This window comes from Lotus japonicus, chromosome 1, assembly GCF_012489685.1.
Source record: "Lotus japonicus ecotype B-129 chromosome 1, LjGifu_v1.2".
NCBI lineage: Eukaryota > Viridiplantae > Streptophyta > Magnoliopsida > Fabales > Fabaceae > Lotus > Lotus japonicus.
The window spans coordinates 83,076,028-83,220,206 of NC_080041.1; the positions used below are offsets into that span (position 1 = coordinate 83,076,028).

The 144,179-nt window shown below is 37.9% G+C and overlaps 6 protein-coding genes and 4 pseudogenes across 12 annotated transcripts; 8 read left to right on the forward strand and 2 right to left on the reverse strand.

Annotated features, from left to right (window-relative positions):
• Positions 1 to 26,305: 26,305 nt before the first annotated feature.
• On the forward strand, positions 26,306 to 36,261 carry LOC130722499 (kinesin-like protein KIN-4A). 5 transcript variants are annotated; one of them, XM_057573255.1, is made up of 27 exons: positions 26,306 to 26,661; positions 27,052 to 27,198; positions 27,286 to 27,435; positions 27,533 to 27,786; positions 28,369 to 28,550; positions 28,635 to 28,759; positions 28,942 to 28,978; positions 29,324 to 29,415; positions 29,521 to 29,628; positions 29,915 to 30,028; positions 30,185 to 30,272; positions 30,419 to 30,531; positions 30,944 to 31,042; positions 31,124 to 31,237; positions 31,342 to 31,458; positions 31,549 to 31,629; positions 31,937 to 32,008; positions 32,424 to 32,517; positions 32,794 to 32,825; positions 32,905 to 33,002; positions 33,084 to 33,182; positions 33,315 to 33,536; positions 33,734 to 33,896; positions 34,549 to 34,695; positions 34,773 to 35,077; positions 35,311 to 35,440; positions 35,806 to 36,261. In XM_057573255.1, exons 1-25 carry the CDS (start codon positions 26,545 to 26,547, stop codon positions 34,986 to 34,988), a joined length of 3,081 nt encoding a protein of 1,026 aa, XP_057429238.1. In that variant the 5' UTR covers positions 26,306 to 26,544; the 3' UTR covers positions 34,989 to 35,077; positions 35,311 to 35,440; positions 35,806 to 36,261. The 5 variants fall into 5 exon arrangements, with proteins under 5 accessions (XP_057429238.1, XP_057429233.1, XP_057429229.1 ...); XM_057573250.1 differs by having other exon boundaries at positions 35,895 to 36,261; XM_057573246.1 differs by lacking the exon at positions 35,806 to 36,261 and having other exon boundaries at positions 35,311 to 35,769.
• Positions 36,262 to 37,682: 1,421 nt separating this feature from the next.
• LOC130722534 (probable inactive receptor kinase At5g67200) lies at positions 37,683 to 41,724 on the reverse strand (annotated as a pseudogene).
• Positions 41,725 to 44,376: 2,652 nt separating this feature from the next.
• Positions 44,377 to 46,136, forward strand: LOC130748774 (glutathione S-transferase T3-like). The gene has a single exon (XM_057602022.1). It carries the CDS (start codon positions 44,412 to 44,414, stop codon positions 45,684 to 45,686), a length of 1,275 nt encoding a protein of 424 aa, XP_057458005.1. The 5' UTR covers positions 44,377 to 44,411; the 3' UTR covers positions 45,687 to 46,136.
• A 2,671-nt stretch (positions 46,137 to 48,807) lies between these two features.
• LOC130748784 (cysteine proteinase mucunain-like) lies at positions 48,808 to 50,410 on the forward strand (annotated as a pseudogene).
• An 18,026-nt stretch (positions 50,411 to 68,436) lies between these two features.
• Positions 68,437 to 70,817, forward strand: LOC130722588 (cysteine proteinase mucunain-like; annotated as a pseudogene).
• A 2,048-nt stretch (positions 70,818 to 72,865) lies between these two features.
• Positions 72,866 to 75,466, reverse strand: LOC130722600 (protein RICE SALT SENSITIVE 3-like). Of its 2 annotated transcripts, none has more exons than XM_057573382.1 (7): positions 74,964 to 75,466; positions 74,673 to 74,747; positions 74,451 to 74,582; positions 74,215 to 74,323; positions 74,068 to 74,109; positions 73,901 to 73,957; positions 72,866 to 73,611 (listed from the first exon to the last, which is right to left on the reverse strand). In XM_057573382.1, the coding sequence occupies exons 1-7, from the start codon at positions 75,104 to 75,106 to the stop codon at positions 73,120 to 73,122; spliced, it is 1,050 nt and encodes a 349-aa protein (XP_057429365.1). In that variant the 5' UTR covers positions 75,107 to 75,466; the 3' UTR covers positions 72,866 to 73,119. The 2 variants fall into 2 exon arrangements, with proteins under 2 accessions (XP_057429365.1, XP_057429372.1); XM_057573389.1 differs by having other exon boundaries at positions 74,673 to 74,726; positions 74,964 to 75,463.
• Positions 75,467 to 77,509: 2,043 nt separating this feature from the next.
• LOC130722611 (protein DCL homolog, chloroplastic-like) lies at positions 77,510 to 80,526 on the forward strand. Its single transcript, XM_057573404.1, has 3 exons — positions 77,510 to 77,844; positions 77,917 to 78,031; positions 80,102 to 80,526. The coding sequence occupies exons 1-3, from the start codon at positions 77,564 to 77,566 to the stop codon at positions 80,279 to 80,281; spliced, it is 576 nt and encodes a 191-aa protein (XP_057429387.1). The 5' UTR covers positions 77,510 to 77,563; the 3' UTR covers positions 80,282 to 80,526.
• A 1,868-nt stretch (positions 80,527 to 82,394) lies between these two features.
• LOC130722624 (protein DCL homolog, chloroplastic-like) lies at positions 82,395 to 84,913 on the forward strand. 2 transcript variants are annotated; one of them, XM_057573436.1, is made up of 4 exons: positions 82,395 to 82,661; positions 82,734 to 82,848; positions 84,280 to 84,522; positions 84,613 to 84,913. In XM_057573436.1, exons 1-3 carry the CDS (start codon positions 82,432 to 82,434, stop codon positions 84,502 to 84,504), a joined length of 570 nt encoding a protein of 189 aa, XP_057429419.1. In that variant the 5' UTR covers positions 82,395 to 82,431; the 3' UTR covers positions 84,505 to 84,522; positions 84,613 to 84,913. The 2 variants fall into 2 exon arrangements, with proteins under 2 accessions (XP_057429419.1, XP_057429412.1); XM_057573429.1 differs by having other exon boundaries at positions 82,396 to 82,661; positions 84,280 to 84,913.
• A 1,404-nt stretch (positions 84,914 to 86,317) lies between these two features.
• On the forward strand, positions 86,318 to 90,491 carry LOC130722618 (protein DCL homolog, chloroplastic-like). The gene is made up of 3 exons (XM_057573416.1): positions 86,318 to 86,870; positions 86,954 to 87,068; positions 90,001 to 90,491. The coding sequence occupies exons 1-3, from the start codon at positions 86,563 to 86,565 to the stop codon at positions 90,169 to 90,171; spliced, it is 594 nt and encodes a 197-aa protein (XP_057429399.1). The 5' UTR covers positions 86,318 to 86,562; the 3' UTR covers positions 90,172 to 90,491.
• An 11,905-nt stretch (positions 90,492 to 102,396) lies between these two features.
• On the forward strand, positions 102,397 to 104,249 carry LOC130722672 (cyclin-D3-1-like; annotated as a pseudogene).
• The last annotated feature ends 39,930 nt before the right edge of the window (positions 104,250 to 144,179 follow it).

Here is a 144,179-nt window from a genome sequence, read left to right on the forward strand (position 1 = left end):
GTATCTACATCTTTTTTTTGTTTGAAAGTGAATATCTACATCCTTATTATGATTGTTCTTTTATAATCAAAGTATTTATGATGAATTAAATGCAGTAGTAAACTTCTATATGGAAGATCAAGATTCTGATATAGATGTAGAATGGTTCACTTCTGAATTCATAAATGATGTTAAATGCTCTAGTATTCCAAATACCGAATTGTATTGAAAGTTGGGGTTCCTATCATGCTGATTCAGAATTTAGATCAGTCTGCTGGATTGTGTAATAAAACTAGATTGATCGTGACTGCTTTGACACCGTATATTATTGTTGCAACAGCTCTTTCAGGTACAAAATCAGATAAACCAGTCCTTAGATTAAGCTTAACTCCTCCTGACACTGGCCTTCCATTCAAATTCTCAAGAAGGCAGTTCCCTATAACTGTCTGTTTTGCTATGACTATAAATAAGAGCCAAAGCCAATCTTTATCCCATGTTGGATTATATCTTTCTAGGCATGTATTCACACACGGTCAGCTATATGTAGCCTTATCGAGAGTTAAATATAAAAAAGGGTTGTAGATACTTATTGTGGATGACAAAGGGGTAGTATATAATTGCCTTCGGAATGTCGTGTACGAAGAAGTATTCCAGAACATATGAATGATTATAATTTTTATGTTATATTTTATAATTCTTTGTATCATGCGCATTGTAATAAACATGCTGTATTTTTTTTTTGTCTTATTTTAATCATTTTCCAAATTATTGCAGATACAATAGATTTGAACTCAACGTGGGAGAACAAATAACAACTCTAATGCATAAGGAAGCTCTAATTGTTGCTTAATTGTATTGTTGTAATATTGAGCTTTTGTTTGATTCAATTGAGATTTTATTGTTGTGGATATTTTTTCAATTTTGGTTCAATTGTATTTTATGTTCATCACAACAAATCTATTCAATTTCAAGTCTTAAGATTTCATTTTCATTCTCAAAACGATGATGTTATCAATGTAAGAAATTCATAGTCGTTTTTCGCCGTGCAGCGCACGGGTAAAAACACTAGTATTGTAGAAACTAAATACATTATCATGAATGGTTATTGTAGAGACTGTATTGGAAATCCCTCACTTCTTGGTCTCCCCCTCATACTCAAATTGTTTGCAAGTAATTTGAAATACATAATAAGAGTTGATCTGAGTTGTTCGAGTGATAGCACTTTAGGGGTAAAAAATGAAAATTTCAAACTTCACTTTGGGGTAGGAAATATGCCCATAAACTAAAGGGCCATATATCAACCATTTTCTGTCGAAAGGCCCACATATCAACTAAGCCTTTGGGTTGGTCTCGTCAAATTGGCCTTGGATACAATGGGGCCATTACTTCTTACACACCTATCAAATATCATTTGTACACCCTAAACGAATTTTTGCTTAGAATACCCTTCAAATATTTCAGAAGTCTTGTGTTTCTCTTACAATTCTAGAACCTTGAACTTCTGAAAGTGATTTTTTGATTTTGCTTTTGTAAGTTGGAATTCCGAAAGTTTAAAACATATATACTCAAAAAATGTAAAACAAATATAATTTTTTGTAGTCGAACTTTCAGAAACTATTATTTTGTGTTCCAAAAGTTAAATTTCCTGAAGTATATCTTCTAGAATGTTGAGAAGTCTCACATTAATTAGAGATATGACCAAGATAAATTTTAAATATTAAGACAACTTTTGTTGAAATAGAGTTAGGCCTAACCCAAATTCTAATATGGTATCAGAGAGCCAAAAATGTCTAACGAGTCATGATTTAAAAAAAAAGTGGGCTTACAATTAAAAAAACCAAGACATAAGACTCAGACGAATGAGTACAAGGTCAAACAAAAACAAATCATAAGACCTCTAAGACTCAAAGAAAAAGGAGTACAAGTCTAGGCAAAGCAATTTGCAAGACTTCTGAGACTCAGATGAAAGAGTACAAGGCTAGATAAAAAAAAAAACTAAACATCACATATAATCGTATAGTATATGGATGATGTCCAAATTACTAATTCAATCTATTGACCCAAAAAGTAACTTAAACTTTAATATGGAAGTCCTACATTGACTAGAGATATGTACAAAATAATCAATACAAAAGATAGAGAAACCATCACATATAATCATATAATCGTACGCCCACCTATTACGTAGTTACAACGACCCTGTATCAAGGAAGTGAGTTTTGATATCTTATACTATCAATTTTCTGCTGCAAGTCAAGATATTGATCTTTTGTGATCAAGTAGGTTGCCGCCCGCTTTAAAGAATATGCCGAATGACTTGTGGCTTACCCATATTTGTCGAATCCAAGTGTTGCGCTTTATACCTCAGTTTCCCAACTATTAGGGGGATGTTGAGTAGGGGCGACATGTAGGTTTCTTACAAATAAGGATTTGTTCCTAACCACATGATTTTCTACCCATATAGAAAATAGGAGCATAATCCTAAATCACACTTGATTAACCCATACCTGAAAAACATGATGAAGATCTAGAGCGGAAGCGTACCTGAATGAGCCATGAGAATCGCTGAAGGATCTGGGGTTGTGATCTTCCAATTGTAGATCACCCTTAGGGTTTCCTGATGTTCTCCTCTGATGGGGATGAGGAGAAACTTTTTACGTTGTTACGTTGTTGTGTCTACAATTGGGGACCATAACCCTATAAGTAACTGCATCAGTTACAATTATGTTTTCAATATTTCTAATTTGACCCCTCATCAAATTAGAATATTGCCTTATGGTATCTGCACAATACCTTTTAATAACACATATGCCCTTAGCCATAAGATCAATATTAAATAGACCACTTTAGTTTGGCTAATTAAATAATGGCCCTAACACAATTAAAAGTTATATTTGTGACCCAAAATTCTAACAATCTCCCACTGGTCACATATGTAACTTTACACACGTGTTAGACTTTATGAGCTCAAAAAATTTGCCATTATATACCTTAAGCATATCCAAATAATCTCGTCCATTAGTCATGCCAGTACATAGAACCAAAGCGATTTTCGTTATATCAATCATAACTAAACCCATCAATGATTACTAGTACTGACATAACTAAATGACATAGATTCATTATGAAATGTGCAGCATGAAAATCACAAGAAGGTGGCCTGTACTTGTCAATTTTCAACTGGTCCTACTTTACTTTAGTGAGATCATCCAATAACCTTATTGTACAAAGCATAAATGACAGAATACCAAACTTTATAATTAACCAAAAAAATCCAAATACTAGAGTATGCATGCATAATACCAAACATAAAACACAAAATTTATAAATGACTAACTCCAACTAAACTAAGCATTCCTCACACGGAAAAACACCCATGTGAGCAGTGTGCTCATGAAAGACCTTATGCGGTAGACCTTTTGTAAGAGGATCCGCTATCATGGAGTTTGTCCCTATCTGTTCTATAGAAAAATGTCAACTTTGTACCCTTTCCTTAACAACTAGGAACTTGATGTCAATATGTTTTGACTTGGTCGAGCTCCTATTATTGTTGAAAATAGGATGGTTGATTTATTGTCACAGTATAACTTAAGCGGTCTTTCAATTCCTTCCACAATTCGCAGCCCAGTGACAAAATTCATCAACCAAATCCCATGGTTAGATGCCCCAAAAATGCTACAAATTCAGCTGCCATGGTGGATGAAGCAATAAGAGTTTGCTTGGTACTACGCCAAGAAACTGCACCACCAGTCAACATGAAAATATAGCCCGAAGTGGATCTTTTACTATCATGGCATCCCATAAAATCAGTCAGAATATCCAATGATCTCTAATTGGTCTGACTTCCTATATGTGAGCATATAATCTTTTGTTCTCTGTAAATACCTCATAACTCTTTTGGCTGCTTTCCAATGATCCATTCCTGGATTGCTCAAATATCTGCCTAACATCCCAACATATCTGGACGCGTACAAACTTGGGCATACATAGGACTCTCTACAGTTGATGCATAAGGAATATTTTGCATTTCCTGAATTTATAAGTTTCCTTTTGGGCATTGACTGAGACTAAATTTGTCTCCCTTAGCAACTGGAGTATCCCCTGATGTACAATTCTGCATGCCAAACCTTTTAAGTACCTTTTCGATATAGTTCCTTTGTGACAATCCCAGAATACCCCGAGATCGGTCTCGGTGTATCTGAATTCCTAAAACAAAGGAAGCGTCACCAAGATCTTTCATTTCAAATTTTCTTGATAGAAATCTCTTGGTTTCGTGCAACATGCCTATATCATTAGTGGCAAGCAGTATGTCATCAACATACAGAACCGGGAAAATATACTTGCTCCCACTGAATTTGTGATACACACAATCCTCAACAACATTCACCTCAAAACCAAATGAGAGAATTACTTCATGAAATTTGTGGTACCACTGACGAGATGCCTGCTTTAGTCCATAAATGGATTTTGTCAATTTGCAAGCCATATTCTTTGGGTCTCCTGACACAAAGTTTTCTGGTTGCACCATATAGATTGTCTCATCAATGTTTCCATTGAGAAACGCTGTCTTGACATCCATTTGATGAAGTTTCAAATCATAATGTGCAACAAGAGCCATGATTGTCCTAAAAGAGTCTTTCGATGAAACCGGAGAGAAAGTCTCTTTAAAGTCAATCCCTTCCTTTTGAGTATAACCCTTAGCCACAAGACGAGCCTTATACCTCTCCACATTACCATTAGAATCCCGCTTGGTCTTAAATATCCATTTGCAACCAATGGGTTTCACACCTTCTGGTAATGGGACAAGTTCCCAAACCTTATTGTCTTGCATGGACTTATACTCTTCCTTCATTGCTTCAATCCACTTTTTAGAGTTGGAATCCTGCATGGCTTGCTGGAAGTTGATTGGATCAACTTCCATCATACCATTATTTTCCTCATGTTCTTGGAGAAAGACTATGTAATCATCTGGAATAGCATTTCTCCTTTCTCTAGTGGATCTCCGCAAAGGTATTGGTTCTTGTAACACTTGTTCTTGAGGATCTTGAGTTTGTTCTTCATGAACCACCATATCACCTTGAGTAGGAGGAGATTCAACAACAATGTCTTGTAGAGGTTCCGTACTTGCTTCATCAAAAGCAACTGTATGAATCGGTTTTGGAATTGTTACCGACTCTTCATCTAAAACAAAGTCTCTAATCTTATTCTCCCCTCCAAACTCTATATCCTCAAAGAACGTGGCTGTTCCCGTCTCAAAAATTGTCTTTAATTTGGGTTCATAAAATTTATAGCCCCTGGATCTTTCAGAATAACCAATAAAGTAGCTGCTCACTGTTCGGGAGTCCAATTTCTTTTCATTTGGCCTATAAGGCCTTGCCTCAGCTGGACATCCCCATACATGAAAATGTTTCAAACTAGGCTTTCGCCCAGTCCAAAGCTCATAAGGTGTTTTGGCAGCTACCTTGGTTGGCACTCTATTTAGAATGTAAGCTGCAGTCTTTAGTGCCTCTCCCCAAAGTGACTCTGGCAAGGTAGGATGACAAATCATACTCCTTACCATATCCTTAAGAGTCCGGTTTCGTCTTTTAGCCACACCATTCATGCTAGGTGACCCTGGCATGGTGTACTGTGGGACGATTCCACATTCAGAGATTCACTATAGTAGCTACAGTATCAACAAATATAGATTATCATATCCCATAAGTGGACCGGTTCCAACAACATTTGAGTTAAAAGACAACTTGAATTTATTGTTTCCAAATGAACATAAATAACCATATTTGTCCATATAAGAAACTGAAACCAAATTCCGTCTAAATGACGGAACCACAAAAGTATCTTTCAAATCCAAATAAAATCCAGTACACAATAATAATCTAAAATGCCTTGTAGCTGCCACATCCACCGACTTGCCATCTCCAACATAAATGTATCTTTCAACATCATTTGGCTTTCGGTAGTTCAGGCAGCCCAGCCTTGAAACACTGATGTTAGTAGTTGCACCGGAGTCTAACCACCAAGTGTTTCTAGGTACTGAAGCTAAATTGACCTCATAAATGTACCTTTCCTTGCACGTCAAGCGTGATATTTAGGACATTTCTTTTTCACATGCCCAGACACATTGCAAAAGAAACAGTTATCATCCTCATTCTGTTTCTTTTGTGCTGGAGCATTTGCAGCTTCATTCTTGGGCTCAACAGTTTTCTTTCTTTTGCCCTTGTCTTTAGAGGTGCTAACAAAATTAGCACTTTCTTTTCTTGCTTCAACCTTTCCTCTTCTTGCACACAAAATGAAATGAGCTCGTTAAGAGATCATTTCTCCTTTTGACAGTTATAAAATATCTTAAACTGACTGAATTGTGCAGGAAGAGAAAGCAAATACTAAATGAATGAGCAAGTCATCCGACAGCTCAAGTTTAGCGCCTTAAGTTTTGAAGCAATATTTGACATGCCCATAATGTATTCCTTATATTTCCTTTGCCCTGATATTTCATGGAAATCAAGTTCTGAAGAAGAGTACTTGTTTCCGCCTTATCGCTTTTTTGCGAAGCGCTTTTCAATTTCAGCAAGGAAATCTTTGGCACCTTTTATCTCTTGCAAGATAGTACCCCTAAAGACCTCAGGAATGATGCGCTTAATGATCATGAGACTCATGCGATTGGAGCGATCCCACTTCTCATAATCTTTCCTCTGTTCAGAGGTACTAGATTCCGTAAGAGAAGCGGGTTAGGCCCCCCTTAATGCAAGGTCAAGATCCATGCAGCCAAGAACAATTTCCATGTTCTCTTTCCAGTCCTTAAAATTTGTTCCATTAAGGACCAGAACCAAATTTAGATTAGCAGATATCGAACCAATAGTAGCTGAATGTAGAACAAAATAGATACTATAAATATACTCACATTATAAACTAGAAAAACCAAATCATTTGTATGTTCAAATAATGACATAACCCATCTCAAGATACCTAGTGCACCATCAATATCATGTCTTTTGACAGTAATACTAATTGCTAGTGGTACTCTTGTTGTAATGATCAAACATTGATAATAAATCATGTCAAATAACAAACCCTTCTTTGGATTGATTTATCATTCACATGTAAACCCTTAAAATTATCACATGTTTATGATCACAGGTGTGTATGAAATCCGGCCAAGCATTAACTTTTCCTTTGGGGTCCATTAATACTCGCATGGACAAACATACACACGCACAAACTTTTAATATTTCTTATGAGCAATCTCCATAAAAAGAGGTCACTTTTGTGACTTTCTTATTTTAATTGACTCATTTAAAATATTAAACAATTGTATAAAAAAATACAAACCATAGCCAAAATTTGAACGCACACTAATAATTTTCCATATACCCATAGCCGAATTATCAACGAATTGAAACAGAAGCATGGTTCACAATTATATAATCTCTTTTAACATGTCAAATTCAAAAACTTACATATATGAAAAAAAGAATTCATGATTCACGTGAACCCAGAAAACATAAATTGATTCACAATCAATATATCCATATTGCAAACAAAACTGAATGCAATTTTGATATTCACGTGCTTTGCAAATAAATCAATATCCATGCTGTTTTTGATATTCACGTTTCATATATATATAAAAGACGAAACTGTTGAATGAATGCAATTATAAAACTGAATCAAGTCTATATAGTTTCTTTGACTGAATTCACACATGGAGTGCAAGCGTGGCAGACATGTGAAATGAAAACAGTGCAGCAAATCCCCAATAAAAGCAACACCATCACAGCACCAAAAAAAATTAATCACCGCCACCGGTGTTAAAATAAAAAAAAAACCACACTATCACATAACACAATAAATAGCGGAAACATATTTTCTCATGAAACTGTTCGATGAACATAATTCCCAATATCACAAAATTGAAACCCTAATCTTAAAAAAATTACCAAAATCATACAAGAATCAGGCATGGGTGGCTCTGATACCACTTGTAGATTTCTTACAAATAAGGATTTGTTCCTAACCACATGTTTTTCTACCCATATAGAAAATAGGAGCATAATCCTAAATCACACTTGATTAACCCATACCCGAAAAACATGATGAAGATCTAGAGCGGAAGCGTACCTGAATGAGCCATGAGAATCGCTGAAGGATCTGGGGTTGTGATCTTCCAATTGTAGATCACCCTTAGGGTTTCCTGATGTTCTCCTCTGATGGGGATGAGGAGAAACTTTTTACGTTGTTACGTTGTTGTGTCTACAATTGGGGACCATAACCCTATAAGTAACTGCATCAGTTACAATTATGTTTTCAATATTTCTAATTTGACCCCTCATCAAATTAGAATATTGCCTTATGGTATCTGCACAATACCTTTTAATAACACATATGCCCTTAGCCATAAGATCAATATTAAATAGACCACTTTAGTTTGGCTAATTAAATAATGGCCCTAACACAATTAAAAGTTATATTTGTGACCCAAAATTCTAACACGACATTGATGGGTTGTAGGATTGAACAATGTCGAGTTTAGTTTCTCAATGTTCACTACATGAACATATGTATTAACTAGGTTGTGCATGGAAGTTCGAGCTATGGTAAAAAGATTATTAAAATTTGTTTGGAAGAATGAAAAGGCTGAGAGAAAATTAGAAAGTGAATCAAACACATGCGTGTAACTATTTTTATTTAGAGTGCCATGGTAAATGGTGAAGGGCGTGAGGTGGTAGTGATAATAGCGGTACAAATGTAAAGAAGCAATAACATAGTGGAGGAGATAAGATGAAACGAAAATGTTTGAACAAGCCTAAAGCTTGAATGAGACACCTGACATTTATCTTCTTTTCTTTCACATTTCCCAAAAATCATTCGATTGCTCGTGACGGGATGGAGCAAGATGTCTTCTCGTCCACTCGGGAATGAAGTCTTACCTTTCGCTTCTAACCTTTTAAATGGAGTTGAGCTGGCTACAAAATCAATTGCTTCAGCAATGGTTGCTTTATCAAATAAAATATAGGTGGCAGGATATAGACATTCACTTTTGTTAGATATTTAATGAACATATGATTTAGTGACTGTTTTCAATCACCGCCAAAATTAACAGCAGTTAAAGACTGCCAGTAATGCATACATCGATTGAATGTTTGTGAAAATTTGAATGTACACCTATCATTACCGGATATGAAAAGATATCATGCAAAAATTGTGGGATGGATTTTGAATTAGAGGTATGAGCTATGAATCATTTCTCCTCATTTTTTTTCTAAACACTTTTATTTAAAAGCCAAAAATAGAAAACTCTCGACTTCCCAAAACTAGCCAACATTTTACTATGTACGAGTGTGGAGCTAATGATCCCCAAATAGCCAATCATATGCCACTACTCATTGCCCAAAATTAAGAACTTCATCATCTATAGATACTTATCTAGCATGGCCTCCGACAGCGCATGCTAATAATGATATCGATGAAAGTTTGCAACATTGCACATGTTTTGTGTCTCCAACATCGATCATACTTCAACAAGAGGGAGAAAATGGTAGATTTAATTTTGAATTTTGAGTATATCCAAGACTGGATATCATCATATAACGAAGAACGATCTTTAAAAGTACATAATTAGATTGCGTATTCGCTTATGGACAAGGGGTTGGGCCACCTTAGATGATTAATAGGAATCATATCGATTTCTATGAAATCGTATAAATGTATGTATGTGTCTGTACGTTGTGTGATGTACCTCAAATGAAAGCATGGGAGTCCACAAAAATGCGCTATAAGATAACTGTTCTGGCCTTTTCTAATTATATTATTGTTAATTACTGATTCTGTTAGGCAGAAAGATCATGTGAGATTGTTCAGAAAAAGGAGGATTAAGAATGATGTTAGTGATGCAAAGATGGTGGGAGCATGTGATTCAAAGGTCATAAAACAGAGCGAAAAGAGTGGGGTAACGGATGGTGCTTAGTATCCATGAGAGTAGATCAGTTGGCAACACAAATTTAGTGTGCAGAAAGAGCTTTTATAAGGTTTGATCCCACATAATACTTTTTGGAAGAAGAGATCAAGAGCCTTATTATATTTCAATTCTGAAATAGTAGACATCCTAAATGATGATTGGATAGTGGGTGGTTTAAAAAAAAATTGATCGATGCTGAGTTGGGAATAAAGAAAGCAGTGAAAGCAGAGTAGCCAGAGAGTCACTAGAATCATAAAGGAAAAGTCAGTTCCTACTTCCTGCCAAAGAAATGAATCATATAAAGTTCCAATTCATTCCTCAACCATGTGATTGGGATCTTGCTCCCAGGAAAGTGTCTTATATTGGACTACGGTGATTTAATCAGGTCACTTAATTAGAACTAGCTTATCTAAAAAAAACTTAATTAGAACTAAAATCATCTGTTTATTTATTTGCTTCATCTATTAATCAAGACATAATGTAGCAAAAACTTCTCTTTTTATTTGAAATTAGCTAGTCTTTCTTTTAGTTGTTAAACTTTTGTGGCGACGATACCTAAATCGTGGTGCGTTTAGACATACTATGCCACAACTTTTGAAGTTATAAAAAAAAGATAGAAATGTATTTTATTTTTGACTTACTTATTGGCCGTTTCAAACCACTAGAAATGTGAATGTGCGAAATATATTCACTATGTGCTGGGGTGGGAAGATCATTTCGGATTTGACAGTGGTATTTGAAACTCCATGTTTGATGGATAGAACTATTGGTATTTGGCAATATACAAATTAAGTGAATGTTTGCATCATAAATCAAATCTGAAGCATGTTTTTATGATCGTTTTCGACACAACTTTCATTGTAGTTGAAGGCCACTTTCAACTAAATGCATACCTATAGAAGAAACAGTACTGTTACAAATTCTGCTTTATGTTGATTGCTGGCTAGTGTCAATTAAACTATGGGTGCTAAAAAATGACGTGTTGTCCCCTGAAACCGGAATAAACACAGTTTAATAGGGACCCTTTTATGGTTGCTTTGTTTGCTAAATTCTGAGGTAATGTTGCCATGACAAAATCCAATAAATGAATTGAATGAAGAGTTAGATGGAAAAAGAAGCTTGAGGTTGGGGTTTTATATATGCACCCACCCTAGCAAGCTCATTCACTTCTTGTAGATCTTTGTTAGTCTTCCTTCTAAATAAAGGAGTCAGATAAATATTGCTTGGAAAAAAAATTGATTGTTTTCAGTGCAAGTTTGCTTTCCTTGCAGTCCACCAAAAACATGGATAGAAAATATACAGACAGAGTGGTGACAACAGAGGAGAAGTCATTTTCTGTTTTGGATACAACCATAAAATAATTTAAAGGCTTAATCCAGTTTTTGGTCCCTATCCTTTGTCATAAATATGACTTTAGTCCCTCGCCGGAGTAAAGGTGGGGATTGGTCCCCAGTTTTTGGCAAAATAATTGGCTTTGGTCCTTCCGACCGGTTGGGTCAACGCCGGAGCTCCGCCAGCTGACGTGGCCCTTGCCACGTCAATTAATGAGCCACGCTGGATTTTTTTTTCTTTTTTCATTAAAATTCTAAAAATAAAAAACCATAATTAAAAGTTAAAACCCTTAAATCTCTTCTTCTTAATTAATCATTCACCTAATTAAATCATTCATTTATTTAAAATAAAATAAATCAAAGTAGTAATGAATTTTCAATTTTGCTGCATCGTTGTCCCCAATTCCCCCTTTTCCATTTCCTTCCCTTCATAGCAACGCCAACCACCGCCATTATTGGTGGTTTCACTCAACGAGCAACCCTTAATTCCTTCATTCATTGATTATCATTCCCTTTCTTCTTCGATCTGCTTCCATTCCCTTTCTTCTCCACCCACAAACCCATTTTCTCTTCAACACCCAGACCTCTTCTCTTCTCCACTCACAAAACCCATTTTCTCCAAACTCATCACCGTCATCCTCTTCTCTTCATCTATCAGGGTCTCTCCGAACCCAAAAAACCCCCCAAGTCTTCGATCAACTCTCTGCCACCACCACACCAAGATCTATGTCCAGAGTTTTGGGTTTGGTTTCTGAGTTTCCTAGCCCCATCATTCAATGGTTTTTGGGTTCAATTGCTTTTGATTGCTAGGGAGAGATGCTATGTGTTTAAGTCATGAGGATCTCTGTTTTTGGGTTCAATTGCTTTGATTTCTGGGTTGGATTGTTTCTGGGTTCTCATAGATGTTTCTGGGATCTCTGTTTTTGTGGGGGTGGTTTGACAGTGTCGTAACATGATGATGGGTTGAAGATGATGGGTTGTAGACCAGATCTGGGTTTTTCTTTGCAAGTATGAATTCGGTTTTTTTATAATGATGATGGATTGAAGATGATGTTGATAATGATGAAGAAAATGCAATGGATGAAGATGATGTTGTTAGCTAATTTAATTATTAATTAGTGTGTCTTAAATTTATTTTAATTTAATGAAAAAAGAAAAAAAAATCCAGCGAGGCTCATTAATTGACGTGGCAAGAGCCACATCAGCTGGCGGAGCTCCGGCGTTGACTCAACCGGTCGGAAGGACCAAAGCCAACTATTTTGCCAAAAACTGGGGACCAATCCCCACCTTTGCTCCGGCGAGGGACTAAAGCCATATTTATGACAAAGGATAGGGACCAAAAACTGGATTAAGCCTAATTTAAATTAATGTTCAGAATCATTACCTAGTTAGAGTGGTTTTTTCACACTACAGCAAGGGCAAACCTAGCATTTTCCTTTCCTAATCCGGGAAGCTCTGAATTAACTTCTTTGGATACATTAATTAAGATTAATACTTACTTCAACGGTTACTTGAGTTTCTGGACATAGCTACACAATGTACATGTAATTTAAGATATATAATTACTTGAGTCTTCTGAACATTGCTACACATGTACATGTAATTTAAGATATTTATAACGTGGAGCAAGTATTCTTTTTCTTTTTATTCTTTGATTCCCTAAACTTTACTTACATTGTAGTGGATTTCTTCTTCCCTTACCCAATAATCGTTTATATCAAATTATGAAAAAAAAGATTATTCCATTGAATAAATCCTCTTTGAGGCCTTAGTTCGGGTTCCTTGTCCGTTTTTTTCTTTTTCTTTATGAGTTGTACCAAAAAAAAAATAAACCTTAAGACTAGGTAGGCGGAGTGAAAGATGAAATCTTAGAGTTGTATTTAGTAAAGGGTTAAAAACTATAACCGTCCCTGAACTTTGAGCGAGTTTTGAAAACCGTCCCTCGCCAAAAAATTATCTGAAAACCATCCTCAGAGTATTGAAAATAATTTGGACCCGTCCCTCCGGCAGCCCCAGGTCCGGCCAGCGCTTACGTGGCTGTCTACGTCAATTAATGAGAGTCCGACGTGGATTTTTTTATAATTTAAAATTAAAAAAATTCCTAATTAGCAATTAATTCTTTTTTTATAATTTTTCAAAATATTCATTCATCACACCTCCTTCCCTTCCATAAAAAAAACCCTAAATCTCATTTCATCTCCCTGAATCAAAATATTCATTCATCTTCATTTTCAAAATATTCATTCATCTTCATCTTCTTCTTGCTTCTTGTTGCAGCCCCATGTTCTTGCTGCTCTGTTAGTTTCTTCTTCTTCTCTTTCTTTTTTTCTGGTTTTCTTGACAGATCTGTGGGGTTAGGTTTGGGTTTTTGGGTGGTGGGGGTTGTTCGATGGGGGTGAGGGTGGTGGGAGTAAGGGTGGTCGGTTTTTACTCTGGAGGTGGGTATGGGTTTCTGGGTTGGTGAGGTTGGGGGTGGTGGGTATGGGTTTCTGGGTTGGTGAGGTTGGGGGTGATGGGTTTGTGCTATGGTGGTGGGTGAGCGTGGTGGTGTGTGTGCGTGGTGGTGCGTGAGGTTGGGGGTGATGGGTTTGTGCCGTGGTGGTGGGTGGGCGTGGTGGTGTGTGGTGGTGCGTGAGATTGGGGGTGATGGGTTTGTGCCGTGGTGGTGGGTGGGCGTGGTGGTGTGTGGTGGTGCGTGAGGTTGGGGGCGGTGGCAGTTGTTTTTGGTTCTCTTCCCTCTCCAGCCCCCACCCAACAACCTGCATTGTACGTTCCACAATCTGCTTCTGATGCAGTGTTTTCCTTCTCTTCTTCAACATTGTTCTTGAACTGAACTGAGCTCTGTTTTTACTCTGTTTCTACAATACTAGTAGTGTTGTTCCCCAGTTGAAAGGAACCATTTTTCTGATTTTTTCCCTTGTTATGATCCACCCCTTTTTCTTTTCTTGCTGTGTTGGTGAGGCACGAACCCGTTGTTCTCCAGCTCTATTTTTACTCTGTTTCAAGAACGATGTTCAATGCAGAATGTACAAAGATGGAACCTTGCAAGATTTCTGGGTTCAAAGGGGGTTTAGGGTTAATTTGGGGATTTATGGTTAATTTAGGATAATTGGCTTAAATAAAATAATTAGGAATTTTTTTAATTTTAAATAATAATAAAAAATACACGTCATCTCATTAAATGACGTGGCGTGCCACATAAGGGCCTCGCCGGAGGGACGGGTCAATTTAGTTTTCAATAGTCTGAGAACGGTTTTCAGATAATTTTCCGGCGAGGGACGGTTTTCAAATCTCGCTCAAAGTTCAGGGACGATTATAGTTTTTAACCCTTTAGTAAAAGATGAACATATATACAATGAGTAAGAATGACCCCCTTTATATAGTAAGTAGGTCATCCACCATAATGTCTAGATATATACATTGAACTAGAGTGGTTAAATGAAACAACAACAGGAAATGAGGAGCTATCGGGATTCCCACGAGACTCGACCTTGATAGCACCTGAAGCTTTTTTCCTTGGTAGGCCTGGCGTATCATTTGGACGAACCTAAGCTGCATACCGGGTTCTCCGTGTTGGGCCATCCTTCCTTTATAAGACGAGCCCAATTTCTTATACCAATGTTGGTCAGTCAGAAAACTTCAACGATACACGGTTCATTTCTACAATTTTATCTTCATATCTATTTTTTTTCCAACCGTAACACTTATCATGTATTTTATTTTTCTTTTCTATTATTATCTCTATCTATTTAAGTGTGGGTGTATTTGAAGTGTCATACAAACTTTTTTCTTTTAGTTGTGGCCTAGTACTAATCGAGTTTTTGTGCCCTACTCTTTGGCACATTGTTCTGGACCTTTAGCTACGGACAACGGCATGTAATTGAGCTTGTGCAACATGACTCCGGACTCCCTACAAAATACGAGAAAAAGCCCAATCATATTTATCCGTATTAAATTGACTGATCACCGATCTTTTGTCCTTAAAGAAATCATAAATTATTTAAAAAAAATAGAAGTAAATTATTTTTGAAAATTAATTTCTGGAACTTATCTTATGATGTATTGATGTAGGTAGAGTTGTATGTGGTTTCAAAAGCAATGACCATGCATATTATTATACTTGCACCATCAAGCTACACGATCTCTATGTATTGCATGTGGACCAAAAACAAAAAATTCTGCACTAGATCTACTCTCAAGATATTAGCATCCTCTATGCGAGTGGTCCCTGCTGAACAACTTTGAACTGTTTTTCCAAACGCTCTTAATCTTCCACCAATTTCCTTCCATTTATTCCAATCACAAAGAAAAACTTTGTAACGTGGACTGTGGACAGTTGTTTATGTTTATTTTCGGATATAGAGCGATAGAGCTAGCTTCTGTTGCCTTCTAATTTGGAGTCCAAAAATTCAATAAGAAGATATGGAGCTTCTTCCCTAGTGTGTGTTCTGAAGTGTGTGTCGTTAGTGCTAATAGACATCAACACTCACTCCATTGTAAAAAGTGAATGAATATATTTTTATAGATTGAAATGAAAGTGTTTTTGTATTATGTATGCGTTAATTCGTGGGACATATATAACTAGGTCTATATATGTTGGTACATGACCGTTGAGATTTTTATGTTGTGGACTTATTGCTTATTCTTGAGAGCTACGTCTACAATAAAAGGGTAACAAAATGAGCTGGTTGTACGGTACAAACATACGTATACGATGGTTGGTTGAGAGTGATGGGTAAAGGGTGATAGTGATACCCTGCTTAAAGTAGCACACTACAAATATGAATTTATGACCTCCCTCCGCCACTCATTGTGGGGACCAACTTATATGACAAGTGACCCCATGGGCTCCACCTTAATCAGCCATGTGAGCAGTATTCCATCCCAGCTGGATGTTGTGGCCAACCTTTTTTTTTTCTCCTAATCACATTAAATTATTGGTAGGTTTGTGCGATTGAGCACATTCACACTACAATGAAATTAGGTCAAGGTGATTTTTTTTCACACACAAATTAAATTTAAATTTAGATTATACTTGGAGAAAATTGGACATATATCATTCAAATCAAGCAGTATAAAAGAAATAGTATATGATAGTTAGTGAAAATTTTAATGAATTTTATTTTAAATTATACAATGCAGTATAACACTAGGGAAAATAGTAAATATGACATATGTACCCGATTCCACCCCACACTAAAAAAAAAAAGTTAATTAGGAATAGAAGAGAAAAAAATGGAAGATATGATAGGTCTTGTAGTAGGATAATAATACTCCCTCCGTTCTTATTCATAAGAAGCAAATGAAGGGTGTAGCTTAGTCTTTTTTATAAGAACCAATTCAAATTTCAAGATGCATTAATTATTTTTTGGCAACAATACCCTCATTTAATAGAGGTTTCTCTTTCTTTCCACTATGCAACTCATTAATGATAAATAGAAATTATAAAAAATAAGTTTTTTTTTAGAACAAAAAGAATGCATTAATATGAAAGTAGCCATGAGAACAATCCTCTCATGTAGATCGTCTAAGGAACAAAAGAAAAAGGACCCAGAAATAATCAATATAGTTCAGAGTCCTTAAAAACCCATGTGCTAATTGGTGAAAAGAGAAGCTAGTGAAAGAGCCTCATTAAAACCTCCAAAGGGGAAAACCCAGTGGGAAAAAACCCAAAGGAGGAAAAAGAGTGCTCAAACAAAAGCCTTCACCAAAGCAATTACACAAGCTGGGCACTACAGAAAATACGGACTACCATTGTACATATAGCATTATGCAGCAAAAGAGAACCAGGATCCTAAGATATAGCAAAGACAATTCACCCAAGCGAATTTAAATTACATGCTTATGACAAAAGAGCTTCTCACTGGAATAACAATTGAAACCTGCACTTGAAATTTGATAAGCTCACCACACTTGCCTTCCAAGCTAATCCAGCATTGTTTCATTATCTAGAGGATATTGGTCTTGCTTGACGTGAGAAAATAAGACCTGTAGACCTCCATGGATTTCTTAGGATACCAAATATGATTCATGTTTCACAGCAAGAGGATCCATGGTCAAATATCTACCACCACCAGAACTTCCATGAGAAACCAGAACATGCACCTCAGAACAATAGCCCATATATCCATGATCTTACAAGAGATCATCAAAATGCCACAGAATAGAATCACTCTCAACTCCTTTCTTTGCCAAGAAATCTGCCTTGTCATTTGCCTCTCTAAGAATGTGACGAACCTCAAAACAATTTACCTCAGCTAAAAGAACATCAATGTGGTTCAAAGTATTTAACAACTTCCAGGGACGATTACACATAGAATTCACCCAAGAAACAGCCACCATGGAATCGCTCTCAATAATCACATTTCTAATGAGAAATTGTTGACAAAAGAATAAGGCATGATGAATAGCATTTACCTCGGCTTCAAAGGCGTAACCAAGCCCCAACCGTTTCGAGAAATAGCCTATTATACCCCCAGAGGAACTTCTTAAAATTCCTCCAATACCGCAAATTCCGGGGGCACCAGAGCACGCACCATCCACATTAAACTTGAGCAGCCCCGAGCAAGAAGGGATCCACGATGAGATTTTTCTAGTAGAGACCTTGCGAATCACCTTAATTTGACAAAAATCACGATTAAATTGAGCTATCTCATATGGACAATCAATGTTTGACGATTTCAACCACCAAGCGATACAAAGAAGGTGAAGATCCCACAAGTCTTCGAAGCAGATATGTTTCTGACAGAAAATATAAGAATTTCTAGCACCCCACACAGACCAAATCACAGAATAAGGCACTAAGGACCACAAAAGTTGATCGGAAGAGCATGGAAGAAAATTCCATTCATCAATTAGTGATTCCATGGAGTGTGGAACAACCCAATGAAAGCCTTCCCTCTGCACAATGGTACACCACATACACCATATTTTGTGACAGTGCATAAATAAATGAGGTACCTTTTCCACACAGCAGTTGCACAACACACATTGCATTCCTTCAGGCGGAAGGATACTTCTTCTTCCCAAGTTATCTCTGGTGGCAATTTTATTTCCAATGGCCTGCCAAACAAATAGGCTCACTTTTGGAGGGACAATCTTGTTCACCTCTTTGGGGACTACCCGTCGTGAATACCCATAAGATTGTTTCTCAGCCCATCTACACGCTTCTCTTACAGAAAATACCCCATCAGATGCAATCATCCAAATTAAACAATCCTTTTTTCCTTGAGATGGAAATACAGAATTTATAAGATCACGAAATTCTTGGTAGACAGCTAGCTCCCAGTCAAAAAATCTTCTGCGAAAAGACAAATTCCAAGACCATCTCCCCCTTTGAAAAGTACCCACGTCACTAATCAAAGCCTCCTTATTATCACACAAGGCAAAGAGCCTTGGGAATTTATCTTTGAGAGATACGGCACATGTCCACGCATCATTCCAAAAAGAAATATTGCTCCCATCACCTACTGTACAAACCAGGCTCTCTCTGAATCCAATGGAAATAATGGACTCTTCATTTAGAATTTTTATTATATCTTTCATTGCAGGGGACCAATGAGATACATTAGATGAAACTTTGTGTAAGAATAGAGAACTGGGAAATAAATTATACTTTGAGCAGATGATTTGTCTCCATAAGCTATCTCTATCAAAACCAAATCTCCAAGCCCATTTAAGTAATAATGCTTTGTTTTTCGAATCAATGAACCCAGCTCCCAGGCCGCCACATTCTTTGCAAAGGCAAACCAGTTCCCATGGTATCCACGCCACTCTTCTGCACCTTGATTCTCGCTGCCACAAGAAAGATCTCAGAATTTTCTCAATCTCCGAAATGACACCCACAGAGGCCCTAAAAACCGCCATTACAAAAATTGGGATTGACATTAAGACCAACTTCAGCATAACAATTTTACCGCTCAAAGACATGTGTTTAGAATTCCATGACCTGCATTTTCGATGAAGCTTATCAATGGTAGGCTGCCAAAAGGATTTTCTACGCGGATTATCTCCAAGCGGCGCACCAAGGTATTGTAGAGGGAGGGAACCAACACTCCAACCGTATCTAGCGGCATTTTCCGCCACTTCTGCCTCTGGAACATTACAACCGATCAATAGGGATTTAGAATAGTTGACTTTCAACCCTGAAGCATAAAGAAAGGATAGCAGTGTTCCACATACGATGTCCAACTGGAGAGAGTCATTTTTACACACCAATAATGTGTCATCAGCGAATTGGAGATGATTTATTGCAAGAGAGTCTCCAATCCTAATACCACTGAATAACCGATCGCCAAGGAATTGGTTTAAGAGACATGAAAGACCATTGACGCATAAATTGAATAGTAAAGGGGAGAGAGGATCACCTTGCCGTAATCCTCTCTCAATCTCAAAGAATTCCGTTGGTGACCCGTTTACAAGAATGGATAGAGAAGCCGAAGAAATGCAATTCTTCATCCACATGATCCATTTCTCCCCGAAATTCATGTCCTGTAGAATTTCAGAAGATAATCCCACTCAACTGAATCGTAAGCTTTAGCGAAGTCTATTTTAAGCAACAGACCCCCCTCACTGCTTTTTACTAAGAAATCAACAATTTCATTTGCGATCAAGAGGCAATCCCCAATCTGCCTACCCTGCGTAAAAGCAAATTGATTTTTGGTTAAGAGAGATGGCATTACCTTCTGAAGTCGGGAAGATAAAACCTTTGCTATTAATTTATAAGCACTCCCAATGAGACTGATTGGACGATAATCCAGGATGCTTGCAGATTGAGATTGTTTGGGAATTAATGTGATAAAGGCTGCATTTAGGCCCCGAACCAGTTTTCCAGATGCATGGAATTCATCAAAGAATCTACAAACATCGCTTTTAACAATATCCCAGAACTGTTTGAAGAAATTCATGTTAAACCTGTCAGAGCGTGGAGCTCTATTACCATCCATATCTCTAAGTACCATCCAAATTTCCTCCTCAGAGAAAGGAAGTTCCAGATTTGATTTCTCCCTCTGACTCAATTTTGGCAACAAATCTGCTTTAATCGAAGGCCTAGAACCACCCTGACTTCTAAAGAAGGATTTGTAGTGATTAAAAATAGCAGATTTAATAGCTATAGGATCATCCAACACAGCACCATTCACATTCAGCCGAGAGATGTTTTTTCTACTTTCTCTGATTTTACATACTCTGTGGAAAAATGCAGAATTTTTGTCTCCTTCTCTGGCCCATTTTATTCTCGCTTTTTTCCGCCATCTCGCCTCTTCCATCCTATATGCCTGCCATATTGAGTTAATTGTATGAAATCTTTTTTCTTTCAACCTCGCAGAAGAGCTTGTTCTTTCCATTTCTTCCATAATCCCCTGGAGATCAGACTCAAGATTTCTAATCCTCTCCCCAGCGGCATGTGCTTTGGCCCCTTTCCATTCTTTGATCTTTTTCTTTAAACCCTTGAGCTTCTGTTGCAAATTGTGCCCAGCCCATCCAGCCACCATTTGAGAGTTCCACCAAGACTCAACAATACTTCTAAAATCCGCCTCAAACATCCAGTTGTTGTAGAATTTGAAAGGCTTGGGACCGAAGTCAATCGTTCCCAATTCCAGCACGATGGGTCTATGGTCTGAGAGTCCCCAGTCATCTGCTGACTGAATAATGCCATCCGCACCGGATATAATTTCCTCACTCAATAACCACCGATCAATTCTGCTCCACAGACCCCCGTACCTTGAACTAAACCATGAGAATTCAGAGTTGCTCAAGGGAAGATCAATTAGTTCCAATTCCTCAACAAAGTTGACAAGGTGTTCATCAGTCCCATCATTTCCTCCTCTCCTTTCCCCCAGGTTCAGAGTTCCATTGAAGTCACCACCGATACAAAAGATAGATCCCAAGCCACTCAGTTTTGCAGCCAAATCACGATAAAAAACTTGTCTGATTTCAGCAGAGTTTGGGCAGTAAATATTAACCAGTAGCACAGGATCACGTAGATACTCACAGTGAATATCAAGAATAATGGCTCGATCTTCACACCAATACCTATTCAGCTTAATCACCGAAGGGTTCCGCATTGATAAAAGGCCACCAGCTGAACCCGCAGCAGGAGATATGATACATTCCATGTTTAAAGCATGAGCCAAATTTTGACCCAGCTTGATTTTATCCCCACCCAACTTGGATTCTTGTAACAGTACCAGGTGCGACTTATTTCTCTTCAGTAGATCTTTAACTTCCCTTCTCTTTTCGGCACCTCCCAACCCCCTAACGTTCCATGTGACCCATCTCTTCCTCATCCTCACCCACCGGCCGAAACTAGGAATGATTTTCCTCCAAATGAGAAGCTAGCCCTTGGATTGCTTGAGCATCAGAACCTGGGAATTCCAAACCTGCAAACTTGCCAATGAAATATGCCTTTCTAGCTCTGGTAAAATAGCTTCCTATTTCAGTTTCATCCGTACACTCCTGAAGAGATGCGATTATGGGATCCTAGATAGTCTCTTCGTTAACGACCTCCCTGAGAATTGACGAACCAACGACCGATCTCGGCTTCCTTCCACGCTTCTTACCACCTCTGGAAATCCTTGCTTCCTCTAACCCCACCTTCTCGAATGCAATTAGCTTGGATTTTCTCCCCACCCCCTTTGAGCACACTGTAAGGAGATTATCTGGTGCGACCTCAGAGTCTTCAAGAGTCCCAAATTCCCCAACCTCTTCACTTGGCCCCACTGGTTCTGGATCCTTCTCATGAAAGTCCACCGGATTCTCTTCTGAAGCCACAACTGGTAGATTCTTTTGATGCAAAATAGGGAACGGTCCATCAGAAATCAGCTCATGGGACTTAACCAAAAAATGACTCGTCTCCCAATGGGCCATAAGCTCGTTCCATAAATGGTTCTTAGCCCAAATAGGAACTTCCGAATTGAAAAATGTTGATATTACGAGTCTTACCAGGTCGACAAAGGAATGGTTTAATATTAGAATTTTACTTTTTCCATCATTCCAAGAAATCTCCCAATTCTGAGAACACCGCAAGCAATCCTCTAGAAAGTTACCGTTGTTGGCCGACTCTTCCACTCCTATATGGCCTTGAGAACCAAAAAAGAACCCTTCATTAATGACTCTTGTGGGGCTCGAAGTGAAGCGGTCAATCCCGAAGTCCGCCGCGCCTTGCCGGAATTGGCACCCCTGGTTACCGGAGCCATAGATGTCCAACGTCTCTTCGACCATAGAGATATCAGCGTCCTCAAAATCTGCGGGGCAGGCAACATCATCAGTGCCAGAGATGTCATCGATTGAGCCTGCTCCATCGAATTCAATCCAAACGTCAACCGAAACATCTTCAAAGGTAACAGATATTCTGCTGCTTTGGATCGAAGGTTGTGAGGCAGTTATCAGGATCCTTGCCCCACAAGTTAGGGTAGTTTTGGTAAGTTGGGATAAATTTGAACAAATTTAATATTACCAACCACTTTCTTAAGGGGCGTGACATGTTTGTTTGGTTCTTATAAATAGGAACGAAGGGAGTATATATAGAAAATGAAGAAAAAGTATGTGGGAGTAGAATGGAAGAGAAAAATGATTATTTCTTAAAATAAAAACTCGAAAATGATTGTGAATGTATCATGCTACAATAATTATGTAATGATTGAGATTTTTTTACACTTGAAAAGGAGAAAAAGGCTAAACAATAAGTTATAATCACAAAAGCGAAATCAAAATGAAAGATGAAACTCTTATATTCGTTAAGAAGCTACATCTCTAAATGTATGACGAGGCAAAATATTTGCAACCAAATTGAACTCTCGTGAAAAATGAGAGAATGTGATTATTCAACATGACGTGAATGTTGATAATTTTCTCCCTACACCAGTATGAACTTATGTGTTGTCAGAAGAACATTGTTAACTTATAGACAATATAATTTAGAAAAAAAATTATATGTTATAGATACCTTAATTACTAGTTGAGGAGTATTTAATACATGCCTTTATGAATTTTTTTGAGAATAATAGAAGTGGGTTTCTCTTAAGCCAGCCACACATATCTTCCACAGGGATAATTATATTTGAGACAAGTAAGATTTTTATGGGCGTAAAGTTCTTCATACTAAGTATTTAACGTAATTGCATTTACATAAACTCAAAGACGAGACTTCTGCTAAAGTTAGAAGCATAGAACAATCTCGTGTCAAGTAATTAACGTGGTAGATTAATAGAAACAAAGTATACAACCATTGTTTTTTTTTTTAATGTGATAACTATTTTTTTTCGCTAAATACTTTGCACTTTCATTCACTTAAAGATACTCATTAATCTACTTAATCATAGCTATGGTCTTAAAGAAACTTATTAACCTAATTAATCATAGCCAGGTCTTAAAGATACTCATTAATCTACTTAATCTTCACCACCAGGGTCTTAAAATACTCATTAAAAATCTCAAGAAAAATGTGAAAATCACAATGAATCTCAAAAAACAATCGTGATTAAAGATTCTTATAAGTAAGGTTATTATGTAGCGACAAAACAAAACCATTGCAGTTGTTACGAGCAATCACTATAAGAAAGTGATATCCACTTAATTCTTTTTTTTAATCTCCACTTATATAAATTAACTTACCGGTATTTAAGAAACTCAATTTTTTTTATCACAAGGTTTCACACAATCGACAATCATAAAATTGATACTATCGATACTCAAATATTACATTAAGTAAGTAAGTATATTTCAACAAATCATTTCTACAATATTTTGAAATTGGACTGGACACTGAAGCGGTCGCTATACTGGTTAAAGTTTAAAGGTTTAACCATGACAGATTAAACCGCTAATAATTCAATAATTTTTTAATATTATTGATTAAAACTGTTAATATATTTATAAAAGATATTAAAAAGTTTAGACTAATTAAATTACAAGTTTTATATACTCCCTCTATTCCTATATAAGTTACAAATACATAATTCTCTTAGATTAAAAAAAGTTGTTAGTAGTAATAAATTTATAATGAAAATGATTAACTTTCATAGATTACCCTCGTTTACTTTCCTATAAATTTACCTCTTCGTGTTAATATTTTAAAATTTCATAATCTCTTTCATATTAAATATGAAAGTAACTTTGGAAAAAAATATTTAATATTTTCTAAATATTAGAAAATAGAGTTTAATGGATATGCACTGACAGTGTAAAATAGTTTTACACAGACATCCAATTGAATTTCGCCAAATCAGAAAATATCTTATTCTTTTAATTAAAATTAAAGTCAAATGTAATTATCTCTCCTATGTGGCATGCTTTGATTGGATGACTGTGTAAAACTATTTTACACTGTCAGTGCATATCCATTAAACTCTAGAAAATATTAGAAAGTAACTTATATTTATATTTAAGAATAATTTTTTTAAAAAAAAAGACTTATAATAAGAAACGAAGGAAAGGAGTATCATTATCCTTATCTACTTTATATGACAAGAATGCGTATACTCTTAGAAAGCCCTTGACTCAATTAATATCAATTTTGCAAGAAGTTGATTGAAACTCTTTGTATTTTAAGGGTTTAGAAAATCCTTGGAATCTATTAATATATGAATTTTGTTTTGTCAAATAAATAAACTATGGCACCTGTCTAATGTGCGCGTCAGTGATTGTGACTGGATACCATCAAAGGCACCACCACCCTTCCCCCACATAATGGATTGCATCTGGTTCCGCATCACGTGGCTTTGCTTTCTGCATTGTGTTGTGTTCTTTCTTTTCGTACTCCTTAGTTCACAAATCTACATCTCAATATCTCATCCAGATTATTACTAAGGTTTCTCTGGTTTGGTTTGTTCAATTTTCTGGAACCTGTTTTTTCCCCCCCCAAACCCTATGCACTTTCCACACTTATTTCTTTTTATTATTTAAATGTATTTTTATCACAAACTAGTTGAAATTATTGAGTAAAATATAAATGCTACTATACATGAAGGAATTCATTTATTTAAAGATAGTTTTTTACAAAATACCCCACAATCAGTGGCGGATCCACCACAGGCTTCGTGGGTCCATTGCCCTAACTCAAACAAAAAAAAGAAAATATTTCTTTGAACCAAGTAAGTTTTTGGGTAAAAAAAATGAAAAAAAAAGCCAAAATTTATAAGGTAAGACAAAATTTAGGGACTCAATAATAAATTTGCCCTAACTTCCCACATCTTCTAGTTCCGCCACTGCCCACAATCAACAATCATAAAATATCAGTCTAAAAAAAACAATCATAAAATATCTATTTGTTTTATGCCTCATCGGATATCTCTTAATGGGCTAAAAAGCTACCTTAATCATTTGTTGGTATTAATGAAATATATTAATTTCAGCATAAATGTGTTTATTTTTTCAATCCAATCTCATTTTATTCTTTGCATCTAAATATAGGAGATATATTTTATAAAATAATTATTTTATATGAGAACATATGAATAAATCATATCGTAAATGTAGCCATTAATGATTAAGATTAAAATATGTTAATAGTCATGTGATAGTGACGTGATTACTTAAAAATATTATATATTTTTTATAAAAAAAATCACTAACATTATATTTTAATCTTGATCATTCATAATTTAACTCATCAGTCATGATTTACTCTTATATTCTTCTTCTTATTATTATTAAAAAAATAGTAAAAGAAAGATAAAACAGCTCGGATAGAGCCTAGTGACATAACATAAATTCCACTAAAATAATTGTATATACTAAGGTAACATTCACCTTTGATTTAACATTTTTTTTTATGTAGAATCCTAAAAGAGAGATCTACGGCTAATATCAATATCAATTGACCGTCATTTTCTTTTTCAACTTTATTTGGGGAATAAAGAAATGAAAAAGAGGACAGGTTAGAGGGACAAAATAGTAAATGTATTGAAAATGGGAACAGAACTTTTTCATTGGGGAGTATCGGTGTCGAAGGCCGTTGAGGAGAGAGGGGTAAATTGGGAAATAAACTGAAAAAAAAAAAAACAGAAAAGGTTGAAAGCACGCGACCACGATGCAGAGAGTGAAGGTGAAGGGAAAATGATAGTGGTTGTTGTCCTTACAGTTAACTGTTGCTCCTGCTTCCTTATGAGTCCCCTTTTCTTTCCACAACTACCCTTTCTTTCCCACACACATTCTCTCCACCTTTAACTATCTCACCACTTTCTCTCTCTAACACTATCAGACTCTCTCTCTCTCTACTCATCTTCTTCTTCTTCTCTGTTGCTGCTGAATCTGCAAATTGATCCTTGTTAAGCTGCTTCCACCATGGAAGCAGGGGAAAATTGCTGCGTCAAGGTTGCGGTTCATGTGCGACCACTCATCGCCGACGAGAAGCTTCAAGGCTGCAAAGATTGCGTAACCGTCGTCGCCGGGAAGCCTCAGGTGCTGTAACTGTAACTGTTATGAACTCTCAACTTCAACAATGTCATTCACCAAATCGAATTGTGAAACTGAGAATTGAAAACGCTGCATTGTTGTATCGTATCTTGCATTTCTAACTGTTTCCTATTTTGGTGTGAGATCTAGATCCGTGAAGTGATTACGTAGCTGAAAACGCTTCTTCTAAAACTGGATTGTTTTCGAAGTTTGAACGCATTTATGATCTGATTGTTACCTAATTTGGAAATCTTTGACTTTGTTCTGTTCTATTTCTGGGTTGTTTTTGTCAGTGTAGGCTTGAGTATTAAGTTTCTTAAGCGTTATTTTGGGGAAATTGAGGTTTGGTGGTTTGGTGATTTCATATGCTAATTGTCATTGTTATTTGTAATATAGGTACAAATTGGCGCACACTCGTTTACATTTGATCATGTTTATGGAAGCACTGGTTCGCCGTCATGTTCCATGTTTGAAGAATGTGTTGCTCCTCTTGTTGATGGTTTGTTTCAAGGATATAATGCTACTGTTCTCGCATACGGTCAGGTATGGTTACTGCTAAAGGAAACAGAAGTTGCATGATGCTACTACACCTGTAATTGTTTTGAATTTGATGCCTTCACTCCATTGCAGACAGGTTCTGGGAAAACATACACTATGGGGACAGGCTTCAGAGAAGGTTTCCAAACAGGAATAATACCCCAAGTTATGAATGTTTTGTTTAACAAAATTGAGACCTTAAAGCACCAGACTGAATTTCAGTTGCATGTCTCCTTTATCGAGGTCGGTTGATCATGATTTTTTTAGAGTTGGTGTACTAACAGATTTCATATGTGCAAAGTTATTTAGATCATGGAGCTAACTGAGCTATTGTGAACAGATTCTTAAAGAAGAAGTAAGAGACTTGATGGATCTCTCCTCCATGAGCAAACCAGAAACTGCAAATGGACATGCAGGAAAAATTACCTCACACGGGAAGCCACCGATACAAATTCGTGAGACATCAAATGGTGTCATAACTCTTGCAGGATCAACTGAAGTCAGTGTAACAACATTGAAAGAAATGGCTGCTTGCCTGGAACAGGGATCCTTGAGCAGAGCAACTGGGAGCACAAATATGAACAACCAATCCAGGTTAATAATGCATTTTTCTTCTCTGAACTGCAAAAATTGGTCTTTATTCAGGAAATATTTTTTATTAGATTTGAGGTTCATAGACTACTTTTTGATAGCATGTTCTATGGTTGCAAGACACAATTAGAGGCGACAACCATCACATAAAATTCAGATAATAAATCAATGAACAACTTAATAATATATATATATATATTTCTACCTTTGCAACTCTTTGTTTTAAACTCCGCTGGCAGTTTAAGTGTCTAATGATGAGACCGAGCTTTGGTTTTTCAATTAAATTGAGTTAGTACGATATGTTTTGGATTTCTGATTATTATACTGAATAATTAATAGAAGGATCTTTTCTCACTGCAAGAATGCTTGCAATCATTGTTTTATCGTGATTCAAATGGTTTGGAATTTAACATAATTCATAATAGGACAGTATGACATCTTTTGATTCATGTAGCCAACCCTACTAGTGGGTACTTTGGTTGTTATTCCAATCCATGATTACAAATTTGTGCCTCAAACTGCTGCCACTGTTTATTCTGTTAGATTTCTCTTCTGTTGCTTATACTTCTACTGTTGTTCAACTAGTCGATCTCATGCCATCTTCACCATCACATTAGAGCAAATGAAGAAACTCAATGTTCCTAATGGCGGCTGTTTAAATGAAACCACGAATGAAGAGTATCTTTGTGCCAAGTTGCACTTAGTAGATCTTGCTGGATCAGAACGAGCTAAAAGAACAGGGTCTGATGGTCTGCGCTTTAAGGAAGGTTAGTTTGTGACGTTTTTCATTTTTATCTGTTAGGCATGCTTTTGACATTATGTATTAACTAGTCATTTTATCTTCCACACAGGAGTTCACATTAACAAAGGCCTTCTTGCACTTGGTAATGTTATAAGTGCACTTGGTGATGAAAAGAAGCGAAAGGAAGGAGTTCATGTTCCATATAGGGATAGTAAACTTACCAGGCTTTTGCAGGTTTGCCATCTTTATATTTAGCTTTTTTTGTCTAGAAGAAAAGAAATAATTATTACTAACGAGGACCAAAACAAAAAAGGAAACATGTATATGAAATATTTTTTATTCCATATTTCTTTCTTGGATCTTTTTATTTTAATTATTTCTATATTTTTCGATATTTATGATAAATGATTTTGCAGGATTCACTTGGAGGTAACAGCAGAACTGTCATGATAGGTCAGTTGTTTCTCTTACTTACTTGAACCCAATTAATTTTGTTTTTCGGGTCCCATAATTGTGCCTCAACTTCTCGTAAACATTTCTAATCTTCAGCTTGGAGTCCAAGTTACTATTACGATGTTTCTTGAATCCCTTTTGCTCTTTATCATTCACAATCATGAACACAACTGTGTCTTTCTAATGAACAAAAGTATCAGGGAGGCTTGAAATGTTAGAAATTAATTAAGACATGCCACAATAATGCTCTTTATTACTTCCTAGCCTTTCATGTTGCATGTTAAGACAATTTGTTATCGTATGTCTTTTTTTTTTGTCATAGAATAATCAAAATATCTATTTCAGCCTGCATAAGTCCTGCTGATATTAATGCTGAGGAAACCCTGAATACTTTGAAGTATGCAAATCGTGCACGCAATATCCAAAATAAGCCTGTAGTAAGTATCTGCACAAAAAATTTATTCCCTATCCTTCATATGGCGAAATCCAGATAGTGTTATTATGATTCCCATTGATGCTCACTTTTATTTATTCTTCTATAGATCAATAGAGACCCCATGTCCAGTGAGATGCTAAAAATGCGACATCAACTGGAGTGTTTGCAGGCAGAACTTTGTGCACGTGCTGGTGGCTCTACTGAGGAAGTTCAGGTAGTTGGCTTTTTTTGTTAACATTAATCTTCAGTGACATCTTGATTAGTTTAATATATTTCCTATAATATGCTAGTGGCGACATTAAATGGTTTAGATTTGTCGCCCATGGTTTGATCCCATCAATACTCAACATGGTGTTTATCATTTAAAATAAAAGTATCTGGCCTTAATTGGGCTTGTGCCTCTATTTTTATAGACTCTTCAACTTTAATTTTACGTTAACTACTTATAGTTAAATGGCTTATATTCATGTTATAAATGTATCTTATAAATGATTGTGTAGGTCCTTAAGGAAAGGATTGCTTGGCTTGAAGCTGCTAATGAAGATCTATGTCGTGAACTTCATGATCACCGGAGTAGATGCTCTGTTGTAGAACAAAGTGAAAAGGATGCTTATGTATGCCTCTCTTAATTTCTGTTAAAATTCTTCGACTTGTGAAAAATGTTCTCAGTTATTGTTTTCATCCCTATATTTGTCCTTTCATCTCATCTTGGTATTTGCATCCCACCTATTAAGCTAGCTGAGTATATTGGCTTTAAATTTTTTTTTCAGGGTGCCAGCCCATGCATTATGAAGGTAGATGGGCTGAAGAGGAGCTTACCTATGACAGCGGCTGATTATCCAATGAGTGAAACAGCAGGTAAGCCTTGTGTTTGGCCTGGGTCTAATGGCATTTCTTAATATGCACTTGCTTAACTCAGTCCTCTGTCTATCCTTTTTTCTGCTACCACTTGATCAAGTGTGATTAGAACTTCAATGACTCAGTGTTTCAATTGTTAATTTTAGCAGGTGATTCACGGGAAATTGAAGAAGTAGAAAAAGAGTGGGAGCACACACTTCTGCAAAATAGTATGGATAGGGAGTTAAATGAATTGAATAAACGCTTGGAGCAGAAAGAGGTTGTTGCATTGCATTGCATATGTATAATTCGACACAAATGCATGACATGTTACACATCAATCAATAATACATTTTATTTAACACAAGATACACGACACAACCATGGCAACTTTTGTTCTATGATTTCTTTAATCACACTGTAAGAAATTTATCTGTGACACTTGATATGGTGGTCACTTTGCCTTGATAAAATAAAAGCTGGCACGTAGCTTAGTAAGGATGTTATGGTACTGAAAATTATTTGATTATTCATCAAATCAGAAGTTAAAGAATATTATGGAAGCAGCAGAGTGGTTTTCTCCCAGCATTGTTGGAGAATCAGAAAATATTATAATTACTCTTTTAGAAGCGTCTTTCATATTATCTCCCGCCTCATATTTTATTATTTAATTGGGATTGATGTCTGTACAGTCTGAGATGAAGCTTTTTGGAGTATCTGATGCTGAAGTACTCAAGCATCACTTTGGAAGGAAGATAATGGAACTGGAGGATGAGAAGAAAACAGTGCAGGTTCAGTAGAAATTATGCAAATCTATTTTGATCGTAAAGAAAAATCAACATTCTTATTTTGCAACTGATTTATGAATGCAGCGAGAGAGAGATTGTCTATTGGCTGAAGTTGAAAATCTTGCTGCCAATTCTGATGGACAAACACAGAAATTAGAGGATATCCATGCCCAAAAACTGAAAGAACTTGAAGTACAGGTGAAGAGATATTTGAATTTTTGTGAAAATTTTATTTTAAATTTTTAAGGGTTAAATTGGAAGATATTCTAAATTGCACAAACCCTTTAAACTCTGCATCCTAGATTCTGGATCTAAAGAGGAAGCAAGAGAGCCAGGTTCAGCTTCTGAAGCAAAAGCAAAAAAGTGATGAAGCAGCAAAGAGACTGCAAGATGAAATACAGTCTATGAAGGCGCAAAAGGTTTACTTTTGTATTGCTTCAAATCCATGGTCAGCAAATTGTTGTCACTTAATATACTCACTCTCAGTTGTGACCTGAATACTGTTGCAGGTTCAATTGCAGCAAAGAATGAAACAAGAAGCAGAACAGTTTCGGCAATGGAAGGCTTCTAGAGAGAAAGAGCTGTTGCAAGTATGTTGAGCTTCCTCTTTTTTATTTTATTGAATTTGTTCATGCTACTTCTCAATAATATCTTAAGATTCTAAAAGGTTCAACAATTTGTGGTTTTCCTAAAATGAAATATTTTCTTTGTTGTTAATTGAATGTTTCTTTATAAAATAATTAAGCTTGAGTCCTGATTTCTCCTAAGCTTGCAAATAACTAATAAAAAATATGGAATTGATTCAACTGAAGGCTGTGTCATTTTTTACTTGCATTTAAATTAACTCTTAGTATGCTAATTGATCACCTTGCATTGATTATATGTTTGCAAAAATAGTTAAAGAAGGAGGGAAGAAGAAATGAGTATGAGAAGCACAAGCTTCAGGCTTTAAATCAGCGCCAGAAAATGGTAAGTATTTCCAAGTAGTTTGTTGGTTGCTTTGTTTTACTTATTAATCTTGCTTAAGATACTCAGTAAAATTAATCTCATAATTAAGCTTTTCTGCATGCGTTGATACTTAATTATAAGATATCTAGAAGATCAATATTCACTCGTACTAAAAAATAGCATTCATCTTTCTCAGGATGATGTTGCATATGCAGAAATTTACTATTTTTTGAAAGATAAATAATTTTTTATGATTTTACTAGCTAAACCAAGCAGGCATGGTTAATTATTTTGTATATTTTCCCCCGGTATAAATTTTAATATGAAAAGGAAAAGATTCAGAGATCATACACGTGGTATTATTGTGTCTTTTGTAGTTTTGTGTTTATCATGGCTCGTAAATAACTGCTTATGTTAAATAAATCTGATCATCCAGGTCCTTCAGAGAAAAACTGAAGAAGCTGCAATGGCAACCAAGAGGTTAAAAGAGTTGTTGGAAGCTCGTAAAAATTCCAGCCGAGACGCTTCAGGTATGGTTTATTTTATGTGGACACTAATCAATTTGAGTTTTGAAGTCTTTTGAGTTTTGAGAGTCTAAGATAGGAGATGCTCACTTTTGGCAAAGTTATATTTTCGCTTGTGTGAGCCATTGAGAAGTCATGTTTTAATTTATCAAAGAATTTTAAATCAATGTTGTTTTAAAATGTCTTAAATAGAGGAAACTGGCTTTCAGTGAATAGATGGTGGTATCAATTAAATGGACTCTGTTCTTTTGTTTACTTTTCTAATTCTGTTTCATCTTCCAGTTATAATTAATGGAAGTGGAACAAATGGGCAGGTAATAAACTTTCCTTCCTCTCCTGGATTTGCTTCACCTTCCTTGTGATCTTAAATAAGTTTTCGAGTTTTATTTTTAGGGCAACGAGAAATCCTTACAAAGGTGGCTAGATCATGAACTGGAAGTCATGGTAAAAGAGCATGAAGTTCGTTTTGAGTATGAGAAACAAAGCGAAGTGTATGTAATATTTATTCAGTAATTATTTTTGTTTCTGACTGATATGTAGTGTAGTTATTAATTTTACGATGCAATCTTCAGGCGAGCTGCCCTTGCAGAGGAATTGGCCCTGCTAAAGCAAGTAAATGAGTTTGCTGCTAAGGGTCTTAGTCCTCCAAAGGGAAAGAATGGTTTTGCCAGGTTTTTTCCCCATATCAATCTAATTTTATTTGCTAATGCCTACTTCACTTTTCAAAAATATTGGATCTTTAAAACAACAATGCTTGGAATATATCGGTCTTCCTGGTTTATTTTAAACCTTGTCTTTCTTAGGGCATCCTCCATGTCACTAAATGCAAGAATGGCCAGAATAGCTTCACTCGAGAACATGTTGAGCATATCATCTAATTCCCTTGTGGCAATGGCTTCTCAACTTTCCGAGGCAGAAGAACGAGAACGGGCATTCACTAATCGTGGACGCTGGAATCAGTTGCGCTCTATGGGAGAAGCCAAGAGTTTACTTCAGTATATGTTTAATTCTGTTGCAGACTCTAGGTTCTTTCTTTGACCCAAACTTTTTTCTCGTTTGTTGGTATTCTCTTTTATCAACACTCCAAAATTAATCTAACTGAACACAAAAAAAAATGTTACTTTACAACTCATGCATATTTTTATGGACTGGTTTATACTGGCACGGCACATGCTACTTATAGCATTGAAATTTGAACTATTAGTTATTTCATTAACAACAGGTGCCAACTCTGGGAGAAGGACATGGAGATCAGAGAAATGAAAGATCAAATCAAAGAACTTGTCGGACTATTAAGGCAGAGTGAGATGAAGAGAAAGGAAGCTGAGAAGGAGATGAAAGTGAGAGAGCAAGCAGTTACAACCACATTGTCTACACCAGCTTCTGTAAGATTATTGTTACTTGGTGAAGCATTCTATGCCAATAAGAATCCTGCCTTTGATCAGGGAGACATGCTGGAACTTTTTACTTAAGCACTTAATTATTGATTTGGAGTGTAGTTACAGGGCTTTGAACAGTGTGCAAATGTTGGATCTAGGATTTGATTAGCTCTATAGTAGATTCAAGCAAGAACCAAATGGGGTTTAAAATAAATAATAACTTTTTGTACTGCTTCCTGCAAACGAATCAAAATAATGAGATTCGTTGATCTATTGGCTTATGCTTTCTAGATTCCACTGTCATAGTGCCACTTGAATCAGAGGCCTTTTTTAGGTTGATTATAAATGAATTTGAAGTTGAAGGTTTGACCTCTATCTAAGTAGTTCATTGGTTTCAAGTAGTTGGTAGTTGGAAGTAGTAGCTAAGAACAATAAGGCTACATTACTTAAACTATAAAAGAAATTATAACTGAGGACTCTTAGTTTCTTATGAGTCATGGAAGTTCCCTTAATTAGTTTAGGATTCTGTCAATTTTTGTCAAAATATTCCTTTTGGTTGGCATTCTTTCCCTTTTATATATCGTAGTAAATTAGTACTTTTCACCTAGTTATTGCTTCCTTTATTAATGTTGACTTATCATCACTCTGACATCAACAGGTAAACACTCCAAATTCATTGAAAGAATATGCTGAAATGCCCTTATCTCCCGTGTCTCTACCTGTACCAAAACAGCTAAAATATACTCCAGGCGTTGCTAATGGCTTAACGAGGGAATCGGCAGCATTTGTAGATCAGGGTAGAAAGGTAAGTTAATCTTCATTATATGAAATTGATTTATGTCTTTTAGAGGATACAGATGTGAGAATTTGTTTTTAATGCAGATGATACCCATGGGGCAGCTGTCAATGAAAAAACTAGCAATGGTAGGACAAGCTTCTGGCAAGTTATGGAGATGGAAAAGAAGTCATCATCAGTGGCTACTACAATTCAAGTGGAAGTGGCAGAAACCATGGAAACTTTCAGAATTGATCCGACACAGTGATGAGACAATCATGAGAGCAAAGCCACGCTCACAGGCTTTGCGACACATCATGTGATCAACCCAGCTTCCATAGCTTTGTAATTTTTGACCCACAAGAATTATCCTGGAGTCCTAGACACATGGCATTGGAAATAAGAGGTGCAGGTAGTAACTCTTCACTAATTTTATTTGTTAACAATTTCATGCAAACCATTGTGCCACTGCCAATCTTCTTGCACTCTCTTGAAGGAAAATATATACATCCTTTATCCTTTTCATTTGTATATAATTCTATGCTGATTATCAATCATATTTGACTTGATCATAACTGGCCAAAACACTTCTGATGGCACATAAACATGCATTGATCTGAAATTCCTCCTTTTCTTTTGCAACAGTGTAATATAAGTGTTGCTAGAAAAGTAGATTCCTATCAGCCTTAAATAATGCTGCCCAGATGATGGAATTTTTGCCAAAATCACTGTATATGGAGCATCTTAGGTGTGTTGCCACGTAATGTTTGGACAGGTACCCAAATAATGACACAAAGATGGTATCACTTGCTTGAAGACATTCATAAATTCTGGCTTGACAAACTATCTTAGAAAATAGTATGTTCTCATACCAGCACTAGAAGAAACAAGGGAAATATTCTTTTGTCTAGTCTTGGAAATGTGTGTGTTGTGTTTAAGCCTATTTAATTTTGTTGATAGGTTTTGTGCATTTGTCTCATAAATGTCTTATGTAGTTTTTCTATCTAGGGATTCCTGTTTGTAAAGAATATTATTACATTGAAATTGATTCACCCGTACAGAATGTATAATTAGATAATGACAACGACTTCTTAGCTAATTTCACTTTTGTTAACTAGTTTTCCTAATTTTACAATATAGGGTTACTGGTCCCATAACCTCACGCAATGAAATTCCAGCCCAGAATTTAAAGCAATCAATGCTGAATTGTGAATTTATGTCTGTTTCAGAGATGTACATGTTTGTAAGTACTGATTTGTCACTCAGACCATGGGGGGAAAACATCATGAATCAAACACATGACTCAATAAATGATAATGTACTGTGCAAGATGATGAATGCCCGTGAAATTTCAAAGCTCTAGACGCTCTTCTGTGTAAAAGTTGCCAGGTTTTTTTGGACGATCTCTCATGTTTTTCTTTTTAGTTTTGGACAAAGTGTTTGTTGTTTTGGGGTCTAAACTGTATAGATTTGTAATAATCACATGACAGATCACTGTTAGTACTCGTGAGTGAGGAAATTTTAGGCTTATTTCTCCAGTTAATACCGTTGGTTTAAGACCCAAAAGTCTGCCCGCGATATATAGAAATGTTGACTGCAATGCGCATCCATATTCCAGTCTATTTTTCAATCATTTGGAGTCAATCCCATAATATTAATTAGGCTTAAATAAGTTTTTCGTCCCTAACCTTTCCATAATACCTGGTTTTCGTCCCTCGCCGGAGCAAAGGTGGGGTTTAGTCCCTCACCTTTGCCAAAACGTTTGGTTTTGGTCCCTTCGGAGCTCTGGGTCAACGCCGGAGCTCCGGTGGCCCATGTGGCATGGCCACGTCACTTTAATGAGCCCAGCTGGAATTTATTTTTATTTTTCATTTAAATTATAATTTTTAGAATTTCATAACTTAATTAAATAAAAACATTAAAAAGGGAAATTCATAAGCATAACAATCTTTGCGGATCCAAACCACCTCCATCTTCATTGCTTCTGTTGTTACCTTTCCCTGTCAAAATCAAACCCATTCCCTTTGAATATTCACATTACCTAGAATCCAATCCCACAAACCAAGATGGCAGCAACCCAAACAAAACACAAACACGCACATGATGTCCAGTAAGGCAAAGAGGAAAAGAAAAAGAAAAAGAAAAAAATGCACACGCAGGTGCCTTTGAGCAAACTGCAACAGATCCCCATCTTCTGCAGCTTAATTGCTGCCCCATCGAAGAAGCTAAGTGAAAAAGGATCGATAGAGGGAGAACGAAGAAAAGGACGGTGGAGGAAGACATGTATTGGATCCGGCGAATCATCAAGTTGGAGCCACGAAGCACCGCTCCACTCCGCCGTCACACGACCTCTGCAACCAAGTTCACACCAATCGTTCTCCTTGTTGTGCATCTATGACCCTTTCCCCTCTCCATCTATGACCCAAACCCAAAAAGGATCGAGAAAGGGGGTGTGGGTTTGGTTTTGTAGTTGTGTGGGAAACAACAAAGTTGAATCAACCAAACTTGAACCAATCCATAGAGGTGTGGAGTTTTTGTTTCCTGGGTTTATGCCTCTGGGATTTGAAAAGCTAAATGTGTTTCTGCCTTTCTGGGTTTGGGATTTTGTTTTCTAGGGTTGAGGATGATATGATGTTGAAGATGATAAGATGAAGATTTAATTTAGGATTTAATTTAGAAAAAAGGGTTTTAATTATGTGTTTTTTTTATATTTTAAATAAAAATAAATTCCAGCTGGGCTCATTAAAGTGACGTGGCTATGCCACATGGGCTACCGGAGCTCCGGCGTTGACCCAGAGCTCCGGAGGGACCAAAACCAAACGTTTTGGCAAAGGTTAGGGACTAAACCCCACCTTTGCTCCGGCGAGGGACGAAAACCAGGTATTATGGAAAGGTTAGGGACGAAAATCTTATTTAAGCCTATTAATAATAATAATGGGAGGGGAGATATAACAAGAAAACACAACCTTAGGAGTAATGATTGCTCTTGTTAGTGTGCTAGATTGGCATCTTAGGAGTAAGAAATAAAAATGTGCTCGTGTTACTGTTTTAGATTATTACACTGAATCTGATTTCAGATACAGAATCGAGTAGTGATTGCTCTACTAAGTACTAAACAACACCATCTCAAATGGGACCAAAAACCAAACAAATCTTCCCAACAAACAACCCTTCCAAGTTCCATCCTTTACATACGTTTCACTTCCAGGCAACCTAAGCAGCATTAGACAAGCCCAAAAGAGGAAGTTATGTGGACCCCACAACTATACCAAGCCCTAATTAATATCAAGATAGTGAAATTTGTAATCCCGGGATCTTGGTTTAAAATTTATTTATCCCAGTTCATACTACTCCTTCTGTCTTTCTATCCTTTGGTTATAACAATAAATAAATAAAATCCTAAGGCAAGGCATTACTATTTTGTAGGTTCAAGTCATTATCCTCCAACAATACAATCTCTTTGATTTCCTGCAACATCTTCAACACCTGCCACATTGTGGGTCTCTGCTCAGGCGAGGTCAGGCTACAAGTTGTAGCCACCTGAAGAAGCATGTCCATTCTGCTGTCTTCTCCTCCATTGTCATCCCTGATGGACCTCACCCAACTTGACATTTCACCAGGAACCATGAATGGCAGCTCAGAAGGATATTTCCCAGTTAGAAGCTCTAGCAACAAAATGCCATAGGAATAAACGTCGGTTTTGGTAGTTGGCTGGTGATTTGGGTTGCGAATCTCTGGAGCTCTATAGGCTGCAGAATCAACATCTTCTTCGAAAATGGATGGGTTGGTCAGCACGGAGAGGCAGTAGTCTGTGATGCACGCCTCGAAATCAGGTCCGAGGAGAACATTGGAGGACTTGAGGTTGCCATGGACTAGTCTCCATGCTTGGTGGATGTAGGACAGCCCTTGTGCTACATCCTCTGCTATTTTTAAGCATGATGTCCAGTGTAATGGCCTTGCCCTGCTTGATCTGGAACCTGCAACCACATTAGCAATTAACAACTAATCAACAATAGCTCTTCACTATTTTAAATAGTTAATTATGTGTGAGTGAGCGTGGATCACTCCATCATTTAGGAGGAGACTACTGAGGAAGTGATTAAGGAAGGGTTAAACATAAAACAAATAAAACAAGAAAACTTAAGAGTAGTTATCAATACTGGTGTTGGGAGTCAAGGTAGTTGATTCAATGTAGTTAGTTATAGGTTGTAACTAAAAGTCCAAGACCCGAGTCTCAGTCACTTCATTATAGCACTGTCAATTTTCACAAAGGACTATAACTAAAGTAGTATATGCAGCAGGTATGGTAGGGACCTAGACGTACAGAGGAAAAGTTTCATGCCACCAGCAAGTTATGACCAACCAAGCTTACCCTTCAACGACTACACAGAATGATAATGGCTTATCAATACTCGTACTATCATCACGCCCCACATAGTAATGCCCAAGTTTACCCTTCAACGCAATCTATCCTTTTTGGTTTAACCATCAGTATGCTTTATACAGAGGTAATTCTATTCGAACCGGACATGGTAACGGTCAAAGGTCTCCTTCGGATCGAAATGTCAACCTTAGGTGTTCAAACAACCACTTTTAACTATCGCTACCAACATTCATTAGGTATCAACCCAATCTATCTAATCCATATTCACATGTGTCTTGCAATGTTATTTCCAGCTAAAGTCCAAAGATAGGGTAAAACCAAAACACCTCCATTGGCATTTATTGATCTTAGAAAACATGGCCTCTCTCTGCCCAGCCTTACTTGAATTGGACCCACAAAATACAGGTGCAAAGAAATAACTTTGGCACATGACACGTAATAACAGACAATTCAACTATTCAATTAAGAACAATCACTCCACTAGAGTTTAGTTAAAATAATACTAATTTGCTACCTTATCTTAAAATAATGCTATTTGTGAATCTAAAGAAGCAATTCCTATGTTCAGAGTAGTCAGCAGCAAGATTCTCGGTGCTTGTTCAAAAGCTCAAATACCATCAACTCAAGAATGCAATCACATGTAAAAAGATAACTTCAAAAAACTTTCCACACACCCCTAAATTAGATTAGATTAGATATATACAATGAATCAATGAAATGCATTATAAAATTAAGAAGTGAACTCAGTGAGTGAAGATGCAAAATGAGGAACAACAAAAAAGAAAGAAACCCAGAAAATGTGAGAGGTACCGTGTACTAAGGAGAAGAGGCTCCCATTGGGCTGGTAATCATAGATAATGAGCCTCTCTTGATTGGCCTGAAAATAAGCTCTCACAGGAACCAAATTGGGATGACGAAGACCACCCACTGATTCCATGTGACGCTCGAACACCTCTTTCGATGCATGCGCAGCCATCTTCCCTGCATCAAGACGCTTCACTGTCACGATCAGACGGTTATCCAGCACCGCCTTGTACGTGCTCCCCAACCGCCCTCTCCCCAGAAGCTCCGCCGAGCCTTTCATCAGCTGGTCCAGGCTATACACCTGCGCCTCACCCGCACAGAATACCAAGCTCCCACTCTTCGCCACCTGAGCTCTTTTCACCTTCTCCTCCAGCTCTCTTTCCTGCTCCATCTGCATCACCGCCGCAGCTTCTGCCGTGGCCGCCGCGTCGGAGGCCATCACGCTCCGGGCAGAAGAACCTCCCTTCTTGCTCCTCACGGCGAAAACGAAGCAGAGTACAGAGCAGATCAGAACGAGGATCCCGGCTGAGAAGCCGATGATGACAGCCCTCCTGTCGTGCCTTTTGCCGAATGGCTGCTGGATTAAACCGTGAACCTGCGCGCTCTGGCCGAGCCCCGACCTCGCCGGCGGCGAGGTCGGGGCAAAGAACGGCGCGGTGGGGTGGCATTCTTTGCGCACGATTTCGCCGCAGAGAGAAGGGTTTGAGGCGAAGGAAGAAGGCTGAAAACGGAAGAGCGTGGGGGTCACCGGAACTGCGCCGGAGAGATTGTTACCGGAGACGTCGAATGTTCTGAGGGAGGACAGGTTGAGCGGAGGGAGTGTACCGTTGAAGGTGTTCCAGCTGAGACTGAGGTAGTTAAGACGGTTGAGGTTGTTGAAGGCGAGGGGGATTTTTCCGGTGAGGTTATTGTGAGAGAAATCCAAGGTTCTGAGGCGGTGGAGGGAGAACAATGAAGGAGGAAGTGAACCGGTGAAGTGGTTGTTGTCGAGGAAGAGCGTTTTAAGGTTGAGGAAGCCGGTGAGGTCAGGTATGGGTCCGGTGAGGGAGTTGTTCTGCAAGCTGAGGACACGGAGCTGGTCGAGGCGGGAGAGGGTGTGAGAGGCGAAAACGCCGCCGAGATCTAGGCCTCGTAAGACGAGGCGCACTACTTTGTAGGGTGCGGTGCATTCGACGCCTTGCCAGTTGCAGAAGGAAGGGGCGGCGGTGGTGAAGTTGAGGTGGTTGTTGGGATCAGCTTTGAGTTTGAATGCGAGCAATGCGGCGGCGTCGGAGAGGTGGTGGTGGTGATCTGGTGTGAGGTTGGAGGAATGGCAAAATGTGGTTGAGAGTAGCAACAGCAATAGCAGTAGCTGCATGAGTAGCCATGAGTGGTTTGTTATGTTAGCCATTGTTGAAGAAATTAAAAGTGTTTGATTTGATGGACTATGTTGACATTACTAGACAGACATATAACAGAGGAGAGAGGGTGAGAAAGAAGAAGGAATGGGTATGAGGGAGGAGAAGCGAGCAGTACGTGACAAAAGGAGAGTGTTGTTTAAAGGGAACAGTTGTCTGGGCTATGGGCATAGGTTGGTCAGGAATCACGTGAGAAACAGCTACAGTACAGAAACAGAAGAGTCTGGAAAGAGTGAGGGAAGAAGAGCAAAGGACTCATTGTCTCTCTTGTGCTTCCAACTTCTCTAACTTTACTTTCAAGTTTCATTCAAACCTTCATTTAAGATAGAAAAAAGAGATAAAATTGAAGACATTATGGGGGATATTATTGAAATTGAAGAGGGAATAAATAGATAGAAAATGAATAAAAATAAAATATAATAAGAGTAGGAATGAATCATAGTTAGCTCCAAATTTATAATTTGTGTATGTTTGTTTTTTTATAGGTAAATGTTAGTTGTTAATTGTTACTCTTTCCGTTTCAGAAAGTTTGTAGTATAAGCAATTATTGATAGTATAATTTGACTAGATTGTCCTTATTTAATTTTACTAGTATGATATGCAACTATTAAATTATACTTAGATATAAAAGAATGTAATTAATACAAAAGAGTTGTTGTTGGTTAATATAAAAGGTGATAAGTGAGAGAAAATGTATTAAATGAGGGTATATGTGGAAAAAATTAACAAAAAATGCATTGCTTTCTAAAATAACAAACATTTTAGAATAATAAAAGGAAGTACTAAACAACAAACTTTCTGAAACGAGAGGAGTAGTAGATTAGTTCTTTCGCTGCCGGTCTCTTCATTTCCCTTAAAAAAGTGGGGGTGGTGCATGTAGATGGTGGGTAGTACATTAGCATTGTCCTATTTTTTGTCAATAACATTGTCCTTGTTTTTGTGCAGGTGTGGGGAAAGAAACAGCCCGAAACGTTATTGGGTCGAACACTGTTGACTAAAAAAACGAGAGTGCCATTATATTGCTTGTCTAAAACCAATGGCTTTAGAAAAAAAAAAAAACCCCAAATGGTTTGTCTTGGTATATTTTTTTTTCTGAATAATGTTTAAAAACAAATTAGCAAAAAGGGTAAAATAAAAATTAATTAGCAAACTCGGGTAGTTCTTGACACATAGGATCTAATGTATATGGGGTCATTTGAATTCGCAAGTGTTTTTGCGAATTATGGAGAATCTTGCATGTTCCCGAGGCTTCTTTTAATGTTGGCAAAACCTTGAATTCGCAATAATTTTTGCAAATTGGGAAATGTTATTTATTTTATGCTTAATTTCACTTTTGGTCCCTGATCTATAATGGTTGTGTGATTTGGGTCCCTTATGTTTAAAACGAGCGATTTTGATTCCTCAAGTTCTAATTTGTGAAAGTTGTGTCCCTCCGTTAAATATACATCCAAATTTGGACGGAAGTTGCCTACCTGGCACTGTTATTTACACCACCATGACGTGTATCTGCTAATTACACCACCATCCAAATTAAAAAATCCTAATTTATTTAATTTAATCCTATTCAAATTATTAATCTCTGGAAAATGCCTCCATCTTCATTCATCTGACTGGAAAAAAAATCAAATTTTAACTCCAATTTATCTAGAGTACGGGTGAAGGGATCCAAATGGCCAATTATTTGACCCACATCTCCTTTTCCCCAAAAAATTATAATTGTCTTCTTCCCTGAACAAATTGGCAGCCGCCCAAAGAGGAAGAGAGAACGATTTGAGAGAAAACGCAAATCAAACAACAAAACCTCTGAATCTGGGAATTTGGAAAAGGTTGGTTTCTGAATATGCACTCTTCCATTTTGTTTGTTTTTTTCGTTCCTTTACTGTTTCAATCCGGTTCTGGGATTAATATTTATTAAGGATTTTGACTACCATGTACTCCCTCCGTTTCAGAAAGTTTGTTGTTTTGCACCATTTTTCAATATCCCAAAATGTTTGTTGTTTTAGAAAACCAATGCATTTTTTGTTACTTTTTTCCACTTATACCCTCATTTAATACATTTTCTCTCACTTATCACATTTCATATTAACCAACCACAACTCTTCTCTATTAATTACATTCTTCTCTATCTAAGTATAATTTAATATTTGCACATCATACTAGTGAAATTAAATAAGGACAATTTAGTCAAATTATACTATCAATAATTGATTTCTTACTCTTTGTGCAACAACCTTAAACTAAAAACTTTCTGGAACGAAGCGAGTATATGCCTTGGGTCGTAGGTGGTTGGTGAAGGTTGGTGTCTAAATTTGGGAAGTTGGAGAAAATTGATTTGGGAACCTACGCTCTTTAATTTCTTTTTCTCGTTCCTTTCTTGTTTCCATGAAATTCACATTGATGTAAATCTAGTTTGCTCATTTTGGATATCTGAGTTTTGGATTTTTTTCTGGGTTTGATAAGAATTTTGGGTTTGATGATGGAGATTGGGTCTTCTGAAAAATGTCTTCTGCAAAATGAAGAACAGGTGACAGGTATGGAGAAGCTGAGGAAGAACGTGATAGATCTTTAGGGTTTTTAAATTTCATTTTTTATTTTTTTATATAGTGAAGTGGGCACCCAAGTGGCATACTTAGCATAGCCACGTCATTAATGAATGTCAGACCATCCACAATGGATGGTTGAATCCTTTGTTGAAATGTGTTTGATTGTGTTTAATAGGTTTAGTGGTTTGTTGAAATTGGTTGAAAGGGGAGAGAGAGGGTGATTTTGTTGAAAAAATTAAACATGTTGAAACAGCCTGCAGTGTGCCACGTGGCGCAAGGCCAGTGGCCACCGCAGGCGCGTGGCCTGCACGCCCAGACAAGGCGCGTCACGCGCCTTGTCTGCAGGGGAGAGAGAGAAAAATTTTCAGGCCCTGCCACGTGGCTGCTTCTGGTTGGTCCGTCCGGATTTCGTTTTTCCTTATCTTTTGAACTCAATTATTTCATAAAAAAAAATATTTTCTGAAAAAAAAAATTATACCAAAATTCATGATTTTTTTTTCTCTATAAATAGAGACTTGGTTCGTTTGATTTGGACACAGAAAAAAAAACCAAGTTTTTTCACTCTCTTATTATCTTTCTCACCATCTTATTTATCTATCTATTAGCATTTGTATTGAAATGGATCCCAACAATCCCCATTTCAACACCCAGAATTCTTCAAACAACCCATTTTACAACCAAAACCACAACAACTATGAAGATCCAAATCAAATTTCTTACCAACATCCTCAAAATCCCACCAATTATCAAGTCCCACATCAATTGTTCAACCAACGTCCTCAAAATCCAAACTATTATCAAGTCCCCCATCAATTCTCCAACCAACGTCCTCGAAATCCAAACTATTATCCAGATCCGAATCAATATTCGTACCAACCTCCTCAAAACATACAAAATTTTAACCAGTCATCAATTGTTCCAAACTCTCATCCATCTTATGGATCTGTGAGATATTCATCTCAAACACCTCAGTCTAGTGGTTATATGCCAGTGGTTCCTGAAAATGTTCCGAGTGTTGATGTAGCGGAATTTCCGGAATTTTCAACACAAGTCAATCTTGGTGGCGGGTCAGCTGATAATGAAGTCAATGAAATCACTCCTAAGAGCAAAAAAGCTCATTTACCCGCATGGAACACTGCACAAAATCTAGTGCTAATTAGTGGGTGGATTAATTGCGGAACAAACAGTGTTGTCGGAAGAAACCAGAAAGGAGAAACATTTTGGAGAGATATTGCTGAGTATTGTAATGAGCATTGCTCATTCGATCCTCCGCGCGATTGGGTTGCCTGCCGAAACCGTTGGAATTATATGAACACAAGACTGGGTAAATGGATTGGCGCTTATGATAGCGCTAAGCGTGAGCATCGAAGCGGTTGGTCAGAGGATGATGTTATCGCAAGAGCGCAGGAATTATACGCAAGTGGGAAGATTGGTCAATTTACTTTGATGGAAGAATGGCGCGTTCTCCATGATCAACCACGTTTTTGTAGTCAGGTAGGAGGAAATAGTGGCTCGAGAAGTAGTGGATCTAAGAGATCACACGACAGTGATGCAAGTGGCTCAAACTCTATAGGATCAATTCCTCGTCCAATGGGTAGGGAGGCAGCTAAAAAAAAGAGTAAAAAGAAAATTAGAGAAGATGCTGACGAGGTGGTGGACAAAGAGTGGGATTCTTATATCCATTTCAAGGAGAAAGAGCTTGAAAAATTGGAAAAGATAGCATCGGTGCAAGCAGAGACTAACGAATTGATGAAAGAGAAGACTAATGCGATGAAAGAGAAGACTAATGCTAAGAAAGTTAGTATGTATCTAAAGCTAACTTCGGAAGAGCATCTCAGTGACCGTAAGAAAGAGTTGTTAGAGCAGTTGTCCAAAGAGCTATTTGGAAATTAATTTCAAGCGAGTCTTTGTCTGTATTCGGTCAAACTTGTCAGTGGTGTGAAGTCTGTAGTGTTTGCTTTAATGTTTGCTTTAATGTTTGCTTTAATAATTTTCAAGTGGTGACAGCTATGTAATGTTTGCTTTAATGTATGGGTAACTGTGTTTGAATATGTACCACTCAATTCGAATCTTGTCCTTTTCCGACAACTTGTTTCAAATCCACCAGTGGTGTCAAGTCTGTACTGTTTTCTTTAATAATTTGCCCGTGGTGTTAGGTCAGTAGTGTTTGGCTTTTATGATTCTCGGGTAACTGTGTTTGAATATGTGCCACTCAATTCGAATCTTGTCCTTTTCCGATAATTAACTCTGGTTGATAACTTATTTCAAATCCGGCACTCAACCACCATTCAATGTACCTACTTATATGGACTCATAGATCCATTGATGTACCAATATCCCAAATCTCTTCCAATCTACTTCAAATTTCACAAAAAATGGATCCATCTGAGTGTCCTTTTGATCTTGCAGCATACATTCAAAGTAGTCAAATTGAAGAAGCTTATGTACTCAACCGATTTAGAGAGCGTCGAAGAAAAATTCGAGAAGATACTGCACCTCGTAGTAGAAAATATCTCGGTAGAGATCATACAGAGGCAAACCAGAGGCTAATTGGCGACTACTTTGCCAATGAGCCTACATATGACGATGCAATGTTTCGTCGTCGGTACCGGATGCAAAAACATCTTTTCCTTCGAATCGTTGGTGACCTTTCAAGTAGTGATAACTACTTCACCCAACGCGTTGATGCAGCCAATAAACAAGGTATATCACCCTTAGCAAAATGTACCACAGCAATGCGAATGTTAGCATATGGTGTGGCAGCAGATGCGGTCGATGAGTACATCAAAATTGGAGGTACTACAGCATTGGAGTGTTTACGTAGATTCTGTAAAGGAATCATACGATTGTATGAGCAACAGTACCTGAGAGCACCAACCCAAGAAGACCTGCAAAGAATACTACATGCTAATGACATGCGGGGGTTCCCAGGCATGATCGGGAGTATTGACTGCATGCACTGGGAGTGGAAAAATTGTCCTAAAGCATGGGAAGGTCAATTTACTAGAGGGGATAAGGGAACCACAACAGTTATTCTTGGAGCAGTTGCAACTTATGACCTATGGATCTGGCATGCCTTTTTTGGATGTCCTGGAACGTTGAACGACATCAACGTTCTAGATCGGTCACCAGTGTTTGATGACGTGGAACAGGGAAAGACTCCAGCTGTGAATTTCTTTGTGAATGGTCGTCCCTATAATATGGCATACTATCTAGCCGATGGTATCTATCCTTCTTATCCAACTTTCGTCAAAACGATTAGACTTCCTCAAAGTGAACCCGATAAGTTATTTGCAAAAGTTCAGGAGGGATGTCGGAAGGACATCGAACGTGCATTTGGAGTTCTTCAAGCTCGTTTTAAAATCATCCGTGAACCAGCTCGCTTGTGGGACATAGATGACTTGAGTATCATTATGAGGTCATGCATCATATTACATAATATGATTGTTGAGGATGAATGAGATTCATATGCTCAACGTTGGACCGATTTTGAGCAATCTGGGGAAGGTGGATCTAGTACACAGCAACCATACTCGACCGAGGTTTTACCCGCTTTTGCAAATCATGTGCGTGCTAGATCCGAGTTGCGTGATTCAAATGTTCATCATGAACTGCAAGCAGATCTAGTGAAGCACATCTGGGCAAAGTTTGGAATGTCTCAGGATTGAAGATGATTTGTATCGTACTATTTACGTTATTTGTGTGTTGTGTGCTTAGTTTTCCCTTGTCTTGCATTTTAAGATATTGTGTGCTTAGTTTGTTATCTTGCATTTTATTTTAAGAAAATAAAATAAATTCTTGTATGCTTAGTTTGTTGTCTTGCATTTTAAGTTAAGAAAAAAAAATTATAGTCTATATTTTTTTAAAAAAAAGTCTATATTAAAAAAAACAAATTGTTAAGTGTTTATTGTTTTAATTTAATTTAAATCGATAATTGAAATCTTATGTAATTATAAAAACAAAAATATAAAATTAAATAAAAATGTGAAATAAAAAAGTGGTAGGGTAGGGTGAGTGGTGAGTGGTGGGGTAGGGTGTTGAGAGTTAAACAAAACCATTGGAGTGGGTAATTGTTGAAAGTTTGTTGAATTGGAGAGAGAAGATGATGTGGAGTGTTGGGAAGAGAAAAAGTGGGGTAGAAAAGGGTTAAACAAAACATTTTTTGTTTAACCATTGTATATGGTCTCAGCTGAGCAACTTCCGTCCAAATTTGGACGGTTATTTAACGGAGGGACACAATTTTCACAAATTAGAACTTAAGGGATCAAAATCGCTCGTTTTAAACATGAGGGACTCAAATCACACAACCATGATAGATCAGGGACAAAAACTGCAATTAAGCCTATATTTTATTCTCTAGCACATGTTACAAAATACATGGTGGTCCATTGGTATTAACGTACTCATAAAACTTAGAGGTCCAAAGCATGGGCGGACCCACGTTGTGGCTGGGTGTGGTTATAGTCACACCAGTTTTTTTAATTTTTTTTTGTTAATATCGTATATAGCGGCGGTTCTGGATCCGCCGCTAAAAGTTTTGTGTTAATGTATGGCGACAGTCGAAAGCGCCGCCATAGCTTAATAAGTAAAAAAATCAAAATTCACACTTAACATCAAATTAGAGTGCGGTTTTCTTTCTTTCTTTCTTCCATTGCTGCTTTTCGGAATTCATCAACTTAAAATCCTTTTCCCCAAAAATTGAAAACCCACCAATCTTCACATTCCTAAATTTCTCATCGCATTGAGAACCCTGATCACCGCACCAATCAACCACAATTCAAGAGGAAATTCAATTGATTCATTGTCTCTTAGGTAAATCAACTTCGTAATTCACTTACTACGCTACACACAATTCATGTTGGATGACCTTTTCCTATTTCTATTTTTTTTTTTTTTCAATTTTTAAAGATTTTTTTTTGTTTATGAACTTGTTGCATGCGTTGAGTTGGATCGATTTTTTTGGGTGAGAATTTTCGCTTGTGAACTCAGCAGATCTGATTTCTTTGATGGAACCATGTTGGGTTTGAAGCTACCTCCGTTTGTTTTTGCTGATGAGTTTTCCTGTTTTGATTGTTGATTCGTGCCTGCAAACTTTGGACTGTTAATTTTTTTTTTTATGAAAAGGAATGTTAAAATTAGCAGCATTGTAATGTTTTTTTTTCCCAAAAAAGCAAAATTTATCATTTTTACTGCACAAATTAGTCTTAACTTTTTATGGTTGAATAAACTTTTGTGTTTTTCATGTGAGATTATAGTACTTCTTGCTTGCTACTTAATATAATTTCTACTTTGTATCTTAGTCTATAATTTCTATTATATTTAGTCACACCGATATATAATGTCTAGATCCGCCCGTCCAAGGTTCAACTACCGCTGAAAGATGCGGGACATTGTTAGACTATGGTGTTACGGCTGTTGGGTACGGAACAGAACGCGGGGTTGATTATTGGATCGTGAAGAATTCATGGGGCAGGAGATGGGGAGAATCAGGCTATACCAGAATGGAACGCAATTTGAAAACAAACAGTGCAGGGAAGTGTGGAATTGCAATGATGGCCTCCTACCCCATAAAGAAAGGCCAAAATCCCCCAAACCCTGGACCATCTCCTCCTTTACCACCTGTGAAGCCACCACATGTTTGTAATAGTTACTACAGCTGTGCTCCCGGAACCACTTGTTGTTGTGTTTACCAGTTTGGAAAGAGTTGCTTTGGCTGAGGATGCTGCCCTCTTGAGGCTGCTACCCGCTGTGAAGATCACTCAAGTTGCTGCCTACAAGACTATCCCATCTGCAACATTCATGCAAGGACCTGTCTCATGGTAAACTTTAACGACATGTTTGAATTCGCTATTTAACTTTCTAATCACTTTTATTTATAAAAGTAGCTTATAGTAACTTTCTCATTAATCACTTTTCCTCTTAATGTGAAAACTACCATGCTTCCAAACACTAATTAAGCGTGTTTGAAATTTCTTCTACGGTTGATTCTGAAGTCAATCAATTATGGAAAGAAACTTTTGTGAGTAGCTTTTAAGTTTTAGAATTGATTTTGATGAAAGCTAAACTGACTGAGTAGCTTTAGCTTTTCGAATGCATAACGAACACTTGCCATTATTATGCTAAAATTAATACTTGAATTTCTCACTGATGATTTTCCTTTGCATTCTCACTGAGCAATAGCATATGCACACACTCTTTGGCCTCTGATTATTTATTTGAATTGTGTCTATTACAGAGTAAGGATAACCCATTTGGGGTTAAGGCAATGGAGAGAACTCCAGCTAAACAACACTGGGCGTTTGCAGCTGAGAACTTTGCTTAAACAGATGATGGCAACTTAATAGTTATTATTACTTCTTTCCTAGCTTTCATATATGTTTGCCACTGGGATACCAACAGAATACAGATAAATAGTTAGTCAAATTCTAGTAAGAACTATGCATAGGGTGATCTATTTATGTTTGGTGATGTATAATGTATTATATTTGAAACTTCAATAATCGAACACATGTTGATTTTATTGTTAGTTTCAAACTACTATATTTTCTGCAATGATGGAATATAGTTCTTTATACACGTTAGTTCATTGCAAGAGGGACATCGAGCATAAAAGGAAATGGTTATGTACTTAGGTACTTTTCACTTTGGTCTCATAAATTGTTTGCCCCTGTTATTTTCTTTTTGTTGTAGTCTACGATTACTTTAAAATCAAACATGAAACAAGTAATATTGTGTTAGCTTTCATTCTTTTGTGAGCAACAAAAAGCTAATAATAAAATTAATTTGTTACTTCCTTTCGATTTAGGTTTTTGTTTGACTCTTAAAGAATTGAGAGATGAAAATAAAAAGATTGATCATAGTTCTTGATTTCCGAATGAATTCAAGAGATGATTCCAACGTAGAAGCTATGACATATTGTAAAAGGTCTGGTGATTGCGCTACTTGTTCCAACTTGGGCCTCAATGGTTCAGCCCATCGTCAGCTGATCACCAAAGGATATGACCCATAACATCCGCGGACTCAAGCGGATGAAACCTACCAAGCTTTGACGATCATGGATGACTTGACTCGAGTCCATAATCTAAATCGTACCCCGGAACAAAGGGAACCTAAAGAATATCTTCTTGGAAGGGTCCAAAGTCAACCCTCCAGCTTATTGGAGATATTAACATGAGAAGTGTCTATAACCTTGTATGTAAAAAAGGAAACATATACGCACCAATTAGGGAATCCATCCGGGTCGTCCAATGAGGTACGGTCGAGGACGTTCTCTTTATGATCCGACGATCACCCAAACCCACGCTATAAATAATGCATACCAATATGCATCATGTACACGCAACTTACCCCACTGTTACCCTGTTAAAATTATACCTGATTTGGGCGTCAGAGTTCCTTTTGCCTCCTTTGACACCCCCAACTTGACGTCAAAGGACGTTAAGGATCACCAACTCGACAATGGACGAGCTATCAACCAACCATGGAGGATGATGGAGGACCATTGACTCGACCCGAGGATGAAGAATGGTCCACCTTACTCTACAATAGAGTTGAGTTAAGATGATGCCAACATCACCTCTTAAATTAGCCTGAACAAAAGGCGCCATATGTGGAAATCTATAAATTAATTCACATTTTCTCTTACCCATGATGACCACACGACAAAGAGTCGGTCCCTCACAGACCCCAACTAGCTACAAACAATGTGGGAGGAGACCCATCTCATTAGCAATTGACATCGACTAACCAACGATGCAAGTGTGAACAATGCGCTCACAGCTCACTTGATGTCATTGCATTTTAACCACGATCACGACCATGACCTTCTTCACCACATGAACCTAAACCCACGACAAAGGACGATGAGGGAGCGTGTGGAATATAGAATGTTCAATTCACTTGGACAACAAAAGGTACATGTTTGCATTGCTTTTGAGCATTGTACATCTCTCAAAATTGATAAATTGGGACACCTTGTGGTTAGCACTATAGGTGTCAATAAATTTTCATTCCCACCACCACCTTCATCACGATGGTAAATTCAACCATCATGCCCCTGAGCCACAAAGGTTGTAACCACCAGCACTTATACCTCAAGCGTGACGCACCAACGTGTTTTTTTATTAGTGTGTATTAGATAAACCCCTAAATCAGTACAATGTTATTATTATTTTAAGACAAATGCTACTAGTAGTGTTGCACATTGTTTAAACTTTAAACACACTCTTCATACATTTTTTTATAATTGATTTATTCTTGAAAGAATCAACTAACAATTGATTATTTTTTAAAAGCAGACCAATAATAGGAGTGTAAAATAAGCTTAAAAAGTGTATTATTTAAAGGGCTTGTGATTTGCACTTTTCTAAATTCATAAATAATTTAAAACTTGCACTAGATTGGTGGGTGCGTTCAACGTGCACCACCTACGCGTGCTCCACATGAATAATTCATTGGATATAACAATATAATATTGGACGTAGGTGATGCAGATGGGTACTGTACACAGAAAACTGGTGAGTGAAGGTTTATTAAGAATTGCTACCAAGTCCATCCAAATTATAATATTTCATTTATACACTTTGTTGAGGTGTCAAGGTGGGGAGACGTGGGAAACTCTTTATCGGTTGGTCTTGTTAATAGGTTTTTTAAATAAAATTGAAATGGAATATGTTAATGACACCAAAGCCCCTGAACCTGGTTCCATCAAAGGGGGTTATTGGCCCTTCCTCTCAACTATTCTCCTTCTCAATTCATCATTGTTCAAATGCAGAAATGAAAACAATGGCTACGTCGTTGCCATATTTCATATTTGGAATCGAAGTAATTAACAAACATATATTATTTTTTAAGCAGTGAATGAATTTGAATTGCACCCTGAACATTTGAGTGGAGATATTTACAATATCATACTACACTAAAGATCAATTGATCCTTGCTGCAAACAATTGAATTGTAAAACAAGCATTAGGTGGAAGACCACGCAAAAATAACCCAGAAGAAAGACAACGCAAAAAAAAATTGAACACAGAAAAATTTAACAACCCAGAACATATCGAACCTCCATGTGCAGTACTGTACAACCCAGAACAATCTCAAATCCCTTTCTGTACCGTCACCACCGTACTAAAACCGCGATGTGCCGACCCCATAGCTATCGCAGGACACCGAAGAGGGTAAACGTCTGTTTCGATAGTACGTCTTTTTCATGTTTCCATCAACTTGAGAATTGATTTATTGATTCCAGTTTGTAAATAAATCAGATCGGCAAGCAACCATGACCAGTGGCCCGGAGCTCTCTCTCCCAGATCTGGGATCTCGAAGGAGATCGATCCGAGAGAGAAAGAGATAGATCGAATGAGAAGGAAATGAATCGCAATCAGATCGACGTTAATCGCCCCCACCGTCGTTCATAGCTCAACGACCGGCGCGCCGTAGAAGCTCCTCTGTCGAACCAGCAAAACCCCTTTCTTCTGCGAACCACACACCACTAGTCGACCTTGGTGAGGAAAGGAGAATGGACAAAGGGAGAAGGGAGAGTGGTGGTCATGTGACGGAGCATCTCAATCTGCAACAAGGAAGGAAAAGCGACGATGGCGGCGGAGCAGAAAGGAAACGCGGCGGCAGCGGCGGCGGAGGCATGAGTGAAGAGTGAAAGATTGAAGACCTAGCCTATGGCAGAGAGATGAAGAGGGTATTTTTGTATTATTCATGTATTTATTGTTTTGATTTTTTTTCTAACAGGTAAACATAAACCTGTTATAGCAGGTATTTTTTGGTCTTACATTAGGCAAGACCTAGAGTGCACTTGCACCCTAACAACCACCCTTTGTTGGGATTTGGATCCTCTCCATCCAACTTCTCTCCATTCCCTCTCCATCCAAAATCTGAGCCATTGATTTTGAATTTTAAAGGTGAGGATTAATTCATGCTTTCTCTCTCTTCTTAAATTGATCAAAGCCTTTAAATTTCAAAATCAATGACTCATATTTGGATGGAGAGAGGATTGAGAGAACCTAGATGGAGAGGATCCAAATCCCTTTGTTGACATGTTTGTTTGTCAATTGTAGTTGTAAGCGGAATTGGATCGCGCAGTGTACGATAGGTCATATATTGGGATTAAACGAAGGAAACCCAACATTAAACATAAGATCTAAAAAACTGGACATGTTAACTTATTTGGTGATGAATAAGGCATTGTTAAATTTTCACTAAACGTATTATTTTGCAGAAGTTAGGGTGGTGATTTTTTTTTTAGATAAGCAGCTGACGGTTGTTATAAATGAATGACGGCTTATATGACCTTACTATAGTATAGATATACCAAATTTGATATATACGACAAATTAGAACTGTATTAACTTAGTATTAACCTTAAATCGCAGAGTTTTTTAAATCCATTTTTTGGGAAGGAGCAAGCACATAATATGTTTTTTACCTTAAAATCTGTAATAATTTCATGGGAAGTGACATTCGGCTAGATAAGAGGTTTTTAAGTAAATCAGGTACAATATGACATATGAATTAAACCCAGTGAAATCAAATGTAGAATACAACTAGTGTTTTTTTTCCGTGCATTACACTGAGAATATGTCTATTGTATTTAATATATCAATCAATCTCTTAATTATTAAAAATATATTAAACAATAGATAAAATAAAAGAGTCTGGGTGCATATGTTAAGTGGAAATCATAGGTGGAACCCTCATATTCATTGCCTCCAAATTGATCCACATGTCTTTTTCTCCTAATCTCTCCTATTTTTTTTAAAGTTGTTCTCACTTCCCAATATGTGCTCTCCTCTTTCCGCGTATCCATAAAAAAATAACCGTTTTAATTCCCCAAAATAATTAAACATATTTATAACCTATTTAAATCAAGATTGATTCAATTATCACGTTCAAAAAAATTGTCAAGTGATTAGAGAAGGATAAGGGTTTGCCGGGTATATATAGGGGAGGAGATGACTGATGCAGTATCTTAAATAATTAGGGAAAGTCTTTTAAAAACTACCAAAATCTAGCAAATCACAATAAAAACTCATAAATAAAAATCCTAGAATTCAATAAAAATACCATAAAAATTAATTAATATTCTAAAAATAAATATAAATAAAATAAAAGAACCACAACATAAGAGAAGTTATCTAATGGAATGACACGTGGAATTTCTTTATGAGAATTAACCTGGTGCTACCATGTCACTAAATCAACCTGATAGAAGTTCTTATTTTCTAATATACTAGTGTTTTTTACCCGTGCGTTGCACAACGATTTAATTTATTGTAAAGATGTATATTTTTACTTGATTTGGGCTATTTTTAGTAAGTAGAACAGATATGGAACCGAACATATGTTACAAACATGTAGATGAATGGACCACAGTAAAAATATTTATTTGATGAGGTTGTATAGACCTCACAATGTCAACATTTGAATAGTAATAAGAACCAAGTTTTTAAGGAATGCATTACATTGAAATTGAAATAAAATAAACATAACAATGACAACTTGAACGCTTATTATAAGTTGTAGTCCATGATTAATGATAAAAAATTTATAACCGATCTTGTTGTCAATCAAGCATATTTGAGTAATAGAACCTACAAAGGAATTTTTTTTTATATAAAAGTAATAATCAGTAACCAATACAAATATAAATTGTGTATACTTTGAAAATGCTAAACAAACCTTATAGCAACGCCAACAACCCTTCGAACTAGATGATCAATAAACTACTTGACATCTTTTTATGCTGTCAACAATTAAAAGAATAACCATATTAGTTTTCCTATTAATAAAATTTAAATTGAAAATAATTGTAAGAAAAATCAGCACTTACATATCAAATATTATCGAAGAATTCTTGACACACCACGTTGCGTGTAGTGTTAGATACAATTTTATATAGAAGGGTTGATCACCCAAACACTTCTGGTATACCTATAGTTGGTGGAAAATGGAAGGACTGATTACGTTGAAGAATAGCATTAGGTGATTTATATAGAAATTTCAGAATTAGGGTTACTGATGAATGGAAGTTAAAAAAGGAAGGTAAATATATGATGAAAATAAAAACATTGATTAATTGCACGGTATTTGAAAGTGATAGCCAATTACCGCGTATAAAAAACATTGGAATCAGACTTGATTCTTTGTAATTTTCCAAATAAAGTTATTGGCTTAAATTATGGAACTAAATTAGTGCGTTTTAAAAAAGGTTGAAGGAATTTGACTATTGTAACAACATTTAATTATTTTTAATCATCCTAATCAAGATCATTGATAAAATTATGGGGGAAATTACCGAGTTTAAAAAAACGACATCAGCTATTTGAAATTAAATAGTCAAAATAGTCAAAATGTTAAGGAAACGCGTAATTAATGATTTATTATTATTATTATTTATGAAAACGTGTAACTATAGGAAACAAATGCTAAGTTTTTTATAGTACTAAGAATTTGGTACAATCAATGTCACCGGAATTTACAGAGAATAATATGTTTTTTTTATAGGCTACATAGAATAGTACGTATTCTGTGGCTATGAAAGATAATCAACCGTTAATGTGCCAACTTTATCATAGCAAGCATCAGTTATTTGTAATTAAATAGTCGAAATAGTCAAAATATTAATCAACCATTAATGTGCCAACTTTATCATAGCAAGCATCAGTTATTTGTAATTAAATAGTCGAAATAGTCAAAATGTCAATCAACCATTAATGTGCAAATTTTATGTTAGCAATTAATGAGGGGGCTAAAAAAAAAATCAACATTTAAAAGGCTTTCAATAATGAGGAAAACTCAAATGAAAATGGGCTTGTAATATTTGGTCCAAATCAATATGAGGGTGACACTTGTCAGCCAAAGAGGGAGGTGGGTGAGAGTTATTCTTGGAGTGTCAAATCAGCTAGGTGAAGCTTACAATGATTCTCTTTTCTAAAGTATATAGATAAATAGATATTGATGGTACCGATTAAAACACAAATGAGATAAAATAACCGCACATGTGCACATGTGTTATCCAATTAGAATATGTGTGTGTTTGAATTAGCGTTAGCAGAATTGGATCTGGTCAGAATTAGATCTGATAAACGTGAGTTTGAGTGACGTGATTTATGTTTGGATACATTTGTCAAGAATTGATTCTCATAACAGAATTTCGTTTGGATAATTTTGGTTAGAATTGATTTTGATTATGTAATAACCAAAATGAGTTTGAATATTTTAATCATTATACAAGACTTGTGTCATTTTTTAACTTTATATTAGTATTAATTAATTTATAATTTAATTTCACTAAATTAATTAATTAATTATATATATATATTAATGGTATTTAAATTGATTTCAATATTCAAAAGAATGATGTTATTAAACTAATAATAATATATCAATGTATGCTATTAAAAACTCATCGAAAAAATGATGCTATTAAAAAATTTATTAATTTAGTCTCTTAATTACAATATAAGAATGATACTTTTTTTTTAAATGATAAGAATGATACATAAATAAACATAATACAACAATTAAACATATATATATATAAATTTATTTTTTAATCTTATACTAATTAACTACATGGTGAATAGAAAACAGAACATAGCCATTAATTGTCTCCTCCACCGATCCACTGCCATAACCATGGAAAGAAAGAAAAAAGTTGGAGGAAAAAATTTGTGCAGAGAATGGGCAAAGAGGGAAAACTTTATTTATGTTCATAATTGAGTCTTGGAATCGATTAGAGGAGACGCAGAAGCAACAAGGAAGAGCATCAAGAGGACGTGAGTCTAGGAGGTTAAACGTGAGTTTGATATTTGTTCTGGGAGTGAACATTGAAGAGAGGCATAGTACCTAGAGGTAGAGGGATTGTGCCAAGAGAGAATGAGAGTGAGAGAAAGTGCTGAATTTCAAGTGTTATTTCATCAAATGAGCCAAAAGTCCCTTACAATTGATAACTACCTCCTATTTATAGAGCTTGAGTACTACCTATTGGGCCAATTGGGCCTCCAAGATCAAGGCCCATCTGAAGTCCAGGGCCCCGCCTCAGGGCGGGATACATGCTGGGCGTTGCCCCTCTAGGGGCTCGCCCAGTCCACTAGTCCACAAGACACCGAGCTCGAGGTACGAGAGCTAAGGGTGTCTTTTAAATGCAATTGGGCCTCCGAGATCAAGGCCCATCTGAAGGCCAGGGCCCCGCCTCAGGGCGGGATACATGCTGGGCGTTGCCACTCTAGGGGCTCGCCCAGTCCACTAGTCCACAAGACACCGAGCTCGAGGTACGAGAGCTAAGGGTGTCTTTTAAATGCTTTTACATATGTCCTACAGTACACCAGAATCTGCACTGCCAACATGGCTTAAGAAAAAAGAGGTAAACTATATCGCCAACACGGCGTGAGCAAAAGGAAACTTGCATTTTCAGTTACCACGTCCACTGACTTGACGAGCAACCCGAGCTGGCAAGTCCACTAGTCCACAAGCGGCGAGAACGATTACTTCGTATTGGCGATAAGTTGGAGCAGGTGTATGATCGCTCGCCGGCGGGAAAGGTGACAGGCATGGGTCATGTGCCGATCATTCAATCATTGACTGGCGGTGACCCCGGCGAGCGACTGAACTTTGTTGTTGGTGTCACCCGTCAGGCGATGGTGTTTGATCCTTATGGTGGCGAAGCTTTTCGCGCTTTCCCTTATTTTAGAACCCTTTCAAATCTCTATCTGCCTCACGTGGCTGCCCCACGTGATGTGTTGGTTACATCAATTTCCCTCTTTCTCCGGAACCGTCACTTCTCCTTTCATAACCGTCCCATCGTGCGCAGTAACTCCCCATTGCACGCGACCCACCTCCCCAAAACCATCATGACTTCCAACCTTCCACACGCGTCCAACACGCGTCACCCCTCCAGCTTCTCCCCTTCTCCTATAAAAACCCTTCTTCCCCACTGTCATCCCTTTCCGAGACCCCTCTTTACTTCCCTAATCGCTTACCAAACTCCCTCTGTCCACTTCCGCTCCGGAGCCGTCGCTTATCACCCTTTCCGCTACCCACTCTTCACATCCTACTCCGGTGAGTCCCCTTGTCTTTATCTTTACATCGCACACATACTGATCTTTTCCTTTCTTTCACTTCACTGTCTTCAAAAAATGGCTTCAAACCCTACCTCCCCTAATCACTCTTCTTCCTCCTCCGAAAGCGACCCTGACTCCACCGCTGCCGGCGGCCTCCGTTTAGAGGTTCCGGAGATCCCAGCTCACCGACTACAAACCTACGCCACTCTGCCCCTTCCAGTCCAAGTAGCCCCCAAACACGAAGCTATAGATCAACCTTCCATCTTCCAAGATAGACCTTCCATCTTCCAAGATAGCGATCCCATTGTGCAATTCGTGAACTCCCTGGGTGGCTTGTCCAATGACGATGAGTTTAACGCCAAACTCAGGATCTGGGTTTGCAGTCCCGGGGATCGCCCCTGGCTTCACAAGCCAGACGGCGACGTAAAGAGATCCCATTTTTTCTTTGCATACGAATACATGTTTAGCGAGCTTGGAATCAGGCTTCCTTTCTCGCCCTTTGTCCAAACCGTCCTCCGCGACATCAACGCGGCTCCCTGTCAACTTCACCCTAACGCCTGGGCCTTCATTCGATGTTTTGAAATCCTAAGCGCCGCTGTCGGCATCGCCCCATCCCCCACCAGTTTCTTCTACCTTTACGACGTCGACCCCAAGTCCATCAAAAACAAAGGATGGATTTCCTTGAAGGCCCGAGCCGGCCGGAAGTGTTTGCATCCCCACAAAAGTAACGCGAAGTCCTCTTTCGCACGAAAGTACTTCCGTGTGGCGGTTCATCCCGCCTACCCAGAAGCATTCACCCTCAGAGACGGGACCGCCCTCTTTCCTCTTTACTGGACAGAGAAGCCCAACGGGATCACCGATCCTTCAGAGGATTCCTTGTCCGCCAACGATAAAGCCTTTCTTAATCTCCTTGCCCCACTTCCCATCCTTGACTGCACAACAGTCCTTGAGGGCGCTGACCTCTCAAGAACTCCCAAATACTTAGGTTGCCCATAGCTCACTTTTATTATTGACATTTCCTTTCTCGACTCCTATGTTATCACTGATCGTTTTTTTTTATTGTTACAGAAGATATGAATTTCACGAACGCCGAGCTCCTGAAGGCCCGCGAGAGGAGAATGGCTCGCTTTTCCCCAAAATTCAACACTGAGGGCGACGCGAAAAAACGGGGCGGTGCTGAGAACCAAGCCGAGAGCACCAAAGCTCCCAAGAGGAGAAGATTGACCAAAGCCTCCTCCAACGCCGGCACATCCAACCCTGGCGCTCAGCCCACCACTGCCGCTGCGCCTAAAGGCAAAAATGTCGCTGAAGCCTCTGTCGCCGCAGCTACCGAGCCAACCGCCGTACCGGCTTCTTCTCCTGCCTCCGCCGGTGCGACCGCTGCTTCTGCCGCTGAGTCCTCTATTGGCGCCACAGTCGCCTCCGCCGGCGTTAACGCCACAAAAGCTGCTGCATCTTCCGACACTCCTATTGGAGATAAGGAAAAAGAAAATGAAACCCCAAAGTCTCCTCCTCGCCAAGATGCGCCTCCTAGCCCGCCCTCAACACATGATGCGGGCTCCATGCCTTCCCCGCCTCATCAAGGGGAAAAATCCTGTCCCGCCGCTGCCACTACCTCTGAAGCAGCTCAAATTGAACAAGCCCCTGCTCCTGAGGTCGGTTCTTCAAGCTACTATAATATGCTCCCCAACGCCATTGAACCCTCAGAATTCTTACTTGCTGGTCTCAATCGTGACGTTATAGAAAAAGAAGTTTTGAGTCAGGGCCTGAATGTCACCAAGGAGGAGACTCTTGCTTGCCTCCTACGCGCTGGGTGCATCTTTGCTCACACGTTTGAGAAGTTCAATGCCGCCAACGTTGAAGCTGAGCGGTTGAAGGCCGAAAGTGCTAAGCATCAAGAAGCCGCCGCTGCTTGGGAAAAACGTTTCGACAAACTGGCGACGCAGGCAGGAAAAGACAAAGTCTATGCCGACAAGATGATTGGCACGGCGGGGATTAAAATCGGCGAGCTGGAGGATCAGCTGGCGCTGATGAAGGAAGAAGCAGATGAGCTTGATGCAAGCCTTCAAGCTTGCAAGAAGGAAAAAGAGCAAGCTGAGAAGGACTTGATCGCCCGAGGCGAGGCGCTGATTGCTAAGGAGTCAGAGCTTGCCATACTGTGCGCTGAGCTGGAGTTAGTGAAAAAGGCGTTGGCAGAGCAAGAGAAAAAGTCTGCGGAGTCCTTGGCCTTGGCGAAATCTGACATGGAGGCGGTGATGCAGGCTACGTCCGAGGAGATCAAGAAAGCGACCGAAACTCATGCCGAGGCCCTCGCCACGAAAGATGCTGAAATTGCTTCCCAACTAGCAAAGATCAAAAGTCTAGAGGACGAGCTGGCGACGGAGAAGGCCAGAGCCATTGAGGCGAGGGAACAAGCCGCTGACATCGCCCTTGACAACCGCGAGCGCGGTTTCTACCTCGCCAAAGACCAGGCCCAACATTTGTACCCGAACTTTGACTTTAGCGCCATGGGAGTAATGAAAGAGATAACCGCCGCAGGACTGGTTGGTCCCGACGATCCTCCCCTGATTGACCAAAACCTCTGGACAGCGACTGAAGAAGAAGAGGAAGAAGAAGAACAGGAGAAAGAAAATAATGAATAATGTAATTTTTAACATTACTTTTATCTTTTACTGTCACCTTGTAGTGTATTTTTCCGCCATTCGTCTATGTTTAAGCAACCTTTCGCCATAGCTTTTTATATCGCCGTTGGATATGTTGTAAGTCATAATGGAATGCTTTCGCCGTACACTACTCGCCTCGCCTTCCCCCCTATTCATTCGCCGACCTTATATCTTGCGCTATTTTTCACGCGTCATGTGATTGAATTACGCCTAACGATTTCGTGCGTTAATTTTAACTAGGACTTGTTGCTTGGTATTCCACCACCAAGACTTTAGACGTTTTTTCCCTAATAGGAAGAAACGGCCTCCATTCTCGAGGACTTCGCCCGGGGCTTTGCCCGCTCGGGGCTTACAATGCTTGGATCCCAATGGCCATTTGGGGGTCCCAAGACTTTTGCCTAGTTAACGGCGCTCGTCGTATTCTGGCGAGGCTTACCCAGCACATCGTTTACGGGACCGGCGATCACGTCAGACTTTCCGGAGGGTGATTCCCAGGCGTCAAAGGCCATTTGTGGAATCGCCACAACCTTCAGGGTTCCAGCAAGCCCCTTTGGGGATCAAGCTTGTCCCACTTAGTGATCGCCGTAATTCTTTATGTCGATCGGCAATTCCGATCGTCAGGGAATCCCTGGAATTTTTTTGGACACGAATTTCGTGAATTTTCGTCTTATTTTATTGATTTGTCGTTGCAGTACATTGGACAATTTGAAAACACTTCGGAAAATCTTAAAGATATCTGGCTCCGGCGATTCCGACTTGTTCACTTTCTCGCCTGCAATCAACTATAAAAGTAGCGCAAGCTCAAACCATTGAACGATCGAGGTAACCGCCTCCCATCAAGCTCTTCTAAGTGATAGGCCCCATTACCAAGAACTTTAATAATGCGGTAGGGCCCTTCCCAGTTGGGAGTAAGCTTGTTCCCCGGGGCTCCCGATCGCCACTTGAGGACCAGGTCGCCAACCTGCATATCTCGGACGCGAGCCCTGCTGTTGAACTTTGCCGCCACGCGCTGCTTCATCGCTGTTTCACGAATGTGCGCCTCGTCGCGCGTTTCCGACAAAAGGTCCAGCTCCACCGCCATGTTGGCCTCATTTTCCTCTTCAAAACCTGGTCGAGTCCGCCATGTAAAGTTGTCAATCTCCACCGGCAACATGGCATCTACCCCATAGGTCATTCTAAAGGGGGTTTCCCTTGTAGTAGATTGCTCGGTGGTGTTGTACGACCACAAATCGACGGAAGTTCATCCAACCAAGCTCCCTTAGCCTCCGCGAGCCGTCGTCTTAGTCCTCGTAGGATTACCCTGTTTGCAGATTCCACCTGCCCGTTCGTCTGCGGATGCTCAACAGAGGCGAACCTCATCTGTATGCCCATTTCCTTGCAGAACTCCCTTGTTTGACTGCTTGAAAACTGGGTCCCATTGTCAGATACGATCGCCCTTGGGATCCCGAACCTGCAAACAATACGCTTCCAGTAGAAATTGACTATCTTTGCAGAAGTAATCTTGGCCAAGGGTTCAGCCTCAATCCACTTAGTGAAGTAGTCCACCGCCACCAATATAAACTTCATTTGTGCCCTGGCGGTCGGGAAAGGTCCAACTAAGTCCACACCCCACATGGCGAAAGGCCACGGGGCGCTCATCGTTACCAACTCCTTTGGCGGTGCCTTAGACAAATCCGCGAACACTTGACACTCCTTGCACTGCTTCACGAAGTCCATACAATCTTTCCTGAGGGTGGGCCAGTAAAAACCCGCCCTCAACACTTTGCAAGCCAAAGACCTTCCCCCGATGTGGCTCGCGCACACTCCTTCATGTACTTCAGACATTATCGCTTCGTACTTCTCTGGCGATACACATTTCAACAATGGCGTCGAGAAACCACGGCGATACAAGTGTCCGTCAATGAGAGTATAGTGACTCGCCCCCCGCTGCTGCTCCTTCGTGCATTGCTCCACTTCTGCCGGGTCCCCCGCCAAGATAGATATTATGGGATCCATCCATGTTCTCCCTCTGTTTACGCAGGACATGAGCTCGCCTTCGATGCTTGGGTACGCCAGCGTTTCCTGAATCACACTTTTGTTATTGCCGGGCTTCCGCGTGCTCGCCAGTTTGGCTAGCGCGTCCGCCCGCTGATTTTCTGCCCGAGGAACGTACTCTACCACGACCTCTTGAAAGAGTGTCATCAAATACCGTACCCGCTCAAGGTACTTGATCAGATTAGGATCTTTGACCTGGAAAGTTCCCTTCACTTGATTCTCCACCAATTGTGAGTCCGTTCTTATCAACAAACTCCTGATCTTCACTTCCCGCGCCAACTTCAATCCGGCGATGAGAGCTTCATATTCTGCTTGGTTGTTCGTTGCTTTGAACTCGAATTTCAGGGATTGCTCCAACACTAGTTCCCCCGGCCCTTCTAACGTTACTCCCGCGCCGCTGCCACTACTATTGGAGGATCCATCCACGAAGAGAGTCCACTCTTTCAAACCGATCTGGAGTCAACTCGACCACAAAGTCAGCTAGTGACTGCGCACCAACCGTGCCCCGCTTATCGTATTGCAAACCATACTCTGACAATTCAACCGACCAGGCGACCAATCTACCTGATAAATCCGGTTTTTGTAATACTTGCCTCAAGGGCAAATCCGTCCGCACCTTCACGGGAAAACTCTGAAAATAAGGTCTCAACCGCCGGGCTGTGACGAGGACCGCCAGCGCCGCCTTCTCAATTTTCTGATATCTGACCTCCGCGCCCTGGAGTGTGTGACTAACGAAATAAACAATTCGATGCTCGCCATCTATCTCCTGCAACATCACAGAACTCAGAGCACTATCGCTCACAGCAAAATACAAATGCAGCGGGTGTCCCTGTATTGGTTTCGACAAGATCGGCGGTGACGATAGGAGTTCCTTGAGGCGAACGAAAGCTTCCTCACACTCCGCCGTCCACTCGAATGCGACATTCTTGCGAAGACACTTGAAAAAAGGAAAAGATCTGTCACCAGACTTGGGAAGAAACCGAGATAAAGCTGCTATTCGCCCCGTCAAACGTTGGACTTCTTTCACATTGGAAGGGCTTTTCATCTGCTGAATCGCCTTGCATTTTTCTGGGTTTATCTCGATTCCTCTGGATGTGATCATGAATCCCAAAAACTTACCCCCCTGAACACCAAAAGAGCATTTCTCCGGATTGAGGCGCATACAGTGCTTCCTAATTTCGCCAAATGCTTCCTCCAGATCTTGATGATGGTCTAAACCTCGTACTGATTTAACAATCATGTCATCAACGTAAACCTCCATGTTTCTTCCCACCTGCCCAGCAAAAACCCTATCCATCAATCTTTGGTAGGTAGCCCCAGCGTTCTTTAGTCCAAACGGCATGGTGCGATAGCAATAATTGACTCTGGCAGTCATAAAAGCCGTTTTGTCCTCGTCTGCCGGGTGCATGCGGATTTGATGATAGCCAGAATAAGCATCCATCAAGCTAAGCAGTTCGTTGCCCGAGGCACCATCAACAAGGCTATCGATGCTGGGAAGGGGATACGAATCTTTTGGACATGCCTTGTTTAAGTCTGTGTAATCTACACACATCCGCCATTTCCCGTTCGCCTTCTTTACCATTACGACGTTCGCCAACCACGTCGGATACTTCACTTCCCTGATGAATTCTGCCGCCAACAACTTGTCGACCTCCTGTTGCACCGCCTTCCCTTTGTCGCCACCCAAGCGCCTCCTAAGTTGTGAAACTGGCTTGACACTTGGATTCAATGCTAACCGATGGCATATGAAGTTTGGATCAATCCCAGGCATGTCTTTGCAGCTCCAAGCAAACAAGTCTAAGTTCTCCCCAAGCAGTTTTGTCAGGCGCGTCTCCTGCTCCTCCGTCAGTCTGGTCCCAATCTTCAAAGTGCGATCGCCAAACTTTAGCGCCTTCGTTTCCTCAATTGGCGTGGGCCTATTTACTCGCCCCTCGCCCCGGGGATCAAGATTTTCATCCGAAGCTTCGATTTCATAACATCTATGACCAACCAACGCACTCTTCTTGCCGTACAAGTTAAGGCAATTATTGTAACACTCCCTCGCCATCTTCTGGTCCACCTTCAGCTTTCCCACCTTTCCACTGCTTAGCGGATACTTGACCGCCAAGTGGGCTGTCGAAATTACAGCACAAAGGCGATTCAATGTATTTCGCCCAATGATGACATTGTAGGATGCTACCACCTGGAGAACCAGATACCTTACCTTCAAAACCCTAGCACACTCGTCTTCCCCAAATATTGTGTCTAGATCAATGTATCCCCGCACCATTACTTGCTCCCCCGCGAAACCTACCAAGGTTCCCGCGTATGGAGTTAGATCATTGTCAGTTAGTCCCAACTTGTCAAATGCATCACCATAGATAATATCAGCCGAACTACCCTGATCCAGGAGTACCCTTCTAACGTTGAAACTGTTCATCCTTAACTGCACCACAATCGGGTCGTCCTTATGAGGCTTTATCCCCTCAAAGTCCGCCATCGAGATTGTTATGTCAGGGTGTACGAATCCAAAAGCGACCTCATGAACGGAATTAACGGCACGAACATGGCGCTTACGCGCCGCGTGAGTGTCACCACCGCCGCCAAATCCCCCGGCGATGGTGTTGATGGTTCCGACGGGCGGTCCAGAGTGTTGAGCGAACGTGTCATCAGCCCCTTTTGTGGCAATAGCCGCTGATTCTTGCTTTTTCTTACCCTTAGTGTCCGCTCGCTCCTCCTCCCGCTTGTGCGCTTTGTTTTGATCGCCACTATTGCGCCACTGGCCTTGACGATTTCCTTGATATCCCGCCCGAATCAACTTATCAATTTCCCGCTGCAAAGTCCGACAGTCATCCGTATCATGCCCGGCGGACCGGTGGAACTCGCACCACTTCTTGGGATTGGCGCCCCGTGGCTGATACTTTGGGGCCTCCGGCTCATCCACTAGATTGGCGTCGCTTGCCCCTCGGAGCATATCCGATGCATCTGTGTTCATCACCATACCAGTTTCCTCCCGCTGGCGATGAGACTTAGATTGCCAAGGCCGACGTTGTTCATAATCATCGCGCCGTGGATACAACTGTTCCTTGGTCGGTTTGAATACCGACTTCCCCTTACCTGGCCTCTGCTGTTTGCCGTCCCCCTTATCCTCGCCGCTCCTATCTTTTTTCACGCGCTTGGGCGACGTGTCGCCCTTTTCCAACTTCGCGCGCTTTCTTTTGAAAGCGTCGTCCTCCTCGTCCAGAATATAAGTGCTGGCACGAGCACGCATCTCTCCCATCGAGCGCGCCGGCTTACGTGTCAATTTGCTGTTCAACCCTCCCGGCAGCAAACCGTTTTTAAATGCTAAAGCACAAGCTCGAGGCTCCTCGTCTTCTACCTTTACCGACGCCGCGCTATACCTTGCCATGTACTCTTTCAGTGACTCCCCTTCCTGCTGGCGAATATTGTATAGGTCATTGATCGTCACCGGCTGATTCTTATTTGCCGAGAATTGCACTAGAAACTTGGATGAGAAGTCTCTGAAATTTGAAATCGATCCACGCGGCAAAGTTGTGAACCACGCCATCGCCGTCGATTTGAACGTCGATGGAAACATCCTGCACTTCACCGCATCTGACGCCGCAATTATCACCATCTTCGTATTAAAATACAGAAGATGATCTTTCGGATCGGAATCTCCGCTGTAAGAATCCAGAACTAACGTTTTCATGTTATCCGGAATCGCCACATTCTCAACATCTTCCGAGAACGGACGGAACTCAGCCACGGAATCTGCTTCTCTGCTTCCATCATCTCGCTGCTCGCGACGGTAGAAATCTAACTGAGCCTGTAGATGCTCATTCCGCTGCTGGATGTTGCCAATACTGCGCATCAAATGGCGCCATTGCTCCTGTGTCACCGCCGGCTGTTGTTCCGGAGCAGGTGAATTCTCTGGTGAGCGCTCCAGAGATCCTACCTGTGAAGGCGATGGAGGAGGTGGTGGTGATGGAAGAGGAGAAGGCGACTGTACTCCTGTCGTTCGTACCGGAGAATCCAGGTCCACACGATGAGGCCGCCGAGGCGGCGAAATCCGCTGTCGCATTGGTGAATGATGCTGCCTCCTGCGTCGAGTCTCCATCCAAACCAGAAACGATGCAAACTCGATCGGAGAACCAACACTAGTCACAGAATCAAAATCGGAAAACCAGAGAATTGCCTAATCACAATCAGAGGTAACTTCATGCACAATCAATCCACGTGAATGGGAGTAGAAAGTTTACGATCCCCACAGACGGCGCCAAATGTTCTGGGAGTGAACATTGAAGAGAGGCATAGTACCTAGAGGTAGAGGGATTGTGCCAAGAGAGAATGAGAGTGAGAGAAAGTGCTGAATTTCAAGTGTTATTTCATCAAATGAGCCAAAAGTCCCTTACAATTGATAACTACCTCCTATTTATAGAGCTTGAGTACTACCTATTGGGCCAATTGGGCCTCCAAGATCAAGGCCCATCTGAAGTCCAGGGCCCCGCCTCAGGGCGGGATACATGCTGGGCGTTGCCCCTCTAGGGGCTCGCCCAGTCCAATATTTTCACCCAAACATGAAAAAATATCACAGATCCACGTTTTGCTAACAGGACGTGATTCTAGCTCTCCCAGACGCAGAACCAAACATGCTCTATGATGTTCTCGATAAAAGTACCAAAATCAAATCAATAACCATTCCAGGCACCTAAATACAATTACTTACCGGGCCCACCCTTGCAAATATTAAAAATCCAAATAAAACAGGCCAAACCCACTGCACCAGGTCACTTTAGTGGAGCATGCGTACACCACCTAATTAGGTACCCTAGATTGGTAAATATGTATGAAAATTGAAAACTACACCAGTGATGTAAAAAAGTCCAGAGTCCAAGTTGTACAGTTGAGTTGTGCCATTTAAAAGGTCATTCCATTCCCAACCCAATTTCTTCATTTATTGTCCTTCCTTTTCTTAAAAAAAAAACTACAGAAAATGGCTCCGAATAGATTGGCGGTGGCCACGATCACCACCGTCTTGGTGGTAGTCATCACGGTGTCATCGGCGATGGACATGTCGATCATTTCGTACAGCAGAGACAAGTCTGCACCGCCTCTGAGGAGTGACGAGGAGGTAATGAGGATGTACGAGGAGTGGGCTATGAAGCAAGGGAAAGTGTACAACGCTCTCGGCGAGAAGGAGAAGAGGTTCGAAATCTTCAAAGACAACCTCAAATTCATCGACGAGCACAATGCAGAGAACCGGACTTACAAGGTGGGGTTGAACCGGTTCGCTGATCTTAGCAACGAGGAGTACAGGGCCAAGTTCCTGGGAATCAGAGTTGATTCCAACAGGAGGAGGAGGAGGATGGCGAAGTCCACCACCAGCAACCACCGTTATGCTCCGCGTGTCGGTGACGGTGAGAAATTGCCTGAATCTGTTGATTGGAGGAAGGAAGGTGCTGTGGTAGGAGTCAAAGATCAAGGAGAATGCGGTAGCTACTCGTCTTTTAACTCTTTAATTTTATCTTATATAGTATTTTTTTATTTCTTTTGGCTTGAAATTAGCTTTGGTTTTTTTTCATTGACAATAATTGAACCTAAGATTTTACAAAAAAAAAAACTATTTATGGATAGGACAAGAGTAATTACTTTAAGCAGGTTAGCTAACCTTGTTTATGCATTGTTATGTTTGCTTTTATTTTAGAGCATGATGTTCCTAATTCTGTTTTTTATATTATTTTAAAGAAGCTAAATTGCCATGGAAATAAACTAAAAAGAAATAATTTAGAAAAGAAAATAAGTGGAGATGAACAGCTTTAATATGTGATAAAAAAAAGGTTTTACTATATGGGAATAATAGTAAATAATAAAATAGTTAATAAAAATGATTTTTTAAAAGTTCATAAATAAGGAAAACTTAATACCATAAAAATAGGTAGTGAAGTGTGTGAATATGAGAATCCCAAATAGCCTATTAGTCACATTAGAACTGAGTAGAAAAGAAATAATGGATATGTTGACATATGATATGATTAATAATCTTGTCCACATTTTTTCAATGAAGGGAGCGCCTGGGCATTTTCAGCGGTAGCTGCTGTTGAAGGAATCAACAAGATAGTAACAGGTGATCTGGTTTCACTATCAGAGCAAGAACTCATAGACTGTGACAGATCATATAATGCAGGATGCGATGGGGGACTCATTTTTTTCGCCTATGAGTTCATCATTAGAAATCGTGGTATTCACACGGAACAGGAATACCCCTATCTTGGTGTTGACGGTATATGTGATAGATACAGGGTCAGAACTTGATTATTTTATGAATTAAAAAAAATGCGTGTGATAGTTTACAGTCCAATACTTAGTATATTTTTCTCCATTGCCATGTTTTCAGAAATATGATGGAGTTGTTACAATTGATGACTACGTAGATGTTCCTGAAAATGATGAGTTAGCCTTGAAAAAGGCTCTAGCAAATCAGCCAGTGAGCGTCGCCATTGAAGCATCTGGCAGAGAATTCCAGTTATATGTATCAGTAAGTTTCTTAATCAAATTTTCTTAGGAATTCCATTACATTAACATGTGATCATTTGTTGGCACACATTATTAGTCGAGTTTGATCTTTCAAGTACTTAGCTGTTATAATTTATATCTGCTACTGATGAGAGATCACTATAATTTATCTCTTAATTATTGGCATAACTTGGTGTATTCTATTTGTCTCAATTTTGTGATCAGGGTATATTCACAGGAAGATGTGGGATAGATTTAGACCATGCTACTACGGTGGTTGGATACGGAACAGAACGCGGTGTTGATTATTGGATTGTGAAGGAGTCATACGGTAAGAGGTGGGGAGAATCAGGGTATATCAGAATGGAACGTAATCTGAAGACAAGCAATACAGGCAAGTGTGGAATTGCAATGCTGGCCTCCTACCCCATAAAGAAAGCCCAAAATCCCCAAACCTTGAATCATCTCCTCCTCCACCCATGAACAGAATGCAGGTCAATGGTTTGCCACTGGGATACTAACAGAATACAGATGAATGGGTTGCCACAGGGATACTAACAGAATACAGATCAATGGTTATACAAATTCCTGTCAGAACTATGCATATCTTGCTCTATTTATGTTTTGGCGATGTATTATTTTCTGAAACTTCAATGATGGAACACATGTTGATCATTGTTAGTTTCAAACTACTGTTGATTCTTCAATCATGTTGGGATAATGACGATGGAATAAATTTCTTTACTCATGTTTGTCCATTTCTATATGATTTCCATTCTTAAAAGTGCCTCGTGGGACAAGTTACAGGCTTGCATCATAATTTTATTTTGCCAATTGTTTTGTTGATTCATGCCAAAATAAGAAAAGCAGAGAGATGTAGAGTGGAGCTTGGGCAAGAGGGGCTTTGAGCATAAAAGGAAAAGGTTAGGTATTTTTCACTTTGGTCTCATGATTTATTCAGTACCTGAATAATAATTTTTATGATTTTTGCCCTGTTCTTTTCCTTTTGTTTTAGTCTGTGATTGCTTTAAAATCAAACATGAAACATGTAATATTGTGTTAGCTTTCATTCTTTTGTATGCAACAAAAAGCTAAAAATAAAAATAAATTGTTACTAATTAATTTTGATTCTGGTCTTTGTTTGACTCTTGAGGAATTGAGAGAGAAAAATAAAAAAGATTGATTATAGTTCTTGATTTCGGAATGAATTCAAGAGATGATTCCAACATAGAAGATATGAAGTATTGCAGAAGGTTAGGTGATTATGCTACTCCTTCAATGGTGATGATCCAAACCTCCATCTCACATATTTTCTCTAACTTTCTGATATGATCAAGATGAGTGGTGTTAGTGATGATGCTATCAGACTTTAGAAATCTTCCATTCTTCTTGTGAGATAAAGCCAGTGTTATGAATCGCGACCTGAAATGGCCATTGACTAAGTTTCTTTCAAGATATTCTCCTTCATTTATATCATTAAAGTTGAGTGAAGTGAAATTACATATTTCTCCCAATAAGAAGATGTATCTTTGTATAGTTCATGGGAGAGATACAAGGATTGTATGAGAAGATGTTTGCATCATGTTATACCTAGTTACGAGTTGTTTTACTCGGTATCAAGGAAGGGGTTCGACATCAGAAGGACGATAGTATCACAAGTCCATTAAGCAAAATTCTTAGATTTTGAAGACCTATGTATATACCGAGTTAAACGCTTAATGGCATGTTTGTTTAAAAGTTGTCATACTTTCTCATGCACATTTTGTTAATGAACCAAATTTGTTGCTTCAGGAAAAAACACATTCACTCTAGAAATAAAGTTAATACAAACACACCCTAACTCTTTAACTTAGCCTATCCATGTCACCTTAGTCGTTTAACTCGGCCTGCTTGAGTCAGCTTACATAAAGAATGTGCTCTTATCATTTAGTCTGACTTTCCCGGAATTCGGAGAGAATGAAAGACAATCATTATATGAGAGAATAAATTTGGAGGTAACAAAGAATCCTATGACACAAATTTGAGGACTGGAATTGGCGTCTAGGCAACTTTGTCATCAGTTTTTGCTATTATTGACATTGACATAACCTTGAATAGTGTGATAAGCAGACTATAGCAAATCTACATATAACAACTCTATAGAACTTGATTAATGCATAGTTAGTGCCCCATAAAGGAACCACAATATTAGTTTAATAAGTGAGAGTATAGTATATTTGCAAGGCTAAGTCCTACTAAAATATCTACTAATGAAGTGTGTCTGTGTGGACAGAAGAGTTAGTGTACGTAATAATTCTCTTACATCCAAACCGTCCAAGAAACAGAAGAGTAATGTTGGGGACCAGGGCTCAAATACTAATTGTCACCCACAGCAGCTTGATGCTGAAGTGCTGACTTCAATTATCACTGTCTTGGCCCACAGTATGGAACACCTCACTCACGGATAGGATCTATCATTTGTTTCATGACTACAAAACTTGTTTTTAACTGGTTCTGAATTGGATACTATCTCATCTTTAATTTTCAATCATTGAGCATCATAAACTTTATCAAAGTCTCATATTGACTAGAGATATGATTAAATGAATCATCATAAATGGTAGAACAATCATCATCCCTGAGCTAGCTTTTAGGGTTGAATTAGTCTTAATCCGAATCCTAAGAAACTTAAGGTTCAATTATCACTGTCTTAATCTGAATTTTAAGTATTCTAAGCGTGTGTCCATTTGTCACAATCAATTAATTTTAAATCTAAAATCAATTATGGAGAGAAGCTAGCTTCTAAGTGACTCTGAGTAAAATAAGCTGATTTGAACGATGCTATTAGTTATATGTGAAGTCCAAAGAGTATTCATAAATGCATGGCAGCATTGCATTGATCTGTAGCAGCATAAATGCACAGAAAGAAAACAGCAATAGTACAAGGCCATGATTGATAAATTGTCGGCCACCAATAAACATACCACACAATTTGCTAAGCTGAGCAGTGTCCAGTGGGATAATTTAACCAGCCATTAATTCCATTATCAGACTAGCTACTATAATCAAGAGCCATTATGGTTAAAGTTCCTGCTTGTTCAGGGAAACAACCTTACCTTTCTGATCAACATCATAGGTAGGATGAAATTCATGACAGTCCTCAATCTTCACTCTCTCCCCGGTGCTTAACATCCCTGCATCAGGGACTTGAGTGGAATTTTGTGATGGGAGTGTTGAGGGTAGCTTTGATAGTAGAGATCCAAGGCTGCAAGGCATCATGGTATTGAGGAAAGGAAGAGATTCTGCTGTTCCAATGTTGCAACCCAAGTTTATAGCTAAACTAGAAGTACAGTTGGGTTTTTCATCAATTTGTTTGTTGACTCCATTTACTTGGTTCAAATCATAGGTAGATAGAGCAATGCCATTGCCTTCAATCATTTGGAAACTGGGCTTCAAAATGTATGGATATTGGGTGGGTAGGTATGGTCTTTGAATAGCGAATACACCTGGTATGCTTTGAAGGTAGCTGAATTTCCTTTGTATGCTGATCACTAGATTGAGGTCCTCTGCAATCTAAGGAATCCCAGAATCAACAATGATCGAGATTTAGGAAGAGCTGAGAAACGTTAAGGAAGATATAGGAGAATCTGGGTGTAAGAGAAACTATATCTCTACCCAGATCAGTAAATATATCTGATATGTAATTTAAGATATTATCAACTCGTTTGAATGTTGATCAAATAACACTTATAGGAGCTTATCCAATCTTTTTTTCTAGTAGATAAGCTTCAATAAGTGCCCTTTAATCCGTATCTAAACAGACTTGATATCTCGGTGATTATAAAGGAAAAAAGTGCAATACCTTGTTAAAGGAACCCAGTTGCACTACACCTTCTCTAACAGCAATCAGGACAATACTCTTGCCAAAATGAATGATGACTTTGTTAGCATTAGTGAAATTAATTTTCTGGAAGTTTCAGATATTAGCTCTTCAATTTTTACAACATGTTTATGAATGAATTTACCAACCTGAATGCCTGAGTTGAACTGAAACTCCCACGCTTTTGGTTGCTGTGTAGTGTCAACAAAAGTGGAATGAAAAAGAAGTAAGCATTAAGACAAAATGTGAAGAACTGTTTAACAATCACTTCTGTTAATTATAGCAACTTCTCTTACTGGCTCCACTGAAGCATTCCAAGAAGCAATGTAGCTAGGTTCACACTCACTGTGCTGGTCATTGTAAACCCATTTGTGACTAGTATCTGCAGCAACTTTTCCCAATAGTCTGCAGAGATATACAAATGATGGATTCATTTGTCCCTCTTGTAATGCTACTTTTGAAAAGAACATAGGAAAAGAAAATGAATCTTCTTATGGAAAGAAAATGTGAAGGTACTTATAACAACTCTCACCCCTCTCCATAACTGTAAACCTCATGAGACATTTTGAAGAATACATCCGCGCCAAACCTGCTGTTCAAGTATCCACTCCTCCTCTGCTCACATTCATCAAAATCACAGAACCCATCTTCCCAGACAAGGATCCTGAACAAGAAAATTATCCTCTTTTTTGTTGGTTAAAAGAAACAAACTCAAATGAGACATGAGTTTGTCATAGTTTGCAGAAAAAATTACCAGTTTCTCTTATTTCCCTTGGAGCGATCAAGAGCAGTTCCTCCAAATTCCCACCTGCAACAAAGTACATCAACACTGTACAAACATCAACATGAAGCCAAAAGTTCCTTTCTTTTGCAAATAAAATCATTTGTTTTCTCCTGATACATTCTGCATTTGATACACGGCGGAAAAACACGTTGAAACCAAAATCATAGTGAACAGCTACAAAAATTAAGAGAAATTACTTTAGTTTACCGTGATTTTGGCTCACAATGGCTGCGTATCCAAACATGTACATTGGTTACTTACCTCGGTGGAGGAAAGTTCCGGGGTAGTATTCTCCAGAAGACAGCATATACCCACTTAGAGGAAGTGGAAAAATTTGGAGAAGTGCAAATGGTTCTCAGAGTCTGCTGCAAGAGACAATTAAGCAAAGGTAGTCCATTTTCCATTGTCTTCAGCGGTGAACCGAAGAGGGTGAAGCAAAGATTGGAATTTTAAAGGCAAAAATGCAAAAAACAAAGTGATGGTTCCCACTAGTCTTTCGCTGCCACCTACGTGAGGTGATCGTGTTCCAACACCAAAGGGTTGTAACCAGACAACGAGTTGTTGCAATTTCACAGTGGGACCTGAACACTCACATTTCCCTTTCCACTTTGGTTACTGGTGAAGGCATTTATAACTTCAAAGATCCAAAAAACTGAGTTGATTAGGAGTTTGGTGTTCTCATTACATGGTTAGTAATGTAATGCAGGAAAGCAAAACTTGAAAAGCTTATCCATGAGATGTTTCTTCCTCTTATCACTTTTCATCTGATATGATCCTCTTCTAATGTTTAGTTCCCTCTAATTAGGCTGCGTAATGAATAGTTGACCGTTTCTTCCTCTGTTATACTCCCTTCCCTCCCTAATTATAAGCTAAAGTTGTAAAAATCACGCTTATTAAGAAAGTCTTAATTGATGCATTGGTTTTCAAAAAAAAAGGTACAACTTTTCATGTCTACCCCTATTTAAGATAGCACTTTTTAATCATTATACTAAATATGGAAAGAAATATTAGCTTTTACAACTTTAGCTTATATTTAGTGACAAAACATAAGTCTCAACTTTAGTTTATAATTAGGGACGGAGGGAGTAATTAGTTAAGTCAGTTAGCATTAGTTGTTTCTTTCTTAGTCTTAAAATTCGAGCTAAGCCTAACTCTATCCAGAATCTAGCTTTGAGGTTATGATTGTTCTACCATTTAGAATGACTATATTGGTCATATATCACTTCTCAATACCTTCACGCTTTAGGATAGGACATCTAAACGTTCCAAAAAAGGATAGACATCTAAAGTATAAAATTTGCAGAAATGAAGATCAGGTGGTTTATTTATGAGAGATCTTTAATAAACAAATTATGATAAATTCCGATATAATCTTAGAATTCGAGTTAGGTCTAACTCTAACTCAAATGCTAGAGTGACGATTATTCTACCTTTTACGATCACTATCTTACTCATATATCTAGTGATGTAACACTTCTCAACGGCTAACATAGATTCTTTTGTTAAAAAAGAGCTTCAACATATAAAGTTGTTTATTGCAAGTTGTGTCATTACGATCCTTGAGAAAACGTGATTAGAGTTGGCTCCTTATCAGCAATGCTTATGACAATACAATACTGGGTTGTATATTTGTCTCTAGTTGAAGTGGTCCTGTTGATGACAATTTATTTGAGCTCTTAGTTAGTTGCATATAATAACACATTGGCTTTTCTTTTTCAGCATTGGACCCTCAAAACAATGTGCAACCTCTAGTCATTAAGTTAGCATTAGTACGACTTAAGGACCGTCCTTGGACAATAACTCATGCTAGTATAACTCAATTTTTGGAAAAAAAAATTGATTTCAGGAATGTAGAAAAAATTATTTTGACAGCCAAAATAAAAAGTGATATATGAGTGATTTGATAGGAAAAGAAAAAAAAAATATGAAGAGAAAATAAGTGAAAATGAGATGAAATAGAAAATGCGGTTTGAATAAAACTAATTAAATGTTCTTTTTTTTTGTGCTTCGGAAAACTAACGGAAAACAACAACTAAGGAACCGCTAAAGCATCCCGCATCAGGAATGTTTCTAGCTCAATACACGGTTGGTCCAAGATCACCATACTCAAGGTAGAAGAGTGAGCACCCCTTTTAGCTAGCCAATCCATTAATTGAATGTTCTCACTAATCAACAAAAATAAAAAATGCATATTTGGGAATGAAAAAAGATAACACGATTTTGAGGACAAGATGTTAGACATGGTAAAAATAAACTATTTTAGTATTTTTTGTGAACACTCTTTCAACATACGTTTTTGTGATGATTCTTAATCTTCCCAACTACACAAATAAATTTTCTAGCGACAATCTAAGTGTACTTAGATTTATGTTGAACTCAATGTGAATATTGAAGTTAACGTGTCAAAATCTTACTTATTCGATCCACGTTAAACTCAACGTGACAAATGCTAACTTATCTATTAATACATTGGGATACGTGAAATCACGTTAAGATTAGTTCGAAACCAAACACAACTAAACACGGTGATCTCTCCATCGTATGATGGACTCTTCCATTTATCTTGATTTTTTCAAACCAAATTTAATGATATTTGAGATTGTTTATCTCTAGAGTCTAGACACTCATTTCTTCCCTCTAGCCATTGAGGATGAACTTGGAATTATTCCTCAAGAACTTCGTTATGATAATCTTTTCCCCCTAACACATATATCCTTCACAAGAGGCTTAAATGAAATTTTGCCTTTCAAATAATCACTTAAAATAAAATAATTTTTTATAAAAATGTAAAATCACATTTTTTTAATCAGTACCAAAATAGACCCAATATTGCACTAATCCAAGCCAGGTCAGAACCAACGATGGCGGCTCCTCTTCTTCGCAGACAGGTTCTTCTGCTTCGCGGTTGCTTCCAAAACCACACTGCCGGAGCCGTTGCGGCGCGCCACCGGAAGTGGTTCAGCGCCGCCACAAACTCACCGTCGAATGAGGCTGAGGCGGAGGAGAAAGTAAGCCCCAGCACCACCTTCAATCTCCGGGAGAATGACCCCGACAGTCGGAAATGGAGGGATATTGAAGAGGAGATTCTCAGAGACATTGAACCCATCGTTTTGCTTGCCAAGGACATTCTTCACTCACCAAGGTCCCTCCTCTCTACAGAACAAATTTGTCATCCCATTCGCCTTTTGCTTAATCATTCTGTTTTGTTCTCCAGGTATATGAATGGACAGATACTGGATATGGAGGAGGAGAAAGCTATAGTAGAGAAGCTTCTTGCTTATCATCCAGAATCTGAAGATAAGATTGGGTGTGGTATTGAATCCATTATGGTAAGTGCTTGATCTGTTATCACATTGGTTGTTCTGCTAGGGCTTATTTCTACTAAATTGCAATTGCAACTTCTACTTGTGTTTGTGTTTGTCCTAACTCCTAACTTACTAACCTACAAATATACTGCTTGTAATGGAATATTATGGGGATTATGGCCATGTTTAGATACCTGTAACTCTGTAAGCACTTGTGCAAACAGACATTTAGCACTCATTTCGAGTGAATGGAACTCTTATTAAGTACTGTGAATTGCATTCAACTTGTATCTAAACACTAAGTGATTACCAATTAGCATTACTATCATGTGTGTGAGTTATAATATTCTAATGATTCCCTTTAATCGACATTTGTTATGGATTAGTGTTGTTAATGTATAGGAGTTAGTTTGTGGTTTGGACCCTTAAAGGTCCACTTCTAACATGTATATATATCAGGGTTGTCAATAGTGGGCGATTGCGGCGAAACAGAGGTTAGGCGCGACGCCGGAGGCTGTAGCGGCACATAAATCATGTCGCGGTGGTAGCAAGGCGATTGCAGCAGAAATCACGACTGGTTGAGCGCGATAGTGGTGCGAGGAAGAAAGAGGGATAAAAAACCCCACTCTTCTTCAGAGCGAGAACCTGAAATTGCCCCCAGATTTAAACATTAGGTTAAACTTTTTAAGGGCATTTTGGGATTTTCCTACCTTTAATGAAATGTTGCAATTATTCACCCCTTCTTCGACTGTGTAATGAAAAACCCTACTCTACAAGTGAAAACCCCAAATTGCCGCCATTAACAACACTGATATATATATATAGGCTACAATCATTAATCTATAAGTCTACATGATAAGTTCTAACCTATATATACATGTTAGAAGTGAGCCTATAAGCGCCCAAATGATAGAAGCCTCATCTCATGGGCTTCTGTTAGTTGGGCCAGAAATAGCTAGTTTCATTATATTGCTCTTTTATGAATATTAGTTTAATAGTTTCAGCTTTTTATTATATATTATTATATTATGATCTAGAATATTCTATTTGCTAGGATGATGCCACATGTAAGGTCATCTTTCATTCCTTAAGTTGATAGATAGTATAAGTTGTATTGCTTCAATTGTGAAATGTTAACAAAATTGACAAAGTCTTTAATTTCTATCCTTTTCTTATCTTTTCTTAGTTTAGATTTTAGGGTTCTTAATGTTCTTGCTTGATAGGAACTAGCTTCCTATCACCAAACCACAAACTAACTACTGTACATTAACAAGTGTTATATTACTAATAATTATTATCATCATTTGGGGTCTCAAATTAGTTTAAGTAAGGATGATCTGCTTATGATACTGAGTCAAGGGACAATAAACTTTAGTAAAACTAAGCCAAAATTTTAAAACTTATGCTACTCGCTATGCAGTGTTCTATCAGTCTTGTGGTTTTGAAGTTAATATTTGCATTGTTTTCACCAATGTTTAATACCTTCTGAAGCTGATCTAATGCCTTTACTTATGGTGCTGCTCATAGATAAGTCAGATATAGAAATGTTTGTGTGCCGGGTCCTAATGAATTTTTGGATATTCTTGCTAATCTTTTACTTAAAAGATATGCTTTTAATCTCTTATTCCTTATTTTGTCTTGCTGATCACAATATTGATCCAATCATGTTTATGCTAATTGATCAATGACATGAGAGCTATATAGCTCTTACTTGGATTATACTCAAAAGTTTGTGTCTCCCAAATCCCTCTGCTCCAAATAAACACTTCATATTTGGAGTCCAATGTATCCTTTACTGTTTGATTTGAATATTGTTGGTTTGATCTTCAGTTTTTCATTATGGTGATCTTCAGTCCAATGTATCCCCCCTCTTTACGGGGTTTTTCATTATGGTGTTTGCCCTGCGCTTTTCTTTTTCAATTATAAACCTGGTTTTGGTAGACATTTCCTATTTTTTTGAAATTTACAATGACTGTCCTAAGACAGTTGAACTTAAGCTATTATTGTTTGGATTTGCTTGTCAATGATCTGCCATGGTTATTTTCCAAAGTAGGTAGCAAGTGCCGGATATGGATATGACTTATTTTCTTGTAGGTTGACCGTCACCCTGAATTTCGGCACTCAAAGCGTCTTTTTGTTGTAAGAACTGATGGTGTTTGGATCGACTTCTCCTATAATTGGTGCCTTCAGAGTTACATCAGATATAAGTACCCTATCCACGCAGAAAGGTTTATTCGAAAACATTATCACCGTAAAAAGTGTCTTTCAAGGTAGTTGAGGTTGAACATGTGCGAGTCAAAAGGGTCAACTCAACTTGGGCAGGTTGTCTAACTAGGTTTAGTAGGTACTCTACACAAGTCGAAAGGGGAGAAACCACGTTTGACATACTTTAAGATTATTAGCTTAATGTATTTCTGAATCCGAAGACAGTGTAATCTATCTGTCTTTGTTGGTTTAATACAAGTCATCTTGGCAATGTGTGATAGTTATGAACTTAAAAGGTAAAGCAATTCTGTTTTTTTTTCTTCTTCCTGGCTCTGATATTTAGTTGGAGACACACAACAACAACAACAAAAAAACAAAAGTCCTATCTCACTAAGGTATGGGGTGAGATGAGATTGAATGGTTTTATTTGGTTTTTAAAATGAGGATAAATTAGAATGGAAGGTGGTGAAATGAAATGGTGGAAGGTGATATAAAATGTCCATCCAATTTTATTTCATGCCATCAATTTTCATACCTTTCAATTTGGATTGAAGGGGATGGATGAGACACTCAGGCTAAACTATAAAATTGTTTTTTTACCCCTACTTATATTATATATCCAATATTAGTGTTTTCAAACTAAGGGTAATATAAGAATAAAAAAAACAACTCATTCTGATATTTCTTCCATCATGAAATGTCCAAGCATTGAAAGGGTATTTTAATTCATTTTCTCTTATTTCATTATGTTCCATTATATTTCATTTGTTTTGTTTGGTTAGTCTAAACATAGATTAAGGCCTCGTTTGGAAGAGCTTATTTGAACTTATCTGATAGTATAAGCTCTTATGCCCGTGTTTGGGAGAGCTTATGGCCTACCATAGGCTGTTTTGAGCTTATTTTCATAAGCTATTCAGGATAGCTTATGAAAAAGAGCTTATGCTTTTGTATAACTTATTTTCAATTTATTTCAATAATTTTTTTAAAATAGCTTATGAATTAGTGCTTATGTCATAAGCGCTTAATTAAGTTGTTTTTCCAAACGGGACCTAGGTGATATTAACTATATAGACTATACTATGCCATTAACATCGATCAAAAACCAATTTTTGAGGTGTATTATTAGTTACAAAATCATTTTTGAACAATATCTTCTAATCAATGTTATCAATTCTTTTCACTAGTACCTCCAAAGGTTTTTTTTTATAAATGTTCATATCCTAACCGAGTTTTCATCAGCTTCTTTTTGTAGATGTCACCCCAATAGCTTCTCTTATACACCCATTAGATATCTTTTCATTTTTAGTATGACAACTCATCGTTCTTAACACTATTGTTTCTATTATTTCTGCAACTCAAACTATATTAATATTTATTTGGAGACTAATGTGCGAAAACAAATTATGGAAAGAAAAAAAGTAAACGATTCTTCTATCATACATTTCCATTGTGTTGTGTTTAGTCGGAGATAAGAATATGGTGAGAAATGGAGTAGCAAGAACTAATTTCCTTTATTTTATTGAATGAGCCTCTTGTGAGCACATTCTACAACAATGTTTCACCTTATTTCGAAGCAAACAATATATAAAGACAGACTTATCAAGACTAAATCTATTATGTAAATGTTTGAGTAAGCGTCATGGGCCACTTGGCATGTGTTTTTCAGTAATCAATAAGTGAGATAATTCTTTAAATGTGTGTTTTGTTTAGTCGGACGCGGAACCAAACCTAGTATATGGATATAATTCTTTAAATGTGCGGATATAACTCTATGTAACTTTTTGTTAAAGTAAAAATTTCTTCAACAAAAAGTATCTTAAAATAGAATGTTATTTTTCAATTTTCATATTTTCTAATGAGTATCCAAATGTATTCTATATACATTCTCATGACATATGAGAGTTGAAATTTACTTAATAGCAGTTGATAACTTGAGACTGAGAATCTGGGATGCATGTTTATTTTCCCTTAACTATTTTCTTGACCATTGAAAACATAAATAATATGTTCAAAAAAAAGAAAGCATAAATAATAAAATTAAATGAAAAAAATGTAAGAAATGAATGTGTGTGTGTTTTTTACTTTTTTTAAAGATTACACAAATGACCCGAAATGGGTTTGAAAGTTTGGCCCAAACTGTTTGAGTCCACTATGGCTCTCACCACGCAACATTATCATTCGAAGTAAGGATCCAACCCAAACCCAGGCCAGAATCAACCATGCTCAGACAGATTCTTCTGCTTCGCGCTCGCCTCCATAGCCCCACCGCCAGAGCCGTTGTGGCGCGTCACCGGCCGTGGTGCAGCGCCACCACGGACTCGCCGTCGAAAGTAATCCCCAGCACCACCTTCAATCTGCGGGATCAGAAATGGAGGGATAATGAAGAGGAGATTCTCAGGGACATTGAACCCATCGTTTTGCTTGCCAAGGACATTCTTTTCTCGCCAAGGTCCCTCTCTAATTTCGTCTCTTCAAAACAAAATTTGCTATTCTCTTTTATTCATTCTGTTTTGTTCTCCAGGTACATGGATGGACAGGTACTGAATGTGGCGGAGGAGAAAGCTATAGTAGACAAGCTCCTTGCTTACCATCCAGATTCTGAAGATAAGATTGGATGTGGTCTTGAATCCATTATGGTAAGTGCTCAATCTGTGATAATGTGATTACATTGGTTATTCTGCTTTTTTCTACTTAATTGCAATTCAACTTCTACTTGTGTTTGTCCTAACTCACTAACATGTTAAGTCTAATTATTTTTGGCTTTAAATAAAACAAATAATATATGTGTTCAACAAGTGTCTATCCAACAAGAGGTGTCGGCTCAAGAGTCCGAGTCGAAGAAAAACATTATTTTGCTCGAATACCGCCATAAAGGTGTTTGACATGTGTCGTACGAGTGTCGTAGGGTGTCGGTGTTTGACACGGGGACACGCCTTCCAAGAGAAGTGTCGGTGGTTAGAGGTAATTACTCATGCAAGCAGACGTTACGTTTAACATTCACTTCGAGACAACCGGTGAATGGAACTCTTCTTAAGTACTGTGATGAATTGCATTGGTTTGGGCCTTTAAAGCTCCACTTCTAACATATATATTTCATTAATCTATATATATCTTAGAAGTGAGCCTTTAAGGTTTCAAATCACAAACTAACTAATATACACTAACAAGTGTTTTATAACTAATTATTAATCATTTGGGGGTCTGAATTAGTTTAAGCAAGGATGGTCTGCTTATACGATACTTTGAGTGAAGAGACAATAAACTTCAGTAAAACTAAGCCAAAATTTTAAAACTTGTAATTTAATCTGCTACTCGCTATGCAGTGTTCTATCAGTCTTGTGATTTTGAAAGGGTTAACATTTGCATTGTTTTCGCCAATGTTTAATACCTTCTGAAGCTGTTATCTTCTATTGCTGCTTAGGTTACATTCTTTGATTAGATAAAATGTCTTATGGTGCTGCTCATAGATAAGTCAGATATAGAAACGTTTGTGACTTTGTGTGCCAGGTCCTTATGAAATTTTGGATATTCTTGCTAATCTTTTACTTAAAAGATAGTATGCTTTTAATCTCTTATTCCTTATTTTGGCTTGCTGATCACAATATTGATCCAAGCATGTTTATGCTAATTGATCAATGACATGAGAGCAATATAGCCCTTGCTTGGATTATACTCAAAAGTTTGTGTCTCCCAGATCCCTCTGCTGCCAAATAAACCCTTCATCTTTGGATTCCAATGTATCCTTTAGTGTTTGATTTGTACATTATTGGTTTGATCTTCAGTTATGCAGACCACACCCTTCCTTTTGAGTTGAAATTTGATAACTAAGGCCATAGATCCAATGGGGGTGGGGTGGGGTGGGTTCATTATGGTGTTTGCCCTGCACTTTTTTTTTTTCAATTATAAACTTGGTTTTTGTAGACATTTCCTATTTTTTTGAAATTTACAATGTCTGGCCTAAGATTGTTGAACTTCAGCTATCATTGTTTGGATTTGCTTGTCAATGATCTGCTATGGTTATTTTCCAAAGTAGGTTGCAAGTATGGATATGATTTATTTTTTTGTAGGTTGACCGTCACCCCGAATTTGGGTACTCAAGGTGTCTTTTTGTTGTAAGAACTGATGGTGTTTGGATCGACTTCTCCTATAAGTGGTGCCTTCAGAATTACATCAGAGATAAGTACCCTATCCACGCAGAAAGGTTTATTCAAAAACATTTTAAGGATAACAAGTGTCTTTCGAAATACATCAAAGATAAGTACCCGGCCCTCAAAGAAAGGTTTATTCGATAAAGCTTGGGAGTTGTTGATGTATGTAAAGTCAGAATTTGTTTACTTTGGTATGCCAGTATTTGATAATTGGACTACTTTTTACATCTTTTCTCACCCTTCATTGTTCAGTGGCTTGCCTAGATAATTGATGGTAGTAGATAATCTTTGGCTGGGACTGGGATGTCAAGTTTATTTTGAAAGAAACGCAGAAAATGGTGGAAGTGAACTTCACTTATTAGACTTGTGGAAAACTTTGCTGGCGATGCAGAAATCAGTAGTTAGATAACTTGTATGCAAATGAAATTTTGCTGATTGACCACCTGTAACTTACCACCTTAGATATCCTCATTCAGTCTTGCAGCATTTTTAAATGTTTGATGTTGTATTCTCTGAAACATTGAATTTTTTTACTACTGACCTTTTTGGAGGATGTTCTCGTCCGGAATCTGAATTCGTTCCAGAGAATCACCATAACGTTGCTTGGGTCGTGGTAGCGAAGGCAACTACGAAAGAAGAGGTAGTAAATAGTACACTACTCTGGAAATTTCAGCAAAGTGAGTGAAAATGCTAGGATATTTAGTTTTTTTTTATCAGCAAATTGAAAGTATATATATAAATATAGGACTAGGATATTTAGTTGGAGACACACCACAACAACAAAAGTCTTATCTCACTAAGGTATATTTTGATTGATGGCTTCGGAGCGGGGTGAGATGAGATGAAATCAAATGGTTTTATTTGATTTTGTTAAATGAGGATAAAATTAAACGAAAGGTGGTAAAATGAAATGAAATGAAATGGAAGGTGATAAAATTTCCATCCAATTTCATTTCATGCCATCAATTTTAACACCTTTCAATTTGGATGGAAGAGATTAGATGAGACACTCATAAACCAAACTATAAAGTTTTCTTTTTACCCTCACTTATATATCTAATATTAGTATTCTAAGAATAAGGATAATACAAGAATAAAAGGAAATTACAACTCATTTTGATATGTCCTTCCATCATGAAATATCCCAACCTTGGAAGGGTAATTTAATTCATTTCCATCTTGTTCCATTATATTTCATTTGTTTTGTTCCATTATGTTTTGTCAATTTAAACATAGACTAAGTGAGATTAGCTATATGAATTATTCTATACTTTGACCTTGATTAAAAACCGATTTTTGAGGTATATTTTTGTTTACGAAGTCATTTTTAAACAATATCTTCTCATCTTTTTGGGATCCCTTTACACTCATCATGGGAATAAGGATGGTGTTATCCATTTTTCATGGGTGCCTCCAAAGTTTTTATTGTACATGTTCATATCTTAACCGATTTTTCTTTCGCTTCTTCTCGTAGATGTTATCCCAATAGCTTCTCTTATACACTCATTAGGTTTTTATCATTTTTTAGTGTTGCAACTTACAACTCATCCTTCTTAACACTATTGTTTCTGTGCTCAAACTTTTTTCTCTTGTTGACCTGTTATATTAATATTTATTTGGAGACGAATGGTGGAAAAACAAATTATGGACAGAATATGAAACAATTATTCTTTCACATTTCCATTGTGTTGTGTTTAGTTGGAGATAGAAATGTGGTGAGAAATGGAGTAGCAATAAGTAAGATAGTTCTTTAAATACGTGTGTTTTTTATCTTCAGACGCGGAATCAAACTTAGTATATGAAGTATGTGGATCAAAGTTGTTACCGAGTTTGTTTGGATTCTTCTTTTTAAGTATGAGAATACGAAAATAACACAGGTAGTTTTTGTTAAAGTAACAATTTCTTTAATAAAAAGTATCTCATGATGTATTATTTTTTCAATTTCATACTTTCTAACTGATATCCAAACGTACTCTATATATATTCTCATCAGACATGGGCATTGAAATTTAGTAATCTACTTAATAGCAGTTGATAACCTTGATACTGAGAATTTGAGATGCATTTTCATCTTTCCCTAACTATTTTCTTGACCATTAAAATTATGGAAATAAGTCAAATAATGAAATTATATGAAGAAAAAAATGTGAGAAAGGACCAAAAAAAAAAAAGGACCCAACCCAACCCAGGCCAGAATCAACCATGGCCGCTCCTCTTCTTCTCAGACAGGTTCTCCTGCTTCGCGCTTGCCTCCATAGCCACACCGCCAGAGCCGTTGTCGCGCGCCACCGTCTGTGGTGCAGCGCCGCCACGAACTCACCGTCGAATGAGGCGGAGGAGAAAGCAATCCCCAGCACCACCTTCAACCTGCGGAGCGATAAGTACCAGGCAAATCACCCGCGTTGGGAGGATGATCCTGACTATCGGAAATGGAGGGTTAAAGAAGAGGAGATTCTCAAGGACATTGAACCTATCATGTTGCTTATGAAGGATATTCTCCATTCGCGAAAGTATGTTCCTAATTTCGTCTCTGCAAATCAGTTTTGCCATTTTTTCTTCGCGATTGATTTGTTTACTCTGTTTTGTTGTCCAGGTATATGGATGGACAGAGACTGAGTGTGGAGGATGAGAAAGATATAGTGGAGAAGCTACTTGCTTATCATCCACACTCTGAAGATAAGATTGGGTCTGGTCTTGAATCCATTATGGTAAGTGCTTTTGTTTGTTTTGGTTCTCTTGTTTTGATAGGAATGCGATTGAACGTTGTTTAAATTGTCATTACATTGGTTGCTCTGCTGCTATGGCTTGTTTGTACTAGTTTGCAAGTTCTACTTAAACCCTAAAGTCACTAACCTAGATTAAGTGATTAACATTACTATCACGTGAGTTTGGGTTATAAAATTCTAATGATTCCCTTGAATCAAGACATGCATTCTGGGTTAGTGTTTTATTACTAATTATCATCATCATCATCATTTGGGGTGTCGAATGAGTTTAAGCAAGGATGATCTGCTTATATGATATTCTGAGCTATTTCCAAACTTCCAATCATAATATCAATACATAGTGCTATCTTGTGATTGTGATTGTGACATTGTGTTGCCTCCATTGGCTGTATTAAGATGAGGGGTTATCTTTGTTATAACTGGTTTTTAAATTCAAGAATACTACGTCTTAAACTTTACAAATTCTACTCATGTGAAATTAGGAATTAGAATATTAGATGGTACACATAGCACTTGTGTCTTGTATATGTTGTTTAGAGGAATATAAAAATTAAAAGTAAAAGACTGCCACTTTTCTTAACTTAGTGTGAGCACCATGGTTATTGGTGTGAGCTGTTAGAACCTGCAGTCTGCACTGTCTTTCTGTATAAACCATGGTTATTTCAAGCCATCACAGTCGGACTTCTGGTTTTCTTTTATAAGGTGCTGGAATCACATTTAACATTGTCTGAAGCTGCCAACAAGAATTAGCAAAACTTGTGAGATTGAACAATGTCCATTCAAAGGTCATGTGTAGATCCCTACTAGTTGTTCCTCTTTGGAAAGTCATTTATAACTTGGGAGCACCACTGCGAGCCCTCGCTTAATATTGTGGCTTATCCTGACCTTAGAATAGGGAAAAATTCTTGCCCCCTAAATTTTTTTCCATCAAAAAATACTGTCTATTTTGGCTCTACCTATTGATTTTAATATTTTGTTACTATTATGGGGAATGCTTAGCAAGTGCCCTAAAGGCACTGGTTAAGGAACAAAATATGGGAAGTTTATCATTGTAAATGCATATTTTTTGGATTCCTTAACCAATGCCCTATAGGTGGTTAGCAGGACTCTGCTTTTATTATATATTTTCAGTCCATAGTTTATTTCTGTGTTAGGAGTGATGGCGCATAAATTTTGGTGGGTTGATCAAACAGATAGCTGAAAATTACATTGGATTAGCTGGGAGAAGCTTCTAAGTGAAGGAGCAAGAGTGGATTAAGTCTCCCTGAGTTATACTTTTAGTTTTTTTTTATGGACTAAATAAGGTTGAAGACACCTTAGTTACTAGAATCTCAAGAGCCAACTAATTTTCATAATGCATAGTGGGGCTTCTTCCATAGTTTAATGGATGGCTGAGGATTTTATGAAGGATTTGGGATGGTTTATCCATTGATATTTGACAAGATCCTTAGAATCTTGAACTACCTCGTTTCAAGGTTGACCCACATATATTAGATCTTACAAATTAGCAATAAGAATGTGGTTGGCCTTATTTTGGAAAATGTTAAGGTCCCACATTGACTATTGTCATGGCTAAAGAATTTCTTATGATTGGTAGAGCAATCATCGCCTCATGAGCTAACGTTTGAGGTTGAGTTCAATTAAGTTCAAATTCTAATAATGGTATTAGAGTCAATTCAAGGTCCATTATTGGGCCATATATGGCTATAGTTATGGCTAAAGAATTTCTTATAAATGGTAGGGCAATCCTCACCTCATGAGCTAGCGTTTGAGGTTGAGTTCAATTAAATTTAAATTCTAATATGGCATTAGAGTCAATTCAAGGTCCATTATTGGGCCACATATGATGGGCCACCTATTGAAGTTTAAAGTTCAAGAATCAACCTAGTCCGTGATTGTCCTAAAAATAATAATGAAGTTAATTTGGCTCATGGGTATTCCGGAAGATGAAGTTAATCAAGCTCTGTGGATATCTCATGATGGGGATACGGGCATTTTCATAAATATGAAGTTGGTGATCTCCAAACTAACAGATGGCTTGATTGCATCAATATTTAAGTTAATGATGATTACATTCTAGAAATTCAAACAAGAGGGACAATTAACTTCAGTAACATCGTGCGCTACAGTAGAGTAACTAAGCCAAAATTTTAAACCTTACAATTTAATCTGCTACTCGTGATTTAGTGTTCTATCAGTCTTGTGCTTCTGAAAGTGTTAATATTTGCATTTTTTGCATCGATGTTTAACACATTCTGAAGCTGTTATCGTCTATTGCTGCTTAGGTTACCTCTTCAATTAGATCAAATTCCTTTACTTATGGTGCTGCTCATAGAAATGTCAAATATGAAAAAGTGTGTGTGCCGGATCCTTGTGAATTTTTGGATATTCTTGCTAATCTTTTACTTAGTAAGATATACATTTAATCTCTTGTTCCTTAGTTGGGATGCTGATCACAATATCGATCCACTCTTGTATATGCTAGTTGATCATTGACATGAGGGCAATATAGTCCTTGCTTATATCATACTCAAAAGTTTGTTGCGGAAGATAAACACTTCATACTTGAAGTTCAATTTATCCTTCACTGTTTGATTTGAATATTATTGGTTTGATCTCCCGTTCTGCTGACCACCACCTTCTTTTCAGTTGAAATTTGATAGCTAAGACCATTGATCTAATGGGAGGTCTTTCATCATGGTGTTTTCCCTGCACATTTTTTTTCCAATTATAAACTTGCTTTTTTGTATACATTTCCTATTATGTTGAAATTTACCCCAACTGACTCAAGACTGGTGAACTTCATCTATTACTATTTGGATTTGCTTGTCATTGATGTCAATGATCTGCTCTCGTTATTTTACAAAGTAGGTAGCAAGTGCTGGATATGGATATGACTTTTTTTTTCTTGTAGGTTGACCGTCACCCCCATTTTCGGCATTCAAGGTGTCTTTTTGTTGTAAGAACTGATGGAGGCTGGATCGATTTCTCCTATCAAAAGTGCCTTCGGAAATACATCAGAGATAAGTACCCTATCCATGCAGAAAGGTTTATTCGAGAACATTTTAAACGTGGGAGTGGTTGATGTATATAAAGTCAGAATTTGTCTACTTTGTTTTTGATAATATGACTACTTTTTAATCTGTTTTCACCCTTCATTATTCAGTGGCTTGCTTAGATAGTTGATGGTAATCATTGGCTGGGATGTCAAGCTTATTTTGAAAGAAACGCAAATGATTGAACTGAACTTCACTTAGTAGACTTGTGGAAAACTTTGCTGGCGATGCCGAAATTGGTGGTTAGATTTAGATAACTGTTAGGCTATAAGGAATGAGTTTTTGTTGATTGACCACTTCTATTATTGTAGGGAATTTATTATTATGCGATGTCCTCAATCATCACAAAGCAATTTAAAATGTTTCATGGTCTCTTGTCTGCAACATGGAATTTCTTAACTACTGGCTTTTTGGGGATGCTTTCTTCCGTAATCTAGATTCTTTCCCCAGAGAATCACCATGAACATTGTTTGGGTCCTGCTGGCGAATGCAACTATGGAAGAAGAGGTAGTAAGTAGTACTAGTCTGGATATTTCAGCAAAATGAGTGAGAGAAGGATAAGATTGTAATCCTGCTGAATTTTGATTGAGGTGTCGTTTGTCCAGCTATAATAATCACGGGCCATTTAGGAGTGGTTGGGGTCTAATATGTGCAAGTCAAAAGGGTCAAGCTCAGCTAGGGCAGGTTGTCTAATTAGGTTCAGTAAGGACTAAGGACTATGCATCGAAACTATGTTTGACCTACTTGTAGATTTTTAGCTGAATATGTTTCTAAATCCGGAGACAGAATCATCTTTTTGTAGATGTTGGTTTGATATTAGTCAAACACCAACAAATTCCCGTCGTTGAAACTAGGTCATCGGCCCATGTGATGACTGTATCTAAACACATGTGATCACCATGATTATGCATAACAAGCTCAAAATTAATACATATTAAATCTTTTGGGGTGCGCAATAGTATTCCCACAACCGACAGTTATGAGATTAATTTCATCTCGTCTTTGAGATCACATTAAGTGTGTGTTTGGTTTTCAGTTTGCAAAACGGAGTTTGAGTGAATGTGGGTTTGCAAAACAGAGTTTGAGTGAATGTGAGTTGAATGTAATGTGATTTATGTTTGGATACTTTTACTTTAAAGGCTTAAAAGCATTTCATGCCCCTGATATATTACGTTTGTGCAAATGTCAACCCTATTCTTTTTTCGTCTATGTTTGTACCCTTCATGTTTCATAAACGTGCACCGTTTGCCCCTCCGTTAAAAAAAGGCGCCCTTTCGTTAAAAAAAATGTCACGTTAGCATCCTACATGTCACGCCATGTCATTAAATAAAAATTTAGAACTTAGGAAAGGAGGAAGCAGGATTCGAACCCAAGATATTGGACTGGCAAAACACACACACTACCAGTTAAGCTACCAAATCAATTGGTAAATTAATGACCATAATATTATTAATAGCACTTATTTTTCATCTTCTTCAAAATTATCTTCCCCAGTTTTCCATACCCACAGATCCAAACCCACAAATCCCTCCTCCAACTATCAATCCACTCGCTGCAAGTCCACCACTTCCATAGAATAGGAACTCTCGGGGTTCAAGATTTTGGTATTTAACCCTTAATTGCGTATTCGGAAACCCTAATTCCTTCTTCAACATTCAAACCCTTCACTCACTCAGTCACTCTCTGTTCCCAATTCCCATAAGCTGCTACTGCCACAGTGCTTCATCACGCCCGGATTCTCCCTCGCCGAATCGATTTGAAGGTGTTTGGGTGTTGAGATTCTGGAACAAAGGAGCATAGAAAGGATCTAGAACCACGAAAATCCCTGCATATTTCCTCAAATCCATTCGCTTCCCTCCTGTAGTTGTGAAGCTCAACAGCAGCGGCGGCGGAGGAAACAGAGGCGTGCTTGCCGTTGAAAGATGAGATCGTGGCGTGGACGGATGATACGACGGCGGCGAGGGAGAGCGGGAAGCAAAGGAGCGAGAAGAGGCCTCTGTTTTGGTTAACATGGAATTGGTGTATAAGGATAAGAGAATTGAAGAATAGTACGGGTTTGATTCATTCATTGTAGTTTGGAGAGAGTTGGAAGGTTGTGGAGAGTGGGGGAGAAGAAAACACAAGATTTAGAGTTGGAAACCCAAAAACGTGAAGATGATGAATTTGAAGAAGATGAAGAATAAGTATGATATTAATAATATTATGTTATTATCATTCCAATTGATTTGGTAGCTCAACTGGTAATGTGTGTGTTTTGCCCGTCCAACATCTTGGGTTCGAATCTTGCTCTCTCCTTTTTCAAGTTCTAAATTTTTATTTAATGACATGGCGTGACATGTAGGATGCTGACGTGGCATTTAACAGCCACGTCGTCTTTTTTTAAACGGAAAGACAACCTGCAATAGCAAGTTTAATAGTTTTTTTTTCTAAAAAAATAAAAAAAACATATATATTAGTAAACTAATTAATGAAGGATTAGGTTAATTATTAACTCAGTAATTAAAACCCAAAAAAAAACAAAATCTTCATCAAAACCCAGATTTTGTTTTTTATTGTGACACCCCAGAAATAAATTATTTTCACCAAGAGAACAACAACAGCATACGAAGCCCAGATCAAGTTAATTGTTTTAAAAAAACTCAAATTAATTCTGCAACACTCTTATTTTTTTCTTAATTCTGTGACCCAGATCCCTGCAACACTCTCATCACACCTCCACAAACACATGCATCATCCATCATCCGTTGCAATTTCTTTCCCCACAACCTCTGCAATTCAAATCCTCAACCACTCGGTTTCCTTAGATCTGGGTACCTGGAAGAAAGCGTCGCCGGTGGTACACGGACCAGATCCACCACCGCCTACACCGCTGATTGAGGAGAGAAGAGAGGCGGAAAGAAAGGAAGAAGAAGGAATCAGAAGAAGAAGAAGAATCAAACACACAAGCCACCCACAGAAACCCATTAAAGAAGAAGAAGAAGAATGTCTTTGTTGTTGAATCTCACTCGATCTCTTCATCTTCCCTTTGATCTGTGATTTGTTGTTGTATCTTTGTTTTCTCTAGGCCAGGTCTAGGGTGGGATGAGTTCGGTTTTGGTAGTGGTTTTGAGTTTGGGTCGTGGGTCATGGGTGGAGGTTTGGGTGGTGGGGTGGAGGTTTGCGTGGGTTTCGTTGGGTGAGTTTGTTGTTATGGGTTTCTGGGTTAAGTGGGTGGGAGGTGACATGGAATTTTCTCTGATGGTTGTGGCGGTGGGGGAGGGAGGAGGTGAAGGAAGCGGTGGTGGTGGTGGGAAAGGGTGAGGTTGAAGATGAGTTGGGTTGCAGTGGGGGCTCTGTGGTGAGGTTGAAGATGAAGATGATAATATATTTTTTTATTCTGGATTTGAGTGAATCTGGGTTGTTTTAGGTTGAAGATGATGAAGATGGAACTAATTTGGTGGAAGAAGATGAAGGTTGAGGGAGGTTGGTGTTGGTGGAAGAGGGTTTCAGTGATGGTGGTGGTGTTGGGGGAGAGAGGGGATTTGGTGGTGGTAGTGGTGGTGTTTGGAGATGGAGGGGATGGCTTTTGCAGAGATGGTGGGGATGAGTTTTGGGGTTTGGATCTGGTGAAGAAGGGAGTGAAAAGAGGAACAGATTAAGGAAAAAAAAAAACATTTTGAAAATATTTATTAAAGATAAATGTTTAATTAAGAAAATATGAATTTTGATTTTTTTTAAAAACCTGTTATAGTGGGCCAAAAGTGCTTGGTGCAACCTTACACAAGTTTTTAGATGACCATAATAAATTTTTCCGATGAAAAGAATGTTGTTTGGATAATTTGGTTGAAAGCACTTTTAAATGTGTCTAATTACTAAAAAGGTATGATTGTTATAATGAATTTTTGTGTGAAGGTTTTGAAATTATTATTCCTTAAATTTATTATTTTCATTATTGTTTAAGTACATTTTTTTGGGTACATGTTTAAGTACATATTAAGTAATAACATGTTTTTTATGCAATTATTTTATAGTTAATCCATCAAAATTTAATAAATTCAGAACAAATCAAAACACCAAACAAAAAATGAAATGCAAAATGAAAATTTAGCCTATCTTAAACACCAGGCTCAGGCCCAACCATTTCACACCAACAGAGGAAAGGGGATAAGAAACGTGAGGGAGGAAGAGAGAGTTTGAGATCGAGATTGACGGTGGCTTCTCGGAGGCAATCTGAAGCGACAGTGTTCCTCGCGCTGGCCAAGGATAGATTGTTAGTATGACGATGGTGCTGCCGCGGTGGTTCGCAACTTCAGTGATGATGGTGTTCCAATGAAGGGGTAGAGGAGGACGAACGAATTTGTAGTGGCTTCTTGGACTATGATGGCGGAGGTTGCAGCGTGGTGAGGTGGTGGGTGATGTGGTGTGCGATGAAGCGGTGGTCTCGAAGGTGGTGTGTAACGGTGAAGTATGAGTTTCTGGATGTGGTGGTGGGCTCAAAGGTATGAAAGATGAGGGTTTTAATGTCACTATAGGTTGGGTGATGAATTTAAATTCAGGATTAATCACCCCCAACTGACTCAACTGAACTGAGAAGTTACACTTGAGTTGAGTTGGGATGAAAGCTGGTTTAGGGGTCAAACTGAGTTGGGTGAATGTGAGTTGGAAGTTGCCAAACATCATGGCACAGAGTTACACATGAACCAAAAGTAGTTTAGGGGCACCAAACGAAAATACAAACATAGCCTAAGCAAGTGAGTCTCTCTCAATACACAAGGGCAGAGATTGAACATTTGACTAACTGTCAGCTAGCTATCTACCAACTATATTGGATCTTGTTGATATATTGTAGCTGGAGAGACTAGGTGACCTAATTATTTTGGTTCACCGGTGTAACGAGGGGTATTTTTATCAAATAACTCTTTTCTCTCTCACCCCCTCTGGTGCTTCCAAGCTGCCCCTTGCGCCTCCATCTTCCTCACCTTGACTCCTCCACTATCCAGCAATAACCTATCACCTTAAAATAACCACCTCCAAACCTCCTCCACCACCTCGTTAATATCCATCAATAACCCATCACCAGGAAATTAACCATTTCAACAAAACCTTCTCACTTGTCAAGAAACATATCAACTCATATTTAGTTAGGGTTGGGATTAAGGATTGTTTTTTGCCCACATGGCCACCACCCTCATTGGAACCACACTATGAAAACCTCCTTGCTCCGCCACAAACAGGAGTCAAACCTGGTCCACGACCACCCACTGTCATCGAACCAGAGAGTAAGGCACTATGGTTCCTCTACCATACTGCCACCATCAATGTCGTTATGACTCCACCCTCTTCCCCGCCTCCATCAACAAAACCTTACCCTAGTTCCTCTAGGAGAAAGAACAAAGAACCAAAGAGAAAGACTCGCTCGGGATCCGGATCTGAACGTCGTGGCAATCATTCTTGTAGAGCTTGTTCATGAGGTAAGAAGGAAAGACCGAGAGAGCTTGGATCAGAAAAAAAGGTTGAAACTTGGTGATTGTGCATTGGTTCCGTGAGGTTGTGATATGAAGTTTGTAATATGGGATCTTGGTAGCGGGATACAAGACTTGAAATTTTCTCATGCACTCCTCCACCATCTTCACATCTTCAACAACTTCGTTTCTATTCATGTCTTTGAAATCTTATGCCAAACAAGAATAAGAATGAATCAACAACCCGTTGTGGTAGCTGAAGCAAAGAAGAGGTGGTCATGTGTGGTGGCTTGAAAAGGGATTGATTGCGATTCAAAGGTTGTTGTCGTGGGTTGAAACGACATTGGTCGCGATGGTGTGGAGGTTGTATGGCGATGATTGGGAAACTAGAGAAAGATATTAGGGTGGTATTACAATTTTACCATTTTAATACAAAATTTAATTCTAACCACTAATCTAAAAAACATTTCAAAATTTCAAAATTCAATAGTGTTTATTCATGGTCCAATGATGATAGACCAAATTTTAAAATGTCTCCCTAATCTTATAATATCCAATATTTAATCATCATCTTGTCTTACTTTATAATCTGTATCTTGTTAGTAGTGACTACTGACTAGTGAAAACATAAGTAAAAAAAAGCAGCGGTAAGAGGAATAGAGAAAGGTCAACCCCTCCAATTATTACATTGCATTATAAGGGATCTTTAGTGAGCCGGGATCCTCTCAAGTGTAAAAAAACTTGAGAGTGTCAAGTTTTACCATCTCACCATTAACTTTTGTGTAGATAATAAATGAAAAATAAAATAAAATAAAATTAATGGTGAGATGATGAAACTTGACACTCTCAAGTTTTTTTACACATGAGAGGATCCAAACCCGATCTTTAGTAGTTACTGTTATGCTGTTTTATGATTACGGGAAAAACATTATCATAAGTTCTTTCTGACTATGCTTTGTGGACCCGTCTAACCCAGCTGGATTAAGATCCTTGTGGGCCATCATTTCCCAACCCACACACCATTATTATGACAAATATTTACTTTTTTTAGTACGGCTTGGATCCAGATCAAAAAACACGAAGTACGGCTGGGATCATCGATCATAAGAATGTTTAACAATTTAAATAATCTGGCAAATATATATAATAATGTGATAATATGACTTATAGACTTATAGTTATATGAGAAAATATTAAAGGGTTCTACTATACAGGGTACGATCTGTAGAAAAGGGTTATGAGTCCCAATAAAGGGTTTTACTTTATTTTCTTCTGCTCTATACGATTGAAATGGAGGAAAAGAAATCAGCCACTTTCTAATCATTCAGAGAGTTGGCTTGTCTGACTTTGACCACTATGAAGTGGGAGTTGCTGTTTTGGGGGGAGAAAGTTATAAAAGAAAGCTCATAATTTTCTTCTCATGAAGAAAAAATAAAAGTTGATTTAGTAGAGTTCAGTACGAAAATAGAAATTGCTTTGACATATAAGCCACTAATAAACTATGCTTAAACAATGGAATCAGGTATCCTTTATAAACTATACTACATTCACATATTTCATGAAGTGCGAAACAGTTGTTGTATATCACCAACATTTATAACGGTTTTAGGAGACTATAGTTTGGTATGTACTGTGTGAGAGTAAACACTAGTGAGAAAAGTATCTTGTTGCTTTGGTAGTGGAATAAACACCACGATGACCAATTTCCACAATCCACAACCACCACGATATCTACCATCACCTTTCTTATTTCACCACCATCACATGCATTTGCATTGGGTGATTCTATCTCACTCACCTGCTTGCACTACCAAGAATTCTTTTTTGAACATTTCTCTTTCTCTTTATGTCTCCACCCAACTTCATTCCTTGGAGATCGAGCCTCTAAAAGAAGCAGAGAGGAATTGAAAACAAAGATGCAAAGAAAAAGAAAAGAAAAGAAAGCAACTTATCATCACAGAACCCTACACGCGTACGTCGCATTTTCATAGTAGTACTCTACCCAGCAGTACAAAATTTCTACTATATGCTCTCCATAAATAATTTTGACCATAATGGTATTCAATTTAGTTTTGAATATCCGTTATACTAAATGTGAATGTGAATCCACATTGAAATCAAGTGATAAAATCATATTTCTCTCATAGGTGAAATCATGTTAGCATATGTTTTAAAATTTTGCTATGATTTATTCTAAACCATGATCAATTCTGCAAAGAATGTTATGAGAATAGCTAGCTTATAAGTTTTAGAATTGATCTTATCACTAAAAAAATTGATCCAAATAAGAATAAATAATTCTTCGAGTAACTCCAAAGACATGCTCAGCTCTACTATGATCTCACTCCGACATCCTCTAGCTCTGCTTTAATTTGCTGATCCTTCTGCTTAAACGGTTCAGTGCTCTGTTGCAGGCATTTAATTGAACATTGCAGTGCAGAGATATCTCTTTATCGTACGACAAAAAAGAAGAATTGAGTTGTCCTTGTGTTTTGTGGTGTTAATGTGTTATGCATTAGTAGTAAATTAGTTTGGAAAGTGTATGCATGCTTCCGTAATTGTCATATTGCGTTACAGATTTGGCCTGGGTCTGTGAACCATAGGGAATGACACACTACATATGAAATTAAATCTTATCAAGGGGTTGGGGTTGTATCTACGTCTCTTTCTAAAAATCTTCTTTGGATTACCCCGTTAGATCCACTATGCAGGTTAGGCTTGCATCGGTTTTCTGCGCGAAAGGATCATCTTTTTTTTAATAGAGTAAATTACATTCGATTAAAGGTATTTCTACCTGAGTACCTGACATTTAACTCTGCGGGATATAAATCCGAAATTAATTCATACAAATTTAACTAAAAATTCTTGTAAAAATATCAAATGACTTGAATGGATTGGTTATAGAAACTTTATGTGAGCCGAGTCGGGGCACGTCGGCCTAACGATAACACCCTAGGGATAAATGATGATATAATAAGAATATAGGTGAGAGATAGAAAAAAAATATGAGTACAAATGAGATGAAACAAAAAGTGATATATATGTGAATGAGTAAATATTTAACACTTACCTATACCTTCTATTAACTCATTTCATTATTCATTAATATATTTAAAATTATATCATCCAAAACAGAGTCAAGAGCATCGATTAACAGTTTGGATTGGTATAGGAATCTAATCCAAACCGTAGCTTCAGTGCTGAAACCACTGTCTATAGAAGTGGAAGTCAGGTTCCAGTAAACAATACACAATAAGAACAAATAAAATATTCTGCATCAGGAAATGACAACTCATTCAGAACAATGTTATTAATGCTCCAATGACAAAAAAAGGTTTTCTTATTGCAAAAATATCAGTCTAGTGTTAGATCAGGATGAGAGGTTCGTGAAAGCTCGAACGAGGCTTTACCATGCTGTGATTCTGCCTGTCATCAGAGACATGAGAGATGTTATTTAATTTACTTGTGTTGGGTACTGTGTGCAGTTTTAATTCCCGCGCCAATTGTTCTGTCCTCTCCTTATATTATTACTATTAGTAATAGTAAGAGAATGCTAATAACACTTGTTTTCGCAGTATATTTTTTAACGTTTTCTTATTTAATAGTTGAGATTTAAGTGATTACTTTTAAATTAGAAGCGAAACTTATATTTTGGTTAATTGTGAAATTAGTCTTCCGTTTGTAAGCAAGTTTGATTTTATTCACTCTGAGGAAAAATGACGTTTAGTTGCGACAACTTTTACAATTATTGACGGTTTCTGATCGCCACTAAATGTCATTTTTCCTTAGAGGAACTAAAATCAAACTCGCTTACAAACGCAAAGACTAATTTAACCATTAAATCATTATTTTTATTATGACATTTTCCATAAATTTTATTTAATAAGTAAAGAATTAGTGTTAAATTAAGAGTTATTAACAATTTTCTTACAAAATGATTATGGTCAATAAAATGCTAATCTCAGTCCGCTAGGCATGTTAAGTTTTTTTCTTTTCTTTTAGGTGTTTCTTCGTAATGGGGTGGTTGCGGTTGTTGCTCCTCCTTGAATGTCCGCGATGACACAAGGGCTAGGTGAGGTCGCGAGGTTATGTTGGGCAGGCTTGCTATTGATCTTGTGTTCCGTTCTATTTGCTTGGAGACCAATTGCTTTACTCTCTTTGAGCTACGAAGGAAAGTTGGGAGGGGAGATCTTATTTGTCTACTTTAGTGCAGGTGGCACATTCTTTTGTTGTTTATATTTATTTGTTGAATTTTCTTTTTTCGTCATTATGGTAATTGTTCGCGAACTTTTTAGAGCGCAATGTAATGTCTTTTGGCCATACACTTTGGGTGGATGATGTTCCGTCGGGTCATATGTCATTTGTAAATACAGATTTGTTGGCCTTTGTGCCTTGGTTTAACCTAAAGTTTCATAAGTGTTCAAAAAGAATAATGTTTTGTTTACAAATGATTTCCACCTCCACCTTATATGAAGAAGAAGAAAAATGTAAGAAATGAGTGATATGATATGTGATGTGACAAGAAATGTCAAGAGAGATAGAAAGAAAAATGTGTTGAAATGAGATGTACGAGAAAATGAGGTGTGTATAAATCATTACTCGTTCAAAAAACTTTAAAAATATATGAAGCTGAGGTGTATCCGTGAGTTTTTGTTGGAGGAGCTGAAATAAAATAAAAAAATTATCAGAGAATATTACATTACTTTAAATGATAATTTTTATTTAAATATAACTCTACGTTCTTTTATAAAACTAAATTTATTCATTATTATATCAACGATAATCTTGTTAGCAATTTCTCTCTCAATAGAAATATATATATATATATATATGTGTGTTTATATATATATATATATATAATAAATTTCTAAGAATGACATCTTCGATATTATTGTTTTGAGACCGAGTCTTAAAAACTTTAATTGTAGAAAAGTTTGTTCTACGGATGTTGTCGAAACATGAAATATTAAAATAAGACGTATCAATCCATGATCAACAAGTGAAAATATTTGTACTTTTTCAGTTTTAACTAACCCTTGGTAAGACTGGGATTAGGGGTGAGAATAGGCCAGACCGTTCGTAGGGGCCTATGGCCTAGCCTACCACAGGCTCAGGCCAGGCCAGGCTAAATTGGTAGATAGGCAAGGCTTAGGCTTTTTAAAAAGCACATTTAGTTAAAAAGGCTAGGCTCAGGCTATTTAAAAAGTCTTTTAAGCCTTATAGGCTGGCCTATTTAAGTAAAAATAATTAGTATTTTTCTGGTACATTGTAAATATCATTAGTATAAATATATTTTACTATTGATGATGTTTATATATTAGAAAATTATCATAATATCTTAATATTATATACTTATTGACATTTTTATATATTTAAGCAAATTGACTTATATAATGACTCAAAGTTATAAGTCTATTTAGAAATAGATGTATAACGTATTTAAATACCTTAATATGAAGTTTGATTTTATACTGGCTCTCCGACTCTAAGAAACCAACATAATCTCCCGTTTAGTTTCATTTCTACCTAATAGCTTATAATATTATGAGTACGATTGTTGAAAAAATTATTTTAGTATAATTTAACCCGTTAGTTTATAAGTTTGATAGCTTCTTTACAAATAATTTTGTTAGCAAACGTAAAACTTTTGTTGTGAAATAGGCCTTTAAATAGGCTACCAGGCCAGGCTTTCGAGAAGGCCAGGCCAGGCTAAAAAAAAAGCCTTTGACAGGCCACAGGCCAGGCTCAGGCCTTAAGATTTTTAAACAGGCTAGGCTTATTTACGTAAAGCCTACCTAGGCCCAGCCTATTCCCACCCCTAACTGGGATAAACTAGACATTTTTTCTAAATCAAGATCATGAAAATCATCTAAAAGATAACGTCTTAGCAGAAACGAGAAACTCTTTTTCCTAGTCTCAAGCTCATCCAAAGATATTAATATTGGCTTTTTGATGCTCTTGTAACTTCTCAGGACTTTTTGGTGAAACACAAACCGCATTGATTATATCAATCAAAATTTTTAAGAACTCATGAACTTCATTGGCTTCTATGGTTGGTACAACAAATGTTAGTTGAAGTGAAACAATAAATATAATAAGCATACTCGCATTTTATTAAATTTACAAAGTTATTGGGACCTAACTAAGTGTAAAAAAAAATATTTTATACAAATATATATATGGTGAGTAAAAAACAAAATTATTGAGGTCGTAACCCCTACATGCCCCTCTCTGATTATGCCTAGTTAATCAGCATGTCAAGATATCAATTGAACCTAAATTCATAAATTTATTTCTTTTCTCTTTACCAATATTTCAAGGTCATTAATTGTAAGCCTTACATTTTTTTTTCTAAAATCAATATGCCCTGTTTATAAGGTAAGTAAGAGTGTAAGACCAGGTTGAGTTTAAATTAAAAAACTGCAGTGATGTCTATGTAAAATCTAGACATGAAACAAATTATACTTTGATTTAACAAGCACTAGAGGGTTTTCAATGAAAATCACATCACACTGCCATTTTAGTCCCCATAATACAGTTTTAGTCTCATTATTTAATTTTCCACCATTTATTAAAATCCTTCTATTTTGGACAATGGGTAGTCCCAGGCCTATTAAAAACCTTCTGTCACACCCTGACTCAATTGTACAGTGGTAGCTGAATCAGGGTCTAAACATTCTAATAATAAACCAAAGTCATAATTAACACCATGATTATGATAATTAATCTTAACGACCTGGAAGGGAAGGGTATCCATTAAATTGCAGGGTACAATTGTCACGTGTCAAGTAAATGAACTGCTTCATCATCATCCTTTCAAGTCTTACAAATAACCCTCTCTTCTCTCAATCACATAGCAAGCAAAGCACCACTTGCTTGCGGCAACAACTTTTCCCTTCTCTGAGGTTTCTTTCACCATTCATGGCCTTGTTCTTCCCCTATGTGTAATGAACCAAAGATCTGTAACATCATTGAAAATGGTTCAGCCAAATTTCCTTAATCTTGATGCCCTTTACTGTTCAGAAGAACACTGGGAAGAGGAAGGACAAGATGAAGCAGAGTACTGTGGTGATTCCAGTACTAGTACTAGCACAATCATAAACTCCCCACCTTGGTTGCTAGAAAAGGACATGGTCTGGGAAGATGAAGAGCTAGCATCACTCCTAGCCAAAGAGCAGCAAAACCCACTTTGCAACTGCGATTCAGAGTTGGAAGGTGCTCGCAGAGAAGCAGTAGAGTGGATTCTGAAAGTGAATGCTCACTACTCCTTCTCTGCTCTCACTGCTGTTCTTGCTGTCAACTACCTCGACAGGTTTCTCTCCAGCTTCCGGTTTCAGGATATTGGGAAGCCATGGATGACTCATCTTGCTGCTGTTGCTTGCATCTCCCTCGCTGCAAAAGTGGAAGAGACCCATGTTCCTCTGTTACTCGATCTTCAAGTATGCTCTGTTCTGATACTACCCTGTTTCTGAAACAGATTACAAACTTTATGCTTAACTCTTCTTGAAATCGATTGTGTAGGTGGAGGAAAGCAAGTACTTGTTCGAAGCCAAGACGATTAAGAGGATGGAAATTTTGGTTCTTTCCACTCTGGGATGGAAGATGAATCCAGCAACCCCACTTTCGTTTATTGATTTTTTCATCAGAAGATTTGGATTGAAGGATCTTCTCTTCAGGGATTTTCTCAGGAGGTGTGAGGGTCTTCTTCTCTATGTCATTCGAGGTAATTTTTCAGTTTGCAGGGTCATTGCTGAGGAAGAATGTTTCAATTTTCAAGTTCTGGTTCGCATGTTAACTGTTTGTTGTGTATTGTCTCAATGGCAGATTCCAGGTTTGTGAGTTATCTACCTTCTGTGTTGGCAACTGCTACAATGTTGTACGTTATCAATAGTGTAGAGCCTTGTCTTGGAGTTGAATACCAAACCCAGATCATTGGTATTCTAGGAATCAACAAGGTTAGTGTTCATTGCACACTACATTGAACTTTATTACATATTATTTGTTATTGGTTTGCTTATATAGTTAAATTTCTTGATTATTACAGGACAAGGTTGATGAATGTTGCAAAGTGATGTTGGAAATGTGGTCAGGTATTGATGATCAGGGGAATAAGCTATGCATGAAACGCAAGTTTGGATTGATTCCTGGTAGCCCAAATGGAGTAGTGGATGTTTGTTTTAGCTGTGATAGCTCGAATGACTCATGGGCAGTGGCTGTGAATTCTGTGACATCTTCACCGGAGCCATTGCCCAAGAAGATCAGGACTCAGGACCAGCTTATGCAAAATCACTTTCATCTCTGATTTTCTAAGCATTCCTCACTAGCTACCTTAAATTTATCTCAACAACTCTCACTTCCTCCAACTTCAACTTTTGTCTCTTATGGGAACTTCAATGATCAAGCATCTTTCTTCTTCTGTTTCTGAGGGGGAAATTAAATTGCCAACCATCTCTGCAGAAGACTAGTTCCATTCACCAGTCATTATCAATTGTAATAGGCCTTCCCCAAAACCTGAGACTGGGGAGCAGAGATTGTTGGCATTTTATGAGGAAAAAAAATTATATATGATAATGAAAATAATATTTTAAAAAGCATGAGACATATCAATGTGTGTACTTATTGTCTTCTACTTTGACCAATATTTATGCATTGTCAAATGAGTTTAATTTTGTTTACTTTTACATTATATTGTATAGTGTATTTGTACGTGTGTTTGGATACTGGAGTGGAGTACTAACCTGACATAAATTTCATCTCAATTTATAAAAAAATTAGTTTGTATACTTCAACATAGTATATCATTATTAATATGCGAATCTAATATGGTACGTTAAAAATATTTGTTCGTTGAGTTGGTGGGTTTGAGTAAAGGATTTTTTTTTTTGACACTTATAATAATAAACACATATCACATAAGCCCTTATTTTTATTCATAATTATGAGAAGTTTATTTAAATATGCTCAAAATATGTTATTAATGAATTTAAGTGTTGGTATTTTTTTTTAACACTAAGCATTAGTCATTTATAAGCTATATGTCCATGAGCTCTTCTAAACCCTAATTTAAATGTTTATGTTATACCATAAACTTAAATAAGCTAAGGTATACTTCATGAAAATCACAAGCAATTAAAACTCAAAATCGAAAAACACGTATAGAGTTTTTTATTTGAATTAGGTTTAACACAAATAGTTCTGTGCGAAGATTGCGCAACCTTTTATATAAATTTATTAATTAACCTTATATTTAGCCAATGTTTCAACATTGATAGATCCTTTCATATTAAAGACTAAACACAAGGAGATAAAACTAGTTGAATTACATATTTACAAGTGGCTCAATAAATAAAGCTAAGATAGGTTTTAATATTATTTGAATTTGGGTTAAGTAAAAAAAATAGTGTGTTGCTCATTAGATAGATTAGTAGCCATTGTTTCTCGAAATCTCATTCACAAAACTGAATTAGCTATGAAAAAAGATTTGGGGTTAACTTTTGTTCTGCATGTAAGAAGGGGACACATGTTGTCGGCTATCGACGCGTATATTGTTATAAAATGCAGATATTAATGACCAATTGTTTATTGGAGTGTTGACCTAATCAATCGCGTCTTCGGTTAAGATTTCAAAGTGAGTTGAAAGTGGACTTAAGTTTCATTCACATTTCAAGAGGTAAGCGGGAAAAATGTGTGAGAGAGTGCGCCAAATGGTTGTGATATATATTACTACCAAGTGAAAGTGTAAATGAGGTAAAAATGCGAATAAATCATGACTCTTAAAAGTGGTTGACACATTTTTTCATGAACATTTTTTTCAAAGCACTAAATTTGTCTCATTAAGATAAATGAAGACTTTTACATTTTTCTTAATACCTACACAAACATGCTTGAAGTTTGGATCATAATCCTCTTAATTATAAACTCCATCAAATTTTCTCAAGTTTCAATTTTATATCTATTTCTCTCTTCACGTATATTAAATAAGTGAATTTTTTGAATATTTAAAAAGAAAAAGATAGACACAATATTACAATCGCATTGATATTAGCCAATTATACTAATATCTAATCATATGATGAGCTATCCATCTGTGATCATCCTTTTATGTTTCTTTTGTTTTCTATTTTCTTAATGCTTTCATTTAATTTTTCTCACTTTCAAATATTCAAATATTTTTAAGTAAAATATTCTTTTGGTATTTGAGAATATAGAGATTGGTCACCATTTTAAATTGAGTTTTTAAAATTTTCTTAAACTACCATCCATTGAGAATTGAGATAATCTTGTTCGAGCATAATGATTTTCAAGAGTGGTTATTTGATGACTAATACAATTTTTTTAATCTATCTATGGTTTTTAGGCTAGGATGAGTAAAACTATATATTTTCAAGCATAAAATCACCTGTTTTACTAGTTTTCTCCTTGTCTCTCTATCTTGTTTTCGCAAAAGCGAAAGCGGTCCCTTGTCTCTTCTCCATTGCATTAATTAAGTTTCTTGGTGGTTCTTCAAGTGAATATTTTTTGGACTTGCATCAATTTAATTATCTAAATGTCCAAAAACATAAAAAGAAAAGGAGACAAGTATTTTATGAAGAATCGGTTAAAGTCAATTAGCAACCAAAGGGTACCTATAAGGGTTAATTTTCAGTCTATGATAGGAAAAAAAATGGGAGCCCCGAAAAAAAAAGCTGTGCAAATAGTATTTTGCTTTCACTACTCAAAAGAAAGGTTTTGTTGGGTAGTTATATGTCAATGGATTTTCAGCTCAAATTGCTAAGAGCGATTATACGCATACATTCAATATTTATGTGACATTAAATTTGACATTATTTTAACAACAGTTTTTAACTACCACCAAAATTACCAACAGTTAAAAACTACTGCTAAGAGTATGTCAATTGAATGACTACGAAATCCCAATGCCAACCTACCATTTTCGATTGCACAATTCGCTTCCATCCTTTATGGGAAGCACCATAAATTAAAGTTTTTACTGGCACCCCATCTCAATCAAACAGAGCCAACTATGAGAGTACATCAACCAATTTGCACACATCTCGACCTTCTCAATGAATTATTACTTCTGCATATATATGGCAAGAAAAGTGTGATATTTTCACATCATTAAATCCACATAATTTCTACAAAGCATTTATGGTACTTCTGTTCATTATTATAAAATAATTTATGATGTACTAGTGTTTTTTACCCGCGCGTTGCACGGGAAATTTGTCTATTGTATTTGATACATCGATTAATATTTTAAATTATAAAATATTTAAGATACTAAGAATGTAAGAACAATCATAATAAAGATGTAGATATTTAAAGAGCACAAATTTTCAGACACTAAATTTTAGTGTTTTGTAAGCATACACTTCATTAACTAATATAAAGATTTTGAAAAACACATAAGTTAATAAGTCAAAAGCTTTAAGTTTTGCATATGTGAGGTATAGCATGAATTTTATTTGTGAAGATGTATACTCATGTTGCATAAAGGGTAATGCTTTTGTGTTTTAGATATGTAACAATACATAAATATATAATTATTGTTTAAATTATTAAAAATACATTTAAGTTATAGAAAAAATGAGTTTTTTTTAACTCCTACAAATTTTCATTTTACAGATAAAATGTTCCTCCCCGTGAGATCTCATAACTCTAATTTGTTAGCACTAATAAATTTAGGTCATAATTTTATAGTACATATGTATTACTATTTTTTATTCCTCGTACTTTTCTTACTATCCAATTATTATAGTTATAAACATATATAAATATACACTCTTAAAATTTTGAAAACAATACTAAAATTAATTATATTAAATTTTTCTATTAAAATAATATCAATCAATTAGTTTAGAATATAATGATTGTATAAAAAAGTATAATAATACTTTTTATATAAAATAAAATCTCACGTAGGTAGCATTATAGTAGTTTAAAATTAAAACATATCAATTGAAAATTATACGCAAATACAAACAACAGCCGTTTTTAGGTTTCAGAAAGATAAGCAGTAGAAAATTGTGTGCATCTTCAGAACAAATATTTCTAGTGTTTTTACGGTGAAATTTGCTCTTGTGTTTGAGGCATGGATCAATACCTTGGTTTATTTCTAACTTTTTGCCCCGTAGGAGCTTTTTCTGTTAATTTTAAATGAATTTTCATGTAAAATGTTCATCCCCGTGGGAACGCTTAACCCTATAGTTTAACTTAAACAAAAATACACTATATATTTATTAATGTTTTCAAATCTCCGCACGACACATTTTAATCATCAAATTATCATGCCTTTATATTTAGTTCTTTTTAAAACTTTCAAAAAGTTATGAAAAAAGTAATGAGATATTGATTTTTTATTTACCACTCATAGGAATTAGATTTCGACCTATAAGTTCAAACAATCACTTTTTATCTATGTGTTGCACGAAGAACTTTCTCTTGTGCTTAAGACATGTTCAATACCATACTTTAGCAATATTTTCATATACTAAAGGACATAGTTAATGGTAGCTCTGTGGACCCTCAACACCAGATCAGCTCCCTTTTCCTGGATTTAATATTTAATAAAAATAAGACAAATTAAGAAAAAATCAAGAAATAAACAACCTAAATCTTAATAAAATCTAAAATTTCAAAATGTACTAATTAAATAAAGATAAAAACTATCAAAATCTAGCAAATCACAATAAAAACTTATAAAATCATAAATTAAATAAAAATCCGACAATTCAATAAAGACACCATAAAAATTAATTAATAACCTCAAAATAAATCAAAAATAAAATAATAGATCCAAGATATAATCAAGAAATAAACAACCTAAATCCTAATCAAATCTAAAATTTAAAAATGTACTAACTAAAGATAGATAAAAACTACCAAAATCTAGCAAATCACAATAAAAAATCATAAAATTCTGAATTAAATAAAAATTCGAAAATTCAATAAAAATACGATAAAAACTAATTAATACTCTCAAAGTAAAATAAAATACCCAAGAAAAAAATCAAGAAATAAACAACTTAAATCCTAATCAAATCTAAAATTTAAAAAGGTCAACATGTGCTTGGATAACTTGTTGTATTTTTCTTCATATTTTTGGTCATGTGATTTTTTTTTATAAATGCATTAAATTTAAATCCAGTTAACTATTCAAAAAATTAATTCAAACGGTTTTTTTGTGTTTTCCAATATACATTTAAAAAAATATATATACACTAACTATTTAGAATTATTCAATTTGTATATATTTTATTAAAAACAACATTCAATATGATGCTATAACTAATAAAATAGGGTCAGGAATAACAAAGTGAAGTATGCAACTTTAGATGACACTATGTTAGAGAACTATATCACTGTTGATTAAACAACAAAACTACATGCATATGTATGCAGTAACAAACACTGCAGTTGTTAAATTCTAGAGTGCAGTTCACAATATAGTGAAGGCAAATCCAAGAAAAGAAATGTGAGCAGTAACAATGATCACAATTCAAATAACATATCAAAAACATAAAACACAAAACGGTTTCTATTTCTATGTTAGCTTACCTCTTCAATCAATTTATTCCTCATTCACGGTCTTTGAAACAGACAGCTTGAAGGTCATCCTTGAGAAGGATCTGTGCGAACATAGCAATTTCAAAAATTCTCACATCGAACCTGAATCAAAACACGTTTACTCTTTGTCAGTCAGAAAAAAGTTAAGTAAAAGTCAATTATTCAATCAAAAAGACAATCTCCATGGATTAAAGGTAGCATAAAGCAGCAGAAATAGAACAAAATATTGTATATGAAAATGGAACAAAGCAAGTTGTACGAATAGAGAAGATGGGGAAGAAGACAGCCCTAAAAATGTAGAGAAGTCAAAGACATATAAGGACTCTGTTGAATATCTGTTAAGATTTAGTTTATTATTAATCTAACAAAGAGATAAAAAGAAACTAAATCTATCTAAACCTATCTCTATTTAACTATTTAAGTAGATACTAATCTAAAATAGAGAAACAAATCTAAATTATATCTCAATGAGATAAGACTAATAATAAACTAATCTAACAAATAACAATAAAAACAAAACAAAATCTTTAAATTTTTTTTTTTATGTAGATACTAATCTAAAATAGAGAAACAAATCTAAACTATATTTATGCTTTTTTTTAATATTTTTAATATCAAATGAGAATTAATCTGTGAGTGCCACCTCATCAAGTTGGCCTGAGAGTTAATCTGGGAGCGACACGTCATTAAATTGGCCTGAGAATTAATCTGGGAGCGACACCTCATCGAATTGGCCTGATGGGAGTTCTTCTTTTCTAATATATATATATATATATATATATATATATATATATATATTGATTGATATCTATAACTAATCTCATTTTTTATTTTAAAAAATTATTATCTATGTTGATGTTTAAGATGTGACACAATAAGTAAGATGACAATTATTAGTAGTGCAATTTTACAAAAATTCTATTATTTAACTTTATTAAGAATATAATGTATTCGATAGAAAACAGTTGTGGTCCATTAATATGAAAGGTGATAAGTTAGATAAAATTTATTAAAATGACTGTAAAGATGGAAATTTAGAAAACAAATGTTAGTTTGATTTTACAAAACAAAAAGAAAAAAACAAAGAGATACTAAAACAACAATATTTTTTCGTATAGAGGTAGGATTTATCTATTTAACAACGTATTTTATTTAATTATATCTTAATAATTAGATGAAAATTGTTAAAAATATAATCATTCATGTATCTTTACCCTAAAATATTTTAAACTTTTAGGATTATTGATTCTTGACACGGTATCAGAGTTTTTATGACTAAGTAGTTTAGAATTTGATTCTTGTTGTTTTTCATTCTTTCGATAAAAAGTTAAATTTGAGCACAATAGAGGAGTTTATGCATTATTCACACTTCAAATCCAAGCTTGTGTGAAGATGATGTGTTAGCAATATAGTCATTTGTGTTTATAGTGCCCAATAACTTAGCTTTAGGGATCATCCGTTCTTGACAAACATAAGAATGGAATTGATCAATCAGAAATAATCGGGTGGATCCTCTTAATTTTATTTTTTCTCAATTTTATGCAGTGAATATGTATTGCAGTTTTAAGCCGCCACAGTATCTAATTAGACCGCCACAAATGATGCTGCAAAATATTGGTAACATTTGTGGCGGCTAACAACTGCCACAAATGTCCACTGTAGAAAATTGAGAAAAAATAAAATTGAGAGAATCTATTCCTGAAATTACCCTAAATATTAATGTTGATTTTTCCTCTTCTCTCCCTGATGCCAATTATAATTCCATGATTGCTTAAGTAGAGAACAAAATGTAATTTAAGAACCTGTGGCAAAACCATTGTGTAGTGGATCTTGCTTTTGTCTTGTTCATAGCATGCTATAATAGACAGTTAGACACCCCACAAAAGCCCTTGCATCTGCTTTCCCCCCTTTGCTATTGGGGACCATCGCCTGCTTTTTACTCCTTTTCTTTATATTCGCCATATGGTTTTTCTTTACCTTTTATAAAAAGTATATCACTTCACTCATATAATTAATTTCACAAAACAATTCTATACACAAATAATTTATAATAATGCTAATCCAAACAAGTATTAAATTCATCATTTCAACGACTTGATATGACTAATATGGTGCATGTTTGGATTACACCATGGAAAAAATCAAAAGTCAAAATCATAGTACACAATCATAAAAAATTAAGAAAAATTATTTCTATACAATGTGATTTTAATTTAACATAGTCTTTTGAAATGGAGTAATGATATATACACACCTCACTTTCTCTTCCATTTTATTTCCACTCATTTTTCTTTCTATCTCTCTCTGCATTTCCTGTTACATCACAAATCATATCACTCGTTTCTTTTCTTTTTCTTCATCTTTACATGAGGTGGAGGTGGAAATGGATGGTTAAGAAAACATTATTGTTTGAAATGTGTCCAAACATGATGTAACAATATCTCAGTGACTTCTTTGTTTTTAGTATTGTTAATATTCTAGTGATATTTTATTTTTCGTCTCTCTCAATTTTAGGAGGAGGTCCTATTAAAATTGAGTCCATGTACTTAAAATAAGGTAACTTGAGATTTCGGCTGTGTTTGATTTTTAATTTGGAAGTCTGTTTGAGGTGCTAGCATTTGAGATCACATATTTCAATGCTTCAAATATGAAAGAGATTTTGAACCTCTATTGAGTGAAAATACTTTCAAAGTAAAAATCAAACAGACACAAATGAACTAAATGCACACAATATAATTACAGGCTTTACATTTCATGATTGGATTGGAGCAATAATAATTGATCCATATAATTATAGAAGCCTCTATTCTATTCATTGGAAAGTGAAGGAAATAAGATCCTATTGTAAATATCATAATGCGAGATGAAAGAAAGAATCTATGTATCTGATATTGGAAGAGAATTGAAATGACGAGTCAATTGGAGTGGTCAGGCCGTCAAGTTGAGGGACAGGATATACACATTTCGTGCGTGATCCTTTTAATTATAATCATCAACGACCCCCCTTCTATCTTTATATTTGGTTTTTAAGTTTTTTTTTTGATAAACCAAAGTTTGGTTTTTAAGCTTATTGTTTGTTTGATTATTACATCACAGTAATAAAACTACTATTCTTTGATAGAAATTATGTTACGTGAGTATGTTTTTAAATAAATTATTCTTCATACGCACCCAATCTATTCCGGCTGAGAGAGGTGCGTACAACATGAATGAGAAACTATTCTTTTTTAAAATTCTTCTTCTTGAAATAAATAAATAAAAATGGGTTGTCTAAATGACCCATGAGTAAGTTTATGTTAAATAACTCATCATCCAATCACATTAAAGATAAGTCAGTTGGAAATAAATTAATAAATAAAATATAGAAATTCTAACAAACTTATCTTCAATGTGATTGGATGATGGGTTATTTAAGCCCCGTTTGGAAAAACAGCTTAATTAAGCACTTATGGTCATAAGCGCTTATGACATCATAAGTTATTTTTGAAAATTTATTGAAATAAATTAAAAATAAGCTGTATATAAGCATTAACTGTTTTTCACAAGCTAGCCTGAGTAGCTTATGAAAATAAGCTGAAAATAGCTTATAGCAGGTCATAAGTTGTTTGCATAAGCCATCTCAAACACGAGCATACGAGCTTATGCTTATGAAATGTATATATTTACTTTTTAAAAATGAAAGTGCACATTATAAGGTTGTTCTGTTCACTTCACATGCAGCACGGGATGGTTATTCAATGGGCTTGGGCTGGTGCCTGTTGTTGTCTGTTGGTAGGTAGGTGTCACTATCTTTCAACCTGGTAATGCCAAACACTGGTAGCATAACCAGCTGTTGTACCAGGCAAACCGCCATCCACAAAGAGCCAAGAGGTTAGTGCTTGATCAGTTCCCTCTAATCAATGGAAGCTAGCTGCAACAAAATAAACAGAAGAAGAAAACAATGTAAGTTAGAACTTAGAAGAATAAATGCTGGAACATAGCTTGGCTTGATTTTGTAACTTGAAATTCTTTCCTTTTTGTGTCCTAAATCACGATGTGAGTGACTGGGTTCAAAAGACAAATATGTTTCATAATGTGAGTAATAGTCCTTTTAAATTTAAATACGTTAAGAATAAGAATAATTAGATACTTTTTGGTCAAAGAAGCAAACTTATTTTTTTGGTCAATGGAAGATACTCTTATAACAAAAGGCCCAAGGCTGAGCCCAAGAGGGAAAACAATCAACCGGCTGAAAGCCCAATACATTTGGTTATTCATTGCTCAAACAAAAAACGGAAACTTACTTTTTGGTCAATACAAAAGAGAAAACACAACACACTATTCTGCTCCTTTTATATTTGAATATACAACAAGAACTTGATCAGTACTCACTTCTGCTCTTTTTTGACCACACACTATTCTGCTCCTCAAGGCTCAAGCACTAGCTACAAATTTATCCCAATTGAAAAAAGCCTACAACACTTTACGCATTGGACCCTTGTATAGTGAGCTCCTTCATCGGCCCACTGGACCCTAGCTAATGCTCTTGTTCTGCTCTGGGATGAAGGATAGCCCAAAATATGTATATGGGAGAAGCACATCCAGGCCCAATACAGATTATATATTTAATGTCCAAATTTGACAAAAAAAAAGTCCAAATTTGTTAGTGAAGTGGTTATAAATTGTTAATTAATTTGGTCCTTTAAGATATGCTTTTGACTAATTTAATACCTGAACATTTTTTTATAGGCAAATGTTAATCGTTAGTAATGTATGTAAATTAATCATCCTCAGGGTTCGAATCCACCATTTACCTTTCCTAACCTTATATCCCCTAACTCTTACTACTTGAGCTAACCTTAGAGACTAATACCTGAACATTGAAAATGTTATAATGATTTCTTAAAGAGAAAAATCATTTCACAAGACACCGCACCTAATGTATGAAAGTTAAGTGTATCTTAGTGGCTTGTTACGTCGTTCTATTGTATGAAAGAAAAATTCTAAGTTGCATCTTTCTTCACTTGGGCAAGCCCTAGATTTAAGAAGCCTTTGACTATTCCAATATTTTTTTAAAGACCTTATTATAAAATATGTTGTCCTATAGGAAGATCGACAAATATCATAGGTGGGAATAACAATAGGCTTCTTATGCAGGGATTCATTTTTTCTTTCTATGCTTGAGATAAGGAACCTTGGGTGTGCTTGTCTGGGTTATAGGACAGTGGGGGACGTATATTGGGGTTGGGTGGTCCTCTCACTGTAACGTAATTTGCTATGGTGGACATACCCTTAAAGCTTTGTTCATTTCAATTTCTTTCCTACTGTGTGATGTTTTAACTTGTTTCCTATCTTTGTACATGGGTTGGGGCACCCCTTGTGCTCCTTTTTAATTCAATTTGGCCTTTAAAAAAAACAATAGGCTTCTCAACCTAATTCCTATATGAAGAAAAATATTCCCTTAAAAGATATGGTTCCTCTTAAAAGACTCAATGTGTCTTCAGGACTTGTTGCCATATAGAAACACTGAGCTTCATTAAGGTCACAATTGAGGGCTGACTTATCTACATGAAATTTGACAATAATCAGCGTATTTTGAGGAATTACAACCGACCAACCTGCGTTAGGGTATCACGTCAGGAATTGCCTAAAAATCAAGAATAACACTTTTATATTAAATTTACAGTAAATATATAAATGGAATGATTACGTCCTCATTGGTCCTCATTGATGAGCATGCGTGTAAGAAGTGAGAATCTAGAGCATCTCCATGCATGAACAACTATTCTTGCGGGTCAAAGTGTCACATAGGAGTAACTCATAAGCAACTTATGTATTTCACTCTAATCACGAATTCTTATTTACTACTTTTGGTTAGGTCTCACAATATCTCATTTTACTCTCAGTACTTTTGATTTCAGCTGATGAATAAGAGATAAAATATAATTTTTAATCTAAGAACTACTAAAGTTGCTTGTAGAAAAATTAAGAACTTTAACTCAGTCTTCTCCAATGGGGAGAAATATAATGATCGCTTATTAGCTTATAAACTCAAAATAATAGTCTCGTTGGAGATGTTCTAAAAGCATTTACGTGTTTATATTCTAGGACTCAATTATATATATTTTTTTGTTATTGGTCTCTTGATTCACTGTGCGAACAATATAATTGCATAATAACATGCATACATAAACAAATAATCACTACTACAAAAAGGACTTTTCACATCGGTTGAAAAGTACTTTTCACATCGGTTTTGCAACCGATGTGGGTAAAGGTGATGTGGTATGTCCCCACCTTTTCACATCGGGTATACAACCGATGTGAAAAGTAATTTTCCACATCGGTCGCGTTAAATAACCGATGTGAAAAGTCATGTTTTCACAACGGTTGAGAGCAGATAACTGATGTGAAAAGTCATGTTTTCACAACGGTTTAGAGCAAATAACCGATGTGAAAAGTCATGTTTTCACATCAGTTGAGAGCAAATAACCGATGTAAATTCTCGTTTTTTTTTTACATATTTTACATCAGCTTATATTCTAACCGATGTGAGATCTCCTTTTTTTCTATTTTTTTGCGCTTTTTTTTATAGAAATTTGAGCTGAATTTTTTACATCACCAATCTTTTTTGAAAAGAGAAATTCATTGATAAGTGATAATTGATCATGCATTGCCAAATATATATAGATCAGCAAAGTGCTAAAGAAATGATGAAGAAATGAAGTGAATGGTACCAAACTAATATTAGAGTTTGATATCACTAAAGTTTTAATTAGAGTATTTCAGCTAAACAACGAGTAGCATAGCCAAAACAAAGACTAAGTGAATCAAAAACTAGACTAAAAATGTGCAGAGACAAATGCACAAAAGCACAAGAAATAAAAAGATGTAAAAACATCTACATCAGTAACAAGTGCAGCAAATTAAAGACATGAGTATCCCATTGTATAACAAGGTACCCACAAGAAGAATTGAAATTCCCTTCAGCTTGAAAACTAGTGGTGATATGGCAGTGGTATAGCAGAAACCAAATTTCACATTAGCAGCACCAATCATAGGATGTCCAAGCGCAGAAACAAGCATCAGCAGCATCAATCTGGAATATATCACTTGCAAAACAGTGGAAAAGTTTTAATCAACTAACGCAGCACATTAGCATATATCAACAATAGATTGTTAAAAATGTTACATGATTCACAGATTCTAGCTTTAATAAACTAACGCAGCACATCAGCATACTATTCTCTCCATCAATATCACAGATAGTTTAAAATAATACAAGAGTTATATTATTTAAATGAACCTTATTTACCCTTGGTAAACAAAGTCACAGAAAAGTGCAGAAACATGAACTAGTAGTAGTGTGAGGTAAAAATAGAGGGTACTTATGAAGACATATATGATAGAGGTGTAAATCTGAGACGAAGCGGCCTAAAAATTCATTGAAGAAACTCAAAATCAAAATGAATATTAGATAGTAGTACCTTTCCATAACAACTCAGCTGCTACTGTTTTTTCAACTCAAGCTAAGTACCTTTCCACAACAGGTGCCAAGCTTCTGCAAAGTATCAAAAGAAAGGTAAGATAAAAACAAAAGCAAATGGAGTCATTACAAGGCCATTACAAAGCCAAAAGAAAAAGACTATCTAAACTAGAAAACAAAATATTCTCTTATCATCATTTGAAACACAGTTTAAGACCAGGTTATTTCGTCAACAATACAATCCCTTCATTTATAAAAAATTTATTGCTAAGCACCTACCAAGATACATTAATTTAGAAGTTTTATAAGGCATAAAAATGTACATTAGCATTGGAAGAGGCTATTCATCTTCACAATAATAAAATCAGGATACTAAAGACCAGACAATCATTGCCGTTGTTGACCATATGGGACTACTACATTTTATTTGTATATTTTGTAAGAGAATAAATTTGATAAATGACTACAAAATTGTGGATCCTCATCAAACCAAGCAGGGGGGATAATAAAGCTCATCAACTTACTTTGCCATATTTGCTAGAGAAGAAAACATCAGAGTCCATGCATTGAACACCAAAGAAGCATAATGAAAACATTTTTCATGATAGGAAATGGATTCATGAGCAATTCTTGAGATTGAACCACATTAGTATTGTCATGCAAACCAGTAAAGAGCTAAATTACATGTCCTTGCTTCTAATCATATCCCTTTGAGAAAGCTCTCCCCTTAGATCTTTATGAATCTCTGAACTCTGAAGCTACTTCCATGTGCACCATGCTTTGAGCTATCGAAGCTGTAACTGAGGTCATAAACCAAACGTGCAACATTTCATCTCTCCCATGCATCATTGCTAGGATCAAAGCTTGAGGATTCCTACATGGATCCATCTATAAAATGAAACTTATTCTTAGAGTTTCATTCTCTTTTCAATGCTCTACCCTTAGGAATGATAACTTCTCTATCAATAGCCTACTAAGATGGAAATCGATTTCCAATATCCTCTGTTGCAGATGAGAGTCCCACATCGAAATCTATTCCCAATTCCTACTAGTTCCTACACAAGAAATTTTGAATTCCAGTAACAAATGGAAACCGATTTCCATCCTCTGTTGCAGGTTGAAGGAAAAGGACTGTCGAAACCAGAAAACTAAATTAGAAGTTCATAAACTAAAACCCAAAACCCCAAAAACGATTTCCCTAAGCATGAGACCCAGTTCAAATCAGTACATAAAACCCAAAACCCAGTTCAAATCAGTTCAAATCAGTACACAAATCAGTTAAAAGTTCAGAAACTACCTTGATAGTGTCGAAGCAGGAGCGGCGGCGAGTCACAGAGCAGGAGCGGCGTCGAGAGCTTCCATTAACACCAGATCTAACCAGGAGCGGCGTCGAGAGGTGATGGCGAACGAACCAGAGCTGATGGCGAAAGGTGATGGCGAACGCACCAGCGCTGATGGCGAGAGGTGGTGGCGAACGCACCAGAGCGAGAGTTGATGGCGGCGTCGAGAGGTGATGGCGAGAGCTGATAGTGAGTTTGTGCGCGTTTGGGTTTCAGGGTTTGTGAAAAAATTAAAGAACGGAGGGGCATTTCCTAACGGTTTAATTATAACCGATGTCAAAAACAGAGAAATGAGGGACTTTTCCCAACGGTTTTAGAAAAACCGATGTGAAACATAAAGAAAAGAGTACCTTTCCCCAACGGTTATATTCGAACCGATGTGAAAAGTACTTTTCCCAACGGTTATATTCTAACCGATGTGAAAAATAAAGAAAAGATGGACTTTTCACATCGGCTATAATCTAACCGATGTGAAAAGTAAGTTATTAAAATTTCAAAAATGCCACCGCATATTACTTTCACATCGAATTTTATATCAATCGTTGTAAAAACTATTTACGAGTTACTTTTCACATCAGACATATTCCCAACTGATGTGAAAACTCTCATAAAAGTTCACTAAAATTTCAATATTGCCACTGTATTATCTTTCACATCAGGTATTATTTCCACCGTTGTGAAAACCCTGATGTGAAAAGTATAATTTTTAGTAGTGAATGAAATCCTTGTATGTTTTAACTTCCTATACACAAGCAAAATATTAGTATAAAAAAGCTATCAAAGCACTTCTTCCTTTCAAAAGAAAAAGTGGCCGGACATATAGGAGCTGCTATGTATAAGAAAGTACTCAGAGACAAGTTGGTGGGCAGAATTATAGTAAGGACGCATAGAAGGACAAAGACATGTGATGCGAATCCTTTGGAACACACAAAAAACACGTCCCTTTTCAGTGGGCGCGCGAGAGTATCTTGTAAGATTCTTCGTAACTCCGACTTTTGTGGGTTCTTGTGACCAAATCACTCGTGGATCTGATGCTGACATCTACCAATCCACATGTTCGTCGTTGCTTTCATGGTTTCATGCCATCACCTTCACTTCACTTCAGGGACCAAAAATTGTTTTATATCCCAAAATTGGCCTAGCTATATCATAGTACGTACCTAGTCCCCTCTTCACCTTGCATTTTAATTTCCTCCTTACTTGGATTGTCCCAACCTTCTTTCATGATATATGTTCTGGGACGACCAGGGGAAGGGTGTCACCGAGTGGGACGACCAGGGGAAGGGTGTCACCGAGCGAGACGACCAGGTAAGGGTTTTACCCGAGTGGGGCCAATTGGGACGACCAGGGGAAGGGGGTCACCCGAGTGGACTCGACCACGAGCGGGACAACGCTCACCCCTAGCCCGAGGACATGGACCCCACCACCTAGGGGTTGACCTAAGCCAACCACCCTACGGAACTAGGGTGGTTGGATGGTGGGCCCCCTAGGCAATCTAAACCGTTGGATCACTGCAAATCGCAGAGGGAGCAGAAGGATCCAACGGCCCTCGACCCACCAGTACGAGCCATGCATGACGTTGCATGGCTCCAACCCTAATACTCCAACTTGTATATAAGGGGAGCAGCTCACTCATTCTAAGGTACGTTACTCTCTCTAATTTCTGCTACCCCTTTACTCGATCCCTCTGCTCACTTTGGCATTGGAGTCCCTTGCAGGAGCCCCTCCCGGGTCCCTCACGCAACTCAGCGCACAGGCTTCTCTTCTTCACTTGGCAGCCCTGCTCTCGTGGTCCACCCGATCAATATACCACATGCCCAATCTCCATTCTACAATCTGCACATTGAATATAGTCTTTTTAATTTCTTGATTAATTTAACAGTTTTACTATATATATATGTACACATTTGGTCATGGCAGTGAATATTAAAATTAGCTCGTACTTTTGCAACTTGGGGAAGTGCAGCTTTGTTAGTTTGTCCCGCGTTCAATGAACTTCTTTTCATAATAACCAAAAAAAGAAGCTTATAATGCAAAAGTACTTGGATATAATGTGAAGAAATATTATTGCAAGCTAGCTGTTTGTGCGAACTTGTATATGTTTATCTAACAAAATGTTATGATATTAGAATTGGAAATGAGTATTTCACATTCAATATTATATTCCCTCTCATTCTATTGTTAAACAGGAAACTTTGAAACCATTGGTTCACGTAGCAAACACATGCAGCAGCACACGGGACCAAAACTGAAACACGAGAGTGATCACTGTCATTGACGTGTCATGGCTTATTACCCCAAAGCTGGGAAGTGCGCGCGGGTCCATTTCATCCACGCGCATTTTAGTTATATATGTTTGTCTTTCCTTGATTCCATTATTGTATGTATGCAGAAAATAATAATATCATTTTGGGTCCAATTTTAACATGATCGGATAGTATTGTGATTTATTCATTTGTGTATTAATTAAAGATCGATTTTAATATCAAGAAAAAGAAAAAGTGTTGGGTGCTAACTTACTCCTTCACAAAATCTAATGGGAGTAAGTTAGCAAATCTCTCTCACACACACACATATATATATAAAGTAAAAGATAATGAGAATAGTCATTTTATATAAGAACATAAGAGTAAGTTATGATATTTAAGTAACGTTTAGTCCAGTTTTTTTTGCAGCTTTCAAGTTACTTTTAATTTTAGGACCTCTAGGGATTGTTGTCCTTTTAGTGAAGGCTTCTCGACCCCGTGGGCGACCTAAGAAAGGGGTTAGCTCGTCTATGGATTTGGTGCCTGTGAGGTCCTCCTCTCCAAGCCTCGGGGGAGGGTGTTCTGAGTTCTTCAGACAAACAACCGGTGGTTTTTGACTCTTAGAGGCGTCAAGGGTCCTTTGGGTGTTATGACGCGGGTGAGAGCGGCTTTGACCTTAGGGGTTTGGCTAGGCTTGTCTTATACTTGCTCTAACGATGAGGCTCTACAAGGCATATCAGCTAATATCATGTCTCGTAGGCTTAGTCAGTGTTGATTAGAAGTTTTTTTGGTGGCTTGCCTGGGCATTTTTTGGTGTTTATGTCTTTAGGTTTTTGGTGGCTTGCTTGGGGTTCTTTTGGTTGTTCTATCTTTAGGTTTTTTTTTTGGGCCTTTCCTGACTGTTTTCTTTCGGGGGGGGGGGGGTGAGTATGGTGAGTGACGATTAGCTTTTTGATGCACTAATCATCTTTTCCCTTGTTATATATATATATATATATATATATTCTTTCAGGGGGTGAGTATGGTGAGCGGCGATTAGCTTTTTGGTACACTAATCATCTTTTCCCAAAATGAACTGAGGCCAAAGCTCAAAATAAGAGCTTTAAATAAAAAACAGAAACTATTTGCCAGTTTTCATTTTTTAACAGCTTAAAGGCTACTTTTAAGTTAAAATTTGTTTAGTAAAATATTTTTGAAAGTCTTAATTTTATTTTAAACTTATAAATTGAAATATATATATATATATTAAGTTAAATAAAAGCTCAAATATAACAACATCTGCACCAAAAATATACAACCACATCAAGATAATATATTTTGCAAAAAATTCGGTTTCTATAAATCTTTAAAAATTACAAGTCACAAATCCATAAAAGAATCCATGTCAATGGTTTATATTTTCTATCAATCTAAGTGCTATCCGGTTTCAAACTCGATCCATAGCGTCATCTAACACTCATCTAGGATTATATGAACTCATATTTTCATTATTAATTCTTTCTCCTTCATACTCAGCCAGATACCCTGGAACGTTATCACATCTATTTAATTCCTCATCTTCAACACCACATATTTGAATGAAGTTATGGAGAGTTGTTGTTGCAACTATGATCTTTTGTTGTTTGATCAATGAATATGGTCTCATATCACATAAGACATGCCACTTCTAAAATCATGAATATGATATCTTTCACCCTTATATGGTGCTAGATATACCTTTCATATTTGGATATCCAGCATCCACAAGATAGTACTTTCCTATAGATTAAAATATTTTATCATTGGTTTGTATGAAAAGTCAATGATAAAAATATGCACATAGCAAATTATACCACAAAAATAAGATTTTATGTACCTTCAAGAGGGTGAAGAAACACATTTTTCATTTCCTCAATCTCCGATGAAAGGATATGTGTGTTATGTGGGCAGTATCAGGCCAACCAACAACAACAAAAGTGAATAACATGTCAAAGTTGCACACTAGAATGACATTTTGTGTTGGATATCCTTTTCTATTGATGAAGCAAACTTGATCTTTGGAAGGAACAATTGCCGGTATATGTGTTATGTCTATAACACCAATGCATCCTTTAAAGTAAGGCTAAAATCTTCTACTCCTTCCGTTCCAAAATGTAAGTTGATTTAGAATTTATACTATATTCCAAAATGTAAGTTGTTTTGCAAAACCAATGCACTTTTCTCTCTTTCTTCCTTATATACCCTCATTTAATATTATATCTCTTAATTACCACCTTTAATTTTCACCTATCACAATTCTCACTATCTACTTAACCAGTAATAACATTTCTCTCTCCTTAATATAACACAACTTTAAATAGGGGTATTTTAATCAAAAAACTTATCAATTAATGAACTCTTAAACAATGTGCACAACCTAAAACAACCTACATTTTGGAATGGAGGGAGTATCATCTTTAATTTTAGTTTGAACTTCAACAAAGTTAAAATCCAGAGGCTTTACAATTTCCTTTGCTAATAAATATAAACTATCTAGAACTTCATCAAACTTCCTACTTACCGTCTCTCCTGACTTTCCAAATGTATTTTGTACATTCCTATTTGTCTCACTATATGCACATATCCAAAGAAACATAGAGAGTGCCTCCAAGGATGTCATATCCTTAGATGTAACCAACCCTTGCTCACCAATAACTCTTCAAGTTTCAATACATCATGAGACTCCATCCTAAACATGTTATAACTTTCACCTGAAGTGTTAAGTGTTTCTCGAACCAAATTTCATCCTTGAAAATAAACAAATCTATTACCTTGTTTCAGTAAAAGTTTCATATGATACACCCATGCAATAGCTGCTGCACTATAACATATTTTGTAGAACTTTGCACATATTTTGGATTCTCATACATGACCATAAGATTTAAAAAAAAACCAAATTATACTATGTACATTTTAACTGACAAATGCAAAGGATATTCACAACACTCACTCTAATCTTAGCATCCCACTATACAGGATCAACATCAAAAGTTTCTGTCTGATTATTCCATCCCAAGCCAGTTTCTTTACCCCGTAGTTGTTTTCAAGTAAGCCAATCAAGCCTCAAATCATCCATATTATTCCTCAATTGCTTTTGGGCATAACTATTAGTGGTGTGTTTTTCAAATTCGGCATGCATTTTTTCCAATTTCTTACTTTTAAATGATATTTCTGGCTTTCCACTCTTACGAATCTCATCCATACAGAGATCAAGTAAAACTTTGGTAGTGAATGGTATCTACTTTGCATTTTTTTGACTTGATTCAGAATTACTCACACCCTCTTTCAAAGTTGTATCCATAGGCTGCAATGTATTAGACATCAAATTAAGCTACTAACCATAACCTACTACATGTTCATTTGGGGAAGAGATCTACATACGATATGAAGGACTGATTTTTATATTTTATATTTACTAATTTATTGATCCTTGAAAGAACAAAATTTAAATACATTAAAATTGTTCTCTATGTTATTAGTCATTAACAAAAAGATCAATAACAAACTATTCCCAAAGTTACTTTTTTATATCTCTTTGTAAAAAATTGTGTTTGGCCCAACTATTGCTTAAAAGTAACTTAAAAGTTAAAACGAAGTTGGGCCAAACACTACCTGAGATTTAATCATCAACGGTCAAAATTATAACATGAAATCATGTGACTTTTATAAAAAGTCACATTACATGACCATTAAATTCTTTTAATTTTGATTGTTGGCTGTTAAATCTGGCGGTCGTGATTTATTTTTTCATTCTCATATAAAACTATCATTCTTATAAGTTTCATATCCCTCCAAACAACATAATAAAATTTTGAGAATAAACTCTTTCAAAAGAGCCACTAATGAAAGGCAAAACACCCCCCCACAAAGAAGCCCAATAGACTAGATATAGCAATTTGTTGCTCATATCACCTCTCAAGATGTGATAATCGAAACTCAATCACAAATATAAAGGTCGGTAATGTATAACATGTAAAAAAAATGGTATAACCTTGCACAACCCAAATTTTACCATTTGCTAGTAATTTAAATATTTAAAATACATTTTTACCTTTTCCACATACCTTTAGGTTATTATACTGTGACCTAGTAATAGTCTTTTGATTTAGATCCCCCTTCAAATCTAGTCTTTATTTGTAAAAAATCAGATTCTCCTCCTAAAGTTATTTTGAAATTGGATAAAACTAAGGTTCCCAAATTAGAAATGATTTCACAGACGTCTAGAGAGGGTGAGATAGCATCAAATCGAGTGTGAAATCTCTCTGGGTTTTTTGTAGTTCCATCTTCGTCTCCATCAAGCATATAAGTGGTTCAATCTTCGCACCCATCGAGCATATATGTTGTTCCATCCACGTTCTACGCCTTTGGTTGCATCATTATCTGCATTATTGATCTTGAAGAAATTTCATGAAGTTGTAAGTGGAGGGTACTCAATGTCGTATGAAACCCAAGAGTCTCGTTCGAACTCTCAGAATCAACCAAATAAGGTAATTTCATGTATTATTGTTCTTCGAATTTGAAGTTGTATAAAGTTAGGCTTTTAGTATAAGGAAATTTAATACAATACATTTTGTTCATGTTAGGGTGGGGGACAAGCATTAACAATTGGAATTGAAGAAATAAACCACAACTTAGTGTTCTGTTTGGATGCAAATGAGGTTGTACAATACCATGAAGAAGAAGGGTTTTACGACGAAGAAGGCTCCAATGAAGAAGCAAAAGAAGGCTCTAGTGAAGAAGATGAAGAAGGTTATAGTGAAGAAGATGAAGAGCAACATATTGACAATGCACAATAGAGCACTGAAATTGCAAGCAAGGGTGTAAAAGACATGGGGCACGTAAATTTCAGGAAATTAACTATGAATGATGTTATCAAATTAGATATACCATTTCCTAGATTGTTAGGTTTGTTTCTTGTTCTACACATGGTATGCTAGAATCCATGGCTTTGCAAATTGAAAGTGTAGGATCTTCAAAAACAAAGACGATATTGTGCAACAAACTTTTATTTTCTTTAGGAAAGAGTTCTTTGGGGATGTTTGAAAGTGAACGCGTTTCCAAAAAATAACAAGATATGGTCATCATGCTCATTCGCAGGTGCATATTGACGAGGGGGACAAGCGTTGGTACGGTAAATGTTAGATCTTTTTTTGATGTACACAATCATGCACTTTTTATCTTAGTTTGGTTGGTATGGTTCCTTCACATAGGAGGATGAATGAGGTTGATACTATTCAAATGAACAACCAGAAGAAATTAGATGTTAAAACTCCACAAGTGTACAATGTGTTTACCAACTAAATAAGTGAATAAGAAAGTGTTCCATTTAACAAGCATCAAATGGTCATCATCAGTCGTTACCTTTCTTATCCAACACTTGTTAATATCTCCACACTTCAAAGGTTATGACAACATCAGTGTTAGACAAGTGCTTACACTTAACACAAAGAAGAAATCTAGAAAAGTGAGAAATATTCACACCTTGCTTCACTTCCATCCGACAAAGTGTTCAGACTTGGTTCTTTTTCCGGAATTTTTACACCCCTATCTACTTTGGCCATGTTTTGGAAAAGTACTCAAATATTTTAAGTTACGAGTGAATTAGGGTACAAGTAATGTGTTAGAGACTTACCTTGGCAACTTATTTTTATAAAATCTCATTGGGCCCAATACATTGTTGAGAACCACCTAGGTAATGTAAAACTGAACTAACTTGCGCAAGTATTGCTTGGGCCCAAGAGACGACTTTGTCAACGCCCAAGTGATGTTACTGTGTCAATCCCACCCAAATCCTTGTACAACAACTATCTAGTTACAAATTCCATTACATACTATTTAGATGGAAGCCCACACACAACCCAATTATAAAAAATGAAATAATAATGGTTATGAAGTCAAACACATTATGTTATAAATATCTAAATAGCAAAGTCATCATAGGTTCATACAGAAAAAAAAAACAACAATAGCTTAAATTACGACAACACATATAATAACACAAAAATCTCAAAACAAAATCTAGTAAGAGCAAAAAGTAATACCATTCATATATTGTTTGTTAGTACCCTACGTATGATATCATCGAGACTCAACTTCCGACATTTATAGTGTGTGTAAGATCAAGTTTTGATCTAGTAGTACAACTCTATGTTTTGATGATTACAAGTTAATCTTTTGATATGAACAATTATGGTACTCTAACGTGTTTTTCTGAGTGTGCTATTTACGGCTCTGACCTTAATATTATCTCACACAAATCAGAAGCATTGTGCTTAAAGAGTGATCCTAGTAACGCTTTCACAATCTCTATGTTCAGTCTGAACAGTAGAAAAAGCTTTAGAAGATCTGAAGTATATTAAGCTCTGATAAGGACTCAGCTCACTTGAAGCCCTGATGATCCAGACGTTCTGACAACCCAGAAGATCTGAAGGCTCAGAAGTTCTGATGGTGTAGAAGACTCTGAAGATCCAGAAGCTGAAGAGTGAAGACTCTGAAGTCCAGAAGCAACTGGATCTGAAGACCATGTACTGATCCTCTGAAGTGAAGATCAGAAGGTACAGCGGTCAGAGGATCCAAGCTTCCTTCTGACTCTGATCAATCAGCTTCACAAGTTCCAACACAAAGCGCTCCTCTGATCAGAAGTCAAACGAGGTTAAAGGTCAAGTCACTATCCAAAGTACAAAAGCAAGTGTACAATCCTGACGACCTAACCTATATTCTCAGCTATAGAAGAAGCTGAATTTCCAGAACTGCCCTCCAACGGTAGCATTCCCATGCAACGTTCAAACCCTAATCCTTGGAGTATAAATAGAGGCTGAAGATTTAAAGGAGCGGCTAGAATAACTTACACACGCGCAAACAATATTCAAACCTTCTAAGCTTTCTTTCATCTTGAATTTCATTGTGTTTACTATAAGCTTTTAAGAAGCAATTTCAGTGTAAATAAGAACTTCAAATACAGTTGTATAGTTTGCCTTTAGGAGATCAAGGTTGATCGGATCCTAGAGAAGACTAAGAGAGTGAATCTTAGTGTGAGCTAAGTCAGTGTATTATTAGTCACTTGTAGGTTTCAAGTGCAGTTGTAACACATACCTGATTAGTGGATTGCCTTCATTCTAAGAAGGAAGAAATCACCTTAACGGGTGGACTGGATTAGCTTGAGGAATTTATCAAGTGAACCAGGATAAAATCCTTGTGTGCTTTTCTATCTCTTATCTTAAGCACCCTTGTGTCTCGAAAAGATTTGTTAAAATCTTAAGGTGGAAGTTTTATCTTGAAAACGTTATTCAAACCCCCCCTTTCTACCGTTTTTCATACCTTCAGCGTGTACCTACCATATTCCTTTTATTACATTATTTGCACATCCTAACATACCTAGACTCAAGTTTCGATGTTGGTAGATTATAATAAGACATCAGATCACTGCTCCACCATTAATTACCATGCCCTTCTACCTTGCTTTTTACCTACTATGCCCTAGTGTCAAATTAGCGATACAGATATAGCGGTTCCAACCACTCCACCGTACCACCTTTATAGAATAAGGGTCAACACGAAATTGAACAACAATAAATGCATGTCATAACGACTCTATGTCCAGTTGGAACACAACTGTAAATACACATTTTATTTAAATTAATTAATCAATATAATTAAAATAATAGCTACTTTGATTATATAATTAAAATAAAGAGAAATAAAACAAATAAAATATATTAAAATTAATTTCAACAAATAATAAATAAATATATTAATTAAATTAAATATAATATATATTATATATTATATATTAAATATATTATATATATAGTAAAATATATATTATATTTTCTAGAATTAAAATAAAAAATAATTTATTATAAAATATCATTAAAAGTGGTAATTATTAAAAAGATTACAGAACAAAATTAAAAACTTATATCAGTAAAAAAAATCTTTACACAACATAATTATTTAAATATTATATTATTAATTATTACAACATAATATTTAAATTAAATTTAAGAAATAATTCAACAAATAATTTTAAAAAATGAATTAGACATGAAGTGAATCTATGTATTGATAGAAAACGGGACAAGACCCAACAAAACAACAATTAAGTTTACTTTGATTTTCCCTGGTTGACCACACCCATTAGCCAAACCATAAATATAAACAAAATTAGCACCACAACAACCCAGATAATTATTTGTTGTCTTTGATATTCAAATAAAATTCAACATCATCGGATAATCAAGTTGGCTTTAGCCTAACAAGTTGTACCACCCTTTCGGGTTATTGGCCATCATGCCCATTCTATCAATGAAATGGTCATCTTTGACAGGAAAATAAAATGCAGTATCACTCTAAACCACTGTGAATATTCAATTGTGCATCACCCATAAAGAAATGTTGTAAGCAATCTAAGTTTGTTATGAGCACGACAGAGTTAGTTAGCACCACAAAAATAACAACTAATTTCGTGTTAAAGAGAACTAATGCCCAGATTAATTTGAATATCTTCTGATTTTTTGAGAAAAAATACAACAACTACAATAATTATGCAACAAATCATCCATGATTTTGTCATCGAAACGCATATCCAAAAATAAGAAACAATTTGATGAGTAAAAGTGTGCATATCGCCGATGGAGGGGGGTGTTGCTGACCACGACGACGTTGGGAACTTATTTGTCATACCTCGAAGTTTGTATGCTTCAGTACACTCATGGAAAAGAACCTATCCCAAGATACACAATGACCACACATGCAGTTCTTAAAGCCCCATATTCAAAGGAATCTGTAACCCCAAGTCCACAAAATATTTATCTTCTTTGGAACAGCTACAGCTTTGGTGAGAAATTACAAACCAAGAAAAAGAAAGACTGATGTTGAGTGTTCAAAGGACACAAGTGAAGAAATGAAGTGCGACCCACAATTATCTGCTTTAGAGGACAAATGGAATGAAGGGAAATGATGGACGGAGAAGAAATAAAATGAAGAAAAAAGGGAGAGTCATATATAAAACGTGTTTGCACTTTGAAATTCATACCTAATACAACAAATGAGGGGTGAATTTTTGGATTTATCTTTTTTTAAAAAGAGAATTTACCTTTCAATTATCAAAGTGTTACTTGTCAAAATATCAAAAAAATAAGGGATCTTAGCGAATATACAAAACTTTGTCCCGGGGTACTTTAGATTATATTGCATATGTTAAAGTGAATTTTTTATTATTATAAGAAAAGGATAAAAATCGACGAAACCCACCACAAGGGGTCAGATCGGGGACATTTGCACAAACTATTTTTTGTGTAGGTTAGGGAGACATATTATCTTTTTTTGAAAGATAAATATGATTATATAAATAAGGATAGAGTTGAGAAACATCCCCTCTCAACATGGGTAAGTAACCACGTCCACAAAAGCTGACTACAAGCTCAGCCTCTATAGCAAAAACCTTCCAATAACCTCTAAAAACCCACCCAACAACAGAACCCAAGAACGCCATACAGCTGAGAACAAAGCCTAAGAAAAAAAATGACAGACTAAAACCAGAATAAAGCAAGGAAAAAACAGAGACTAGACGAGCAAAGCACAAACGCCAATCGTTAGCATTGTCTCTTATCCATCTCTAGACCAGCATCCTCCGGGCAGAAATCCATCAACACCAGCAAAAAGGAAAGAAAGCGTCGAGGTCGTAAGGTGACCATAGCCTCAACGAGCTCGCCAACAACGATGAAAGAAAAGGAATCTTAGAGATGCCCAAAAACCTAGAAAGAAACCCAAACACCGCTATCTGAAGTGCCAACGTCGGAAAAACTGAGAAGAACCTCTGCCTTCCCCAACACCCCAACCTTGCTGACACAGCACAGACATTGCCAAGCTCGATCCAAACTAAGCCTGGCTGAAGCACAATCAGGCTCAACCACCGCCAAGACATACCCATCCACCAACACCAGTACCCTGATAAAAAACCCAAACCCTGCAGCAGAAACAGGACGACCCCCAAACCTTGGCCGATAAACCCGATCATAGCGATCAGCGACGATAGTGAAAAGGACAAGATGAACAACGGTAAGAGGATCCAGAGGCATACCCATACGCAACCAAGATGGAGAGTCACAACGACAACACCTAAAACCAAGATCCACGAGCAGATTGCAGCAAGGAGACCAAAGAGTCATCTTCGAGCAGCACAGGAAGCCAACATCGCCATACTCGATCCAAAATAGAGGGAACGAAGAACCACAATAACTAACGAACCAGAGGGCCAAGCTCGCCGAAGCTAAAAGAAAGGTGAGAGAGAGAGAGAGAGATCCAAGCAAAAGGGGTTAGAAAGAGGATAGATTTTCGCCACGCGGGAAAGAGCGGCACGACAGCCACCCAAGCAAACCCTAGCCACACAAGAAGAAAATGGGAGAAGGCTAGAGAGAGAAAAGTTAGAGAGGGTGTTACATGGTATTATTAGCACATGGTTAGAGAGACATATAAAGACCACTATTTTTTTAGGGAAACATTCTCCTACCAAGGAGATATATATTGTAGAATTTTAAAAACAAATTCCCACTAAAGAATAAATTGATACTATTCCGGGAATGAACATTGAAGAAAGGTATAGTACCTAAGGGTAGAGAGATTGTGCTAGAGAGAGAATGAGAGAGTGAATGCTGAATTTCATGGGTAATTTCATAAAATGAGTCAAAAGTCCTTTACAATTGATGACTACCTCCTATTTATAGGGCTTGGGCTCTACCTATTTGGGCTGGTTGGGCCTCCGGAGTTGAGGCCCAACCCAAGGCCAAACTCTCACTCTTTGGCGAGCTAACCCCTGGGCGTTGCCCCTCTAGGGGCTCGCCCAGTCCACAAGTCCACAAGACACCGAGCGCGAAGTATGAGAGCTGAGTGTGTCTTTTAAATGTCTTTACATGTATCCCATAGTACACTGGGATCTAGGCTGCCAACATGGTTTGAGGAAAAAAGAAGTAAACTACATCGCCAACATGGCGTAAGTGAAAGGAAACAAGCATTTTTGGTCTTGGCGAACAACCTAAACCGGCGAGTCCACAAGTCCACAAGCGGCGAGAGCGATCGCTCCGTACCGGCGATTGGCTGGAGTATGTGAGCGATCATTCCTCAATGAGAAAGGTGGCAAGTATTGACCAGGTACCGATCACCCCAGTGTCGGCTGGCGATGTCCCCGGCGAGCGGCTAAATCCGGCGAGCGACTAAACTTTAATGCTATTATTACTTGTTAGGCGGTGGCGTTTGGTTTCTACGATGGCGAGGTCTTTTGCGCTCCCTCTTATTTCAAAATTCTTCAAATCCCTAACTGCTCCACGTGACGCGTCAGTTACATCAGTTTTCCTCTTTCTTCGGAACCGTCACTTCACTTTTCATAACTGTCTCATCGTGTGCAGTAAACCCCATCACACGCGTTCCACTTCCCCAAAAAACCATCATGACTTCTAACTTTCCACACGTGTCCAACACGCGTCACCCTTCCAACTTCTCCCCCCTGCCTATAAAAACCCTTCTTCCCTACAATCACCCCTTTCCAAGACCGCTTTTTACCTCCCTTATTGCTTACAAAGCTCCTTCTTCCAACTTCCGCTCCGGTGCTGTTGCCTACCACCCCTTCCGCTACCCACTCTTCACATCCTTCTCCGGTGAGTCCTCCTTCCCTTACTTCCGCATTATATCTCAACTCATCCTTTTTCCCTTTCCTCATTTGGCCATAGAAGATGGGTTCAAACCCTAACTCCCCTAATCACGCTTCCTCCTCTTCCGGGAGTGATCCCGACTCTACCGCGGCCGGCGGTCTCCGCTTAGAGGTCTCAGAGGTCCCTCAATATAGATTAAAAACTTTCTCAACCCTGCCCCCTCCAGTCCAAATAGCGCCCTCACACGAGGCCATCGACCAACCTTCCGTCTTCCAGGATAGGGAAACTATCGTGGAATTGTTAAGTAGCCTTGGCGGTTTATCTGATGATGATGAGATAAACGCCAAGCTCCGGATTTGGCCCTGTAGCCCTGAAGTCCGCCCCTGGCTTCACAGGGCCGACGATGATGTAAAGGGATCTCATTTCTTTTTTAATTATGAGTATATGTTCAGCGAGTTTGGAGTCAGACTTCCTTTTTCGCCCTTTGTACAAACCATTCTCCGTGATATCAACGCGGCCCCTTGCCAACTTCACCCTAATGCCTGGGCCTTCATCCGGTGTTTTGAGATCCTGTGCGCCGCGGTTGGCACCGTCCCATCTCCCACCAGTTTCTTTTACCTCTACGATGTTGACGCCAAGTCTATCAAAAATAAAGGGTGGATTTCCTTAAAGGCCCGGGCTGGCCGTAAATGCTTAAATCCCCATAAAAGCAACGCCAAGTCCTCTTTTGCCCGGAGATACTTCCGCGTGGCGGTCCACCCCGCCTACCCAGAGGCCTTCACCCTTAGGGACAGGACTGCTCCTTTTCCCCTTTACTGGACAGAGAAGCCTAATGGGATTACCGATCCTTCTGAAGAATCTTTGTCTGTCAATGACAAAGCCTTTTTAAATCTCCTCGCCCCACTTCCTGTTCTTGACTGCTCAACAGTCCTCGAGGGTGCTCGCCACTCGACCCTCGAGGACACCCAAATATCTAGGTCACCAATAGCTTACTCTTATCACTTTTTTTTTTTTTTTTCGTTTCTTATGTTGTTACTGACCTCCCCCCTCTCCTTTTTTAATGTTGCAGAAGATATGAATTTCACCAATGCTGAGTTCCTGAAGGCCCGCGAGAGGAGAATGGCCAGCTTTTCTCCAAAGTTCAACAACGAGGGCGATGGGAAAAAACGGGGCGGTGCTGAGAACCAAGCTAAGGGCGCCAAAGCCCCCAAGAGGAGAAAATTGGTCAAAGCCTCCTCCGTCGCCGGCTCTTCCAACCCTGACGCTCAGCCCACCACTGCTACTGCGTCTAAGGGAAAAAATGTTGCTGAAACCTCCGTCACCGCGGCTACCGAGTCAACCGCCGTCCCGACCTCCATTTCTGCCAACGCAGGTGCGGCCACCGCCGCCGAGTCCATTGCTGGCGCCACAGCCGCCTCCGCCGGTGCCACAACCACCTCTGCTGACCAGCCACCAGCCACTGACACAACCACCAACATTCCTCAACCCTCAGCTGATGAGAAACTTGCCGCCGTCAATGCCACAAAAGCTGCTGCGTCTCCTGTCACTCCTGTTGGGGAGAAAGAAAAAGAAAATGAAACCCCAAAGTCTCCCTCCCGCCAAGACGCACCTCCTAGCCCGCCCCCGGGCTCCATGCCTTCCCCGCCTCAACAAGGGGAAAAATCCTGCCCTGGCGCCGCCATTACCTTTGAAGCAGCCCGGATTGAGCAAGCTCCTGCGCCCGAGGGCAGCTCTTCAAGCTATTATAATATGCTTCCCAACGCCATTGAACCTTCAGAATTCTTGCTTACTGGCCTCAACCGTGACGCTATAGAAAAAGAAGTTTTGAGTCGGGGCATTAATGAAACCAAGGAGGAGACTCTTGCTTGTCTCCTACGCGCTAGGTGCATCTTTGCCCATGCGTTTGAAAAGTTCAACGCCGCCTTCGTCGAAGCTGAGCGATTGAGGGCCGAGAGTGCTCAACATCAAGAAGCCGCCGCCGCTTGGGAAAAGCGCTTCGCTAAACTGGCGACGCAGGCAGGAAAAGACAAAGTTCATGCCGACAAGTTGATTGGCTCGGCGGGAATTAAAATCGGCGAACTGGAGGATCAGCTGGCGTTGATGAAGGAAGAAGCGGATGATCTTGATGCAAGTCTTCAAGCTTGCAAAAAGGAAAAAGAGCAAGCTAAGAAGGACCTGATCGCCAGCGGCGAAGCGCTGGTTGTGAAGCAGTCAGAGCTCGCAACATCGCGCGCTGAGCTGGAGTTAGTGAAGAAGGCGCTGGCGGAGCAAGAGAAAAAGTCTGTTGAGTCCCTGGCCTTGGCGAAGTCTGACATGGAGTCGGTGATGCAAGCCACGTCCGAGGAAATCAAGAAAGCGACCGAAGCTCATGTTGAGGCCCTCGCCACGAAAGATGCCGAGATTGCTTCCCAACTGGCAAAGATCAAAGTGCTAGAGGACGAGCTGGCGATGGAGAAAGCCAAAGCCACTGAGGCAAGGGAACAAGCCGCTGAAATTGCCCTTGACAATCGCGAGCGCGGTTTCTACCTCGCCAAAGATCAGGCCCAGCATTTGTACCCGAACTTTGATTTTAGCGCTATGGGAGTAATGAAAGAGATAACCGCTGAAGGACTGGTTGGTCCTGACGATCCTCCCCTGATTGACCAACACCTCTGGATGGCGACTGAAGAAGAAGAAGAAGAAGAAGAAGAAGAAGAAGTAGGAGAAAAAGAAATAAACAATGAATAATGTAGTTTTAATGTCACTTAGCCTTTTCTCCCCTCTTGTAATGCACCTTTCCGTTATTCATATATATAAGCAACCCTTCGCCATAGCCTTTTATATCGCTGTTGGATATTTTGTAAATCATGTTGGAATGCTTTCGCCGTACATTTTTTAGTCGTCGCATTCTTATTGCTTAAAAAATTTAAGAATGAATTTCATAGTTTAACGCCCCACCACGCCGGAATAATAAAATACTCAACATCCTGAGTCCAAGCACTCGCCTTCCACCTTATTCATTCGTCGACCTTATATCTTGCGCTATTTTTTCACGCGTCATATGATTGAATTACGCCTAACGACTTCGTGCATTAATTTTAACTAGGACTTGTTGCTTGGTATTCCACCGCCAAGACTTTAGACGTTTTCCTCAAAGGAAGAAACGACCTCCATTGTCGAGGGCTTTGCCCGCTCGGGGCTTACAATGCTTGGGTCCCAATGGCCATTTGGGGGTCCCAAGTCTTTTGCCTAGTTTACGGTGCTCGTCGTATTCTGGCGAGACTTACCCAGGACGTCGTTTACGGGACCGGCAATCACACCAGACTTTCCGGGGGGGAGATTCCCAAGCGTCAAAGGCCCTTTGTGGAATCGCCACCACCTTCAGGGTTCCAGCAAGCCCCTTTGGGGATCAAGCTTGTCCCACCTAGTGATCGCCGTAATTCTTTAAATCGACCGGCAATTCCGATCGTCAGGGATTCCCTGGAATATTGGATGTGAATTTCATAAACTTTCGTTTTATTAATAGAGCGTCTCGCTAAAAAACTCCTTTCGGAGAAAAAGAGCACGCTTTTATTACAACGGAGAATTTTGAGGCACTTTTTTAAAAGAAATTGAAAATATCCATCTTTGGCGAATTCCCTTTGCCCACGATCAACTGTAGTAATAACGCAGGTTCAAACCGTTGAACGACCTGGGTAGTCGCCTCCCGTCAAGCTCCTCCAAATGATAGGCCCCTGTACCAAGAACTTTGATAATGCGGTAAGGCCCTTCCCAGTTCGGGGTCAGCTTGTTTCCCGGGGCTCCTGACCGCCACTTTAGGACCAGATCGCCAACTTGCATGTCTCGGACGCGAACCCTGCTATTATACTTTGCGGCCACGCGCTGCTTCATCGCCGTTTCGCGAACGTGCGCTTCGTCCCGCGTTTCGGACAAAAGGTCCAGCTCCATCGCCATATTGGCTTGATTCTCCCCTTCAAAATCCGGCTGGGTTCGCCATGTGAAATTGTCAATCTCCACCGGCAACATGACATCTACCCCATAGGTCTTCCTAAAGGGGGTTTCTCTTGTAGTAGACTGCACGGTGGTGTTGTACGACCACAGTACCACTGGGAGCTCATCCAGCCAGGCTCCCTTAGCTTCCTCAAGCCGTCGCCTTAGTCCACGCAGAATTACCCTGTTCGCAGATTCTACTTGCCCATTCGTTTGCGGATGCTCCACAGAGGCGAATCTCATCTGTATGCCCATTTTTCTGCAAAATTCCCTTGTTTGGTTGCTCGAAAACTGGGTCCCATTGTCGGAGACAATCGCCCTTGGGATCCCGAACCTACAAACGATACGCCTCCAGTAAAAATTGACTATCTTTGCAGAGGTTATTTTGGCCAGGGGCTCGGCTTCAATCCACTTAGTGAAGTAGTCCACCGCCACCAATATAAACTTCATTTGCGACCTGGCGGTCGGAAAAGGTCCTACCAAGTCTACTCCCCACATGGCGAAAGGCCATGGGGCGCTCATCGTTACCAGTTCTTTTGGTGGTACTTTGGACAAATCGGCAAATACTTGACATTTTTTGCACCGCTTTACAAAGTCCATACAATCTTTCCTGAGGGTGGGCCAGTAGAATCCCGCCCTTAGCACCTTGCAAGCCAAAGATCTCCCCCCAATGTGGCTTGGACACACTCCCTCGTGCACCTCGGACATTATCGCCTCATATTTTTCCGGCGGTACGCATTTTAGCAATGGCGTCGAAAAACCTCGGCGATACAAGTGTCCGTCAATGAGGGTATAATGGCTCGCCTCTCGCCGTTGTTCCTTCGTGCATTGCTCCACTTCCGCTGGGTCCCCCGCCAAGATGGACAATATGGGACCCATCCACGTCGCCCCTCTGTCTACACATGCCATGAGCTCGCCTTCAATGCTGGGGCACGCCAGCGTTTCCTGAATCACGCTCCTGTTGTTGCCGGGCTTCCGCGTGCTCGCCAGTTTGGCCAACGCGTCCGCCCGCTGGTTTTCAGCCCGAGGAACATACTCTACTACAACCTCTTGAAAGAGTGTCATCAAATATCGCACTCGCTCAAGGTATCTGATCAGATTGGGATCTTTGACCTGGAAAGTGCCCTTCACCTGGTTTTCCACTAACTGCGAGTCCGTTCTTATCAACAAACTTCCGATCTTTACTTCACGTGCCAACTTCAACCCGGCGATGAGAGCCTCATATTCTGCCTGGTTATTCGTGGCCTTGAACTCGAATTTCAGCGATTGCTCCAGCACTACGTTACTCCCGCGCCACTGCCACTGCTATTGGAGGATCCATCTACAAAGAGAGTCCACTGAGTGTCCACTCTTTCAAACCGGTCTGGGGTCAACTCCACCACAAAATCAGCCAGTGACTGTGCGCCAACCGTGCCTCGCTTATCATATTGCAACCCATATTCAGATAATTCAACCGACCAGGCGACCAATCTGCCTGACAAATCCGGTTTTTGTAACACTTGTCTCAGGGGTAAATCCGTCCGCACATTTACTGGAAAACTCTGAAAGTAAGGCCTCAACCGCCGGGCAGTGACGAGGACCGCCAATGCTGCCTTCTCAATTTTCTGGTATCTGACCTCTGCGCCCTGGAGTGTGTGGCTAACAAAATAAACAATTCGATGCTCGCCATCCACTTCCTGCAATATCACAGAACTCAGAGCACTATCACTCACAGCAAAATACAAGTGCAGCGGGTGCCCCTGTATTGGTTTTGACAAGATCGACGGTGATGACAGGAGTTCTTTGAGGTGAACAAAAGCTTCCTCACACTCCGCTGTCCACTCGAATGCAACATTTTTTCGAAGACACTTGAAAAATGGGAAAGATCTATCGCCAGACTTAGGGAGAAACCGAGATAGAGTCGCTATTCGTCCTGTTAAGCGTTGGACTTCTTTTACATTAGAGGGACTTTTCATCTGCTGAATCGCCTTGCATTTGTCTGGATTTATCTCTATTCCTCTGGATGTGATCATGAATCCCAGAAACTTGCCACCCTGAACACCAAAAGAGCATTTCTCCGGGTTGAGGCGCATATTGTGTTTCCTGATCTCGCCGAATGCTTCTTCCAGATCTTGATGATGATCCAAACCACGTACTGATTTAACGATCATATCATCAACGTAAACTTCCATGTTTCTTCCCACCTGTCCAGCAAAAACCCTATCCATCAGCCTTTGGTAGGTCGCGCCAGCATTCTTCAATCCAAATGGCATCGTGCGATAACAATAATTGACTCTGGCGGTCATGAAAGCCGTTTTATCTTCGTCCGCCGGGTGCATGCGAATTTGATGATAACCAGAATAAGCATCCATTAAGCTAAGCAGTTCGTTGCCCGAGGCACCATCGACGAGACCATCAATGCTGGGAAGGGGATACGAATCTTTTGGGCATGCCTTATTTAAGTCCGTGTAGTCCACGCACATCCGCCATTTCCCGTTCGCCTTCTTCACCATCACGACGTTCGCCAACCACGTCGGATATTTCACTTCCCTGATGAATTCCGCCGTCAGCAGCTTGTCGACTTCCTGTTGCACCGCCTTCCCTTTGTCGCCGCCCAAGCGCCTCCTGAGTTGTGAAACTGGCTTGACACTTGGATTCATTGCTAATCGATGGAAGATGAAGTTTGGATCAATTCCGGGCATGTCTTTGCAGCTCCAAGCAAACAAATCTAGGTTCTCCTCAAGCAGCTTTGTCAGGCGCGTCTCCTGTTCGTCCGTCAGTCTGGTCCCAATCTTCAAAGTGCGATCGCCAAACTTTAGCGCCTTTGTTTCCTCAATTGGCGTGGGCCTGTTTACCCGCCCCTCGCCGCGTGGATCAAGATTTTCATCCGAAGCTTCAATTTCATAACATCTATGACCGACCAACGCGCTTTTCTTGCCGTACAAGTTAAGGCAATTATTATAACATTCCCTCGCCATCTTCTGGTCCACCTTCAGCTTCCCAACCTTTCCACTGCTTAGCGGATACTTGACCGCCAAGTGAGCTGTTGAAATTACAGCACAAAGGCGATTCAATGTATTTCGTCCAATGATGACATTGTAAGATGCCACCACCTGGAGAACTAGATACCTTACCTTCAAAACCCTGGCACACTCATCTTCCCCGAATATTGTGTCTAAATCAATGTATCCTCGCACCATTACTTGCTCCCCCGCGAAACCTACCAAGGTTCCCGCGTATGGAGTCAGATCATTGTCAGTTAGTCCCAACTTGTCGAATGCATCACCATAGATAATATCAGCCGAACTTCCCTGATCCAGGAGCACCCTTCTAACGTTGAAACTGTTCAACCTTAACTTCACTACGATCGGGTCATCCTTATGAGGCTTTATCCCCTCAAAATCTGCCATCGAGATTGTTATGTCAAGGTGCACGAATCCAAAAGCGACCTCATGAATGGAATTAACTGCACGAACATGGCGTTTCCGCGCCGTATGGGTGTCGCCACCGCCGCCAAATCCTCCGGCGATGGTGTTTATGGTCCCTACGGGCGGTCTTGAGAGTTGAGCGAATGTGTCATCAGCCCCTTTTGTGGCAATAGCCGCTGATTCTTGCTTCTTCTTGCCCTTATTGTCCGTTCGTTCCTCCTCGCGTTTATGCGCTTTGTTTTGATCGCCACTGTTGCGCCACGGGCCTTGGCGATTTCCTTGATATCCCGCCCGAATCAACTTATCAATCTCCCGCTGCAAAGTCCAACAGTCGTCCGTATCGTGCCCGGCGGACCGATGGAACTCACACCACTTCTTGGGGTTGGCGTCCCGTGGCTGATATTTTGGGGCCTCCGGCTCATCCACTAGATTTGCGTCCCTCGCCCCTCGGAGCATATCCGATAAATCTGTGTTCATCACCATATCAGTCTCCTCCCCCTGGCGATGAGACTTAGATTGCCAAGGCCGGCGTTGTTCATAATCATCACGTCGTGGATACAACTGTTCCTTGGTCGGTTTGAATACCGCCTTCCCCCTATCTTGCCTCTGCTGCTTGCCATCCACCTTATCTTCGCCATACTTTTCTTTTTTCACGCGCTTGGGTGACGTGTCGCCTTTTTCCAGTTTCGCGCGCTTTCTTTTGAAAGCATCGTCTTTTTCGTCTAGGATATAAGTGCTGGCGCGAGCAAGCATCTCTTCCATCGAACGTGCCGGCTTACGTGTCAACTTGCTGTTCAACCCTCCCGGTAACAAACCATTCTTGAATGCCAAAGCACAGGCTCGAGGTTCTTCGTCCTCTACCTTAACCGATGCAGCGCTGTATCGTGCCATGTACTCCTTCAGAGACTTTTCATCCAAGTTTTTGGTACAATTCTCGGCGAATAAGAATCAGCCGGTAACAATCAATGACCTATACAACACAATACAGGGGCACCCGCTGCACTTGTAGATACAATACTATAAAAACAAATTAGAGAAGGGAGACACAACAAGAAAACATGCTTGTGGTGGTATGTACGTCTTGCAGCGGTTGCACAATGTCTTTTGTAGCGATTACATAACCTTTGTAGTTACTATCGTCAGGACACTTTATGTTGTGATTTTGGAAACCATTGGTAATGGCTGTAGTTTGAGTCCAAAACGGAGGAGGTGACTTGTCCACCATCAACGATTAAACTGTAAGATCAATTTTTGATCATGTAGTACAACTCTATGTTTTGATGATTACAAGTTAACATTTTAGTATGAAAAATTATGGTACTCTAACGTGTTTTCTGAGTGTGCTCTTAACAGGCTCAGACCTTAATATAATCTCACATAAATCAGAAGCACTTTGCTTAAAGAGTGACCCTAGCAACGCTTTCGCAATCTCTATGTTCAATCTGAACAGTAGAAAAGCTTTAGAAGATCTGAAGTTAATCAAGCTCTGATATGGACTCAGCTCACTTGAAGTTCTGAAGATCCAGACATTCTGATAACCCAGACACTCTGAAGGCTCAGAAGTTCTGATGGTGTAGAAGACTCTAAAGATCCAGAAGCTGAAAAGTGAAGACTCTGAAGTCCAGAAGCAAAATGGCTCTGAAGACCAAGTACTTCTCCTCTGAGTTCAGAATCAGAAGGTACAACGGTCAGAGGATCCATGCTTCCCTCTGACTCTGATCAACAAGCTTCACAAGTTCCAACACAAAGCATTCATCTGATCAGAAGTCAACAAGGTTAAAGGTCAAGTCACTATCCAAAGTACAAAAGCAAGTGTACTATCCTGACGACCTAACCTAACATTCTCAGCCACAACAGAAGCTGGAAATCCCAGATCTGCTTTCCAACGGTAGCATTCCCATGCAATGTTCAAACCCTAATCCTTGGAGTATATATAGAGACTGAAGACTGAAAGATGCGGTTGGAAGAAACTTATACGCGCAAGCAATATTCAAATCTTCTAAGCAATCTTTCTTCATCGAATTCATTGTGTTTACTACAAGCTTTTCAGAAGCAATTTCTTTGTAAACAATATTCTTTAAACAGTTGTTTAGTTTACCTTTAGGAGATCAAGGTTGATCAGATCCTAGAGAAGACTAAGAGAGTGAATCTTAGTGTGAGCTAAGTTAGTGTATTGTTAGTCACTTGTAGGTTTCAAGTGTAGTTGTAACAAATCTCTGATTAGTGAATTGCCTTCATTCTAAGAAGGAAGAAATCACCTTCACGGGTGGACTGGACTAGCTTGAGTGATTCATCAAGTGAACCAGGATAAAATCCTTGTGTGCTTTTCTCATCTCTTATCTTAAGCACTTTACTTGTGTCTCGAAAGATTTGTTAAAATCTTAAGTGGGAAGTTTTATTCTGAAAACGCTGTTCAAACCCCAATTTCTATCGTTTTTCATACCTTCAATTGGTATCAGAGCGCAAGTTCTAATTACCACACCTAACAGTGTTTAGTGATCTGGGACGGTGTGAAAAACAAATGGCTACCACCAGTGAAATGCAAAAAGATGGTTACAATGCAAAGCCTCCCATGTTCGATGGTCAAATGTTCGAATATTGGAAAGACAGAATTGAAAGTTTCTTTCTGGGCTTCGACGCAGATCTCTGGGATATCATTGTGGATGGCTATGAGCGTCCAGTTGATGCTGATGGCAAGAAGATCTCCAGATCAGAGATGACTGCTGAGCAAAAGAAGCTTTACTCACTACACCATAAATCTAGAGCTATTCTTCTTAGTGCTATTTCGTATGAAGAGTACCAGAAGATTACAGATCGTGAGTTTGTCAAGGGTATCTTTGAATCCTTGAAAATGTCCCATAAAGGAAACTAGAAAGTGAAAGAATCAAAGGCGCTGTCCTTGATCCAGAAGTATGAATCCTTCATCATGGAACCTAACGAGTGCATTGAAGATATGTTTTCCAGATTTCAGTTGCTTGTAGCTGGAATAAGATCTCTCAACAAAAGCTACACTACAAAATATCATGTCATAAGGGTTATCAGAAGTCTTCCTGAAAGCTGGATTCCTTTAGTGACTTCAATAGAGCTTACAAGAGATGTTGAGCGTATGAGTTTAGAAGAGCTCATCAGCATACTGAAATGTCATGAACTAAAGCGCTCAGAGATGCAGGATCTGAGGAAGAAGTCTATAGCTTTGAAATCCAAATCTGAGAAGTCTAAATCCGAGAAGTCAAAAGCTCTCCAAGCTGAAGCAGAAGAATCTGAAGAAGCATCAGAAGATTCTGATGAAGATGAGCTGACTCTGGTCTCCAAAAGACTCAACTGCATCTGGAAGCACAGGCAGAGCAAGTACAGAGGCTCTGGAAAGGCCAAAGGAAAGTTTGAATCCTCATCAGGCCAGAAGAAGTCCTCAGTCAAGGAAGTCACATGTTTCGAGTGCAAAGAATCAGGGCACTACAAGAGTGACTGTCCAAAGCTGAAAAAGGACAAGAAGCCAAAAATGCACTTCAAAACAAAGAAAAGTCTGATGGTGACTTTTGATGAATCAGAGTCAGAGGATGTTGACTCTGATGGTGAAGTTCAAGGACTCATGGCTATTGTCAAAGACAAAGAAGCAGAGTCAAAAGATGCAACTAACTTCTGACTCATCATCAGAAGAAGATCCTAACTCAGACCACGAAAATGAGGTATTCGCTTCTTTCTCAACCTCTGAACTAAAACATGCTTTGTCTGATATTATGGATAAGTATAACTCTTTATTGACTAAGCATAAAAAGTTGAAAAAGGATTTCTCTGCTTCTTCTAAGACTTCCTCTGAACATGAGAAAATTATTTATGAATTGAAAAATAATAATCATGCTTTAGTGAATTCCAACTTTGTGCTTAAGAACCAGATTACTAAGCTTGAAGAAGAGTGGTTGCTTGTGATGCCTCTGATAGTAAAAATGAATCTAAATATGAAAAATCCTTTCAAAAATTCATGGCTAAAAGCGTAGACAGAAGCTTAATGGCTTCGATGATCTATGGCGTAAGCAGAAACGGAATGCATGGCATTGGCTATTCTAGACCCAATAGAAATGAGCCTCCTATGCCTAAGGCTAAATCCTTGTATGAATGTTTTGTACCCTCTGGTACTATATTGCCTGAACCATTACCTGTTAAAGTTGTTAATCCCCCTCTCAAAAAGGGAACTTTCTCTATGTCTAAATATCATGCCAAAATTCCGTTACACTATCATGTTGAGAAACCCAAGGTGATCAGAATCTCTGAGGTAACTAACAAGAGAGGACCCAGAAAGTGGGTACCTAAGGATAAGATTATCTATGTTTCAGATATCCTTGATAGCTCCACTGAAACACCAATCATGGTATCTGGACAGTGGATGCTCGCCTCACATGACAGGAGAAAGGCGTATGTTCCAAGAGCTAAAACTTAAGCCTGGAGGTGAAGTTGGCTTTGGTGGCTATGAGAAGGGTAAAATTGTTGGTACTGGTACTATTTGTGTTGATAGTAGTCCATGCATTGATAATGTTTTATTGGTAGACGGCTTAACTCACAACTTATTGTCTATAAGTCAATTAGCTGACAAGGGTTATGATGTTATTTTCAATCAAAAGTCTTGCAGGGCTGTAAGTCAGATCGATGACTTTGTTCTGTTTAACAGCAAGAGGAAGAACAACATTTATAAGATCAGATTATCTGAGTTGGAATCTCAGAATGTGAAGTGCCTTCTTTCTGTTAATGAGGAGCAATGGGTATGGCATAGACGGTTAGGGCATGCCAGTATGAGAAACATTTCTCAGCTGAGTAAGCTCAACCTTGTCAGGGGCTTACCCACTCTAAAGTTCTCTTCAGATGCTCTTTGTGAAGCATGTCAGAAAGGCAAATTCATAAAAGTCTCTTTCAAGGCAAAGAATGTTGTCTCTACCTCAAGGCCG

Coding starts and splice junctions, on each gene's coding strand:
- LOC130722499 (XM_057573255.1), top strand. CDS start 26,545: ATGGAAGCAGGGGAAAATTGCTGCGTCAAGGTTGCGGTTCATGTGCGA. Junction 31,238..31,341: donor TGAAAGAACTTGAAGTACAG/GTGAAGAGATAT, acceptor TCTGCATCCTAG/ATTCTGGATCTAAAGAGGAA. Junction 34,696..34,772: donor TTGTAGATCAGGGTAGAAAG/GTAAGTTAATCT, acceptor TTTTTAATGCAG/ATGATACCCATGGGGCAGCT.
- LOC130748774 (XM_057602022.1), top strand. CDS start 44,412: ATGGATCCCAACAATCCCCATTTCAACACCCAGAATTCTTCAAACAAC.
- LOC130722600 (XM_057573382.1), bottom strand. CDS start 75,106: ATGGAAAATGGACTACCTTTGCTTAATTGTCTCTTGCAGCAGACTCTG. Junction 74,583..74,672: donor AAGGGAAATAAGAGAAACTG/GTAATTTTTTCT, acceptor TTTCTTGTTCAG/GATCCTTGTCTGGGAAGATG. Junction 74,324..74,450: donor GTTTACAGTTATGGAGAGGG/GTGAGAGTTGTT, acceptor ATATCTCTGCAG/ACTATTGGGAAAAGTTGCTG.
- LOC130722611 (XM_057573404.1), top strand. CDS start 77,564: ATGGCGGCTCCTCTTCTTCGCAGACAGGTTCTTCTGCTTCGCGGTTGC. Junction 77,845..77,916: donor GACATTCTTCACTCACCAAG/GTCCCTCCTCTC, acceptor TTTGTTCTCCAG/GTATATGAATGGACAGATAC. Junction 78,032..80,101: donor GTGGTATTGAATCCATTATG/GTAAGTGCTTGA, acceptor ATTTTCTTGTAG/GTTGACCGTCACCCTGAATT.
- LOC130722624 (XM_057573436.1), top strand. CDS start 82,432: ATGCTCAGACAGATTCTTCTGCTTCGCGCTCGCCTCCATAGCCCCACC. Junction 82,662..82,733: donor GACATTCTTTTCTCGCCAAG/GTCCCTCTCTAA, acceptor TTTGTTCTCCAG/GTACATGGATGGACAGGTAC. Junction 82,849..84,279: donor GTGGTCTTGAATCCATTATG/GTAAGTGCTCAA, acceptor ATTTTTTTGTAG/GTTGACCGTCACCCCGAATT.
- LOC130722618 (XM_057573416.1), top strand. CDS start 86,563: ATGGCCGCTCCTCTTCTTCTCAGACAGGTTCTCCTGCTTCGCGCTTGC. Junction 86,871..86,953: donor GATATTCTCCATTCGCGAAA/GTATGTTCCTAA, acceptor TTTGTTGTCCAG/GTATATGGATGGACAGAGAC. Junction 87,069..90,000: donor CTGGTCTTGAATCCATTATG/GTAAGTGCTTTT, acceptor TTTTTCTTGTAG/GTTGACCGTCACCCCCATTT.